Source organism: Nycticebus coucang, chromosome 11 (assembly GCF_027406575.1).
Source record: "Nycticebus coucang isolate mNycCou1 chromosome 11, mNycCou1.pri, whole genome shotgun sequence".
Lineage (NCBI taxonomy): Eukaryota > Metazoa > Chordata > Mammalia > Primates > Lorisidae > Nycticebus > Nycticebus coucang.
This window is the reverse complement of record NC_069790.1, coordinates 65,914,326-66,058,504: the sequence shown is the minus strand read 5'-3', so window position 1 is coordinate 66,058,504 and position 144,179 is coordinate 65,914,326. Positions and strand designations below refer to the sequence as shown.

The 144,179-nt window shown below is 34.7% G+C and overlaps 1 long non-coding RNA gene and 1 other non-coding gene across 2 annotated transcripts; both read left to right on the top strand.

Annotated features, from left to right (window-relative positions):
* The first annotated feature begins 49,107 nt into the window (after window positions 1-49,107).
* On the top strand, window positions 49,108-107,086 carry LOC128560013 (uncharacterized). Its single transcript, XR_008372861.1, has 3 exons — window positions 49,108-49,318; window positions 94,091-94,204; window positions 106,423-107,086. It is a non-coding gene; the product is annotated as an uncharacterized LOC128560013 (long non-coding RNA).
* Window positions 107,087-114,832: 7,746 nt separating this feature from the next.
* On the top strand, window positions 114,833-114,938 carry LOC128560546 (U6 spliceosomal RNA). Its single transcript, XR_008373042.1, has one exon. It is a non-coding gene; the product is annotated as a U6 spliceosomal RNA (small nuclear RNA).
* Window positions 114,939-144,179: the final 29,241 nt, after the last annotated feature.

Below are 144,179 nucleotides of genomic sequence, written 5' to 3'. Positions count from 1 at the left end.
CATCCATGTCCGTCAGCCCAGTTTCTCTCCATTTTCTCCCTGGAACTCCATAGCACTCTCCCCTCTGATACGTCCATTTGCATTTCCTCTCTGCCCAAAACTGGCTCTTGAGCTACCCCACAATTCTAGTGTTGTACCTGCTGGTTGTGTCTCTGGGCACCAGAAACAGGTAAAGAGATCTCTGATTGCGCCCCCCTGCTCAACTCTTGGACTCCAGTGTGAGGGAGGTAGGCATCTCTAACAGCAGAGATCTCCACGAGGGACACTTTCCTAAGGGAGAAGCATTAGCTCACAAGTTTCTTGGATAAAGTTGCACTCCCTATGCAGACAGTGTTGGGAGGAGCCACTGCTCTGATTCAGCCTGTGTACTGGAGGCATCCAATTCCCAAGGGCCAAGAAAATTAAGTCCACTTGCCCCAGCCTTCTCCAATATGGTAGTTCTCTGGCAGGTGTGTGGTGTGCTCTGGGACTCTGGGTACTCTGTGTCCTTCCACACCCTCCCATAGGATATGGCTATCACAGCTCACCACTGGAGACTGGAGCCAAAACTTCTCCCCAACATCTCTCTGCCTCATTCTTTTGACTGGGGGGCACCAGGATCAGCCTGCCTTTGTCAGTTGCCAATGGGCAATCCTGTCAAGTGCCTGTGAACAGGAAGACTACAAACTGTGGCTTTTCCAGCGGCTCAGCCTGAAATGTGCCACGGTCTGAGAGCAGGCCTCTCAGAAGGGTGTTTAGCAGCCTGTATGGTAGTGGGCAGGACCACAGTCTCTCTGTAGCAGTCTTGTGCCCAGAAGCCACTGGGTTCTGCCCACCTGTCAGAGCCATCAAAGTTCTGCTGCAATCCAGCAAAGTGCTTATGGAGGGCTCCACCCCATCAGTTTTACTAGGGTGGAAACAAGCCAGTGGGCCTTCAGTGCAGAACAACTTTTGTGGTTGCTATATAGGTATGGAAAGGGTGGGGCCACAGGCAGGCTTGAGCCAAAATTACTTTCTGTGATGCCAGAAATGGAGGAGGAGCAGAAAAATGGGAATCCAGATGCAAGAATGCCAGCTGTTTGGTCTCTTGTGCCACTCCCCAGCAGGATGAGAGCCCTGCCATCTGGAAGTACCTAAGTAGGTTAGGGGATCCCTCTTACCCTCTCACTGAGTCGGGGTCTCCCTGGACTTGGGCTGCACTGGTCTGCCGATCTCACTTCTCTTATTTTCTTTTTTTTTTTGTAGAGACAGAGTCTCACTGTACCGCCCTCGGGTAGAGTGCCATGGTGTCACACGGCTTACAGCAACCTCTTAACTCTTGGGCTTACGCGATTCTCTTGCCTCAGCCTCCTGGGACTACAGGCGCCGGCCACAACGCCCGGCTATTTTTATTTTTTTTTTTTTTATTGTTGGGGATTCATTGAGGGTACAATAAGCCAGTTACACTGATTGCAACTGTTAGGTAAAGTCCCTCTTGCAATCATGTCTTGCCCCCATAAAGTGTGACACACACTAAGGCCCCACCCTCCTCCCTCCATCCCTCTTTCTGCTTCCCCCTCCATAACCTTAATTGTCATTAATTGTCCTCATATCAAGATTGAGTACATAGGATTCATGCTTCTCCATTTTTGTGATGCTTTACTAAGAATAATGTCTTCCATGTCCATCCAGGTTAATACGAAAGATGTAAAGTCTCCATTTTTTTTAATGGCTGAATAGTATTCCATGGTATACATATACCACAGCTTGTTAACCCATTCCTGGGTTGGTGGGCATTTAGGCTGTTTCCACATTTTGGCGATTGTAAATTGAGCTGCAATAAACAGTCTAGTACAAGTGTCCTTATGATAAAAGGATTTCTTTCCTTCTGGGTAGATGCCCAGTAATGGGATTGCAGGATCAAATGGGAGGTCTAGCTTGAGTGCTTTGAGGTTTCTCCATACTTCCTTCCAGAAAGGTTGTACTAGTTTGCAGTCCCACCAGCAGTGTAAAAGTGTTCCCTTCTCTCCACATCCATGCCAGCATCTGCAGTTTTGAGATTTTATGATGTGGGCCATTCTCACTGGGGTTAGATGATATCTCAGGGTTGTTTTGATTTGCATTTCTCTAATATATAGAGATGATGAACATTTTTTCATGTGTTTGTTAGCCATTCGTCTGTTATCTTTAGAGAAAGTTCTATTCATGTCTCTTGCCCATTGATATAAGGGATTGTTGGCTTTTTTCATGTGGATTAATTTGAGTTCTCTATAGATCCTAGTTATCAAGCTTTTGTCTGATTGAAAATATGCAAATATCCTTTCCCATTGTGTAGGTTGTCTCTTTGCTTTGGTTATTGTCTCCTTAGCTGTACAGAAGCTCTGCAGTTTAATGAAGTCCCATTGTTTATTTTTGTTGTTATTGCAATTGCCATGGCAGTCTTCTTGATGAAGTCTTCCCCCAGGCCAATATCTTCCAGTGTTTTTCCTATGCTTTCTTGGAGGATTTTTATTGTTTCATGCCTTAAGTTTAAGTCCTTTATCCATCTTGAATCAATTTTTGTGAGTGGGGAAAGGTGTGGGTCCAGTTTCAGTCTTTTACATGTAGACATCCAGTTCTCCCAACACCATTTATTGAATAGGGAGTCTTTCCCCCAAGGTAAGTTCTTGTTTGGTTTATCAAAGATTAGGTGGTTGTAAGATGTTAGTTTCATTTCTTGGTGTTCAATTTGATTCCAAGTGTCTATGTCTCTGTTTTTGTGCCAGTACCATGCTGTCTTGACCACTATGGCTTTGTAGTACAGACTAAAATCTGGTATGCTGATGCCCCCAGCTTTATTTTTGTTACTAAGAACTGCCTTAGCTATACGGGGTTTTTTCTGGTTCCATACAAAATGCAGATAATTTTTTCCAAATCTTGAAAGTACGATGTAGGTACTTTGATAGGAATGGCATTGAATAGGTAGATTGCTTTGGGAAGTATAGACATTTTAACAATGTTAATTCTTCCCATCCATGAGCATGGTATGTTCTTCCATTTGTTAATATCCTCTGCTATTTCCTTTCTGAGGATTTCATAGTTTTCTTTATAGAGGTCCTTCACCTCCTTCGTTAGGTATATTCCTAGGTATTTCATTTTCTTTGAAACTATGGTGAAGGGAGTTGTGTCCTTAATTAGCTTCTCATCTTGACTGTTATTGGTGTATACAAAGGCTACTGACTTGTGGACATTGATTTTATATCCTGAAACATTACTGTATTTTTTGATGACTTCTAGGAGTCTTGTGGTTGAGTCTTTGGGGTTCTCTAAGTATAAGATCATGTCGTCAGCAAAGAGGGAGAGTTTGACCTCCTCTGCTCCCATTTGGATTCCCTTTATTTCCTTGTCTTGCCTAATTGTATTGGCTAGAACTTCCAGCACTATGTTGAATAGTAAAGGTGACAGAGGACAACCTTGTCTGGTTCCAGTTCTAAGAGGAAAAGCTTTCAGTTTTACTCCATTCAGTAAAATATTGGCTGTGGGTTTGTCACAGATAGCTTCAATCAGTTTTAGAAATGTGCCACCTATGCCTATACTCTTCAGTGTTCTAATTAGAAAAGGATGCTGGATTTTATCAAATGCTTTTTCTGCATCTATTGAGAGGATCATGTGATCTTTATTTTTGCCTCTGTTAATATGGTGGATAACGTTTATGGACTTGCGTATGTTAAACCAGCCTTGCATCCCTGGGATGAAGCCTACTTGATCATGATGAATGACTTTTTTGATGATAAGCTGTAATCTATTGGCTAGGATTTTGTTGAGAATTTTTGCATCTATATTCATGATTGAGATTGGTCTGAAATTCTCCTTTTTGCTTGGGTCTTTTCCTGGTTTTGGTATCAGGGTGATGTTTGCTTCATAGAATGTGTTGGGGAAGATTCCATCTTCCTCAGTTTTTTGGAATAATTTCTGCAGTACAGGAATAAGCTCTTCCTTGAAGGTTTGATAGAATTCTGGAGTGAAGCCATCTGGACCAGGGCATTTTTTAGTTGGAAGCTTTTTTATTGTTTCTTTGATCTCAGTGCTTGAAATTGGTCTGTTCAGGAGCTCTATTTCTTCCTGGCTAAGTCTAGGGAGAGGGTGTGATTCCAAATATTGATCCATTTCCTTCACATTGTCAAATTTCTGGGCATAGAGTTTCTGGTAGTATTCAGAGATGATCTCTTGTATCTCTGTGGGATCAGTTGTTATTTCCCCTTTATCGTTTCTGATTGAGGTTATTAGAGATTTTACATTTCTATTTCTAGTTAGTCTGGCCAATGGTTTATCTATTTTATTTATTTTTTCAAAAAACCAACTCCTTGTTTCATTAATTTTCTGAATGATTCTTTTGTTTTCAATTTCATTGATCTCTGATTTGATTTTGGAGATTTCTTTTCTTCTACTGAGTTTAGGCTTAGATTGTTCTTCTTTTTCCAATTCCATAAGATCTCTTGTGAGATCGTTGATGTGCTCTCTTTCTGTTTTTCGAATGTAGGCATCTAAAGCGATGAATTTTCCTCTCAAAACTGCTTTTGCAGTATCCCACAGGTTTTGGTAGCTTCTGTCTTCATTGTTGTTATGCTCAAGGAAGTTAATGATTTCCTGTTTTATTTCTTCCTTCACCCATCTGTTATTCAACAGAAGATTGTTTAATTTCCATGCCTTTGGGTGGGGTTGAGCATTTTTGTTAGAGTTGAGTTCCACCTTTAGTGCCTTATGGTCTGAAAAGATACAAGGTAAAATTTCAATTCTTTTGATTCTGTTGATATTTGTTTTGTGTCCCAGGATATGATCAATTTTGGAGAATGTTCCATGGGGTGATGAGAAGAATGTATATTCTTTATCTTTGGGGTGGAGTGTTCTATATACGTCTATCAAGCATAGTTGTTCTAGGGTCTCATTTAAATCTCTTACATCTTTGTTTAATTTCTGTTTAGAGGATCTGTCCAGCTCTGTAAGAGGTGTGTTAAAGTCCCCTGTTATAATGGTATTATCAGATATCATATTGCTCAGACTGAGTGATGTCTGCTTCAAGAATCTGGGAGCATTTAAATTGGGTGCATAAATATTTAGAATTGAAATGTCTTCTTGTTGTAGTTTTCCCTTGACCAATATAAAGTGACCATCTTTGTCTTTTTTGACTTTAGTTGCTTTAAATCCACATGTATCTGAAAATAAGATTGCAACTCCTCTTTTCTTCTGAATTCCATTTGCCTGAAAAATTGTCTTCCAACCCATGACTCAGAGCTTTAATTTGTCTTTTGAAGCCAGGTGTGTTTCTTGCAGACAGCAAATGGATGGCTTGTGTTTTTTAATCCAGTCAGCCAATCTATGTCTCTTCAGTGGGGAATTCAAGCCATTAACATTTATTGAGATAATTGATAAGTGTGCTAGTATTCTATTCGTCTTATTTGGTGAGAGTCCATTGCTTATTTTTGTCTTTTGTATCAGTGTGGAGGTTAGGTTCTGTCCTTTAATTTCTGAGTTCTTACTTTACTGCTGATCCATTGTGGTGGTCAGTGTGCAGAACAGGTTGAAGTATTTCCTGTAGAGCTGGTCTTGTTGTGACAAATTTCCTCAATGTTTGTATATCCGTAAATGATTTGATTTCTCTGTCAATTTTGAAGCTTAGCTTAGCAGGGTACAGAATTCTGGGCTGAAAATTGTTCTGTTTAAGTAGATTAAAGGTAGATGACCATTGTCTTCTTGCTTGGAAAGTTTCATTAGAGAAGTCTGCGGTCACTCTGATGGATTTGCCCATGTAGGTCAACTGGCGCTTACTCCTGGCAGCTTGCAGAATCTTTTCTTTTGTCTTGACTTTGGACAGGTTCATCACAATGTGTCTTGGAGAAGCTCAGTTAGAGTTGAGGCGACCCGGGGTCCGATATCCCTCTGAAAGCAGTGTGTCAGAATCTTTGGTGATGTTTGGGAAATTTTCTTTTATAATATTCTCTAGTATGGCTTCCATTCCTCTGGGGCATTCTTCTTCCCCTTCTGGAATTCCTATAACTCGTATGTTAGAACGCTTCATAAAGTCCCATAATTCTGACAGTGAACGTTCTGCTTTCTCTCTCTTCTTTTCTGCCTCTTTTACTGTCTGAGTTGTCTCAAGAACTTTGTCTTCTACCTCTGAAATTCTTTCTTCTGCATGGTCTAACCTGTTGCTGATACTTTCCATTGCATCTTTAAGTTCCCTAATTGACTGTTTCAGTTCCTTCAGGTCTGCTATATCCTTTTTATATTCTTCATATCGTTCATCTCTGATTTGATTCTGTTTTTGGATTTCCTTTTGGTTATTTTCCACTTTATTAGCAATTTCCTTCATTGTTTCCATCATTTCTTTCATTGTTTTCAACATGTGTATTCTAAATTCCCTTTCTGTCATTCCTAACATTTCTATACTGGTGGAATCATCTGCAGTAGCTACCTCATGGTCCCTTGGTGGGGTTGTTCTAGACTGGTTCTTCATGTTGCCTAGAGTTTTCTGCTGATTCTTCCTCATGAGTGATTTCTTTTATCTGTTTCCTTGCCCTAATTTTCCTTTCACTTCCTCTTGCTCTTTAAGTTCTTGTGCCTGTGGACTAAGGGTTACAGGACCAGAAGGGTGAGAAGGTTGAAGAGCAAAAAAAAGGGGATGAAAGAAAGGAGGACCGAGTGATAAGAAAAAAAGAAAGATAGAGAAAGGAGAGGGGGTGGGTATAAGGAATATTGACAAAAAGAAGAGAGGCACAGAAAGAGGGAGACAGGGCAATATAGGTGTACAGTAGGGTACTTTGACACAACCTTAAAAAACCCCACCTTCTGGGGGTGCCCAGTTGCGTGGTTCCCTTGAGGTCAGTAGCTCTTTGCTAACCTGGTCAGACACAGTACCCCACCTCCACCAAGTAGAGAGGAAAGACAAAAATGCTATAAATCAAACCAAAACAAGCAAACAGAAAACTTTACAGGGATAAAATTGGGTGAAAAACCAAATTATATCGGTAGAAACCCTAGCAAAAATGAAGTTGTAGTTATTAAAAAAGGCAGCAATGGGAAATTATAATTAAACTAGGAAAATTGAGAAAGAAAAAGGGATCTGTGTGGAAAAGATTGAAATTAAAAAAACAAAAGAACGTCAGCAACGTCAAAATAAACAAACAAAAAAAAAACAAAACAACCAAACAAAAAAAAAAAGAAAAAAATACACAACCAAAAACAAAGCAGTTTATATATGTTATTGAATATTGTCTGGGCAACACGTGGTCTTCTGGGGTATGAGATGTTAGTCACAGTTCTGATACGACTGGAGGCTGCTGATTTCTCAAACCCCAGCAGGTAGACACCCTAAATCTCTCTTCAGCCTACTTAAAAGGCACTTTGAACTTGTAAACTTGCTGAGCAGAAGCTTTCCCAGCTTTCTCGCTGGAATCGCTGCTGAAGTGGCTATCCACTTAACCAGTGTGCCAAAACCGGTCTCACTCTGCCCCTGAGGGTTAGGGCTGCAAGGCGGCTCAGACCCCACCCTTAGGCTACTCGGTTGCTGGGTTATGAGCTCCCACCCGTTTCTAGCTCTGTGACCCTGAGGGCGGAGCTTGCCGGGGCAGATCACTGACAATGGATCCGTGTGACCCACCGCCAAACACTATTAGCTCCGTCTGGCTCAGCGGCTCAGACTGGGGCCCTAGACAACGGCCAAAGTTCTCCGCACTCCCGCTCAGGCCTTCCCCAAGGCAGTTCAACTCAGTGCCAAGTCCAAGGACATCAAAACAGTTCACAGGTAAGGCCTTTCTGGTTTGCAGTCTCGCTGCTACTGAACTTACAGTTGTCGGCGGGTTTAGACGGATTGAACACAAGCGACCACTTGCCGGTTTTCCACAGTTTTAGTCCTCCTCTTGGGGTCCAGAAGTCTCTCACTGACTCCCTGTATCCTCATAGGAGTGATGATAGGCAGTTCCCACCAGCCAGAGATGCCTGGAGTCCTATCTCCCCAGACTCACGGTGCCCAGATGCAAGGAAGCTGTTACTCAGCTGCCATCTTCGCATTTTTTTCCAACGCCCGGCTATTTTTTTGTTGCAGTTTGGCTGGGGCTGGGTTTGAACCTGCCACCCTCGGCATATGAGGCCGGCGCTGTACTCACTGAGCCACAGGCGCCGCCCTCACTTCTCTATCCTCTTTCTGGGCTTCGTGGCTCCTTGGGGGACCCTGGCCTTCTCTGCTATCTCTCCCCATAGTTTAGCTCTGAGCTGTAATTGTTTTCTGCTTTCCTTAGTCCAACCCTCTACTCAGCTGGGTTCATCTGGCAAGCTGTATCTCTAGATGGCTATCTTGGTGGTCTCTACCATAATTCTTAAGAATATTTATTTCTAATGATGTTTTATTGCATAATTCAAAGAATTAGAGTAAACCAGGATCCAGGAGCATTTAATTTGGACCTGGCTGCCAACTAGTTAACTACTAAGTAGATGTGAGTAATTTTGTTAATATCTCTAGACCTCAGTTTCTTTATACATTGCTTAGCTAACAGTAAAATATATTAGAAAAATACTTATGATATATTAATTGCAGCTACCAATTACTTGACAATTCTTATTCATAGCATGTAAAATGGAAGTACATTATTTAATTAAGGTCAGATTTATATTTCTAAATGCATCTATTTAACTGAAATATATATAAAAGGTTTCAATTAATTAGATGTATTAGGCTCAAATTTAATCAAAGTTTTGTAGCCATATTTGCTAAAGCAATCCAGAATTGCAAGTACTCAGTTCACTAGGGATATAAATGAAAGGTTGACACCATTATTGAAATACTGTTCCTAAAATTAAGTTTGTACTTTGGTTAAATTTGCCAAAATGATATACATGTAGCTTAACTAGAAGAATTTAGATATGACATATTAATATTTATCAATCATCTTACTATACAAAGTAAAAAATAAAAACAACCCTGAATAAGCCCAAACAACTCTGCAGTGCTATCACTTGACATTGGTAGTCTATATGTAATTCATAGGATCCTAGTGCATTAATTTGATTGAGCAGAGAAAATTGAGTAGCAGGTATTTAAGGAGACTGTGGTTTACTTTGCATTGAACTTGAAATATATGACTGCATATTTATGATGCTCAAACATTGATGTCACACATTGCTGGCTTTATTGATTAAAGAGCAGTAAGTAATGTCCTATCTTAATGACATTTTGGTATTGTTTTGATGTGTATACTCCCAGAATTTATAAGCAAAAACATTTGATTTGTATACTTTATACTCAGCCATGTTGTCAGTAAGGGTATTGTGGAGAAATGAAGCTTAAATGCCATCAGTGAACAAAAGTCTACTGCAATTATATGCATTATGCTAAGAATTCCTATGTTTTAAAAAATAATATATTTTATAAACTGCAATAAAACTGTTAAGAGAATTGAATTCTCATCTTATATAGCAACACATTATTTCACTATAGGTGAATCTGCATAGGATGTCACATTTAGCTTGAAAGGAGATTTGGAGAATTTAAAACAAGAGAAAGGGTACTTCTTATAAAGCTGAACCAAGTCATTTATACTCTTCTGTCGTATCTGTTATTACATTATAATTATGTGTATTTTTGTATTTTTCTGTTTACTTCCTTTTTACCTACGCATGAAGACCATGTCTGTTTTCTACACAGAATTTAGGAAAGAGATCACTATTTGAGCAATAAATATTTATGGAATGAATAAATAAACAAATGACTGGCTAACATTAATTAGATAAGCTCTTGGAAACTTTCTGAAAAAGTAATTGAAGTTTTAACCACCAAAAGAAAATAATTTCATTATTATATTTATTTAGTTTTTCATTTCAATTTTTTAAGGGGCTACAAATGTTTTGATTACATGGATAATGCTTAAGTCATGGCCGTTAGCGTGCCCATCACAGAAAATAGTATTGATTGTAGCTGTTAGGAAGGTTTTTACACCTCCTATCCCCCCCTGCTTGATCTCTAATGACTTTTACTTCTCCCTGTGCCCATGTGGACCCATCAATTAGCAATTAGTTACAAACTATTAGAATATGGGTAGTGTTCCTTTTTCCATTCCTGACATACTTTGCTTGGAATAATGGTCTCCAGTTCCATCCAAATTGCTGCAAAAGATATTAATTCTTTTTATGGCTGAGTAGTATTCCATGGTATATATTTGACATGTTTTGTTAATGCACTTGTAAATTGATGGGCACTTAGTTTGATTCCACATCTTTGCAATTGTGAATTCTACTGCAATAAACATTAAAATGCGGGAGTCTTTTGGACAAAAATGACTTATTTTCCTTTGGGTAGATACTCAGTAGTGGAATTGTTGGGTCAAATGGTAAGTCTTTTTATTATTATTACTATTATTATTATTATTTCTTTAAGGAATCTTCATAGTGTTTTCCATAGAGGTTAAACTAATTTTCAGTATACTCCTTTCTCTCTATATCCATGCCAGCATCATTTTTTGAATTTTTAATAATGGACATTCTTTTTTTTTTTTTTTTATTGTTGGGGATTCATTGAGGGTACAATAAGCCAGTTACACTGATTGCAATTGTTAGGTAAAGTCCCTCTTGCAATCATGTCTTGCCCCCATAAAGTGTGACACACACTAAGGCCCCACCCTCCTCCCTCCATCCCTCTTTCTGCTTCCCCCCCCATAACCTTAATTGTCATTAATTGTCCTCATATCAAGATTGAGTACATAGGATTCATGCTTCTCCATTCTTGTGATGCTTTACTAAGAATAATTCTTAAATGACAGGGGTAAGGTGATATCTCATTGTGGTTTTTATTTGTATTCCCCTGATGATCAATGGTACCAAGAATATTTTCATAATAATTTCATTTTTAAAGGTATTATCAAATTAGTAGAAAGCAAATCGTACTCTTGGTCTCTCTATTCTGCAAGTTTAAATAAATATAGATTATCTCCTTTTAAGATGGATTCTGGTTGCAATTCTAATTGAGATGGCTCTGTGTGTGTGTGTGTGTGTGTGTGTGCATGTGTGTGTGAGAGAGTGTTTGTGTGTGATTACATATAAATAAAATATGTAAATGAAATTATATATGTATAATTTCCCAAGAATAAATTGCAATCAAGGAAAAATGAAAACCCCAATGAGAATAGAAATATTTCTTGAACATTTAGGAACAATAGTCTTTGATGAAGGAGTCTGCTTTATTATCAAATGCAAATCCCCTTTTCTCTTTTCTATAAAGAAAACATGGATTAAGCCATCAGCAATTGGCTAAAAACTTTTACTTATCTAAGCTCTTCATGGTTGGAATTTCTTGCCAACTTAAAGTGCATAGAGTTACATGGGTTTTTAAAAGCAAATAAATGAATATAATCTTACACTAAGGGAAGGGGGAGGTTAGAAAGAATTTGATGCATAAGCACTGAGCCTATTTTCCATGTGGCATGTTTCCAAAGTGATAAAGAAGAGTATCAAATCCTAGACTGATATAAATAGGTTGTATATGCATACAGCAGATTTTTGTGCCAGCACTTAGGAGTACAGTTAGACCCAAAGTGAGAAGGCCAAGTGAGAGTGTGGATGTGAAACTCCAAAACACTATTTTAAAGAGAACTTTTGCATGATCAGCCGTATTCTGTTCAGACGGGAAAAAAAAAAAACAGCTACTTTTTGTGTATTTATATATATTTATGGATATATTTGCATACAGATATATGATGCATACCACTAGAATTAAACAGAGCCATATGAATGCCTCAGACAAGCTAATAAATGGGCACTCCTTCAATATCTTTTCTATATTCTGTATTATCTTCTATACAGCAGAAAAGGAAGGAAGGTGCTCACGGGGGTTGAAAAATTAGTCTTTTCCTATATTCTCATACAATTTATTACCTCTAACCCCATATCCTACATAGTAAAACAAATAGTCTTTACAGCTAACTGAGTCTATTTTCAAGAGAACAATTTAAACTCTTTCTAGTCATACTTGACATCTTTCCTATATTTAAATCACAGTTTAATAAATTATCAAAGATTCCCATATATCACATGATTTTTTTCATTTCAGAATACTACAACATATTTTGGTTACATAAATTACTTTTGAATAGTTTGAGTCGGTTATAAGTGTGCCAATTCTTGTATCTAAAAATGATCTTATAAACATAATATTCTGTGTATATTTGTATTTTAATGATTTGAGGCCCTTTTTCTTTTTTATTTCAAATTAAGGACACAAATTTTTATGTTATAATTGTTACAAGTTTGTGTTACAATTTATGTTCTCACTTCTTGGTAAAGTTCAAGTCGTAAAAGAGGCCTTTGCCCAAGGGATGTACGGAATACCCTTGTGTTGGGCACATCAGGTAAGATCCTGCATTGCACTCCCCTCACCAGGCAATCATCCACCCTCCCTCCTTACCTGTACCCCTTGCTAGACTATTTTTGTGTTTTATTGTTCGTATGAGTCTGTAATAGTTTAGATATTGGTTTCATATCAGTATTGAGACATTGGATTTTTTTTTCCCATTCTTGAGATACTTTACTAAGAAGACTATGTTTCATCCAGGTAAACATAAAAGATGTTAAGGCTCCATCACTTCTCATGATTAAATCGTGCTCCATGGTATACATATACTACAGTTTATTAATTTATTTTTCATTTTTTGATCCTAAGTGGCCTGACACATGAACCATTTTGTTAAACCACAAACCAGTACAGCCTTGCCTGTCAAAATGAGATGGAAATAACCCTTCTGTCCAGGCATGAAAAGCCTCTTCACTTTGGGACCACCTGCTTCACCACTTTTATTTTCCTTTACCCTCTTTAGAAATCTCATGTCCTCATTTCTATCCTTTTGAATTCTGCTCTGAGAGAAAAAGCTTATATCATTAATTTATATACATCAAAGTGTGTGATTAGGTAATCTCTCTTCAAATACTATCCCTATGCAGGTACTTCAAGAGCATTAAAAGCTTTGTATAAGAATATATATATAAATATATATAATATAAATATATATGTTTTTTTTTTTGCAGTTTTGGCCAAAGCTGGATTTGAACCTGCCACCTCCGGCATATGGGGCTAGTGCCCTACTCCTTTGAGCCACAGGCACCGCCCCTGTATAAGAATATATTTTAAAAATAAAACAAAGTAGTGAAAGAACTTGGTGAATGATACACAGAATATATATATATTTTTTTCTTTTATTGTTTATTTATTTATTTTGTGCAGTTTTTGGCCAGATCCGGGTTTGAACCCACCACCTCTGGTATATGGGGCTGGCACCCTACTCCTTGAGCCACAGGCACTGCCCAAGGATATCTTAATGGAGACTCACACCATCTATCCTACTTAGGACTAAGGCAATTTAGTTTTGTGTTTTTGAATTTAGCATGTTTAATTTTATGAGTTGGAAGTTTTACAGAGTATTTAATTCAGTTACAGATGCATAATTTAGATCAATGTGGTTGATTTACTTTTCCAACACAAATAAATGGATGCTTGTCTTTATAGATGTGTATCTGGCAGAGACCAAATATCAGAGTAGTGATTATACATATGTAAATTAATATATGCATAGGAACACACACACGCAGAAACACTATTGAGATTTTCTCTATATGAGCTAGAAGGAGCTGCAAGGTTTGCTGAACGTTATATGTTCATAAATTCCCATGATATCACAAACACACAAGCAATTAAAAATGACGCAAAAATATTTCTAGAGTATCTATAATTTTTTAAAATGTTTCACGAAGATAGGTTCAAAGGGAGTTGCAAAAATAGTGCAAAGGGGTCTACGTATTCTACACCCAGCTTTCCCCCCTGAAGAGAAACAGCACAAGCTCAGGAAATTGCCGTGTTATTGCTAGCTAGACTACAGTCTTTTTGCCATTTTAAAATCTATGTTTATTTGAGAATATATCTAGTTCTTTGAAATTTTATCACATGTATAGATATATGTCATCACCACCAAAATCAAGATACGGAAGTGTTTCAACACCACAAAACAACTCTATGGTGTTATCTCTGTGTGTTTATATCCACGATCTCAGCACACACACATGTCTCTGTCGCTGGGGCTCCACTAATACATTCTCCACTTTTATACTACATTTTCTCATTTCAGGAATGCTGCACATTTTGAGACTGGCTTTTTTCTTGGAGGTCCATTCAGATCACATATGTCCAAAAGTTCATTCCTCTTAACTGATCAGTACTATTCCATTTGTGGATGTCTGAGACTACATGAATGTCTATACATTGAACAGAGGAAGGATATTAGAACTGTTGTTACGTTTTCACTATTATAAATAAAGTTGCTATGAACATTCATGTACATGTTTTGTTTTTGTAAATTTTTTTGTTGTCATTAATGTAGGTTTTCATTTTTATGGGATAAATGCACAAGAGAGATGACTGTTCAGACTTCAGGCTTGTAACTTCTGTGCTCTTTTCAGAGGGGCTATACCATTTTACATTCACGTCAGCTGCTTAAAAGACATCCAGTCACTTTGCGTCCTCTCCTGTGTTAAATATTATCCGGTTTTTAATTTTACCTTTTCTAATAGATATGCAGAAATATTTTTATTTTTCTTTCTATAGTGACTAATAGTATTAGAGATCTTTTCGTGTGCTTACTTCACGTTCTTTTTGGGCTCCTGTCTTTTGTTTGTTACTGTGTTTTGAGAGTTCTTTAGATATTCTAGATGTAAGGACTGTTTGGGGTTCAGATGACGGGATCTTTCATAGTACACAATTTTTAATTTCGATGAAGTCTATTTGTCAGTGAATTTTCTTTTATGGTTAGTCATTTTCACATATAAATCATACCTTCCTGACATTACTCCTAAAATTTTCATAGTTTAAATTTTTATATTTAAATAAATGGTTCAATCATTCGGTTCCTGAGATACCTTGGGCTTTTCTACATGATCATGTCATTTGAAATAAGGGACAGTTTTATTTACTTTTTCCCAATCTATACACCTTCTATTTCCTTTTATTATCTTGCTGTGCTGGCTGGAATTTTTAGTTATTTTGAAAAACATGTGGCGTCCTTGCCTTGTACTTGATTTTAATGGCTAATGCTCTATGAACTGAGCTAGCCAACTGCTCTATGTACTTGATTTTAGACAGAAAATATTCATTTTTTCACATATGTATACTATGTGAATTATATATATATATATAATGCCCTTTGACAAATTGAGAATGTGATTTTCTATTCTTAACATTCTGGAAGGTAAGTTGAATAGTATCTTTTTTTTTTTTTTTAAGTAGACCTTCCATTCGATCCCAACGAATAGATATTTTTTTTTAATTTTGTCAAAGGGGATGAGATCGTTATTGATGGCATTTCAAATTAGCTCTGAGCTCTATGAAAAACTGTAAATACCAAGTAAAGTTGAAAATATGCATACTCTGTGTACTAACAATTCCAGGTTACATAGGTACACTAAAGAAATTCTTGCCTATGTGATCCCACAGTCATATAAAAACTCTGCAGCAGTGTTTGAATAACAAAAGACTGAGGATGGTCCCCCAAAGTGGGAACAACTCATATGCCCAATCCATATATAAATAAAGTATTGTGTATTATTATTGTTCTATAATAATTGTAAGTGTTAAGTATTGCATATTATATTGTATATGCATGAAGTATCATATACATTGGAAGAGGGTTCAGTTGTGAAAATAGTGACTTACAATGTTGTAAAGATGGATAAATCTGAAAACAATATATTGTAGAGTAATATAAATCACAAAAGAATATGCGCCGAATGATACTACTTACAGAATGTGCGAAATAAAAATGCAGGAAAACAATACATGTTTAAGGGTATTTACATGTGTACATAGAATAATTTTAGAAAAAAATCAAGGAAATGAGCAACAAAATATGCAGAGTAGTGTTTACCTCCTCAAAGTAATTGCATTCTATGATAGTGGCAACCAGGTTCTATTGTTTTGGTACTGGCAAGGTGCCATTTTGTACTATGAGTGTTGGTTACACAGGGGGTTATTGTATTATTAGTATTTAAATGGTATTTTTAATTATATATGGTATTTTTTTATATGCTGTATTTCTCAGTAGAATGGAAAATAGAAAAACATGGTATTGCTCCTTTATATGATACTTTAGTTTCTCTCTGACATGAATAACATACACACTCTCTCACATCCCTCTCTTTTGCTTTTTGGTTTATGTTTTTCATAACTTAACCATGTCTGATTAGCTGATCAATTGAATGAAGAGAGTAATTTGTTTCCTTCTCGCTACAGTTCTTTCAACATTGATGCATTTTAATCCTATTTCTTGTACTCGAAATATGATTAATATATGTATTACTGTCAGAGCTTCCTGTGGAGCGGGGGGAGTTGGAGACAACGTAATGCTTCCAAAAATCAGTTTTCACTTCTGAAAAGCTTCTGGGAACTTTATGAAATCTGGAATTTATTATAATTAAAAAGAGCCTTTTACTATCCTGTTTAGAAAGATCAAGTAGTAAGCAGGAGAAAAATAAAGATATTTTATTGCTCTGCATGTTAATAGAGCAAAGTGAATGAAAGCCTCATTCTCTTGGATAAGTGACAAATAAAATTTAATTTTAATTTCTTCCACAGGGAAATAAATATAGAGAGACATGTAACTTAATTACATAACCCAATAAAATTTTATTTTATTAATAAGTTCTTTTAAAAAAGAATATTTTAATATAAATATGAATACATAAAACATAATTCTGTTAAATGTATATATCAGGTATAAATATGTTTTAATCCAATATGTGGAACAAATATTAAATACCATCTTATAGTTTAAGTCTAATTAACTGGAATAATTAAGCACTATCATTTTATACAAAATCAGACTTTTAAAGTTCTTAATAAGACCCTTTCTATGCAGGGATAACATAAGCTAGGGTGGTTATAAAGGTCATCTTTACATCTCCAGAGTTAGTTAAGCTGTTTTCCATATCATTGTAACTGGTATGGAATACATACTCATATACTGAAAATATGTGGGTATTTATTTAGGAATTAGGTTTCTTTTTCTAAGCTTGAATTTATATATTTCCTTATAATCCATTCAATTTTATTTTTAAGTCCCTGTGAGTTGTGTCTTGAACGGTTCTAAATACATCACTCACACTTCACTAGAACTATGTCCCAGGTAAGTATCTAGCAATTGCTGAAGTTTACAACTATCCAATTGATCATGTACTTACTGCTCAGAGATGATAAGTGCTTTTTTATGTGATTTCAGGGGTGATAGAAATAGCAACTGCAACAGTTATGTAGAGTACTTTGCAGCTCGCAGTGCAGTTTAAAATATGTTGTTACAGTCATTCTTCAGACAGATCAATACTGTCATCTGTGGAACTTTCTCAGCCTTTGAGGGGTGGTTCTTGGTGGTACTGCCACATTCGTATTTGTCTTGTAAGCAAAACACTACTTTCAAGAACATATATGTAGAAAGTAACCATTAAGGGAGACGGAAGTGCAGGTAAATTTGCTTGCAGCCAGTTAAAAAAAAAAAAGAATTTGGTCTCCTTCACATTGAAGATTCTTAACTGTGATGCAGACCTACTACGTTTGCTAAATCCTCCCAGAGATATTCAACCTTTTTCCTATCTGCCTTACATTGGAAGAATAAGAGCTGTCTGAGATGACCCAGGAAATGCACACATGCTAAAGAAAGCTGATGAGCAAAAGAAAAAGGGGGAGGTGGGTAGAGGGAAGGGGATTGGTGGGATTACACCAGCGGTGCATCTTACAAGGGTATATGTGAAACTTGGTAAACGGTCTGTAAAGCTAGTGAATGATGCCCCATGATCATATCAATGTACACAGCTATGATTTAATAAAAAAATAAAATAAAATAAAAAAATTATGTTGATAAAAAAGAATAAAAAATTAAAAAAAAAGAAAGAAAAAGGTTTGTGCACACTTTCCTGGATAACTGATACCACAGATTAGCAAAACACTCCTCCAACAGTCTGCACGTGCCCCACAGGTCCCAGCTGGGACACCCCTGCTAGACCTTTCCATATCAATCCCTTGGGAATTAAGGACAAAAATAACTGACATAGAAAAGAGGTTATGAATACTGATGTCATTTGTCTCTGATTCAAGAGCCTCAGCTCCTTTACCGGCACCAATAAAACTAAAGCTAACTTGGTAGTTTGAAGGTATTTAAAATCTCAGTTTGAAAAAAAAAAAAAAATCTCAGTCTGTAGCAGTTCTTGACAATTAGTAGTGGAGCAGAGGAGCAAAATATTTCTTTTGTTTTGTGGTTTAGTATACATTTTAAATAGTGCAATGGGTCCTAAAATACCAAATTGCCATACTCAGGTCACCAGGTTTTCTTTTTTTTTTTCTAAATGTAAAAAATTAGGATGCGTGCTATTGCATCCTAACTGGGATGCGCAATACACACAGCTATTTTGGTATGTTTGTGGGGAGGGTACCCCTGGAAAGATATGAACAACCGATAGCAATGGTAGCATCTGGCAAAGGAGACACATGTTACAAGAATAGGAGGAGGATTTCCTTTCCAACTATATACACATTTGTTCTCACTAAATGCTGTTCTATATAGAAGACAGTATATCACAACAATCAATAAAATCAAGCTCTCTGAATTCATGGCTTCACCTAATTGATGATATTACATTCACTTAAGTTACTTAAAATTAAATTCTATATGCTTCCGTTTCCTCATTTATGAAATTGTACAATTATAACAATCCTCTAATAGGTTGTAAAGATTAAATGGGTTATTATCTGAAGGGTTTTCATATAGTGTCTTATAGCAGGAGTTCAGTGTTAGCAATAATTATTCAAAGTAATCAAAAATGATTTTCAAATTATTTTTAGTTGTTCGTATCTTTCCAAATTAACTCTAACTGACATAGAATTTCATCACGAGTACAAGCTATGACATTGCATGCAATGGAAGAAAACACTGTAGTTTTTGTTCAGTTTGAGATGTAAACTAATGATGAGAGCACATATACTTTGACTATGTTTTGTTGGGGAGTGGTAAGATTAAAAACAATGGATGTCCAAGGAAAGGGCTAATGATGTCATCATTTCACTAAGAAATGACACAAGTAAATCTCAAGGGTGAAAACGTAATCTGTTCATGACAAATTTGTTCCCTGGATGAACACGGCTCCAGTAAATGACTACTAATTATTTTCACTCCTTTTAAAATTCATACCTTTATTCCTCAATTTAACAGTTACTGATTCATCATTTCAATCTTGCAGGCTAGGTGAGTACGGAAGACAAATGCTAATCAAATAATGCACTATTATAGTAATTAGTAGGTAGTATTATTCTAGTCATTTAACAAATGTGAAGACAGAGGCTTAAAAAAGTTATAAAACTAGCTGAAAGCCACACAGCTCAATCTTTGTCAAATAGTGATAAAATTTTATCAATTTTTGAAGCTTAAACAATACGATCATTGAAAATCATTTATTCCATATTACACTGATCTCAGATATATTAAACTTTGGAACAATTTCTGGTAGTTCTAGAATTGACTCACACTGGTAATGCTTCTTTTTTGTAAGTGTAAATCTCACAAACTCAGGTACTATACCACACACTGTAGCATATCTATTAACATCTTCTGATCCCAAAATGAAGAGCAGTTTTGAAATTAAAATTCTGTAAGTTCAGCTTTTTGCCTCTGGCCCAGAGAACTTAAAGGTGAAATGTACTGGAAAATTCTTCCTTTGTTCCATAGCCACTGGTTGTGCACATTGGGCCTTAAGGCATATTCAGAAGTTCAGCTAACATCCGCTCACTTGTTTCCTGTTGGCAATAGCCTGAGATGAGGACAGTGTTGTTTTAATATTTTAGTTATATCCACAGGGTCCAATCACGCCACTGCAAGTATGCTCATTACTTTTATCAAATTCATTCTCCCTTCTAGGAATTCTAACTCAAGAAAATGTAGTCCACATATGATACTTAGGCCAATTAAAACTTACAACAACAACAAAAAAACCCCACAAATATGGTATGAATGACTAACATAAAGTTGTTACTGCTTTGAGACACAGAGCCACTGTGCAGCCCACCCTGGCATGATTTTCCTGCTATCAATACTTAAGCATCTTTCTCTTGCAACAGGAACAGTGATGATGCATGTCAGGCTGGATCTTATTGGTAAGTACCATACTTGGCTAATGTTGTGTCTTTCTTAACTATGGTGCCTTGTGTTAACAAGATGTATATACAAAACAGTCATGATAGTTGAGAAAAACGTAAGGTTCATCAAGAACTAACTCAGCAAACAATGTGAAACAACTCCACAGACGTGTGACAAGTGCATTCTGCCAAGACATGTCTACTAGGGAGGGAGATCTTAGAATTTCACTGTCTGCATCCTCTTTTGAAAAGCCACCTAATTTTTCTTATGTCTAAGTAAGTATCACAGAATCTGTTTATGATAATCAGAATTCTCTGGATTCTACATATGTTCTCCCAGTCTATTGAACTCTCGTCTGGGTGCTGCTGTAAGGGATTTTTTTTTCTAGATGTAATTAAGGTACAAATGAAGTTGCCTTAAGAAAGGGAGAATATTCTATCTGAGAAGGACCAATTCATGTGAGCCTTAAAAGAGTGTAGCTTTGATATGAAAGGAATTCTATGTAAAGCAGATTTTCTGTTGCTGGTTGAAGATGGAGAGGGGTCCTGTGGCTTCTATGAGATGAAAGTGGTACCATTTGACAGATAGCAAGGAAAGGGGACCCCGGTTTGACAACCACAAGGAACTGAATTTGATCATCAAGTTGTAAGAGGGATCCCCAGCTTCAGATGAGAATGCAGCCATCCGATGCCCTGAGGTCAGCCACACAAGAAGGGACCCAGCCACGCTCCTAACATACAGCACGGTGAGCTAGTAAGTGGCTGCTGTTAAGCCACTCTTTGTGGCAATTTATTATGAAGTAAGAGAAAGTAAATAGACTCTAAATGCAATTGCATTGCACTATTTGCTGTTTAGAATTTTTATTTTCTAGTTTTTCTTTTTTTACCTGGTCAACAGTAGTAAAAATTTTAGTAGTCCTTCCAGTATATTAAAAAAAAATTGGCACATTTTGAGAAGCTTGGATATAAATGTATGGGTGAATAAATGTCTCTTGCTGATATTTATTAGAATTATTCCTGAAATTTTGTCTAAGTACACATTTCCATTATATTGAACAGCTATTTGCCTCATTGCAACGGAAAGTCAGTCTTTTTATCTTCCTTCTATTAGGGGCTCAGGAGCTTTGCTTGACTTTCTTGGGCACTTCTTACCATGTGGAAGGTTTAAAGATCAAAGAGACAGTTACACCAAGAAAGATTTATCCCATGGACCACTTCAAGGGAAATTTCCTTCAAACTTTCCATGACAATCTTTCATTTATTTCTCAGTTTCCAAGACGTTTCATTTCTGTGGCATTTCCTTACTGTGGCTAAACCACACTTCAAACTCTCCTCCCCTTGGCAGAAGCTCTGCTTCCTGGCCAGGGCTCAGTCATTCAGAGTCGACTGTGGGTTGCACAGGCTGCTTGATAGTCCACCCCAAAACATCATGGTCTGAAGCTGTTTAACATTCCAAAGACCTTGCTCTCTAGAAGCAATCTAATGTCACTTAGATCCTCCGAGATAGATGATGGAAGCTTCTGTACTATCAGAGGGTAAACAGAATAATGTCTTATTGGAATGTTTACTCAATTTCTTGTTTGTCTCTTTTTGTTTAACTTTATATTCCCAGCAAAAATAATAATTATTAAGCACTTGAATACATTTGCTGAGTCAATTAATGATTCATTACGTTACAGTTTGTTATTACAGTTAGAAAGGTACCTGTCTCTCAGCCACGAAACAACAGTTTCCAAAAACAACGGTTTCCAAATGTTACTCTTCCAAGTCTTACAATTCCTGTGGAGTGATACAGGGCACTGCTTGAAAACCAAGCAACAAATTAAACAGGTTAAACTTCTATTACCGACTCCTACCTCAATCAAATAAGGCCCTAGTAAAATCACTTCTTACAGGAGGCTTCCCTGTATGACATTCTTCACACTAATAAAAGTTTAAGACCTACTGTGACATGGACTAAATGGTTTTGTCCCTACTATATTCACATGTGAAAGCCCTAAGCCATAATGTGACTATATTTGATGATAAGGCCTTTACAGAAGAAAATAGGTTGGGACCCTTATGATGAAATCTGTGTTCTCATAAGAAGAGACTCCAGTGTTCTTTCCTCTCTCCCAGCCTGTGAGAACCCAAGGAGAAGGTGGCTATCTGTAATCCAAGAAGATAACCCTCACCAAAACCTATCCATTCTGGCACTTTGATCTTGGTCTCCACACTCCCTCGAGAACTGAAATTAATTTCAGTGTGTAAGCCACCAGTCTTAGTATTTGCTAAGGCAGCCTGAGTTGATGTAGGCACACCGGTAGGTAAGAGCTAGCATGTATTGAATGAATGTTATGCACTAGGCATGCTACAATATTTAAATTATATTAACTAACTCAATCCCTGTAATAACCAGATGAAATAGTGTTTTTATCATCATCACCATTTTAAAGATGAAGGTAATGAGGAAGAGAGAGTATAGGTAATTTTCCCAAGATTTCCTGGCGAGTAAGTGAAGCTGTGTATACATTTCCTATTGCTGTCATAAATTTCCCCAAGCCTGGTGGCACAAAACAACAGCAATTTATTCTCTCCTGATTCCACAGATCACATATCTGAAGTCAAGGTATTGGCGCTGCCACATTCCTTGAAAAGGGTTCAGGAGAGAATTAACTTCCTTGCTTTTCCAACTTCTGGTAACTGAAAGGTTTGTGGCCACATCCCTCCAACCTCAGCCTGTCTTCACATTACCATTTCCTCTCTGTTTCAAAATATCGCTCTGCTTTTGTCTTATAAAGATTGCCACTGGTTTTAGAATCCACCCAGATAAACCAGAATGCTACCCTCATCTCAGTATCCTCAACTTTCCTACGTATTAAAAGATCTTTTTTAAAAGTAAGGTAACATTTGCAGATTCTAGAAATCAAAATGTGAATATATTGTTTGGGGACCTTCATTCAATCCAGTACAAAAATCCAGCATTCAAACATAGGCAGTCTTGTTCTAGTGCCCACAGGGTACAAAAGATGAATTAAGACAACATTCTTTAATCTAAATTGCAAGAAGATTGGTGCTGTTTTTATACTTATGTCTTCCATAGAGCATATTGGAAAAAGTTCTGGCTAATAAAATCCCATGTATGTTTGTTGAATTGCAATGAGCAAAGTACATAATACTAAACAATGCTATATTCATAAGAATGACAGAATGAATGCCTCTTACATATAAGTTCCTCTTAGAATAGCAGTGGCCCATTACCCAAGAATCCTAGTAGATATCATATAGATATACTTCATAATTTTTTATTGATTGCTTTGCTAAAAATATATCTAACCATACCCCCCACTCAAAATAACTGTTTCCAACTACCTAACATTATTATGAACTAAGGTTATTGAGGGATATAGTATTTGTATAGTAATTTTCATAAAATTCACAGTCATTTCAGAAATCTTTGATAAATAGGTAGAATGGCAAGAATATTCTTGTATCAAAGAGTTAGATGTCAATGCCAGATTGAAATCAACTTTTAAATACAACTTTCTGTCAACAAACAGAATTGAAAATACATCAAGTATTCTATCTGCCTTTGGTTACAGTTACTCCATCATTTTTAAGACTGGGTTTATATTCTCCCTTCAGCACCTTCCCAAACATACCATGGGTTTTACTAAACACTTCTTCCCTAATTCTGTTCCTTGGTATAAACATTCCTTTGGTATCTAATCTCATTTGCATTTTTCTTACTTTGAATGTTATCCTGAAAATCACATCTTAATTTTTAAAAGCAATTTTAAGTAGAAAATTTATATTTCTGACTTAGTATTTTTGTGTAATGAAATATTATTAATATTCATAAATGGGGAGTTAAATTTTGTGGTTATATTCCATAAGCAGAGAAATCCTCTTTACATTTTATTTAACTTTAAGTGCTTCTTTTTAATTTCAATATCACTAGTATAAAAAGAGAAACAAATTTAAAAGTAAAATAAAGATAAAGAGATACTTTCAAAATATTAGGAAAATATGTGACAAAGCTTGGTGTTTCATTATTTTTTCACTATTTCTAACACTTCGAACATTAGTAATTCAGATGGTAACTAACATGTTAATCTATTTTGTATTAATTATTTTAGGCTAAGATATGTTTATTTCCCAGATTATACTCTATAGATTTCGAAGTTTTTAAGTGGAGAAATGAAATACAATAATCAGACAAGAGCTCAGAATTTACTTCCTGATTGCTTTAGTGGAAAGTCAGCAATTTACTTCCATCACCAGAATTAAAGTATCCATTAAGTGCATATAATCCTTTTATCTAACCAAAAATGGTATGATATTCCATTCATACCAGGAAGAATGCAATCATATTATACTACCCAAGGTACACGAAAGATGTTGCATTATTTAAAAAGAACACTATCTTTAAGTGGGAAACTAAGTGAAAATCTTTAATGAGGTTCAGAAGAAGTGTTTTCAAAGTATAGGATTTTGAGGTGTTTTAATATTAAAACAATATTTTTTATACTAAAGCTATGTTAAATATTAGGCTAGTCTGTGGCCTAAATTGCAGCTTGTTTCAGTGTCAATTTTGTGATTTTTATGGTAATATTGTGATTATGTAGGAAAATGCTTTTTTGGAGGAAATGCACATTAAAGTATCCATGAGCTGTCACATATTCTGCCTGCAATTTACTCTCCTACAGTTCAGTCGTATGTTTTTTGCATTATGCTTACAACTTTTCAATAAGTTTGAAAGTATTTCTAGGTATAAAGAAAAAAATATTTTAGTAGGACAATTTCAGGGTTGGGTGTAGCTTCAAATAATATGCTAAACAGAAAAATTTAGGTAATATAATCTTGAGGAACCTATAGGATTAATTTACAAATAACCAATAGACAGAAACTACAGGAAAAATGTAGTTTTATAATATATGTATATATATATATGAAACACCAATATATATAATAAATGTATAATACCTATTGTATAATGCTTCAATAAAAGGCCACAGCAGAGGTAAATGAGGTTCTCCCTGGAACATGGGAAGCCCCACTCTTGCAGGCATTTGTACCTTCAATCTATGGTCCCAGCTGGTTTTATTCGCGCAGCGACAGGGTGCTCACAGCAGGCACCAACAGCTAGTCTTCTTTCAAGCTGTGCTGAGATAATACTTACCAAGACTGCTCAGCAAATCAGATTTCTTTTTCAAGATTGATTTTCACTATACAAATGCGTTTCCATGTTTTCTGTACTTAGGGAATTTTGTTTCTAAGAACTATATAGTTATGTAGTATATAGCACTGTTCCTCTTAGAAATCACTGAGTATTTGAGAAATGTCATCCTGCTTAAGGGAATTAACATAAAGAGGTCCAACATAGGTTCTTGTTCACCACATGTTTATTATGGAGACAGAGATACAGAAAGTGAGGTGGTCCAGCATTCTGGTGTAAGGTTCCCAGGACATCATGACCTTGGGTCTGTGAGATATCAAGAGGGTTCATGGGACTGTACAGGTTTAAAAAAATGTACATTTATTTTCACTAACCTCTAGTAAAAGTTAGCATCCCTTGAATTATAAAGGGAAGCAATAAATTTTAATAGGTTTAGCAGTACCTGTGATTTTTCACCTGCAAAAATATCAAAATGTATTTTCATGCAAGTTTAATGATTCTTTCAGCCCTTACACATAATTTTGTCCAAAAGCTGTGGAACATATGTCACTGGATGAAGAGGAGGTTCCTTGTGAGAAATAGCAATTTTTATAGAAAAATGTGCAGAAAGCCAATTTAATAAAGCCAATTTGCCAAAAAAAAAATCAGTTCACTTTATCAATTTAGTAAATTTATCCATTTTATTTTATTATTATTATTATTTTTGTAGAGACGGAGTGTCACTGTACCGCCCTCGGGTAGAGTGGTGGTGTCACACAGCTCACAGCAACCTCTAACTCTTGGGCTTACACGATTCTCTTGCCTCAGCCTCCCAAGCAGCGGGCCTACAGGCGCCTGCCACAACGCCCGGCTATTTTTTTGTTGCAGTTTGGCCGGGGCCGGGTTTGAACCCGCCACCCTCAGCATATGGGGCTGGCGCCCTACTCACTGAGCCACAGGCGCCACTTGAATTTATCCATTTTAAAACAGGTTTAAAATCTTTTGAAATGATTTTTCATATATAGTTGATCAATTTCAGTGTTAAAAGTGCTTTTTCCATTATGGAACATAAAAAGTTCATAAACTGAAAGTCGAAAGTATTTAGTTGATGTATGTGATCATTAAAAATACATATTTCATTAAAAGTAATTAAAATATCATGACAATGTTGAATTCATTCATTCTTCAAAATAATCATGCATCACCCTCTGAATAGAAATGGAAAAAATACAATTCAGCACACGATTAAAACATTTCTGGAGAATAAGCCAGATGAAAGGTAACAGCATTAAGGGGAGTAGGGGAGAGTGAAGGTAGCCTATTTAGGCGATGGCAGCAAGGGCGGCACGTATTGGTTGTCAGTTGATCAGGGACAAATTTTTGAATTCCTGGTTAAATGATTCGATTCCAACCTTAGGTTCAAAGCCATGAAGCTCTATACACAGATTGCCCTTCAATTACCAGAAGCTGACAAATGCTCTCCCTCTGTAAATGTAGCTATCTAGGTATTTAAGACAATCTCCTAAAATATCTGCCCCCCTAGTGTGTGATAAATGTGGTCATTCCCACTATTTAACTTCCTGTCCCTAAAAAATTCTACAAGTTACTTATACATAAATACCAGTGATTTAAAAAGAAGACTCCGATCCATAATTCATACATTTAATAAAGTTAAGCTACAAAATTTAGACCTAAGAAATGAAAAGAATATTCATATTGCATTTTGGAAGGACTTTGAATGGTTAATGGCGGAAAATGTCAGTTATGTATTCAATAAATTTGTGAGAGAATGATGTCTGCAGGTATAAAAGTGCCTACATCTAAGCATTCTGCTGCATGGGTCTGAGGTAGAGTGTAAGAGGGTTGTAAGAGCCAATTCTAAACACAACTATATTAAGTATTTAAGAACATAATGAGAGCTCTTTGGCATGATATATACTGTTATGAAGCCCGGGGAAATTTTCTTTGACTCAATGCATGGATCCTTCTGTTTTTGTAAAACTGTTAAGTACAACAAGGTGAAAAGTCACTTAATGTGAATTTAGTAAAGAAGAAGCCTAGCCCATCAATCCCTCACTCACCACATTATCATTCATATGGCTTCAAATAAAACGAAAACTAAATAGTTGTACCATATAGTTTTGTGTGTTCCACTGTGTAAATATTCTCCCTTTCTTTCTAAAATGCATTGATTTTAATGTATGGGCCCATGAGGTTTGGGAGAAGGTGATACTACCCATTCAAGGGTTGGAGTATTTCACCTGGTCTAGGCTAGTCAGCATCAGCTATGTCCTAAAGAGAGTAATTAGGTTAGTAATAGACATATGCTCAAGCCTGTCCCACAAGAGTGAAAGTCAATATTTGTAATGGAATAGTGGATCTATCATCAAGATGATATTAAGAAACTTATACAGCTATTTTTGCTCTGTTATTGGAAATAGATTTTAATGAAACTCACAAAGGAAGTAATGAAAAAGTCTTAGGGAAATGGAAGTTGATATTATTGTGAATCCTGGAATAAGCCTTGACTAAAGCCAGAAATAATTCAGTTTGGATTAGTATTTCTGCTACCGTAGTCTATAAAATAGTCTACCTGAGCAAACTATCCATTTTTAACATAATTTTGATCCAGGAATAAATCAGGTGGTGCATTATCTTAGTGACTTTTTTTATAACATATAAGACTAGCCTGAACAAGAGTGAAACCCTGTCTCTAAAAATAGCTGGGCATTGTGATGGGTGCCTGTAGCCCCAGCTACTCAGGAGGGATTTAATTCTAGCTACTGGGGAGGCTGAGACAAGATAATTGGTTGAGCCCAAGAGTTTGAGGTCACTGTGAGCTATGGATGCTATAGTACTCTACCAAGGGTGACAAAATGAGACTCTGTCTAAAAAAAAAAAAAGAAAGAAAGAAAAGAAAAATAAAGGAAAAAGTAGATCAAAAGCAAAATCTTATAAATTAAAATTTCCTGAGGGCAGCGCCTGTGGCTGAAAGGACTGGGGCATGGCCCCATATGCCAGAGGTGGTGGGTTCAAACCCAGCCTCGGCCAAAAACTGCAAAAAAAAAAAAAAAAAAAGATTCTTGAGTAGTATACACACATTTTGTTCAAATGTATGTACGTGTGTGTGTGTGTGTATTCATTAGGAATGTGACTGGACTTGGTATTGGTTACATCAATAATCACATTACATCTGATGTGGGTTACATCAGATAAGGAAAAAGCCAAATAGGGGCAGTAGCTAGACAAATATTAGAAGGACTTGGCTTAGGCAAAATAAATTTGAATCAAATACTTCAATACTTTATATTTTAATAATCTTCAGAATAGCTGCCTTACAAATTTAATCTATAAAATTCAGTTCAATACACCATGTTGTCAGAAGCATGCTAAAATAATATCTTAGAAATATATGAAGGATGGATTTGCATTTTGATTAATTTCTCTTTCTTAATGAATTTTGTCAGTAATATATGATATATAAGTCTCATATTAGCCATAGACCCTCTTTCACATATATTTTAAATTTTCCTGTAAGAATATTTCATGTTAGGGTTGGTTGACTTAAATCGTACAATATGTCTGTCACCATCTTTTTTTAGTTGCTGAATAGTATTCCATGGTATACACATACCATAGCTTATTAATCCATTCCTGGATTGGTGAGCTTTTAGGTTGTTTCAACAATTTGGCAATTATAAATGGAGTTGCAATAAAAATGGTACTTTAAATCTTTTGTATTAACCTGGATGGAGTTGAAGCACATTTTTCTTAGTAAAGCATCACAAGAATGGAAAAGCAAGAATCCAATGTACTAAATTCTGATAGGAGGACAATTGACGCTAGTACATAGGGAAGGAGGGAGGGAGTGGTGGGTCACAGTGTGTGACATACCTCCTGGGGGTAGACATAAATGTAAGAGAAAATTTACCTGACAAATTTGCACCCTCAATGACTCCCCAATAATAAATTTTAAAAAGAGAGAAAGAAAAGAAAAGGAGACTCTAATACTAAATTTTAACATTTAGGAAGGATTTCACTATTTGTTCATTTGTTAGTTTTGTGATGTAATACCCTGATATTGACACACACAAACATCATCTCCAAAGCTTCAATAAAGTGAAGGCAACTGGTAAAGAAAACCCAAACAAACAAACAAACAAAAAACAGAACATATAATGTGGTTTTTAAATGTGCTTACCATGAAACTGCTGTGTATTACTGTTGATGCAGCTCATGGCATATACCCCAGTAAAATTATTACTAGTCTTTATGTTTTGGCAAGCTAGTTCTCCACACTACATGGGTACTCAATTCATTTGCTCTCATTTTATGAAGAAAGCTTGATTATTGTCAGGACTTTTTCTTGCAAGTGTCTTTAAAATTTCAACAGGAAGAGACAATTTATACATTGAAAAAATACTACCAATATGAACAGAATAGCTGCTAATCTCCAAACAATTAAGAGAACTGGAATAAATTAATTATCAATGTTCTTTTTTTTTAATGTCACTTTAGAATATCTTTCTTTTTGTTTAAATAATTGAAATTTTACAATATGCTGCAGATTTTTTCCAACTTTATTGTCTATTGTCCATTGATTCTCAATAGTGAGCAAATTTTTATATTGGTCCTTCCCTAGAGATTTTGCAGTTGTTATTTGGTCAATACACTTTGAAAATTTTCTAAACACTTTTTTTCAAAAGCATCCAAAACTTTTATAATATTCTTAAATAGGGAAGTTTACAACTCAATTGTCAACTGTAGACATTTTCATAACTTTTTACTAAAATAGGTTGTCACTTCTATTTAAGCTCCCTTTCTATTCATCAGATTACATGGCTTTCAGTTTTATCTTGATATGTTGATTCCCAAATCAATTTCTACAGACTTGACCTCTATCTTTGCTTCATGCTTCAGTATTTAACAACCTGATACTTCTATGTATTTTTTCTAATAAGAAGTTTGTTATGGAGTTGCTAGAGTTGTTTGTGCCCACCACAACTCTTGTTGACTTGACAACAGGAAATTTCAAAATCAGTTCTATCTGCCTCTAAAGATCCTGCATATCTTTTTAGGTGTAGCATTCTTGATTTAGATGGGCAAAATTGTTAGGGAAATGAATTGACCAACTAGTTCTGATAGCTAAATTATATAAACACTTAAATAAGATTAAAACAAGAAACTATGAATGACAGGGCAAGGAGCAGAGACCCAAAATTCCCTTCAGATATCTTAAGTTACATAGCATTTTGGGTAATTTCTCTACTCATTTACTCTAGGAAGTAAATGAATTTAAGTTAAAAGTGTATTTTCAAGGATGGAGACTCATTTTGAGAAAGGTGCAAAATGTAAGAAGATAAAATTCTTGATTTACTTCTCCAATATATTCTATGTCCCCATTTGATCCTGAATGTCTAGAATAGTGCAGCATCTTTTGAGTTGGTCTCTCTGACTCTGACTCTGACTCTTTTTAGTCCATTCTGCCAACCATACTAGCCAAATCATTATTCCAAAGCATCAAGGTAAATACAAGCTCTTTAAGATAGAAGCTAACACTAAGTAAATATGTATGATCCCTTCCAGAAGTCATTTTGCCAAAGTGGACCTCAGTGTTTAACATAGGGCAATCTTCATAATTTTCTATCTTTCTCACTCCTCAATGATCTCAGCCATGGGTTAGTAATAAAAGTTGTAGGTACAGGAATCATGCTCATCCATGCCAGCTGATTGTTTACCAAACTGCAGGTTGATAGTCTTTGCAACATGGAGCTGAAGCTCTTTCTAGTATCATGTTCTGTATATATCTTATGTTACAAAGCTCACTGGGAGAGTGGCTGAAATGAAAATTACACATAGTAACGATTACTGGTGGACATGTAGAATTACTGAAACCATCACAGTTGGCGATAGAATAAATTTCTATAACTACTTTGATAAGCTGCTGGGTAGCATCTTCAAATCCATATAAATTGCAAACCTAGGTCATATAGTAAACATAAATGCACATATTTGCACATCAATAGGTATGTTCATAGGATCACTGTTCATAATAGTCCCAAATTGAATAATATTTATGGTATATGTATTCTGGCAATAGGATATTATATGGCAGTGACATTGAACAAGCTAATCATGAGAATTTCATAAATACTATGTTGAGTTAAATACACTAGACACCAAAGAATATGTATTTCATAATTTTATTCACATAAAGCTCAAAACAAGACAAAGTTTATCTTTGGTGTTAGAAGTCATAATATGGTTACATGGATGTGGTGATGGAAGTAAACACAAGGCAGTTCTGGGGTTCTGTTTATGTTCTATTTCTCGAACTCATTTCTGGTTATCTAGGTACATTTATTTTGCAAATAAAAAATTACCAGTCTATAAACTTTGACCAATAAACTTTCTATATGCATATTATATTTCAATATAACTTATAAACATTTCCAAAAACTCACTTTTCTTTCTGAGATTTGAGATTGTAAATGTGTTTAGGTGACACATTTATTTGTAAAAATGGCCTAAAAATTCTACTACTGCTTCCAGTTATCCATGAATCTAATTCCCCTAAGTCAGTTATATAGTAAAGGTCAAAAATGCTTATCTTGATGTAATTCTGTTTGATTGTGCCACGTGTTCTGTCACCTTTGGTATGACTGTAGCTTCAGAGTCTATTGAGATCACTTGTCTCTACACCTTCTCCACCTACTCAATACCGAGGGGAAAACTATTCTCCACCTTTCCTCTGTGGGAAGCTTTCACATTTTATATGTGCATTTACATAGGGGTGTAATAGTTTGATTCATGTACATTCTAAATTATTTTCCAAGAATAAATACAGATTTTACTGAGATAGCGATTAGGAGAGAACTTCATGAAAGGGAAGTATAGAATGCCGATCGAAGGAAATTATTAGTATGCTTCAAATTTCACTGATTTATGCAAAATTAGGCCCAAAATTCTCCTGTTAGGATAGAAGCAAAGAAGGCTTTTGTATTAATTAGTATTACTCATCTTTTATTTGAAGTAAATTAATATGTGTGATAATAGCTTCAGGACTAAAAATACTAAATTCATCAATAGAACTGAAAGATAACTACTGTGTGGGGCAGGATATATTCCATTTTATTTTTCACCATTGGAACTAGTAGATAAATTAGATTTTTTTTCAAGATACTTTGTTTCTCAGATTTTAATTGAGTTTAAGAAGTCACAAAACTTTGGTGACTTTAAGTTGCAAAATAAATTTTCAGTGTTTTACTGTCATGTTCCTTTTTTTTTTGCTGTTTACATGCCTATTTACATGTGCATATTCATTCTGTTAAATAAAATGTAATATATAATATAGAAACATGCAGACAAATACTTTTTCTGAGGAAGAAAATGTAAAAGGAAATCTCATGAATTCAGGGTAAGTAGAAAGGACCTTCTCTGTGGTGCTGCTTTCTCAAATGCTTCCTGTCTTCTTCATTACCATTACTCTAATTTGTTAATCGCTGCTAGTCATCAACCCGGCCTGGTCTGGAAACTTCTACTACCATCTTGCTGGCACATTTTCTACAAAAGGCAGTTGAGACCAGGGGCATTGAGGAAGCAAAAGATTTATGAAAGGACACCTGTGACCTAGGTTTTAAGAACAAGAGTTGCAAGATAAAAAAATGAAAAAAAAAAGAGATGTTATATGTGCATTCATATTAGTTTTTTAAACAAGCTTATACTTTCTTCCAGTTTGTTTAATAATCCAAAAGAATTTGTTATAACATCTTAACCTCTGCTTCTATTTTTATCCTTCCTTATTCATATATGTTTTTAACATTGCACTGTCTGCATATGTGTGAGCAAGAAACCCTCAACAAATAATCAATCATGAGAATGTATACTAGAAGATCTCATAGTTAAACAGGCTACGTTATCGTAAATGACAGAGAAGAGTCAGACAAAGGTCATCCAGTAACTCTCCCTACCCAGAAACTCGGATCTAGACTTAAGACTTCACGAATTTCACAAAGGACAACCACATACTCTTCCTTGAAGTGATATACCAAGATAATAGCAAAGAATTTCAAAGCAATTATAAAAACACTGATTCTTCCCATAAATACTGCTTTTATTTATTTTTTTATTATTATTTTTTTATTGTTGGGGATTCATTGAGGGTACAATAAGCCAGGTTACACTGATTGCAATTGTTAGTTAAGTGGATGCATATCTTTTTTTTTAGTAACAGCCAGTAACCTGCAATTGGCGAAATTCTATTTATGACGCACTGCCACCTGCTGGTAATTGTGTATATATCTGCCCTCTAAAGGTCTTACAAGGCTGATTTTCAAATGGCTGTAGTTGTTTCAGAGTTCAATGATCCAGCTTTGCATTTCTCAAGACTATTTCTGTTAATTGTTGGAGTGATACGTTGGTAGTGACATCTAGGTGCGAGGTAATGCTACTGATGATAATGGAGTTTTTTTATACAAGCTTTTCTTCTTTAATTGAATCAAATATTTTGAGACAAAAGCATTACTGGTGAAATATATGGTCAGCTTTTCATAAATATATTGTGCATGACCAAATGATGTACAATAGCCTGTTTATCATTTTAAATTGTTTTTAATTTATAAATCTATTAAAGTTATAAATATCTGCTACTCTTTATTATAGCTGCCAGAGTAGCCCAATTATATGATTATATGCATTATCTCCTTTGATTTTTATAACAGTATTATGAAGCATTTATTGGAAATAGCCTCATCTTAAAGATTAATTTGAAGACACAGAGCTGGCAAGTGTTATAGGAATAGATCACTGAATATTATGAAATATTAGATAATACAACTTCTAAATCAAATTAGCCCATTAATCTGGTTGATTTAGAAAATTGATCATCTGCAACTATCCAAAAACTGCAAGCCATTTTGTTCTTTTGTAATTAATCTAATTTAGATTCTACATTTAATTCTAAAGGGCTTTATGTAAAGAAAATACAAGTGAAGACCTATGGCTGTTTAAAAAAACAAAAGTGAACAATTAAAATATGTAGTCCTATAATAGTACATTTAATCAATATAGGCCTAAAATGAAAAGTAGTGTAGACACTTAAAAAGAAGTTCATGTAATATGGATTTAATGTGGGAAACAAAAGATGTTAAAAATATGTTGATAGTTATAATATATGAGTCCTATTGCTTAATGTAAATACAAAATTAGTTCCAAAATGATTCTAGTGATTGAATTACTAATAAAACAATAGGAAAATTCTTCAAATATACTTAGGAGCCTACGCAATTTCTAGAAAAGATATATTAATTCACTTTTTGAAAAGACTGTCACATAGATACTAAATGTTGTCCCCTAATGTGTATCCATTTACATAGATTTTAGAGACACAAATGATGTTAGAATGAGAAACCTGATTTGTTTCAACATGCCCCCCCCCGAAAGAAACAACTTAAGATTTAATCATATTTATAGTAACCATATGTGCTTTATTTTCTGAGACACTCAGGATATCAAATATGCTTTTCAATAAAGATGACCGGCTAAATTTTCAACTTAAATGATTTCACTTTTATGTCTTCTGAAAACTTCCTTTAAATAAGTCCACGAGACAGATGAAACTATTTTACTCTATCGAGTGAACTCAATTGATATTTGATCTAAATAATTATTCTTTGTGTAATTAAGATGTTTTATGATAAAGAACATTGGCTGTATCTAAAATCAAATATGACTTGCAACTCTGAATATTTTGCTATGTCTAGATATGCCCAGTCTTAGAAGATAATATATGTAAAGAGTGAGTATCTACATGTATCCAGATTTCAGGATCGAATGAAAGCACACACTCCCATTGCTGTCTACCTCGCTTACTATCTTTGTCCTTCCCTTTGGTATCCCCTCCTTCATTCAAAGTAAACACAGCTTTGTCCTCTTAAAGTGGAATAATTCTGTAGTGTTCTGAATTTTGCATATAAAAACTTATATTATTTTATATGATCAGGTGTCATAAAAGACTGAGAGAACATTGTGATCTTAAAGGGAGAAGTAGAGGCAAAATTCCTCTATTTTACTGTTACGTCTCTCTACATGATATGATGTTTTTTTCCCCCAATGGACCTAGAGTAAAGCCCATTTCTTATGCTCCATGATAGTTTATGGTTATTACTTCATAAACCATATATTAATAGACTCTAAAGATTAATATAAAATAAATTCCATGTTAAAAACCTTTTTATCCCAAATGTTGACATTTAAATTTAATAGCTGTACCAGTGTTATAACACATTCCACATATGTGTCTTTTTTTTTCTTTTCTTATACTTAAGTTCACACGTAGCTCATGCTATGATTCTAAAAACGAACTCCAAACCATGTATGTTGAGTGTTCTTCTCTGATTGCCAATTCAATACATATTTCTTTTAGAACCTCATTCAAAGCACCACTCACTGCCAATGCTGGTGACGTGGATAAGGCCCAAGCTAGGTCGTTGAAAACCTAATAGTCTAATAGAAGATAGAGTTACACAGGGATGTGCTGATAGTTATTTAACTAACAAACAGCTCTTCAGGGAGAAAAAGAGAGCCTGATGTGTAGTGTCTTCCAATTTTGATGGTGTAAAGGCTGCTACCATTGATAGGTTTTAAGCAACCAAACTGAAGTTTCTGAACTAGAATTGGGAATAATAAGCAAATGTAGTTCTTGTAAGCTTGGAAAAAGCTGACTTGAGCACATATTAGTTGTGCAAAGGTCATTTCCAGCACAAGGTGCTGAGTGATTTCATCAAGGAACATCACAGTGCTAAGCAGAGTGTGGGGAATTTTGTCAACCAGAATCAAGGAAACTTCCAGTAGGGCAAAGTCATTAGCCCAAATTCAGTAGCATTTCTTTATTTCTCCAACTTGATTTTCTTCCCAATCTGCTTGTTTATATTAATACATGACAGTAGCTTTTTTTCAATTTTAAATTACTTGAGAGGCATGAAAGCTTAGATTTACGCCATTATTTCATATGATTCTTCTTTTCCACAATCATACATGCAGTCAGGTTTGGAGCTCATTATTTCTATTTTTGTTTTCTTTTCCTTCCTGTCTTTCTTTCTTTTTTTTTTTTTTGGAGACAGAGTCTCACTTTGTCGCCCTTTGTAGAGTAACATGGAATTATAGCTCACAGAGACCTCAAAGTCTTGGGCTCAAGTGATTCTCTTGCCTCAGCCTCCCAAGTAGCTGGAACTACAGACACTCACCACAATGCCCAATTATTTTTTAGAGGGGAGGTCTCACTATTGCTCAGGCTAGTCTTGAACTTCTGTGCTCAAGCAATTTACCCACTTTGACCTCCCACAGTACTAGGATTACAGTCGTGAGCCACCATGCTCATTGTTTCTACTTTTCTTAAACATTGATATAGAGTCCCTGACTTCTGATCCCCACTGACACAATAACTGCACCCTGGTTCAAGACCTTTTTCTATCAAGATCCACCATACAATACTTTCAAACTATTGAAAGAGATGACTTGTGGTATGGAATTTTCTACCTCATCCTTGTCTTTCATTATGTCTACATTTTCTTCATAATCATTTGTGTATATAAATCTCCCTTCAATAGCTCACAATTTACTCAATGGCAAATACCATTTCTTATCCACAGTGGTATCCTTAAGACCTAGCAGTGTCTCATGTTAGTATTCCTGATAAATATATGTTGAATAAGTCAATTTTAAAATAAGTGTCTATTAACAAATTAATGTATTTCTTTATTTGTTCTCAAACTTTCCTTTTTTATCAAATTTTTGTTTGCTTTTTATTTCCTGCAATGACACTGCTATTTTATTTACCACAAGATGTATTCTCCTCTCCTAACTGACAAATATACTCACAGTCCCAACACATAGAGTTAAAGGACATATCTGTTGTCCTTTCTGTGGCTATGTGAGACTAGCTCTATTCAAAATGAGCAACCAGAAGTGTCTGGGGATAATTTTAAGATGACTTATTTAATGGAAGATAGTAGACTTTCTTCTCCTTTTCTGTTTCTTGTTGCTGGAACACAAATGTGATGATTCACATTCCATCAGCCATGTTAGGACATGAAATAACTGTGAGAGTGATAGCCATGAACAGTACTGGCCAGGGATTTCTCAGGCACCCATATAGACTTCCTGGGACGTGTGCAGGCTTCACGGTCCCTTGATGTACATGATAATTATCTCCTATATTTTAAGCATCCCTCAGCCATACCCCAGAAATAGCTCATTCTCAAAGCCAAAAATGTCACTGTAAGCAGGTCTAGTTAGCAGAATTTATCTATAGGATGCATGTCTTTTATTCTAGGTTTTGGCTTTTTAGGAGCCTTCTTCTAATATTTGTCTCTGTGATTAATGACTGTGGAAATGTCAGAAATATGTGTTATCCACTCCGTAAAGTTTGAGAATTTTTATCTATCTCTTAAGATATTTACCCCAAAATATTGTGTGGGTAACTTATTGTCTTCATAGATGTGGAATAAAAATCATTTGCTTATATGTATGAATTCTTTTTAGTTTACAAAGTCTTTTCTATCAATTTATCTCAGTAGTGCTTCACAAAGCCTAGTCAGAAAAGCATTAGCATTACTATTTCTATTCTGCAAAGGAAAGAATTGAGACTTGGTGGCCTTGTCAAGGAAAATAAGAATAACTGAATTCAATGCAAGTGTTTCTGATTCCAAGACCTTTTCTGAATTCAATATATGTGTTTTTAATTCCAAGTCCTCACTTTTTAATACATCCTGGGGCCCCTATTGCGCCAAATTAGAACTTACAACACATATAAGAAAATGGGTAAAAAATTTTATTTGAACATCAAGAGGAAATCTCCAAATATCTGATGAGTGCTTTAATCTTGAGTATGGGCTAATTCGTGTAGCAGTGGGGAATCTGCTAAATATTTTGGTGTCTTGAAACCACAAAAGTTTATGTATTCATTGTTTATAATACATAACCAGAGACAATAAGCAGGGTTGACCTGCTTAAGTCAGTAAGAGACAGACACAGGCTGAAGGAAACATCATTTTGATTCATGAGTCCCCATCAATGCCCCAGTGATAGCTGCAGGGCCCTACACTGGCAGTTAAATGTTTCCACCTAGAAAGGACTGTCATCATTTAGGCTCATATTTTATTACCCAGCACAAGTCACATGGCCGTAAGGAATAAGTGTCAGTTTCCTGGGGCTGCCATTACTAATTACCATAAATTTAAGGGGTTAAAACAACAAATGTACACTCACAGTTGTGGAAGGCAAAAGGATAAAATCAATTTGTGAGAAGGGCCTTGCTCTCTGAGAAAACTCTAGCAAATATTTGTTGTTTGTTTCTTTAATTATCTATTTATTCAGTTAGTTAGTTTCTAGTGGTTCTGGGTGTTTGTTAGCCTATGGTTGCATTACTTCAACATCTGTCAATATCTTCACATGGGCTTCTCCTCTGTCTTATATGGATACTTGTCACTGGACTTAAAGTTTAACCAGAAAGCCCATGATGATTTCATTTTGAGTGTCTTAACTTACTTACATCTCTAAAAGAAAAATTTTTCTAAATAAGCTCATATAAACTGGCTTTTATTCATAAGTTCTGAAGAGTTAGGACAAGGATGTATCTATTAGAGGTCACCATTAAATTTACTATACTAGGCATATTTCCCAAACTCCAACTCAAATATTGTTAAGGAAAAATACGGTAATAAAAGAAACATCCCGAAAGACAGAGTCATGTGCTATGGAAAACTGTGCTCAAGGAAGATATACCCAGAGAATGGAATCGAGGCAATAGATATTCAATCCTGGGAGAGCCCTCAAAATATCTGCTAAGGAAATTCCACTACAGAAAATTGTCAACGACTAGAGGCTGCTGGTTGCTTCCCATTCTTCCACTCTCATAATGAGAATGTTGATACCATTATCCTGACTCTATAGTGTCCCTGTAAATTGAGACAGATAATTTAAGTTCATAGGTCTCTAAATCCAAGTCAAATCCATTTCTCAAAGCCAGAGAGAGAAATTAATGCATGTACTGTAACCTGTAAGGAAAAGATTATCACACCACTAGGAATCGGATATTGTGTGCATGTGTCTTGACTGATGGTATTTGGGTAATGCATTGCTGAAGAGTCAGTTCACTTTGCCTGCTGACAGGAGTGAGACATATGCAGCAGGACCTCCAGAGCTGACCACCTCCCTACCTGGTGCAACCCTTTAAGTTGACCTAATTTCAGAGACTGGAAATGCATCACATGCATGTATCAGCACAGGAGGCCTAGTTCCCTATGTTGACCACGTTTGTATGTTGACCAGTCTGTTAGTCTCTTGTGTGCTCTCTTTACAGAGGTTATACTATACTCTGTGACCTGAGAAGCTGATAAACATTAGCTATGTCACAAATTGTGCCTTTCTGCTGCTTCTGGGAGAAATTTACTTATTTACGCCCTTGGAGTTAGACATGCCACATATGCTGTTTGGCAAATAAAATGTGAGCAGAATTCCGTGTGTGACTTTCAAGAACTCTGAAGAGCTGTACATTTTCCTCCTCTCTTAGCAACTAATCATGTTCCAAAAGGCAGAAGCTCTGTTAACCTTGGTTACCATATGAGGAGGTATGACATAAAACTCTCATGACGAACATGTCAGAGAAGAAAGAAGTGAACTGTTGTCATCATAGGAAACTGCCATGTTAAGAGTTTAAACTACTGAAGAATAACATAGTTCTTTTTGACAGATATAGGTTTTTAAATAAAACCTTAATACTAAGCACTTCAGATGATATGAGATGAATAATGAGAAATGGGCATTGCTTCTGATTGTTTAGTCAAAAGGTATCAAGAGCAACTGAGTTATGGGTAAATGGTGTTTGAACATTTTAGCATTTGTGTACGTCATTGTCAGATCCAAAATCCGGTCTTTATACTCCTTTATCTTCATTGAATGCAGAGCCAGAAAAGGTGTTACAAAAAGCTCCAGTGGAAACTCTATTGTGTCTAATTGCTTCTCAAACAGTAGCTACAGAAAAAAATAACAAAAACTTTTAGCATAATAGGGGACACAGCCCAACCTTGCTCCTGAGTGTGAGGCCAACTAGGGCAACTGTTTACACATAATTAATGTGTCTATCCCTTCAAAGAAAAATAAAGTGAGCAGAATTAGAATAAAAAAATGATTTAAATTGCGGGATTTTGTTTTATGTAAAAAACATCAAGTCAAACTTTCCATGGTAAACTATGATTTCATTACATAATATTTTAAAAACAACTTAAAATGTTAATGGATGTGCTGTGTTTTAAAAATTAAAATTATCTTGTATCTGTAAAAAAATAATCTCTCCCTTTAAATTAACTTAAGAAGGTTAATAATTCATCATTAGCCTCAATTAACAATCCAAGAATTTCAAATGATTTCAGTGTTAGACAAGTTTCAGTCCTTTGCTTTAATTTAACTGCAGACACCAGTGGATCAGTCTCACCAATAAATAAACTAACATGGCATCTTCAATTTCCTTAGTGTTACGCTTGATACTTTGTAAAGCAGGTGCTGTTATCTCCGATGTATGTTTAAGATAGCCCAGGGTCTGCAGTCAGGAGAACTGAGCTAGTAATCTAAGTCACTTTGATTTCAAAGCCCACACTTGTAACGGAAGTCGGTCTGATTTCAAAGCCTATATTTATGCTAGTCTAGCAGGTAACTCTGTTTCCTTGATAGATGAGAACCAACATTATCCTCCCTTTTTTTATATTGGTATTTGTCTTATTGGAATAAACCCTAGACCAGTGGTTCTCAACATTACTAATCCTGCAGCCCTTTAATACAGTTCCTGTAGGTTGCAACCCACAGGTTGAGAACTGCTGCCATAGACATTCACCTGCCATTTGAGTTTCATTTCTGCTGCTTTTGCAGAGCTCATGTAACTTGGCTTTTATAAATGATTGTATCCTAGTTACATTTTTGCAATGGAAGTCTTTCCTTTCCTTTCCTTTCCTTTCCTTTCCTTTCCTTTCCTTTCCTTTCCTTTCCTTTCCTTTCCTTTCCTTTCCTTTCCTTTCCTTTTCTTTTCTTTACTTTTCTTTTCTTTTCTTTCTTCTTTTGAGACAGAGTCTGACTATGTTGCCCTATGAGTATAATGGGCAACACAGCTCACAGCAATCTCAAACACTTGGGCTTAAGCAATTCTCTTGCCTCAGCCTCCCAAGTAGCTGGGACTACAGGTGCCTGCCACAGAACCTGGCTATTTTTTTGTTGTTATTGTAGTTGTCATTGTTGTTTGCCAAGCCCCAAGCCGGATTCAAACCTGCCAGCACAGGTGCATATGGCCAGCACACTAGCTGCTGAACTACAGGTGCCGAGCTAGAAGTCTTAATATTTTTCCAGGCTCCAACCCTGCCCCACCCTACTAAAGGTTGAAACTAGTAGGCAGAATTTTAAATAGTCTCAAAGGTAACTGCCCCCAATTTACTTATCCTACATGGTCTCCTTCCCTTTAATGTAAACAGAATCTATAAAAATGATGGCATACCACTCCCAAAATCATGTCATGTCATGTGATAAAGGTGAATCTGAAGACATAACATCCTTAATCAGTTGATTACAAGTTATTCAAAACCAAAATTATCCTGGGTGAGTCTAGTTAATCATTTAAGGCCATAAAAGAAGCCAGCAGATTAAAGGCACAAACCCTTACCTGTTAGGGTGAAAAAGTCAAATGCCATGTTGTTGAGGCTGACATACTTCAAGGAATGAAGGACACCATCTATGAGCTGAGCACCTCTGTCCTGTGGCCACAAAACACTCAATTCTTCCAACAGCTTGAATATGCTTGGGAACCGACCCTGAGCTCCAACTGAGAATGGAGTCTGGCTGCCACTTGGATTTCACTTCTGTGAGATTCTGAACAGAGAACCCAGTTATGCCAAGCCTGGATTCTACTCTATAGAACTATCACATAATAAATGGGCATTGTTTTAAGGTACTAAATGTGTTGCAATATGCTTCACAGCAATACAGAAAGCTAATATATGGAGCCGTGTACATTCTATAGTTAGTGCAATGTTTGGTTTTTGCTCCAAATAAGTTATCTCCTAGACATGCTATTTTATAAAAATTATTTTATAATTCCTATCTATTGAGTTACAATCCTCCTATTAGTATCAATGCTGGTACAGAATAAACCTGAATACATCACTTCCTTTTGAACACTGATTTTTCATGAAGATCAGCTTTGGTGTCACATTAACCAACGAAAGCCTGCCCTCTAATTTCTGGCTTCCTCCTTCTTCCTAGTAACTACTAATGAAAATACCTGTCTGTTTAGCCGCAACGATAGAAGAGATTAAAACAAACACATTGTTAATCTGATTATAATATCAAGAGTATTTTAAAAGAGGTAAAATACGATGCCATTTTTAGTTAGTTACTTTCGATGAGATTTGTAACAATACACATATATTCCTCAAAGTGCAAAATAATGATGGTTATAGACCATGTGTATTCAATCGTGCAATAGAGGGTGTGATATATTTTTTATAGCATTATTTTTGTTATAATTTAAAACCATGTTTAATTGCCATTGTTTTGTACTACTAATTAGACAGATATTCCTCCCCCCCCCCTTTGATTTCAGTGTATTAACCTCTAAAAACTACATGTCACATTTTGGCTAACTTTGAGTGTGTTTATATATAGTCCTGTCATTTTATCCTTTAAAATATGCATAGTTTTCAAATTCCTTTAAACCAATCTGTACTGTACACCTCTGTATATCATGTCAGTAGTGGAAAGTTCACCCCTAGAACAAAAATGATGAACAGGACACCACAGCAGGGAATTTTAAAATAAAAGAAAAACATATTTATTGGCATGGCTGTACGGAGAAAAAGAGATATCCACAACGTAGAGGACTTTCTGCCAACTCCTCAATTTTAACTCCCAACAGCCCTCCTCCATAATAGAAAGAATTCCTCCCCATTTGATATAAATTCTTTGCACTAGAAGAATCTGCACTGGACACGAAGGGAAGAGATAGGCATGCTTTCAAGGTTAGCAGGAAATCGGGAAAGACAGTGGCAGCCAACAAGGAGAAGAGTGACTTGGCATCATAGAGACCTGTGGAACAAGGCCAGAGCAAGGAAGGACACTAAATGCTGAGACGGGAAGACTCTGATAAATGTGTTTAAATTAAAAGTACACATCTCTTTCATTTTTCAGAGTGGATCCTGCTTTGTAAGAGACAGCAAACAACACAGTGGAAACCTGGCAGCCTAGTTACTGAGCTTGACTTTGGCCCTGTCTTCAAACATTTAATCTCCAGTCTTGAGTAAGTCACTAAACTGTCAAAGCCATTGGGTTGCAAATGTTTAAATGACTGAAATAATATTTACCTAACTCCTAGGGGGATTTAAAGGTTTCATTAATTCTTATTTCAAAACACATTTTTTCTCTTTAAAACCTTTAAGTGAAAAGTACTGAGATACATAAAATAGCATTATCAGTTTCCTTCTAATTGATTGATTACAAGAAATGCAGTCATATCCTAGTTTGCACCAATAAGAGTCAAGACAAAATCTAAAACTGATTATGTCTTAAATTTTACCTCTTTTTTGGATAAATGTCTCAGGCCAAATGTACAGTATATCTTAAATGTGTGGCAAGAAAAGAGGCAAAGACAGCTTCACATGCACATTTATCTTACTATATTCAGTAGACAGACCTTAGTCTCAAGGTAATGGATAGTCGTTATCTCAAATATTTGAGATTAAAGCAACATTTAGTAAAAGGCAAAAACTTATATGTCCTTGTGGTTAAGTGTGTTATATCTTTATCAGAGTCAGTTGGACATCTCACATTCAGGCATATTTCATAGATTTATTTTTTGTTATTTAAGATTTTCCAAGCCAAGCACATACAAGGTCTGACAAATAAGTTCACAAACTTGTCCTATAAAAAGTGCTATATACCTCATTGGTGAATACCACCAAGGTCACCTTCAGAGTTCCTCTTGGGAAACTATGCACTGACACCAGTGCCTGGTCCACTCTTCAAAGCAATTTTGAAACTCTTTTTCTGAAAAGACCATCAGAGCTGTCACCATATTACCCTTGATGTCCTGGATGTCATCAAAATGTCTTTTTCAAAGAACTAAAAGTAGACTACCCATTTGATCCTGCAATCCCATTACTAGGTATCTATCCAAAAGAAAAAAAAAAAACAAAGTCTTTTTATCATAAGGCTATTTATACTCAAAAGCTTATAACAGCTCAATTCACAATCACAAAGATATGGAAACAACCCAAGTGACTTTCAATCTGTGAATGGACTTATTAACTGTTGTATATGTATACCATAGAATACTATTCAGCCATAAAAAGATAGGGATTATATATCTTTTGTAACAATCTGGAAGGATTTAGAGAACACTCTTCTGAGTAAACAATCATAGGAATTTAACACAAGCATTGCATGTATTCAATACTAAGTTGAAACTAGTAGATTAACAGCCCCCTGGCTCACATGAGAGGAAAAGCTCAATTAAATTCAAGACAGGAGGAGGAAAGAGAGTGTTTAATAAATTCCCATCCACTGGGTACAATGCATGGATATATGTCACACTTCCCGGGGGAAGGACACAATTACAACTTGGACTTTGCCTTAAAAATTCAAACAATGTAACCTAATTGAATGTACCTTCTTATTAATCTGAAGTTTTAAAAACAAAAAGAAAACTTTCCTTCTTCTAAATATAGGGGGATATTTAAATCCTATAACCATAGATTTGCCAAACTTAGAGCATCTTATTAATCCTTCATGATGAAAAATCTCTGATAAAACCTGATATAATTTATAAAATATATTATTACTTTCAGATTGAAATAAATTCACACACTAACATTCCTTTATATTCAGGTAAAGAAAAGTTAATTGGGGTCCAGATCAGGTTAGTATGGAGAGTGTCCCAATTCCCTCCATTAACACAAGGGTTATTTATTGACTGGTTCAAACTCTCTCCCCGTCAGCACCATGAGAACCGGTGCATTGTTGTGATGCAAGAGCTGTGGATTGGCAAAAAGATTCAGTTAAGATTTTCTTTATTGTTCCTCTATCAATATTTTTACTAAATCCGCTATCCTTCTCAGTACCAGCTGATGATTTTGATGTGCAGTTCAACAAACTTTTCAAGGTTGTCATTGGGTCTACTCGTTACTGGCCCCCCTGACTTCTCTTCAGTAGTGATGCTTTGTCTCCCCTCAGAAAAACGTTTAGTCCATTTGGACACTGCCATTTTCTTCCTGGTATTATTCTCATAATCTTGGACTAAAATCTCTGATTTCCCTCCCACTCTTGCCAAGTTTAACAAGAAATTTAATGTTTTTTCCTTGCCCTGATTCAAGCTTTCAAGCTCCGACATTCTCACAACAGCACAACAACTGTAATGAACGCCACTTAGTAAGACATTGCCACACACTGACACAAACACAGCAGGGAGACTGGTGTGCTAAGGCTATGAAATCTTACCCAGTAGTTTGTACAGCGTTGGCAACGTAAGCACATGGTGACAAGTTTGTGAACTTAATTCTCAAACTTGCTATAATTCATATGTATGTATATAATACATATAAATATTACCTACGTGGCTTATAGGTTAGTGACTGTTTTACACCTTGTATGTTACACATATTAAGACATCTTTTATTTAGTTATCTGTTTCTAGGTAAATCAGAGCAGCTTGTAATAGCAAATGAAACTTCCGAGTATTATGGAAACCACAAAGAATATAACCATTCATCTTCAGGGAATCTACATTTTATATTGATAGGTAATATTTGTAAATATATAAATTATTGAAAATTGTACCAAAATACAAAGTATTATAAGTAAACACTAGAAACATTAAGTACAGAAATAATAGTTGTTTTCAAATGCATTTCTTTTTGCAAACAGCACAGAGGTATTTCTTTTCTTTAAGATTGTTACTATTTTCTTTTTGTAGTATGCAAAAACTGTGACTCAGAAAGGATAAGGAACTGTCAAGTAGGGAACAGAGGGAGAAGCTGTTCCACCTCCAAGAGGAGGGACTGCTCAGGGCACCAGCTGGGCATGGAGTGTAGGCTGACTAGAGCGAGGTCAGCGCAATATCACACTAGGAAGAAAAGTTAAATTAGTATCTGGAAGATATAATTTTTTTAATGGGTGTGTTTGCCATTCATCTTTCTTTTTTCTTTTTTCTTTTTCCTAGGCATCTACCCAGAAGGAAAAAAAAAAAGTCATTTTATCATAAGGACATTTGCACTAGATTTTTTTAATCACAGCTCAATTTACAATTCTAAAAATGTGGAAACAATCTCAATGCACACCAACTCAGGAATGGATTAACAAGCTGTGGTATATGTCTACCATGTAATACTACTCAGCCCTTAAAAGAGATGGAGACGTTTCATCTTTTGTATTAACTTGGATGGAGTTGAAACACATTCTTTTTAGTAAAGTGTCACAAGGATGGAGAAGCAAGAGTCCAATTTTTCTTAGGAGATCAGCTTTGTTTATTTGGGCACACAAATTTCATCTGTGACAACCATTTGAATTTTCAGTTTTTCAGCATTGCCTTCTTGTTTCAGAGAGATGTCTATCGGTCCCTCTACTTGGCTGATATGCATGTAATGTAGACTGGAGCAGAAACTGATGATCTGTTTTGTTTTGTTTTCCTTTTTTGTTATTATTCCTTGTGCTAGTCAGCATCCACTACCCCTCCTTGTGATGTTAGCCACCAGTTTCCGTTTGAGGTCCCACACCTCCTTGCTCATTCTCAGCCTGTGTTTTTTGCTGTGAGTGACACTATATAGGATGCCAAAGATGGCACATAATTTAAGGCTTAAAACCTCCAGGAATAGTGATGACACTATTAATAGGACTCAAGCGAGGCCATCAAAGCCAAAGACATTAAATTGAGACTTTTATTTTTGTTAAGAAGAATGGGCACACCCTTTACAACAGGATGGAAAAGGTGTGGAATGAAGAGTGGCTGCATCCACATTAGTGAATTAAAGGTCTTCAAGCTGAGGAATATCCAAGAAGTTAATAGAGAAATTTAGTCTTAGTGCCACTTATACAAATATTCTCAATGGAACTATGTCTGACTAATTCAATTTTAGGAATATAAGGAATTTTTAGGAATATAAGTGTGCTAGGCAGAATAATACCCCCCTAAAACTGTCCAGGTTCTAATCTCTTGAACTTGTGAATTTGTTAGGTTACATAGCAAAGGGTAGTTAAGGATGCAGATGGATTTAAAGCAGATACTCAGATGAACTCACAATAAAGAGATTATTCTGAATCGTCTGTGCCCCATGTGAGCGCAAGGGCTGGTAAATGAAGAAGAGCATGCTAGGTGGCAGGGGCTCACACCTGTAATCCTAAGCAGTCCGGGAGGCTGAAACAGCAGGATCACTTGACCTCAAGAGTTCGACATCATCCTGAATAAGTGCGAGACCCTATTTCTACTAAAAATAGAAAAATTAGCTGGACGTGGTGGCAGGCACATGGGGCTTGGCTACTGGGGATGCTTTGGCAGGAGGATCACTTGAGCCTAGGAGTCTGAGGTTGCTGTGAGCTGTGATGATGCCATGGCACACTAGCCTACGCAATAGAGTGAGACTTTGTCTCCAAAAAAAAAAAAAAAAAATGAGGAAGAGGAGAGGCAGAAGCAGAGCGTCAGGGGTTAGGCAACTAGGAAAAACGGTCAGAAAGTTGCAATACTGTTGTGCTTGAAGGGGAAGAAAGACACCATAGATACCAGGAATGTGGGAAGGCTCTTCAGGGAACAATGCAGGTGTTAAACACATAACAGAAACACTGTGCCAGCCTGTGTGATCCACAGAGTTGTTACAAGGTAGACACGAAGTAGACCAGGTGGGGACCAAGATAATTACTGGATAAGGGGAAGTGCCCAGAATGTTTTTGGGCGCCTCAGCACTTTCTCGCCTTGAAAAGATGACACAGCTTGGCTCTGATTGCTGTAGAACTGTTTCTGTTGTCCTATAACTAATTGGAATACTAAAGTTGCCCTTTACCTAATTATAATGCTGAAATCTCCCAGTGGAGAATTGGAGCATCATGAACATAACAAGGACAGTATGGCAGCTGGTGATGACGGGTCTGCACTTCATAACTTGCTCACTTAAACAAGCAATGACACAATGTTGTCAAAGTTCAGGTCACTCATTGGCAAGGGATTTGAGGCAACACTACCAATGGGAAGATGATGCTTTTGTCTGTAAGAAAACTCCTGTGGAAGAAATTCCTGCACCACCAGGAGCAGTCACCCCTGTAAAGTAGCCTCTATTAAACATACTATCTCAGCCATCTCAACTTGTCTGAGTCATTTTTGGTCTCTGGATTTTCTCTACTGTCCTAGGTTTTTCCTGAAACACCTTTAGAAGCTGAACACAAGAAAATGGATATTTTCCTAGAGCCTCCTAAAAGGAACAGCCTGATGACAACTTGGTTTTCGGACAATGAGATCCCTTAAGCCAATGACTAACTACCAAACCATAAGGACAAATTTGTGCTGTCCCAAATCACCACCTTTGTGGGAGTTTGTCATAGAAGCAATAGAAAACGAAATATGCTAATATATATTTCTCCCTGTTTTATTTTTCAAAAGACAGTTTGGGTCAAATTTGTCTTCACTTGCAGCAAAATCTTTTAATTGGTTAACTTGTGAAAATATGTAAAAAGCTTATAAATAATTAAACTCAGAACTTTGTGACATGGTCCGGGGACTTCAGAGCAGATCCATAGTCCAAAAGCTCATGTTAACAGTTTGAGAAGTATAAAAAATATTGCTTATTTCTGGGATAGAGTGATTTTTTTTAAAGATTGACACTGAAAGTGTTGCAGTTCATAGAAACAGGGTGAGTTGGAGGATAAATTTTATGTTGTTTTATATACATATATGTATATACACATTTTTTCTTAGATATGTCAAGAAATAATATCTTTCAGAAGAATCAATAGAAGACATATTATTAAAGGTAAGCACAGGGTTAATAGATCTAATTTGATGTAATGGTGCAATTTAACTTGAGTAAAATGAATTTTCTATACATAATCAAGAAAAAGTTATTTCAGTTTAAAGCAAGGTGGGGGATTTCAGTATTGCATTTTATAAAATATTTTTATGAAATTTCTGTTATGCTTACTACTTACAAAACTGTATTGCTCATGAAATGTAGTTAATCATACTCTTGTAACTTAGGAAGAAGAAAACAAAATGTTACTTTACATAGATAGATGCAACCATCTTATTTGAAAATATCAGCCACATACTTTTTAACTATTTTCCAGCTTTTAATGTGTCTAAGAGAGTTAGTGGATTATGGAATCCCAACATCCGTTTTTTATTCGGCTGTGGCTTGGCACCTTGGAGGAACTTTGAAGTTCAATGAACATGTGTCTCTTCCTTTCTTTTTCAAAGCTGAATAGTTTTTGTATGTACACTTATGCTACAACAGCAGCCATGCAAATTATTAACAATTATAAATTACTCTTAACTTTTATGTACACTTAATTTGTAAAAAGTAGTATTTTTATACATGTAACAAAAGTGAACACAAAACCAAAAAAAAAAAAAAAAAACTTATCGTGGGCAGAAAACCAGGCCTATAGCAATATTGGACAAATCCAAGTGAGCTTTTCCAATCCTGATCCAGAGGACCACCAAGAAAGTAATGTGACTGCCTTGGAGCCTTCCAGCCCATGAGGCATTCAGAAAACAATGGGAATGTAGTTATTACAGAAGATTTGTTTGGTTTCACTTTGAACTGTTGATAATGGAAGTGAAGAAGTCATTAAAAAACTAAGGATTTGACAGTCTAGGTTCCAAATAAATCCATGAATGTCATCCACTAATTCACCAAAACTGGATAAACCAATCCTTATTAAAGTGCTAAGAGGTGACAAAACAATATTGTAGAAGCTGAATTAGATTAGGAAGAAGAACTTGGGTTATAATCTTGAATAAAAGATTCAAGATTCTTTTTTCTTTTTTCTCAAAGAAAAAATTAGCCCCATTTTATGTTAGGGAGTAGTAAGCTCTCAACCTTATAATTTTAAAACAACTATAAAATTTTATTATGGTCATACCTTCCTAAGACTATTTTCTATTAATAGGAACATTAATAGATGACATACCTAAATAGTATATTAATAGAAGACATGTCTAAAGATATTAATTCATGAAATCCATGAATCATGAGCAAATTATAATTCCTATTACATGTTATGGCACCATTTCTTAATGCCCCTTTGTAACTATACTCTCTTGTGTTTACTTTGGGAAGGAAAAATCTTCATAGAGTTGTCTGTACAAATAAGAGGAATCTTACTTGGCTGTCTGCACAGTCTGCTTGCTATACGTGTGAAGATAATCCTGTCTATTTGTTCCTTAATGTCAGTGTTATGTAGCCACAGACATTTGCTATTTTAGGCACTAAAACAGAATTTAAAGAATAAAATCTATGATACAAAGAGAAATGCTATTTTGTTGCCAGAATAAACATTAATAGTATGCTGAATCAATTATATTTTTGGAAATCAGCTGATATTATGGTGTTACCCAAGATATACTAGCACATTATTTTTCCGGCTTTCTATTTTTTAAAAATATGAACGTTTCTGATTTCAATAGTCCTTTGAGTGTAAAGATGAGTGAAGTAATTATTTTTGACTGTAGTTAACTCCTAAAAATGGGAGTATTCCACTTATTAGGATAAACAGATCATATGAGTAGGACAGACAAGGCATAAATATGGGAGAAAAAGCATGCTCTTGGATTCACCAGTTTTCACTAAATTATTATTTAAAAAATTAAAAAAAATTGATATAATTGAATAGAATAATAATAAAGTAAACAGTTTCTCTCATCCGTCATTTCCTTTCTATCCTTGCTGTATTGCACTGGTCTAGATCTGTATTTTCTCTTCCTAGATAGTTGTTTTTTTTCTCAAGGCAGCCTGGTTATTCGAACTGAAGCATAAATCAAGCAATGTAATCCCCCTGCTGAAAAGTGTTCAATGGTTGTCTGATGTCCAAATCCATTACTTGACTCTTACTTACTGGTGGTTTCACCTCTTGCTACTCTTGCATAATTTAGTCGCACATTTTTTTCAGTAGATTCCACACGTGCCATGTTTAGACATATTTTGTTCCCTCATATATTTCCTCCACCTGAGTGGCCTGCCTATGTAATTTTAACCTGGCCAATTTTAATTTCTCTTCCATAAATTAGCTTTCCTGGAACTGAGTTAAGTTTGTTATTCTGTTTCTGTTCCCTTAACATCCCCTCCCTAGGATCTGAGCCCAAAGTATTGAGTAAGAAGAGTTGCTGGAACTAAATTCCTTGTCTTCTGATACCAGATTTCTTTTTCTTTCCACAACACTCCACTGCTTTTCTAGGACACACACAGCAACAAATTAAATTCCGGTCTCTACTTTTATACAAAACTTGCTATGTGACATTAAGCATGTCATGAGAGCTCTTTTGGTTTTAGTTTCCTTCTTTGTAAAATCTGAGCACTGAACTAGACTCTAGAGAGTACTGCCATTTGTTTTATGGTCCACTGAAGCTTATAAAAGAAGCTGTTTTCACATGGTAGTACATTATTTTGCTTTTAGACTTCTACTTGGTCTTCTCCATAATATTAACTTTTTTATGGAACTAAGCTTTTGCTTGAAAGAAAACATAATTATTTTTGAAACAAGCTAAATTAGAAGATGTATTTTAGTGTGATTGTGAAAACAAGCATTCTAAGCCCCCCCCCAAAAAAACCCCAAATCTTTCAAGATATGATGCTCTATTGATAAGCTTCCTTCAATCTACAGACATGACTATTGGAAATCATTGCCAACCAGATAATTTACTTTCCTTCATGATTTTTCAGTTCTATATTGGCATAAGGTTTTAGTATTACAAACCACCTCAAACTCAGTGACTCAAAACAATGATCATGTATTTAGCCCACCAAGTGTTAGAGATCTACAGATTTAAATATAGATACAAATGTAGACACGGATAAGGATGTGGACATAGATATAGATATAAATATGGCTTAGCTAGGAGAATCTTTTATTCTGCCCTAGCTTTCCTTACATGTCTGAAACATGATGGTCTATTGACTTAAATAGGATAGTCTTATCTAGGATTGCTAGCTTGACTACTGGGACAACTTACATTGTTTGTCTTTGCTTCATGAGCATAATGTCTTTTAGGCAGATTAGCTTCAGCATAATTTCATGATGTGATACAGAAACAAGAATAAACAAGCTTGGCCAAGGATAGTGGCTCACACCTGTAATCTTAGCACTTTGGGAGGCTGAGGCAGGAGGATCACTTGAGGCCAGTAGTTCAAGATCAGCTGAGCAACATAGTAAGACCTTCATCTCTACAAAAAAAAAAAAAAAAAAAAATCTCTAGGAGTGGTGGCATGTGCCTATAGTTCCAGCCTCTGGGGATATGGATGCAGACAGAAGACAGCTTGAGCCCATGATATGGAGGTTGCAGTGGACAAGAAAGTGAGACTGCACTTCAAAATGAAATTTAAAAAAGGAATAAATAAGTAAAAATTCTTTAGGCAATGATAGAACATTTACTACTGTTTCATTACCCAAAGAAAAACAGAAAATCAGGGCCAAACCCAGCTTAAATGTGGAATGATATAGCTATCAAGGGTAATAAAGAAATGGAGCTATTTGTCAGCCACATTTGGAAAAAAATAAGGGATAGAAAAATAGATCAGAAGTATTTAGAGAATAATTTTCTTTGTGAGAATGAAAAGATTTGAGATAGGTCATTTTTCTCATGATGCATATAAATAAGAATAGCCTCAAATAAAGCAAATGTTTGGAGTATAGTTGTAAGGAAGGAGAAAATCATGATTTTAGTAAGTTTATTGACCAGTGGGGTTCTTATAGAATATAGCATGGTTTCAACAAAATAGCTGATTCACTAATATCAGTATGTAATTCCCAAAAACACTAGGTAAAAGACTGGAATTGTCTGAGTTAAACTCAACACACCTATTAGAAAAAAAGTCCACCATCATATACTTTATATCATGAAGTCAGTGATTATATATAAGACTTTACATGTAAGGTCTTTTCAGATAATAATCATAACATGTGGACAAAATACTTTTGAATACTTAGAAGCACTAGAGAGGGACCAAAAAGAAGCACCTACTCACCAATAAAAAGGTCAAAACTACTAAGTGGTACACACACCAGTAGGCTAAGTGAACCAAGTCCTTTTCGAAAGAACACATTATATAATATATCCTTTATATGGAGTTTGAGAATAGAAAAAACTAATCTATGGTAGAAAATGATTAGAAGAGTGGTTGGCTCTAGGGGACTGCTAGTTTAGATTTACTGCTACAAAGAGGCAAAAGAAACTTTGTAGGGTGGTGATGATAACCATTCATAGCAGTTTGAGTTATGTAAGTATTATGCTTGATGATTAGTGATATTGAACATTTTTCACGTTTCTTGGCCATTTCTGTATCTTCTTTTGAAATATGCCTAGTCTTGTCTTTGCACACATTTGAATGTCTTTTTTCTTACTGACTTGTTTGAACTTCTTTTAAATTCTAAATATGAGACCTTTGTCAGACACATGGTTTGTAAATATTTTCTCCTATTTAGTAGGTTGCTATTTGCTCTGTTGATGAATACTTGCTATGCAGAAGCTTTTTAGTTTAAGTCCCATGGTTCTATTTCTTGGTGCTGTAGCATTTGCTTTTTGTGTAGTCCTAAATTCTTTGCCTAGGCCAATCTATAGAAGAGAGCTTCTTAGTTTTCTTTTTTCAATAATTTCTTTTTTGGTTTCAAATCTTACATCTTTAATCCATTTTGAGTCATTTTTTTAATATGGGAGAGAAAGGGATCCAGCTACATTCTTCTGCATATACCTATTGTATTTTCCCAGTACCATTTCTTAGTTTCCCAGTACCATTTCCCAGTGTGTGATTTCCCCAGTGTATCTTTTTGTTTGCTTTGTTGAAGGTCAGTTGTTTTTAGGTATACGCTTTTATATCTGGGCTTTATATTCTGGCCTATTGATTTATATTATGCCAATATCATGCTATTTTGTTTTTATAGCCTGTCGCATAATGTCAAGTCAAGTAATATGATGCCTCCAAGATTTGTACTATTTATTTAAAATTACTCTGGCTATTCAGGCTCTTTTTTGGTTCTGTATGAAGTTTAGGATTATGTTTTCTAGGTCTTTAAAAAATTACTTTGGTGTTTTGATAGGAATTGTTTTGAATCTGTAAATCACTTATCACAGTAAGATTTTTTAACTATATTGATTCTTCTGATCCATGAACGTGAAATGTTTAATCATTTATTTGTGTAATATACATTTTCTTTCATCAGTGGTTTACAGTTCTCCTTGTAGAGTTCTTTCAGCTAAATTTATTCCTACATGTTTTATTTTATTTTTTGCAGCTATTATAAATAAGATTGAGTTCTTGATTTGGTTCTCAGCTTGGTCTTGCTGGTGTATAGAAATGCTATTGGTTTTTGTATATTGATAATATAACCTTAGACCTTACTAAATTGATTTATCAAATTTAAATAAATTTGATTTATTTTGATTTATCAATTTGTCTTTTAGAGAAGTCCTTTGGATTTTCTGTGTATAAAATTATATCGTCAGTATAGAGAGATCATTTGACTTTCTCTTTTCCAGCTTAAATGTTCTTCTTTCTTTCTCTTGTCTAATTCCTCTAGATAGGATTTTCAGTACTATGTTAAATAGAAGTGGTGAAAGTGCACTTTTTGCTCCAGTTCTTAGGGGAAATGCTTTCTACTTTCCCTCATTCACTATGATGTTGGCTGTGCATTTATCATTTATGGTTTTTGTTATTTTGAGGTATGGTCTTTATATACTAAATTTGTTGAGGATTTTTATCATGAAGAGACAAAGAACTTTACCAAATGCTTTTTTGACATCTATCAAGATGATTATGTGGGTTTTAAAAATTTCTGTTTATATGTTGAGTCACATCTATTGACTTACGTGTGTTGAACTATTCTTGCATCCCTGGGAAGAAACTCACTTGATCATGGTGAATTAGCTTTTCAATGTGCTATTGGATTCAGTTTGCTAGTATTTTGTTAAGAATGTTTGTATGACTGCTCATAAGAGATATTGGTCTGCATTTTCTACTTTTGTTACATCCTTTCCTGGCTTTGGCATTAGGTGATAGTGGAATCAGTTAGGGTTGATTTCCTCCTTCTTTATCTTTTGGAAGAGTTTCAGTAGGATAGATACCAGTTCTTTGAATATCTGGAAGAATCCAATTGTCACCCATCTGGTCATGAGCTTTTTGTTTGTTTGGAGGAGACTTAATTAACTACATAGCAAGATTACTGATTTAATCTTGTTACTTATTATCATTCTATTAGAAGTTTAATTTCTTCTTGACTCAGTGGTAGAAGGTTGAAGGTTTTGAAAAGTTCATCAATTTCTGTTTTTCTGATCTGCAAGCATATAGTTGTTCATAATAGCCTCTAATGATCCCTGGCTAGTCTAGTCTCTAATGCCTGTGGGAATCCATATAGGTCCCTTTCTGGAGTAATATCTCTGCAAAGTCCAAGCAGCTTCCCAAATTAGACTCAAGACTTGCATGAGTAAGGGGATTGTCTTGTAGCCAAAATTGTAAAAAATTGCCTTGGATTATGGGGACCTGGAGGATTTTCTACTACTTTTTTTTTTTTTCTTGTGTTCAGAAGCTTCTCCCAGTTCCTCCACAGTCCCTAGCCAGGCAAGTTACCCTGAACCTTCACCTTATCTACTTTCAGTGCTTCTCAACACTTCCCCGGTGAATCCTCGAATTCTCTCCTAGACAATCTGTTCTGAATGTGAAAATGTGATCCTTATTCTGGTTCCTCTCCATGGAGTAGGCACATGTTACCTGTGTCTAGTTGGCCACCTTGATCTTATCCCCACTACAACTTTTAAATGCATAGATAATGATGTAGCAATAGATAGAAGAATTAATAGGCAAATAGACATGTAATAAAGCAAGCACAGTAAAATGTTTACATGGTTGTATGAAAATCTATGTAGTATAATAAAGGTGATCAGTGTAAAATTATTTCAACTTCTGTATGTTTAAAAACGTTTATAATAAAACTACATATAAGTTAAAATCATGTACATATTATGTAGGTTACATATATAATAAAATATAAATAAATGTAAAACACATAATGCAGCAGTTAAAAATTTAGCTTATTTCTGTTCCATGGATCTTTACCCAATTAATAATGTAGTTTATACTTCCCTAAAAAGAAATGCTGTCCAGGTATTTGTGGGAATACTTACACTTTGTATACATGTGATCGCCTTTGACAGCCTTTGGTTGGTCTTTTCCTCACCCTAGTCCAGGAGAATCTCTATCCTATTACCCTTACTCACAGTATTGGGTGCATAATCTAAGAAGTTTCCGTTAGAATCAATGTCATTCTTTTTGGTAAAAACCTGTGGAAGGGATGTTCTTGCTCACCTATATATGGATCAGAATGAGTACAACCCTTTCTTTCTAAAGTAAGTAAGTGGAGCAAAATTCCAAATAAAACTCTCATAGAGTGAGACTGAGCCAAGAGAGCCACAGGGAATAGGAGTTGCAGTTCTGAAAATATAATGGCCCCTAGATCAAAACAACCTGAACCCAGCATTACTTCTGGTTTTTCTACTTATATAAATATTTCTATTGTTTTGAGGTATTTTTGAATTGTAGTTCTAAGTCACCAAAGGCATGCCACTATTCCATGAGCTATGCCTTGTATATTTTTAAAATATTCTGTCATTTAAAAAGTAATGTCTTTCTTTTGTGTATTCTCTTCTTTTGATGTGTTTTCCATTATCCACCCTGCCTACTGGATAGTGTACAACATGTTGTGCTGGTTAGAACTTAACAGTTTTATCTGGCATTTTTATTCCCATGTATATCATTACTCCTCTCCCAAATTTCACTTCTGTCACATACTTACTCGCCACCTACTCCTCCTTTAGATGCCAGGGTACTGAAGGCCCAAATATGTATAAATAGCTAGGATATGTTAGGACAAAATATATTTGTCCTCTGCTATGTACTAGAGCAGAGCTGCTTGTGTAATTGGGTCTCAAAATGTTGCTGAAACAGATTACAATTTTATTGGTTGATGATCCATATCCTTAGGATTTAGGCATAACTCCACGTGTTTTGAATTCACAGAAAAATATGAAAAGAAGACATTTGGTTGCGTACAAAATCCCTTCTCTCTCCGAATTTTAGGTACTTAGTATTCATAGGAGATTATTGTAAGTGACTTGCTTTCTTCTGGCTGAATTATTTTGGAAGACAGTCTTCAATCATTTGTGCAAATGGCATTCAGGTGCTACCAATTAGTCACATGTACACTGACATGGCCAAAGCATACCTACTTACTATAACTCAGATCCACGCCACAGTAGGATTTCGTCATCTTTAAAGAAAAGTTATACTTTGCATTGTTTACTATGGTAGCCACTAGACAGATGTAGCTATTAAATACTTGAAATATGTATATGTGGCTGGTCCAAATTCAGATGCTCTGTGAATATACAGTATATACTTTGTGGAAACTTGGAATCTTTTTTAAAAAGTAAAATGTCAATATTATTAAATATTCAATATATGTTAAAATGATAATATTTTGAACGTTTTTGTGTGGATAAAAATATATTATTACTCTTAATTTCATCCATTTCATTTTACTTTTTTAAATTGTGGCTACTAGAAAATTTTAAATGATATATGTGACTCACATGATAATTTTATCGACAATACTATTTATTATGCTGATAACATTATATATGTAATCATAGAATTATGGTAAAAATAAAATACAAATATTTGAAACTATTAACAGCATTAACACATAGTGAAGACTCAAATATTAGCCATTTTATCTCTTTTTATGCATAACATACGTTAATAGTAATTGTAATATTTAAGGAGTACCTATGCAAAGCTTTTTGTATAAATTTTCATTTGATTCAGAGAAATAAATCTCTTACATTTTTCTAATGTAGTTATTTCCATGTTGGAAAAAAAAAGATAAAAAAGCTTAAATTAGTGACTTACTTATGGACATATTATAAATGTCTATGAGATAAACTCTGATATTATTATAAAAATAAATTAATATTTTTCCTAAGAAACACAAATGTGCTAAAGGTAACAATATTATCAGCTTTATGGGAGAACAATAATCTCAATTGACTCATAAATTTCCACCCTGGTCATTGACAACTAAAGAGTAATTCACTAAAGCTACAACTGCTATTAGGGGAGGCTGAAAACCCAAGGATGGAGGCGGCACAATGGTTATTATTTTTATTCAAAATCAACTTAGAAAATTTCCTAAACTACCAATAAAGTGTAATAGATTATACATATCTTAACCAATAATTTTACCTTATCCTGAGGGGTTTGGAGTAGATGTAGAGCGCCTGGATTATGCTCACTAAAGATCCATGGTCTTTAAGTGTAATGGCAGGAGAGTCAGTGTCTGTCTTCTCTCTCTCTCTCTCTCTCTCTCTGGCAATAGTATATAATAGTACATAACAAAATGTGTGATTGTTATCCCTCCACAGGAATAGAGACAGTGCCATGTATTTCTTGCGTGTGTTTTAGTCTATCAGTACTGAAGAATCACAAATCAGTTTATATGAAATTTCAGGAAGAAAAATGTAATCTAAATGTAGATTAAAAAAAAATTATACCGTTCTTTTCTCCTCTATGGTCTTAGCCTTGGTTTTGATGCTTAATGGTCTGCAGGAACCTGAATTCTCAGAGGTTAAGATTTGCATTTTTAACTTTATAAAATGTTAGGTGGTTTATACTCAGGTTTTTATTATTTTTTATTTTTACCTTTTTTAAAGGGCTGTATTAGTGTACTATAAACATATATTAATAAAAGACAAAATGCGTTGATGCTTGAAAACTAAGATATGACTTGACCAAATGATGATAATATTACTTTTAAAAACAAAGCCAATTTGGCCTTTGTGAAACCCCTTGATCCACATCATGTGTGCACACTCTGGATATATCTTAGGGCTGGCATGTCTTGGAACCTGTTGTGTAGTTTTATTGAAGATGACATTCTAGCATAAATGTGATTTATCAGATTTCATACTAGTTGGATGGGGTGGATGGATAACAATGGCAAAAATTAAAAACATTTTGGAATACAGATATTCAGTTTTTTTAAAACCCATAATAAAATATTTCTGGTAAATGTACTTTCATGCTAATTGTTTTATCAAAAATAGCCTATAATTGCCTATTATCTTTTATTAGGAGAAATTTTAAGAACATTTGAATGTAGAGTTTTCTTGCATAGGTAATTTCATCATCCCAAAAGAACACTAAATAATGAACATCATATCAGTATCTTCATTCTTGCTCTCAACTCGCTTATTGCCCTTTTGTGCAACTGACTACAAAAACATTGCACCTTTTTCCTTTATGTTGCCAAGTATCTATCTGCTTCTCAGGCCTCAGATTAAGTTCCCCCAAAACCTCTGGCAAAACTTGTTCTGAGCTGTATGCTCGGGTCAGTTTGAGTGGGAATTGTACTGTAAACTTCTTGCCAGGGAACAAGGTTGCCAGGTCCTTTTGAAAAGGTAATGCTTGTGATCTGAGGTGGAGCTGAGGCTCAAATAAAGATTATTATTAGCAAAGAGGTTTGACTACACAGAGACCATGTTCAATCAATCCCTTGCAGACTCATATCTGAAACTATCCTCCCCACAACCCTGGTCTGTGGAAAAATTGTCTTCCACGAAACTGGTCCCCATGCCAGAAAAGTTGGGGACTGCTGCTAGAACTTTGAATAGGAAGGAAAGTTGATGGTAGCTTTTCTTTTTTCAATGTAATGTCTCGGTAGACTTCCCTCACCATATTTCTCCCTTACATCTCTGTGCTGCTTACTCACCTTTGGCCCTTTCCAAAGTGTCATAGTCTCTCTCCCTCCACCCACCTCCTCTGTCTTTCACTCTCTTTGAGGTCTCCCATTTTTTTGATTTCTTGAATAAACTTCTCTTCCTCCCACACTTAGATTAACAATTACAGCCATGTTACCTACAGATCAGAGATAACAACAGATTTGTTAGTTAGGAAATGTCTAACTCCCCCTTCCAAGTTATAAGTGATGCTTACTGTGGCTTCTACCTTAGAATAGTTTATGTGTGCATCAAAGTTTAGTTAACCTGGATGGAACCCATGAGTTCTACTTGGTGAGAAATAACTGAGTTCTTTTAGCAAGAGTAATTCAGTATATACATTCCTAGTAAATCAGTCATGTACATAGTGTTGGGAAATCAGGAAAGGAGAGACCAACACATATGTTCCTGCTAATAGCAGTGATTCAACCCTTGCTAAAAATTTCCTTCCTTGGAATTCTGGCATTCCATCTATAGAAACGGCTGCTCCACCTCACTTTTCTGATGGGATACATTCATCTTATGATATGCAGTAAAATACAAGGAAAGGTGCTGTGTTACTAGCTTTCAAAATGTACAGTATATAAAACAGATGCTTGAGGCACACCAATACATCCATTGTGAATACCAGGCTGTCACCACACCTCTGGCTCATCTCCTACAAGCTCTGCTTCACCTGTCATGGTTAATATACTTCATTTTAAAAAGAAATAAAGCAGAGCAGACTGTGCTTCTGAATACTTTTTTCTGCTTAAAAGCCTCGAGTGTGCTCCTCTTATTATTTTAAATAATTAACTCACAGTTTGGGGCAAGTTGTGGCTTAAAGATAAATTTGAGTGTTTTCTTTAATTTTATAGTATCTGTGGTATGTAGATGTTTTTTTTTTTTTTTTAAAGAGCACATTCTAGATAAACCTTTGAACAATTTCTTGAAAAGTACTTAACTCCTGTTGAAGAGAGCTGTCATTTCCCTCTCATCTCTTGGAGAGTAAGATTTGGGAGGTCTCCTTTCAAATTAATTCTAGAGGGCTGCATTTGTTGTTCATTTAGTCTGTTTGCTGACTTAGGAGCATGTGCTCTGCCAGGGTCTGCCTCCCTTAAGCACTGAAAATCTGCAATTCTAAGTGAGTTTTCAAATTCAGAATATTCTTTTTTGCTTAATAAGATTATTACCATGAAGGCAGCTGACCACACAAATCTTCAAAGAGAAAGACAGGAAGATGCAGACTATGAAGCTGCAGTTTTGTTAATGTGTGCGATTATTTTTAACTTAATTGTTATTAAATCATAACATTATACATTTGTGAGGTTCAATATGATGATTTAATATACAATGTGGAATGCTTAAATCAAACTAATTAACATAACCATCACCTCAATTTCAATGTTAGATTTTGAAAATAACTTTTAGTTATTCATTAGTGCAGTTCCAAATAGTGAATTACAATTACAGAAGTTTCCATAGAGATGCATTTCATAAAATATTTATAATTTGATAAATCATCAGTATTTATTGACTTCACAGATAAGTGTGCTTATGAAACCAACAGTGCCTTAACCTTGGAACTTGCCAACAGTGTTACACAAACAGAAACTCCTGGGTCGATGATGCTTCATAAACATAAAAATCCTTAGCAACATGTTGTGAATTAGATAAAACAATATATAAAATGGATAAAACAAAATAACTAGGTGGAGTTATTCCCAAATTCAACATAATCAATACAACAAACTTCATTAACAGAATTAAAGAGAAAGACCATTTGTAATCACATTAAAGAAACACTAACTCTTTATAATATAAAATTTATCTCAGCAAACTTAATAGAAAAGAACTTTTTGTATTCTAAAAAAGGATTTATATTAAAATCTTTTAATAATATCTTGATTAACTGAGAAATAGTAAATATGTCTCATAGGTTATTAATAATGTGAAGGTTTTTGTTCTCTTTACAATTAGGCAAGAATTAGAAATAAAGAATTAAAAGAAGTAAAACTCATTGATCATCAATGCCTTGATTTATACACAGAAAATCTAAAGAATTTAAAACTATTACAAATAATAAGTAAACTTATGATCACAGGATGCAACATCAAAATAAGGATCATTTTGCTATTCTAGAAGCAATAAACAATTAGACAATTCTTTTAAAATATCCTTTAATAGTAGCATGAAGAGATATCTGATGGGTAGGGCTGATGCTAATAGAAGATAAAACCTCCATACTGACACCTACAAAATATTGCGAAGATAAACTACAGACCTAAGTAAAAGCAGAGGTAAGCTGTATCTATGGGTTGGATAACTCTACGTGATTATGTCAGTTCTTTCTAAATTGTTACATAAATTCAACCATAATTTCAATCAAAATTCCAGCAGGTTTCTTTGAAGAAATAGGTAAGATGATTTTAAAATTATATTCAGGGAAAATATTCTAAGATAGACACAATCATAAAAAGAAACTGTGAGATCTTTTTTATATGTATCGTATCACTGGTGTATTAAAAGTTATACTACCTGAATTTGAGGTTTACTAAAACACAACAATAGAGATAGTGTGATGTTGGCATCCAGATAAGCACATAAATCAATATAACACATAAAGAGTTATAAAGAGTTCAGAAATGAATCAACATATATGGTGTCATTTTATAATAAAAGATGCCAAGAAAATTCAAGGAGGAAAAGATACCATGATTAGCAAATGCTGTTGAAAAACTGGCTATTCAAGAAGGGAAAAATCACTATTGAGGTCTAGACCCCAAAACAAATTTGAGATGAATTGTTGATCTATACATAAAACTCAGAATCACAAAACTAACAGAAACATAAAAAGTGTCTTCTTAAGTTTAGTCTAAAAGAATACTTTTTGGATAGGATACAAAAAGTACTAATCATAAAAGAAAAAATGAGACAGTGGAATTCATTAAAATCAAAACTTTTCAGATATGAAAAGATGCCATTATGGAAATGAATAAACAAGTGACAGACTAAAGGAAATAATTAAAACAAAGAACTTACATCCAGAATACATAAAGAACTTCCACAATTAACAATAAATAGTTGAACAGTATCCAAAATGGTCGAAAGACTTGAATGAATGCTTTACAAAATAAGTGCATTAAGATGGCCAGCATTATTAGCCATCAGGGAAATATATATTAAAATAACAATATAATACACTTCAGACCTAGTAAAATGACAAACAAAAGTGACAACACCAAGGTTGGTGTGGCTTTCAGTAACTTTCATATATTTTTGGCAAGAAAGTAAGCTCATGAATCACTTTGGAGAAATGCTTACATTCTTGTAGAATTGAGTATACAACCCAGCAATTCAACTTTTGATATTTACCAAAAAGGGATGAAATATATCCACACAAAAACTTTTACAAGGAAGTTTATAGCCTTATTCAAAATAACCCCAAATTTAAAACAACCCAAATGTCCTTTAACAACTAAATGATAAACAAATTGTGTATAGCTACACAAAACACAACTTAATATACTTAGAACTGTTCAAAAAAAAAAAAAAAAAACAAAAGAGTACAGAATGAATTCATTTCTCTAAATCCAAATACAGGAAAAAAACAAACAAACAAACAAAACACATCTATGATGCCAAGAAAATCCAATGAAGAAAAGAGAACAAGTTTAACAGATGCTGATGAACAACTGGATAAGCTCCTAAGGAAACATGACTATTGCAAACTTTGTTCCCAAATTAATTGTGATAATGACATAAGAGTACTTTCTTGGGACTTGGTAATTAACGTACAATATTTTCATAGGTTTGTTGCTTATACTGTGCATGCATTTATCACAACACATTGAGTGGAGCAATCAATAAAGAGCATTTTAATGACAGTTAATTGTATCTCAATTAAAAATAACACTGTACAGGCTCAGCATCCATAGCACAGTGGTTAGGTTGCCAGCCACATACCCCTGGGGCTGGTGGGTTTGCACCTGACCCGGGTCAGCTAAACAGCAATGACAACTGCAACAAAAAAATAGCTGCATGTTTTGGCAGGCACCTGTAGTCCCAGCTACTTGGGAGTCTGAGGGAAGAGAATTGCTTAAACCCAAGAATGTGAGGTTGCTGTGAGCTATGATGTCACAGCACTCTACCAAGGGCCACATAGTGAGACTCTGTCTAAATAAATAAATAAATAAAATAACACTGTACTATATAGAACAAGTGATATAATTTGGAAAACTAAACTATTGAATGTTGTAAATAGACTAGCCACAAAATATAGTTTTTTGTGTTAAACTTGTGTCTAGATTATAAAAGAATACCCTTAATTCTTTCTTTCTTATTTTTATATATTTATTTTGTCTACTTTCTTATTTCTCTTTGTAATATACACCCATAGGAAATTTAAGACACACATAAAAGTTAAAAATCAATACTACAACTCAGAAAACAAAGACACACGCACAAACAGAAATCCCCTATCATTTACCATTTGCTGAATGGTAAATGATCACTCTGAGTATTAGATTATTTAATGGAGAAAATCAGATAAAAGTATATTGCTTCATTAAGAATAACACAATAAAATCAATAACAAACTAAAGAAATGAGAATATACAATCAGAGGTAACTTTTAGATGATTTATAAAAGTATTGTTTAATTGGTGTTTTGGTGAGCTTATTTTATGATTAGTAGCTATAATGGAATAGTTGAAACTATAGTCCATAACCCCTTTAAATCTCCTTTTCCCTTGAATTAGAGGTAGGTCTACTTGATGAATGTGTTGCTTCTATCTTTATGGATTCTCAGGATCACTTTCCTACATTTATTCTTTACTTGTTGAAGTTTTCCAGGGATCCTACTTGGATCACTTTAGTATTTAGTATTCTCCCTTGGTGAAGTCATCCTCTAAAAAGAGAATCACCACTTACACACTGAAAGTCCATCAAGGTGCATTTCAAGTGTAAATCATCGTCTGAGTTTTGGAATCGGCATTTTCATGTTCACTGGCATTAAAGATCCAACATGTTCAAAATCAGAACAACTGTCTTCCTCTCTGTACCTGCTACTTAACCTATGTTTTTCCATTTTATGGAATAGATACACAGACGCTTTAATGTACATGACATAAACTAAAGCGTCTTCCCAAATTTTGTTTTGTCCCTTTAATAACCATACATCATATTCTTCCTATCCTACTTTCTGGAATTTTTATAAATAAATTCTCATTTCCCATTGCTACTGCAAATGCATTATTTCAAATCCACAAACTTTCTTTTCTTTTTTTTTTTCTAGTCAATACTCTCAAAGTGTATTTTTTTCTTATCCATCTTCTCATTGGTTATCAGAGTCATCTTCCTGTGATGGAAATCTTACAGGGTCATTAATTGATTAAATCTACTTCTTATCACTTCCATTTAGGTAATTTCTACTCATTCTAAAGTTCACAATTTCACTTTCTTAAGAAAGTTATCATTTATATTCCTCTCCTAACTCCAGCCTAACACAGGGGTCCCCTTCTTTGATTTTGTAACATCATTTCCATATTTTATCAAAGTACATATTAGTCCAATAATGTTTATCTGTCTTTGCTCCTTGACCTTATCTTCACTGATGACATGCACTTCTTTCCATCTCTTCATACTTAGCAACAACTCTAGACCAGGATAAAGTAGGTGTTAAAGAAATATTTTTGAATAAATGCCATATATTTAATTTTTTTTCTTTTTCTTTTTTTTTTTTTTTTGCAGCTTTTTAGCTGGGGCTGGGCTTGAACCCGCCATCTCTGGTATATGGGGCCTGCACCCTTCTCCTTGAGCCATAGGTGCCACCACCATATATTTAAATTTTTTCATAATAAGCAAAAATCTATGTTAACAGTAATCTTAAAAAATGATCAGATAATTATAGTCCTGCTTATTAAATTCATTCACCATTTCAACAAACATTTATTTACAGCTATCTATGAATCACAGAGTAGGGCTATTTGTGTGTAGTGAACTAGACAAGGGCCATGCTTTAAAACAATTTCATTTTAAAACAGAGAGATACATTTAAAAACAGTGTTACTGGATTTTTTGGAGTTATGAAATAGATTGCTCTAAAGTGAGTGGGAAACTGTTGGAAAAAACCTTCTTTAAAATCAATTTTAAGTAATGGGTTGAGTAGAGGTGGTATACAAATAGATTGATAGAGTGGTATATTTGAAGTAAAAGCAGTTGCAAAATCATGGAAGTGTGGAACACCCCACTTTTAGAGGAACTGTGTTATGATTCATGATGGCTGCAGTAGAAAGAAAAATAAAAACTTCTATAAGAAATGGGTTTATCAAAAGACGACCAGCGTTTTCAGGTTATGTTTGCTTTGGTAAAGACAATAAAGGGGAGATAAGAAAGGCATACAAAGTCGGGGAAAGTAAGATAAAGAATCTACAGGTAATGTCATGTATAGACTCTAGACTTATAACTGAAGCACTAGAGGACGTTACAACGACAAGAGAAGAGTAGAGAAGTGGGTGAAATTATGGGATATATCAACAGGCAGTGCAGCCAAAGATCCATCAAAACACAATGTCGAAATAGGGTCAGCTTCAGATATTTTGCAGACTCTAAATTCTGACTGCCTCCCCTATTTTAAGAGTGTGGTATATTGTTATCTGGATATGGTGGAATGTGCTATGTTGCTGGTCATAAAACTGTTTTCATTCTAAAATAAAGGTCTGTCCTGGAAAAATTTCATTGATGAACTCTTACTCTAAAAAAGTTCAGTAATTATTGGCGACTAGCATGTGAACGGATGGACTAGCTGAGGGTTTTTGTTTTGTTGTTTGTTTTGAGAGAGTCTCACTCTGTGGCCTTGGATAGCATGCAGTAGCACCATCACAGATCACAGCGGCCTTGAACTCCTGTGACTATGTAATTCTCCTGCCTCAGTCTTCCTTATAGCTAGCACTACAGAGCTGACTGCCATGCCCCACTATTTTTTTTTTTTTTTTTTTTTTGTAGAGACAGAGTTCTCACTATGTTGCCCAGGGCTTCAAAAGATTCTCCTGCCTGGCTCTCTCCTCATGTGTTGGAATTATAGGTATGGACCTCAATATCTGGCCTCTATGTCTTTTTTTTTTGTAAGTTCCTTCCCCTACAACTTTTTATTTAGAAAAAAAATTCAATATGATGGGAAAATTGAAAAAAATAGTATAGTACCACTGCACATATCTTTAACTAATAAGCAGCAATTGTAAACCACTGACAAGGTTTATCTTGTCTTTAATTTTCTCTTTTTCTATTTATATGCATGTTTCAGTTAGAGGAGTTCTTTGAAAATGAATTGCAGACTTTATTACATTTGACAACTAAACACTTCACAGGAAATTTCCCAGTACACAAATACCATTATTGTAGTGAAGAATGACTTCTGATGGAGCTAATTAAATAGTGAAATTGTTACTGAAAATTTTCACTTTCAATTTTAGCTCTGGTCAAGTTCCTCAAATTTTGGCCTGGTGGCTTTTGGTCTTTCCCATCTCAGCAGAAACGTGTGCTCAAAGGTACATTTTTCTGATTGCCCTTTGTCATGTAGCTCTCAAGCTTATCATCTCATTATACTTATTCTTAACCACTTGCTTTTTACTTTTCTAACATTTATTTACTGCTTATATGTATATATATACTTTCTTTCTCTCGACTAGCATATAACATCTACAAAGAAAATGACAGTTCCACACACCATTCTTTTTATTGGGACTAAATTGACTTAGTGGAGGACCAAGGTTGAGGAACTATGCCAATTAAATAATGAAAATGACATTTTTTCCCCTCTTACTACTTTTAAAATTACAGTTTGGATTCTACACTGTAACATCTTCTAGTTCATTTAACAACAGTCAAAATATTTCTCACATATTGAGTATTATGAAGTGAGGAGAATAACTTACCTCATTGTTTTGTCTTTGAGGATTTGGTGTAAATTGAATATAAAGAGTTAGTCTTACTACAGAAGTCCTTTGTATAAGGTAGACATTAAATCACTATATTTTGGATTTTTTGTATAAACATTTAGCTCTTGTTTGGAACATGTTCAGGTAAATGGGAGCACATGGATTTTATTTTCCAATGTTGAACTATTTGGAAAAGCCTTCTAAAGAACCGGCTCCTAGAGCCTTGATCACTTTCCATTTTGTAAGCCTATAAAGCTGAAACTATTCCCATAATCTGCAATTGGTACATGTAGCTCAATAGGATTTAAAACTAATGTTATTTTTTTCATATTTGTTTTTACAAGCACCTGAATTTGGAAATCTGTCAAGTGTGCTTTTGTGCTTTCTGGTAGAAACATCATGATTTAATTTCACATATGTATCATCTAAAGTGACTTGTGTGACAGAATATTATTTTCTAGGGCTAATATGTACCCACAAAAGCCTTCTTGAGTATTTGATCAGCATTCCCACTTAATTTGTAGAACAATTCAAGATGACCAAAATTGATCACAAAATTGCCACGTGAATATTGAACCAGTTTTCCTTTTATACCATTGCCTTGCCTTTTAAGTTCCCCCCAAAAGAAATTAAAACTTGTGATTTATTCCTCTTCTTTCTTTACATGGCAAGTACAAAAGTTTAATTTTTTGACATAAGCATTATTTTAGTCTAGTTTTAAAATTATTAATTTCTACCTCCATAAAGACACATGCAATTATTCTAATTAAAAACTTTCAGTCTTTATTCACCTTATTTTAGTTGAGATTAAATATTTCCTCTCTTCTAAAATACCCCAATATATTTCATCATATTTAAACTACATACATGAGTTGCTATGAAAGTTTTGAGACAGGCTTTTTATAGTACATTATTTCACTTCCAAGAATCAGCTAACAGGGTCCTATCTGATTCTCCCGTGCAACTTTGACCTTGCTTGGTTTATTGATGTTGCTCAGAGGGCTTCATTTGTTTCTATCCATGTAGATTTTACATTTCTTGATTTTTGTGTATCTTAAAACTTTTTTAATGACCCACATATTAATATTGGTGGATAACCTGCTATTCATAAGTCAATATGCTAGAAAGTGCTAGAATAAAACAGAATAAGCTACAATTTCTACTTAAAGGAGTTAATAGCAAAGTTACTTTATGTGCATGTACTTTCACATGCTTAAATATCTGCTGGGGTCACTAAAAATAAAGGTATTATTTCAGACTCATAAGTCTGGCTGGCTTCTCTCTTTTAAACATGATGGATTATTATTCTAATTTCTTCACAAATTCATATCCAATATCAACTTTACTAAATGATTCAATATGCCATTTAAAAACTATTGTTAATTATGTCAATAGTTTAAAAAAGTAAATGAGTAATGTTAATGTCAATCCATTTATTTCTATTTGAGAAGAGGGGTTTTTAATAATAATAAAATAAATTAGTCATGACCAATAGAAAATTCATGGAGTTCATAGGAAAATGTTTCATTATCTTGGAAAAAATGAAAAAGACTTTCAGGAAATTCAGGAAGACTTATTTTGAAGGAGTGTAACACCCAGAAAACATTTTACTCCAGATGATATTCTTAATATTTTTCTTTTTCAATGTTATTTTAGAAACGAGAGGTATTGAGAGAAAAATACCACTTCTGTCCTTGAAGAGCCCAAAGTCTATAAGATTTAGACAGATGTGCAAATATATGCTATGTTAGAGGCAGCTTCAAAAAACTACACGGCGAAATAGAAGGCAGAAACTAGCTATGGGACTGGTTTGAGTCTGGCTGGAAGCTTGACGTCCTGGATACAGGCTTAGATGGTCATTCTGCGTCCTCCCGTCCTCCTTTGATCATCATGATGGAGCGAATGAGATAGTAAATGCAGAACTGTATTTATTTCTTTTAAAAATTAATGACTATAAATTTAAATTTTATCTATAAATCTAACAGTTAAACTATGTTATATGTGTTTTTTGAAAATTAGACCTACTTATAATGGCATTTACATTGTTGAGATTTTATGTGTTATTACAAAATGTGTCTCTGTTCCTTTTCATGGGTGTTCACACTGCTCAGAAAAGCATCCTTCAAGTAAGCCAACTTGTTTTATTTTTAAATTCAGGTACAATTTATTCTTTTTCAAATCACTTTATAAAAAGTTATATGCTTTGTGAGCTATCAATTTTTTTTTCCAAATTTAACCCTAAATGGGCAGGCAACTTTTATAAATGATCTAAAGTTTTATATATATATATATATATATATAAATTAACATATATAATATGATATATAGAATATATTCATATTCTATCCCATCAATAAATATTAACAGCATGATAGAAGTAGCTTTCTTCTAACATGATTTTGACCATGTAATTTAATGACTATATTTCATTTTACAGACAGGGTCTTTATAACATGAAAGCCTTAAACTAAATCCTTGGGATGCTTTTCAAGTCCAAGGACTGAATTGGGTTATTTCTTCTACTACAACTGAAAAAAATCATATAATTTTTAATTTTAAGATTATTTTTCTTAATAATGATTATAACCGTTCTTAGACTTTTTATTTAAACCTCGTACCTATTAATAAATACCAGTAAAGTACAAGATATATGAATGAATGCTTGAGTAATATGAAAGTTACTGAAAATAGTAAATCATGCTACAATACAATATTTTCTTGTGTACTTTAGGATATAATTTATTTGGCACTGTAATAATATAGCCATATTTCTGCTGGTAAAAGTGTTTTGAGTTCATATGAGATAATTTAATATGTCAGTATTTTACGTTTTTTTATTCTGGCTATGAAAATCCCTAAAAACACTCTGTTTTTTAGGTCCATGAGGAGCAGACTGGATGATCTTTAAAATGTATTCCAGCTCTACATTTTTTATCATTATTTGGTTCACAATTAGGTATAATGTAGTGAAAATGAAATGACATCTATATAGTCATTCAATTAAATGATTGACTTTAAAAACTATTTGAGATATAGTTTCCTTACATCTTACTCTGTATTGCCTTACTCTTAAAACAGATCATCAACTGATGTGTCATGATTAGTGAGGAGGTCAGTCAGGGTCTCGTCAGGAAAACATACACCAGATATATTTTAATAGAGAAAAGTGCTAAGAAATTGTTCACAGATATTAGAGAACAGAAAAGGCAAATGGAGAACACTGAGGTCTCATAAAGGTAGCAGTTGAAGGAAACAGTTCCACTAGGGCTAGAAAAACAAAGGGTGGAGGTTGAGATTGAACAGAGAACTAGAACTTGAGGGAGGGTCCCTGTCTGCAGCGCTGGGACCCACACTTCTAAGAAGAGTGCACTGCTCAGCTGATGCTGGTGCTTCTGGGGCTCAGAGGAAGGCACCTGCTCAACTGAGACTTTGGCCTCTGAGCAGAGGGAGCCAGACATTTGTAGCTGTTATTTGGGAGGGGACTTAGTGAGGACAGCTTCTAGAAGCGTAGAACAAAAGCTGCAAACTGGAAGCAAAGAACTACTGCAGGAACATGAAGCAAACAGGAGCCCAGTCCCTTCTCTCTTCCACATTTTCCATATTCTTCTCTTAAAACCTAACAGGAAACAGATAGTGAGAAATGTGATTCTCACAGTCTCTAACTCAGCCTCACATTGAAAAGTTCAGAGAGAAGGATTTAGAGATGAAAAATATTAGCTTAATAACCAAAACATTGTGGAAGGTGGGGCTGGGGACAAGCAAAAACAAAAATTTGGACTATGGGTAACTGTAAAACTTGGAGAAACTGTTAAATTGTAAAAGCAAAAGCTGCCTTTTACTAAAGGTTATATTTTAGAAATGAACTTAAAATAATAGCATAGTTATCATACAAAAGAAAAAGGTCATCTGCCTCAACATTATACTGAACGAGCAGTATTTATTAGTTAGAGGTTAAGTAATAGCAATTAAAACTTCTCGCTCTTTCCATTAGATGAAAACTGAAGCCCTGAGAAACAGAGCAGTTGTTTTACTTCCCGCGGAATTCCCATACATACACATGAAAAGACAGGCGCTTAAACAACCTTTTTTTAAACCTGCTAATTTTATTTTCCAACATGGAAAGTGAGCAACTAATGGGTAGGAGTTTACAGATTTTATACCAATAAGTTATTTTGGGACTCTAAACCTAAAATACCCAGTACAGCTTTTAAAAATAAAGGGTTCATTTAATGAAAAACAAAGCAAAACATGGAACTCTTCTTATGTTCAAAGAAAAGAACTATTGTAGTAGAAACCCACTAAATATCTATGTCCAAATTAGGTGACTCTGTGAGTATAATAAAATTTACACAATGTTAAAAAAAAAAAATTACACAATGTTAATATATGGCTCTTGGAATGTTCCTGCTGAACTGATTACTTAATTGATTCATCTAATTAATTTTCACTACTGAAACTGATTAATTAATTAAGTTGGCTCAATTGAATTAATCATTTGTTTGAGTGCTATGTGGACATAATAAACTGATGGAGATTTAAAAGCCATTCTGTATCTAATACTCAATTGATACAATAACAAAGTAGAAATTATTAAACAAAGGAGGTTAAATTTTGAGTAAAAAAAATCTATGAATGACTTTTTCCCAGTTTTACATAACTATATAAATGTTAGATAGATCAAGCTATAGTTTATTTTACCTACGATTGAAAAATTTGTACCGTATTTTACCACTAGACTTCTTGATATTATAGAAATCAGTCTAAGCTGTGTTTATAGAGTAATACACAAATTTTATATTTTGCTCTTTATTATGATATTTCAATAAGTTTGAGATAATTTAAATTTTTCATGCATAATTATGCACCTGTTGAAGCTTCAGTTAAAGGTACATTCCTACCATCATCTTTTTGTCAATAGTTTAATTCGTTTTGATAGAATGGCAGAAAATGATGAATGCTTATTGTATGCTACCAACTTCTTATTTAAAACTTAGAAATCCAGAAAATGTGTCTAAATTGTGTAGACAGAACATAGCTCTGCAGTTGGAAAAACAGTTTAATTCAAATTAAGTGAACTACGTCTTTAATTACCATCATAGTTAATTATTCATTCAGAACATTTTTTAACTAGTGCTTATATGGCAGAAATGGTGCTAGGAATTATGAGGAACTTCCAAGATATATCAGATTAAAATATTTGTTTGTTTATTTATTTTTGAGACAAAGTCTCACTTTGTCACCATCGAAAGAGTATGGTAGCATCATAGCTCATAGCAACTTCAAACTCTTGGGCTTCAGCATTCCTCTCGCCTTAGCCCCTGAAGTAGCTGGGACTACAGGCTTCTGCTACTATGCCTAACTAGGTTTTCTGTTTTTAGTAGAGTTGGGGTCTAGCTCTTCTTAAGGCTGGTCTTGAACCCTGAGCTCAAGCAATCCACCCACCTCAGCCTCCCAAAGTGCTGGGATTACAGGCATGAGCTACCATGCCCAGCCATGAATAAAAATATTTAGTCACTGTATCATAGAAGTCCATTTTAAATTTCGGTTCATAAATAAAGTCATCATTATATAAAACTCACTCCTTGTCCTTGAGGTTCTTACAAGGTAATAGTGGAAGTAAGCTGCATACAAGATTACATACCCAGAAAACTTTCCTAACCAAATCATGTTTCTAAAGCGTTAGGGGTAGAACAGATAACGTTTTCATGTCTGTATTACAAACTAGAATTATTTTGAGCACTTCTGTTGGTGTCTATTAGTGAGAGCATTTTCCTTTGTGATCTCTGTAATATTCCTTGTAAGCAGGAGTCACCCATTTAGTGATATACCTCGGGGGCCTATTTGAACTTTTCTATATGAGAAGTTGGTAGACTTGACAGTTCCTGCAGCTTTCAGTAGCTCAATGTAACACCTGCAAATTCCTGGAATATTGCGAACTGAAAAATCCAGACGGGCAAATTGATGTCCATTATATGTAATTATAGCCCGAATTCCTGGCTACTTTTTGGAATTCAGAGAGAGCAGCTGTAGCTGCCTGTATTTTAAACATTTTTTTCTTCTGACTAGAAAAGAAAAATTTGTTCACCACAAACAGTTCATGTTTTCCGAAATAAGCATGTCTTTCTTAAATATTTTGGGATTTACTGGGTATATGAGGCTTCAAGAAAAGATTTGCTTACTCCCTCCCTGCAGATTTTCTCTTGAACTGTATTTTTATATTTCTAGCTGAGAGAGGTTTAGAGAAAAAAAAAAGTTGCTTTCTGAAGATACCTTGCACTTAGCCAAAGAACTCTGTAATAGCTGCAGTCAAGAGAACTATGAAAACATTGTTTCTGGGTATGAATTAACTATGACTCATTGTCTACAACAGGTAATAGTTTCAGTGAATTGTGTTCATTGAAATGATACTTAATTGGTATATAAGTTATTTCAAGGCAGGTGGAATAACTTCCCCATGGTCTGTTACCCTTCTCTTGTTTTCAGTAAACTCAGTATATAAGAACCCAATTTTGAAGCTTCTGAATCCTCTGATACTTATTTACAATACATCTTTTCCTTAATGAGGCTTTTTCTTTTTTTTTTTGGCAAAGTCTCTTCTGTTGCCCAAGCTAATGTACCATAGCATCAGCCATCATGATCACAGCAACCACAACCGTTGGGTTTCAATGATCCTCTTGCCTCAGCCTCCCCAGTAGTTGGGACTATAGGTGCCCGCCACAACACTTGGCTAATTTTCCTATTTTTCTTAACAACTTAAAACTGGTAATTCTTTTGTGTAACTGAAATACAACAATTATTTAGAAAAATATTTTGATCTTATTTAATAACCTTTTCTGACCAAAAGAGGATTTTATTTACGTATTCATTTATTTTGTGATTTTTGTTGGTTCACCTCTTCGAGGAAACTTTGGATTCTTCTTGTGAGATTATATGGTAAGTGTATTTATAGTTTAACCTTTTTCTAGGTATTCTTTATTCATCATCTTTATAATTTTAAGCTACTGAACACTTTACATTCTTGAAATAAACCGTATGCTCTTTCATTTGAACAGAACTCTTATTGTGAAAAAAGACAAACTGTTATATTTATGTTCTCACCTTCAGATTTTCAGGAAAAAAGGAAAGTATGATGTTTTAGCCCACTGGTTAAATTTTTCTTTCTATTCTAAACTATTATGTTGTCATCTGAATAACTGAGGGCTACCTTTAATGAGGTGTGTGTGCCTGGTTGTATTAGCTGCCTAACAGATGTCTGAGTGATTAAAACTCCCCTGAGCACCATAGATGTTGTATTTTCTTAAATCTCATTCTCTTTCTGACCTAGAAATTCACCCTATATTCTCACTTAATGCTTTATTTTTCCTTTTCGACTGTTAACTGGATGATCAAAGTAGTTTATAAATATCTTATTATCAAAGGTCATCTTCCTGGAGTTTGTTCAAAATTATTCCTTTTATCTTTATCTCCTTTAAAAAATTCCAGTGTCCATAAAACAAATGAGAATATTTAAAAATTCCAAATGCCACATTGGAATCAGGTGTTTTTTGGCCCACCTGGTATTTTGGTCACGGTCCCGGAATTGTTGCAGAAACAAAGTTGCACTATTGAAGAATAGAGACAAAATAATCTTCAGTGTCCCCATAGTATAGTCAGGACATGACTTGAAGGTGTCACTGAAAGATCCCCACCTCACACGTAGAGATGGCTTTTGGGAACGAATTTATCTGCTTCAGAAGAAGGAAAGGGTGGTTGACAGACTTAAACCTGTGGCTCCAGGCAGTCTAGGCACTCTAATTTGGGTTCTTAGAAAACTAAGCCAAGTCCTGTAGCTTTCAGAAACTCAGTATTTATACACAGATAAGGATTATAACAATCAAGTTGACATTCTAGTAATAAGAATTTCACCAAGTTTTACTTATGCCTTCAAATGTGTTATTGTTTAATCTCATCACGTGAGTCAAGTTGAATCACAGCCAGGCCTTATTTTTTGTCCTTCCAACATCAATTATGAGTAATTTTATTAAGTTTTCTTTCCGGCATTTATAGACTATCCTCAACGAACATTGGAAATGGTTTTGAGGTGGTATTACAATGCTGCCTTCACTATGAGAATACAGAGTAAAGCAAGGCACCATTTCCTCTCAGTTACAATAAAATCTATGAAGTACGTTGATACTGGTGTTTATAAAGAAGGAGTTGTAGAACTTACGTGTTGCACCACTTTCATTTTACCTCGGAGGCAAAGAAAAATTTCAAAACAGTATAGTTTTTTCTTAATCCTCCTTTTCATATCCAATTACCACACATCTGTAATTATGCATTTTTTAAAGGCCAGACAGTAAAATTTTCTGGGTACCTAAAGTGGAAAGATAGGAAAAGATAGCTAAGATTTCATGCTATAATTATGTTCTTTCAAACTACTATTGTAAAATATACACATTCCTCCATCTAGTGTTCCTCATTATATAAAGTTTTCTCAAAAGAGTTAATTTATTGATCATTTAATCTCTATATAAAATTATGGCAGGGATAAAGAGATAAGTATCTTGTAGGAAAAAAATCGACTTGAATCTTAATTTCTAAAATAATTACTCAGAAACATATATAATGGCCTTTTTAGTCTAAAAAATATATGACCCATTTTACCATTGTTTGTAAAATGCAGCATTAAGGGTTAAGTTTCATATGCAAATCGAGTAAAGACAGAATAAAAATAGCAGGTAATACCGAATATTGATTTGATATTTGTCACAATATGTACCTGTAGAAACGTAGTAAAACAATGTTGCCATTTGCCTGCACCCCCACGTATAACAGATGGAAAATTAAGCTTATTTCTTAGGCCCTAAAGAACAAATATTTCAAGACATTTAAATTATGATTGAACAGCGTTTAGCCTTAAAGCGTTTGTTGAAATAATTTCTTCAACTATGATGAGGCTGCAGCAAAGTGAAATTGATAGACTCACCCCAAGATGGAGAAGAAAAGAGGCATGGACTTGGACCTGACTACCCACGTTTTAAGGATTGTATATTCCGTCATTTTGATTCCTTTCCGTTTCTTCACAGTGTTCATAAAATTCTCCCTTTTAGGGAAAACTGTGACAAGAAATAAGCCATTGTTTGTAATCATACACTTCTAAGTTTAGCCTTATTTTTATATTTCATTTGGGTAAAGATGAAATGATCATAAGTAAAATTAGTTATAATTTACATCTTTCAGCCATGAGCTGCCTTCTCCCATACATATTTCTCAGACATTTCTATACCAGTCAAAAAAAACCTAGAAGTTTAAATATACCCCATTCCTAAATAGTTGGAATAAAAGAACTTCAGATTAGGTGACTGAATTTGAGATAATAAAAAAATTATTTCTAAAAGTATTGTACTGCATAATGAATAAGTTAATAAATAGAAATCTTCAGAGGTCTCATATCAAAAATATCTGAATTATGACTACCAAAATATCTGAATTATGACAACCAAAATATCTGAATTATGGCTATCTCCTTTGGAATTTTTATATGTGTTTCCATAGATAAACTACAGAGTGCGCAATAATTAAGTAATGCAAATGTGGTTCACAATTCTGATAAAAAGGTAGAAGAAAAGATGCATTTTACTATATAAATGTACTAAGATATTTCTTTTGTAAGAATATGGAATGTAAAATATATTGAATTATGAAATATCTGAATTATTATTATCCAGCGTTTAAAATTTCACCATGAATCTGCTAATCCCACCTTGTATTTTCTAACTATCATTTTTCCAGCTTGGAAATTGTTTATTTGCTTAGTTGTCAGTAATTTTATCACCTTATGTTATACATTCTTCTGCACACATTTTGCTCTGTTATACATTCTTCTGCACGCATTTTTGCTCACGTGTATTTCCACATAACTAGAAAATACTTTATTGCATTTAAAACACTAAATTAACACCCAGTCATGTCTTATACCACCATTTTATTGAAACTAAGTTAGCTTAAAAGCTGATATATGTGTATGCATCTGAGTGCATACCTCTCTATTAGTCCTGCCATTGATCCACTCGCCTATAAATCAGAAAACAGGTGGTATAATTATGAGAATCATGAATAACATTTAGTATTTATTTATGCAGGAAAGAAGCTTTATATTTTACTTAAGTGATGAATACCTCAGCAGCCTAATTGCAACGTAACATATGTAAATAACATTTGTGGAGTTGTGCAGTGCACAACCTGAGCAACCATACAAAGGCACAAAAAACAATAAAAAAACTATATTATGTAAATTCAGTGCATATGTATTCATTCCAATTTTTTCTTTAAAAATGCTAGGATTCACTTTGCTAACCCTTTTGGGATTTTTTAGACATCCCTATTACTACAGTAAAAACTAATACTAATTGGACACTTACAGGGTGTTTGGCATTATTCTGAGCATCTATAATTGATTCTCTCATTCCTCACAATAATACCATGAAGCAAATATTATTGTCCTTATTTTACAAAAAAGGAAATTGAGGTACAGAGAGGCTAAGCAGGCAAGGTCAAACATCTGGTAAGTGGTAAGTATCCTGAGCCTCTTCAGATTGCCTTTGCAAATGGAGATCACAGGGTTCTCATCCTTGGCTCTTTTCCTCAAATTTTCTTATTTATCTGGATATTCTTAAGCAGTCCATGGTTCTACTATTGCCTGTATGTGAGTGGGATGTTCAATGAATGAATGAATGGTGAATGACATAATGAAATCTGTCTTTAATAATAACATTTTCTCTGAGCTACAGTCATATGCAAATACCTGAGGATCTGGGTTTTACCTGCATGTCTCAACAATTACTTTAAATTGAGACACGGTGGCTCACACCTGTAATCCTAGCACTTTGGGAGACCAAGGCAGGTGGATTGCTTGAGCTCAGAAGTTTGAGACCAGCCTGAGCAAAAGCAAGACCTCATCTTTACATTTAAAAAAAAATAATAATAGCCAGGTGTTGTGGCGGGCGCCTGTAGTCTCAGCTACTCGGGAGGCCGAGGCAAAAGAATCACTTAGCCTAAGAGTTTGAGGTTGCTGTGAGCTGTGATGCCACAACACTGTACCTAGGGCAATATAGTGAGACTCTGTCAGAAAGGAAGGGAGGGAGGGAGGAAGAGAGAGAGAGAGAGGAAAGAAGGAAGGGAGGGAGGGACGGTGGGAGGAAGGACTAGCTGGTTTGTGGCAAGTGCTTGTAGTCCCTGTAGTCACAGCTACTTGGCAGGTTGAGGTTTAAATAATCACTTGAGCCCACAAATATGAGGTTGCTGTGAACTATGATGCCACAGTACTCTACCCAGGGTAATAGAGTGAAGTTCTGTCTCAAAAAAACAATAACAACAAAAAAACCTGAACTGTTTGGGTTCTGAATTTATTATCCACACCATGAGCACCAACACCTCTGGTCTCTATGTCATTTTGTTTTTTATTTGCAAATGTTCATATGTTCACTGAATTTATTTGAAAATATTTTCCTTTCTTTTTTTTAGTGTTGGGGATTCATTGAAGGTACAAAGAACCAGGTTACATTGATTGCATTTGTTAGGTAAAGTCCCTCTTTATAATTGTGTCCCATTGTGTATAGGTTAAAAAAAAAATCTTAAAAAAAACATCAGGCTCTGTGCAAACTCTTAAAGTTACATTTTCCCTTTATGAATGGCCTTGCTTTTTGTATCTATGAATGGCAGCACAGGAAGTCTGGCAAGCAGAAGAAGGAAGAAGACTTAACAATTGGTTTGCTACCCCTGTCAGCCTCATCCTAGCTGCGGCTGCTTCCAGCATCCAGCTTCTCTTTGTTTTTTTTTGTTTTTTTTTGTTTGTTTTTTATTAAATCATAGCTGTGTACATTGATATGATCATGGGGCATCATACACTAGTTTCATAGACCGTTTGACACATTTTTATCAGAATGGTTAACATAGCCTTCCTGGCATTTTCTTAATTATTGTGCTAAGACATTTACATTCCACATTTACTAAGTTTCGCATATAACCTTGTAAGATGCACCAGCTTCTCTTTGCACGACAATAGCAGCAGCTGCCAGGAGTACTCAGGGTCAGAGCCCCAAGACCACAGAGCCCTCCTCTGAGCTCTCAGGCTCTGATAACAGACACTTATTTCCTTTGTTTCCCTCAGCCCTAGGGTAGTTGCTGCTTTCTTCAATTACATTCTTTTATTATTCTTAAGTTTTTATTGAGGTAAAACATACACATGTCATTTGTCATCTTTACTGTGTTTAAGTTTGCAGAGCAGAGGTAATAAATTCCGTTGTATTCTTTGTTCCTCTCCATTTCTCCTCCCCTTCCCCAGACTCTGGTAGCCACCAATATAGTCTCTATTTTCATGAGGTCCACTTTTTTTTTAGTTCCTAAATATGAGACAGAATATATAATATTTGCTTTTCTATAGTTGGCTTCTTTCACTTAACACAATTGCCTCCAGTTCCATCTAAATGACAATATTTCATTCATTTTTATGACCAATAATATTTTATTAGATATAGATGTCATATTTTCTTTAACCATTCATCCATGAATGGATGCTTAGGTTGATTCCCTGTTTTAGCTATTTTGAATAGTGCCCTGCAATATATTTATACTATATATAAAAATATATATTTGTACATATACATAAAATATATACATACATATTTATATATTATATATACAAATATATTTCTGTATATATAAGATATATGTTCCTTTTACTCTTCTTAATATTTTTCTTTGTCTATGAAGAGATTCATTTTTCCATTTTTCTCTACTCTCTGCCTCTTTTTTCCTTGCTTTCTTTTCTTTTATCTCCACAAAACAGAAAAGAACAAAAAAAAATTCTGAAATAAAGAAGTGTACAGATAATTCCTTATAAACATTAAAAAATATATATGATATATATTTATACCATATATAAAATATATGGTAATAACTCATCTAAGGCAAATCAATGAAAACTTATATGAAAGAGGGTAAATTACTCTTGTGTTAAATATGTAGCAGTTTTTTAACTGATACTCCACGTGGGGGTCTGGGTGAAAAGAGACCAAAATACAAATGTAAATACAAAATACAAATATATTTCTGTGTATGTATACTTTATATATACATATATATACAAATATATTTCTATATTTATATACATGCATGTATAGATTGATGTATATGTATATTCTGTATATGTAATTTTGTGTGTCTAATATTGTAAACGTTTTATTCATATGGTTTTACATATAATTTTAATATACTGGATTGAAATGTCTTATCTATATGATTATTTCATCAATAATCTCACTTTAAGAATTCCCTAACCCTATTAAAAATTTTTGCCGTCACCCCTTAAGAAATAGGAAGGTATGAAAGGTATGAAAAATACTGCTGTTACTGAAAATACGTTTTTTCGGTTATGCTGTTTTAAATGTATTTGTTACTCTCTTTTTCTTTCACATTTAAATAACTCATCTAAGGCAAATCAATGAAAACTTATATGCAAGTAGATAAGTTACTTTTGTGTCAAATATATAACCGTTTTTTAACCAATACTCCAGGTGGGGGTTGGGGTGAAAAGAGACCAAAATACAAATGTAAACAATGACTTAAATTTAGTGTGGAGTGTAATTATGTTACCTGATTATGGCAGGTTTATCTGGCTAAATGCAGCCTTGTGATTAATAAAATGACCATAAGTTCTGTGATTAGACAATGATGAAATAAATCTTTTATCTCTCTCTTCAGAACATTCTGAAAATATATCTATATGTTTTGGTAGATAATTCTGCTGGTAGCATGCCTGATGTGCCATTTTTGCTGCTTTGGGCAGCATGATACAACCAAACAACATGAAAAGTTCAATAAAGGAAAACTCTCCATCTGTTCCATGCTCTTTAACTTTTTACCTCATGGTGTTGGCATGATTCCCAGCTCTCTGCAGTTATTCATATAATAATTCTATTGAGCTGTGGATAAAAGACATTGGCGAGCTTTCTAAACAAACAAAGGAAAGTAAGATGCCTTCCCACAATCAAAAGAGCAAAATTAGTTTTCTGTTCAACTGTGCTGATACAATTTCCACATCTTAATTACTATAAATAAAGGTAGTAACTTTAAAGTTTTGTTTTTTACCATTAGGGTTTTGAAAATGTTCAATGAATGTGTTTCATGTAGTCAGAACATATGGCAAATTTTAATAATTCTCAGTATAGTTAAATGCAGGTGTTTCAGATAATTTCCTGGAGATGCAAGCTACATTAAAATTGTTTTACATGATAAATACCACACAGTGAGACAAATGTTGAAAATATCTAAAAACAGCTATAGGTATTAAAAAATAATACTCTCAGAGAACAGTCCCTTGTTCAAAGTAGACTAAATAAAGAGATTATGGGTCCAATTGTGGAAAAAAAGAGCGCTATGGCTATAAAAACGCCTAGAGGGCAGACAGCCAAGTCTTGTATATCTACATTTTTCTGAAGCACCTGGATTGGTACTTCGTACACAAAAGCATTTTGTCTTAATGACTGACTAATCCAGTGATTGCTATTTTTAACTTACAGGTTTCTACAGATGAAAGGACTAAGTCTCTCCTTTATTCAATCAACAGGTGTTTTATTGATTGTTTTAAGTACTCTGTCATAAACTGAAGATTCGACATTGAACTATATAATTGTTGTGTATGATTCCATGACTTTACAATCTAATGGTGAAAATAGATATTAAAAAACCCAATTCAAACAATTTAAGAGAATCTAAAAAAATACTAATGCATTTACCAATATCCCTGAATGAATGTATGTATATTCATTGGTAAACGTCTATGTACACACATACACACATGCATATATACACACACATAACATGTACATATATAGTGTTATATTTGCAACAAAAACTAAAATATGTAAGTGAAAAGGCAACATGGAAATTATTTACAAAACATATCAAATAATCAGTATCCACTATATAGGGAATACTTATTGGAATCATACCCAATTTTAGTAAAGAACAAACAACATAAAATAAATAACAAAAATATGGACAGCCATTTCTTAATAGAAGAATACAAAATACTCAATAGAACTGTTCCCTTATATTAATAATTTTAAAAGAACAAAAAGGAAGGCTTCAAAATATGGTATCCCCAGCTACTTAAAGGCTAAAAGTAATAGGATCATTGTAGCCCAGGCATTCAAGTCTACTGGGCAACATAGAAAGACCCCATACTTAAAATAATCATAATAATAACTTTAAGTTAAATAAAGTATATAATTTTTTAAATGAATGCTTAAATGAGGTCCTTTCTTATATTCCCTAGATTGGCAAAAATAAAGATGTTTGATTAACCCAGTGTTCGCAATCATGCGGATGTAGAAGGACCAGAATTTATTTAATTTACTGGTTGGGCTATAAATTAAAACAAACCATATGAAAAAAATAGTATTATACTATAAAGTAGAAGGTATATAGTAGCTAACACATTCTTTCAATTCTAGGTTTATATGTAACAGAATTTCTCACATATTAAATACACTGTTAGTAAGTCTAGTTTCTGGCAAACTCTCAGGAGGGTCATCTAATCCCCAAGCACAAAATATTACCATGTGGAGCCTGAAATAACTGACAGCATTGTTTATAATATCAAGGATGTTGTACATAACACAAATAATCCATTGACAAGATCAGGAATAAATAAATGATGGTATATTCACACAATGTAATATTATATATAAGTGGAAACCTGAATAGTATTATATAGACAAAAAAGTCTTATGTTAAATGAAGAAAATAACTCATACATATACATGTCCAAATTGTGATACATTTTTCATAAAGCCTCCAAATAAAATGTATACTGTTTAGGCATGCTTATATATTCTAAAACTATAAAAAAAAGAGTAAAATTAATCAAAAAGTTGAAGTAGTCATTGAGAAGTAAGAATGGAAAAAAATCACCCAAGTGGAGTCAATGTTGTTGATAGTATTCTAGTGATTTTATTAGGTAGTAGGTTAATAGGTGGTTGCTTCATTAGTCTGTTTCAAAAACTGCATACATAATATTGCATGTAAAAGATATTAATGCAAAACATTTGTTAAAGCCTGAATAAACAGTTTGGGGGAGGGGGGACACATGAAATTTGAGTTTTCTCAAAAACATGCAAGTATTTTCATGAGATAGACAATTAGATATAGAAGGTCTGAGAAGTATCAATCATTGTGATAGAGAATAAACCATCACCAATCAAAAAAAAAAACATGAGAATTGCTTAAGAAGGAGAGAACTACATAGACGATTCTTGCAATGAGATACCAGAGAAATAAATACCTAATCTGAAAACTTACCTTTTTAAAAAAGATGTAGTAATAGATGCAGAATTCAGATTGAGGTGACTCAAAAGTAAATGGTGAATGTATTGGAACATTCTGAACAAACTTCCACTATAAACTCCTAAAAGATTAAAATTTGGAAAATGTGACTTTCTACGTATTGCTAAACGGGAAAAAAAATAAGGAAAACACTGTGTCTGTGAACTGAGCAAAAGCCTGGATTCAGTGAGGTGAGCTAGCTGTCCTACCACCGCTTCAGAGCCCCGATGGCCTTGAGTTTTAGCTTACTGGCTATCTCAAAAGAGGAAAAAATGCCCCAGTCCCACACGGGAAATGGAATTTTAAGACAGATGCTGACAAAAACTTGGACTTTAAAAGTCTATACTCTTGGGCAGTGCCTGTGGCACAGTGGGTATGGTGCCGGCCCCATATACCGAGGGTGGCAGGTTCAAACCCAGCCCTGGCCAGCTAACACAGCAGTGACAACTGCAACAAAAAATAGCTGGGCATTGTGGCGGGCGCCTATAGTCCCAGCTACTCTGCTGAAGCAAGAGAATTGCCTAAGCCCAGGAGTTGGAGGTTACTGTGAGCTGTGACGCCACAGCACTCTACCAAGGGTGATAAAGTAAGACTCTGTCTCTACCAAAAAAAAAAAAGTCTATACTCTTCATGAAAGATTAGACCACAGAAATACCTGCTCTGTAATGAGAGAAAAAAATAAACAAACAAAAAAACCCCCACAAAATTGAGTTTCTTGAATTTGGCTCTGAGTAGAGAGATCGCTCTCCCACTCTCTGAGAAGATAAATGTACGTTTGTGTGTGTGTATATATATATATACACACACACACATATGGTTACAATTTGTAAGATAAAGCCCCTGAAGGTTGTGGCTTGACCTCACAGTACCAGCCTAACCCCCTCATCCTCAAATTTTTCCTAAAGGAGCAAATTTATATTAAAACGTTAAAACCAATCTGGGTTTATAATGGCTCCCAGTTACTTAGCAAAAGCTAATGCAAATCCTCTCTCATGGAATATACCTTAAACACAGACCTTGAAACATTCCCATATATATAATTCCAAAAATTAGGAACTCTTAATAAGACAGAAAAAGCACATGCACACAGAAAGGCACAATGAGCAAGAGCTAGCAGAATGAAAAAACACAGATCGAGAGCAACAATTCAGTCAGAAATCAGAACTATGGAACACAGGACATAGACAATGTTATTGAAAGTAGATTAAGAAATGAAACCATAAAATAGATAAAAATATAAAAAGAACAAGAAATTTTTTTTCTAGAAGAAAAACTTATTAGGTGGGTTAAACTAAAAATTTACAGATTATTATCTAAATAGTATCCATCTAATACAGTTCTTAAAAAGTGTTCTATAAATATTTCGGGATCTTTTAGACACTTTCGAGGCATCCATGAGATCAAAATTGTTTTCATAATATTATTAAGGAGTAGGACGGCAGCCCCATATGCCAGAGGTGGCGGGTTCAAACACAGCCCCGGCCAAAAAAATATATATATATTATTAGGGAGTTCGCAGCTTTCCCACTATGTTGAAATTTGCAAAAACAATGCTGTGTAAAAATGTTGGCATCTTTGAAAGGTTATACTACTAACTAATTTTTATCATCACATATTTGCAATTAAAATACAAAATAATTAAAAGACCAAATCATATTTTAAAACAGTGTGAAAAAAGAGTAAATTATAATCATCATCATTTATAACCCACACTCTTGGCTATATACCTTTTTGGTGCTCTCTGTAATTGCATGGGTGTAGGTATTATATAAAACAGTGTGCTGCATATGGAACTTTAATAGTTATTTCAACAAAAAAATAGATTGTATGATGGTTTGAATTTAGCTAGTCCAGCTACATACTCACGGAGCACAACATTTTTGTTGAAATACTAATTGACAAGCAAACCATGGTTATTCAGACTTTGGTACTTGACAAATACTATCTTGAAAATGAACAATGTGAGCCTGTCATAAAAACAGCTGACAGTATTTGTTGCCAATAATGAAAGTAGGCCTTGGAGTGAAAATTAGAATTTTTTGTAACTTGTCTCCGCCACCACAAACTTGACAGCTTCTTAATTCTAAAAAACTTGTCTAATGAGATCAATGGTGATAGTAACAAAGGTTATTGTTTGATTTGCATAATAAAATATGTCAACATTCAGAAAATTTGAATACCTCAGTAAATCAATATTTTCTAACTGGCCAACTCATAACATTGCTTTGGTAAAGTATATATTTATATTGTAAGATAAACTGATGGATTTTAATGTAACAGTATGAAAAGTTCACTGATATGGTTCCATATTTCACATTGGGATTATCCCTTAAGACACTGTCACTTGCCAAATTTTAGTGTAATAGAAAAAAATATGTCTAGTTATCTGAAAATGTTATTAAAATCACTCTCTCTTTTCTAGCTACATATTTGTATGAACTTTGATTTTCTTTACATACTCAACCAAAATGACATATAGCAAAAGTTTGATAGTAGGAGATTTGAAAAAACAGCTGTCTTCTATTAAGGTAAATGTTAAAGGGATTTGTAAAAATTCCATTCTTTGCAGTGTAATTCTTCTGTTTTGAAAATATTTAATAAAATAGAAGCATTATAACAGCATTTTCATTTATCTTAATACGTAATAGGTTTACTGTTGATATTCTAAAATTAATTATTATAAGTTAATTAATAAATAGCTCAACAATTTCTTTAATTTTTAATAGAGTCCTTATTGATAGATATTCATATGGATATGTAAAAACCTTTAGGGATCTCCAAAAAGGTTTTTAAACCAAATGTTTAAGCATATGGATAGATACACAAATAGCTACAAATACAAATATATAAGAACAAGAGGGGAGAACGTGGGGTGGGGGGCTTGAACAAGAAAAAAAGACATATAGTACATGATAAAATAAGAATAACTAATGCATATTTCAACAGCTTACAGAAATTTTTTTTAGAGACCTCGGTGCTGCTCAGCTTACAGAAAATTATTAGGAGTGAATAATGGAAAAGAGGGTTAGCAAACTTATAAAATAGGTTGTCAGACACAAAGATCTTCCAGAGTTAAACACACATAAAATTTCAAAAACAGAAAATGTAATGGATCTCAATCAAAACAAATAAAAACTGATTAATAGTTAAGGCACATTGTGATGAAATACAGGTAAAATATGAAAGATAAACTGATTATTTAACATTAATTTTACTAAGAAAAAATTAACTAAAGGGACATATTTAAGATTGACCACAGAATTCACAAAGCAAAAAGTGAAGCCAAGATGTTTATCAAAAATAACATGCCCTCTGAAGTTAAATTATTTAACTCACATTCAAGTATTAGAGTAAAATTTAAGTTACTTAAATTTTAGTTTATTTAAAGAACAAAAACAGAGTATACCATCATAAAAATCTCAATAATTTTACTTTATTAAGAAAAGAATATATTCTAGATGGAAGGTCTGAGAAACAAGGTGCTGAATAAAATAAATCAAAATGGACATGTCAGTAGATTTAAAAATATTTTACAGGGTACTGTAAACCTGTAAAAATATTGTTCAATATGTGGGTTTAAAAACATAGAATGGGCAGCGCCTGTGGCTCAGTGAGTAGGGCGCCGGCCCCATATACTGAGGGTGGCGGGTTCAAACCCAGCCCCGGCCAAACTGCAACAAAGAAAATAGCCGGGCGTTGTGGCGGGCACCTGTAGTCCCAGCTGCTCGAGAGGCTGAGGCAGGAGAATCGGGTAAACCCAAGAGTTAGAGGTTGCTGTGAGCCGTGTGACGCCATGGCACTCTACCCAAGGGTGGTACAGTGAGACTCCGTCTCTACAAAAAAAAAAAAAAATCTCTTTAAAAACATAGAATGAAACTAAAATGTTACTGAATTACAAACAATAACTGGGACAGTGAAGTTTGGAGAGAGAGATCAAGTGTTGTGCTGTGTTGACGGTATTAAAGATATTGAAATTTCTAATATTATGGCTTTAAAATATACATATGTAAAAATTCATAGAACTATAAAGTTGATTTGAAAAATATACCCCATAACGATGTCTCGGCCAATGAGAGATCATGTTTATGATGGGGATCCCCTCAGTTTATAATGCAGCTGAAAGGTTCCTGTTGCCCTGTGGTATTGCATCATCCTAACCTCACGGTGCAACACATTACTTACATGTTTGGGGCAAGGCTAGTGTAAACAAACCTACTCTCCACCAGTTGTAAGCAAAGTATAGAACATACAATAATGGACAGTGCATAATACTTGATAATGATAAGCGATGACTATGTTGCTGGTTTATGTATTTATTCTACTTTGTTGTTTATTGTAAGGTGTCCATCCTTTATTATGGGTGACTAGTACTCCATGGTACCCATATACTACAGTTTGTTAACCATTCTGCTGATGGGCACTTGGGTTGCTTCCACATCTTGGCAATTGTGAATTGAACTGCAATAAACATTCTGGTGTAAACGTCCTTGTGATAAAATGATTTTTGTTCTTCTGGGTAGATACCTAGTAATGGGATTGCAGATCAGATGAAAGGTTACTTTTAGTTCTTTAAGAATTCTTTAAGAATTCTCTCCATACTTCTTTTTATAGAGGTTCTATTAATTTGCAGTCCCACCAGCAGTGCAACAGGTTCCCTTTTCTCCAGATCTTCATCAGCAACTACAGCTTTGGGGCTAACATCACTGGGGTTAGGTGATGTCTTAGGGTGGCTTTAATTTGCATTTCTCTGATGATCAGGGATGATGAGCATTTTTTCATGTTTTGTGGTCATCCGTCTGTCATCTCTAGAGAAGGTTCTGTTCAAGTCTCTTGCCCATTTATAAATGGGGTTGTTTGCTCTTTTCTTGTTGATTAATTTGAGTTTCCAGTAGATTTTAGATATCAACCGTTTGTCAGATTCATAGCATGCAGTTTCTTTTCACATTCTGAAAGCTGTGTGTTTGTTTACATTGTGGTATCCTTAGCTGTGCAGAAGCTTTTAGCTTAATTTGTCCCATTTATTTATTTTTGGTGTTGCTGCAACTGCCAAGTGGGCTATCCTCATAAAAGCTTTTTGCAGCCCAATATTGTCAAGCATTTTCCCCACACTCTTTTCTAGAATTTTTATTATTTCATGTCCTAATTTTAAATATATTTCCAATTTTTGTTAAGTAGTGAGAGGTGCAGATCCACTTTCAGTCTTCTACATGTGGCTAAACAGTTCTCCCAGCACCCTTTATTAAACAAAGATTCTTTTCCTCAGTGCATGATTTTGTTTGGTTTATTGAAGATCTGGTGGTGAGATGTGGTGGTGAGATGGGTTCATTTCTAGGTTCTCTATTCTATTCCATAGATTTATGTCTCTATTTTTGTGCCAGTGCCATACTGTTTCGATCACTATAGACTTGCAGCATAACCTGAAGTCTGGTAATATAAAGCCTCCAGATTTGTTTTTATTTCTTAAAATTACATTAGCTAATTCAGTTTTGTTTAATGACTCTATATGCAACAAAATGCCATTTTATCAAGTTCTTTAAAGTATGAAGTTGGTGCTTTGATGGAGATTGTATTAATTCTGTAGATTGCTTTGGAAGTATGCACATATTTAAAATGTTGACTCCTCCCAGCCACAAGCCTGGTAAGTTTTCCCATTTGTTAATGTCTTCTACTATTTCTTTTCTCAGGGTTTCATAGTTCTCTTTATGGAGATCCTTAACATCCATTGTTAGATGTATTTCATTTTCTTTGGAGCTACTATGAAAGGTATTGTGGGGTGGCGCCTGTAGCTCAAAGTGGTAGGGCACCAGTCCCATATGCCGGAGGTGGCAGGTTCAAACCCAGCCCCGGCCAAAACCCACAAAAAAAAAAGGTATTGTGTCTTTGATTTTATACATGAAGTACTTAATTTTAATACATTTTCCCCCTTTTTAAAAAGAAGATGAGTACAAGTCATGTTGAACATCTCTTGTAATTGCAGAAGTCAAATGTGACTTGTACATTACAAATTTCTTTCAGATTTTTCCTTTATTAAAATGTCTATCCTTTTTCTTTGGCACTTACTGTGAGTGTATGTTTGTGTGTGTGTATGTTGTTTTCTTGGTACGATCATGAAAGTAATTTTTATTTTAATTTCCAATTGTTAATGATAATAATTACAAATGAACTTGATTATTTATTTATTTTTAGCAGTTTTGGGCCAGCGCTGGGTTTGAAACTACCACCTCTGGCATTTGGGTGTAGTGCCCTACTCCTTTGAGCCACAGGTGCCACCCTGAAATTGATTATTTTTATATCTAACTTACATTCTATACCTGTGGTGAACTCACTTATTCATGTTAATAATCATTTTATAGATTTTTTTCTGATTTTTTATATTGACAGTAGTATTGCCAGCCACATAGACAATTTTAATTTTTTAAAAAATTTGTATGTATTATATTCATTTTTCTTTCACTGCTGAGCTGATTCCAACTTTCAGTACAGCGTTGAATAAGATTTTGATAGAAAGTATCTTTTTTTTAATTTTAAGCAGAAACTATTCAGTACTTTTGTTTTAAATTACGTATAATGCTGTCTTTAAAAGATTGGTAGATACTTTTAAACAGGTTAAGTTCTATTAATTCATAGATGGCTTTCAATTTTTATCATAGATACTAATTGAATTTCTATAATGTGTTTTTACATTATTATTAGAACTTATTACACATTATTATAACTCATAAAATAAAGTGTGAAATACTTTTTCTATTTCTTGAAGTTGTGTAGCACAGGTATCATTTTTCTATAAAGATAAATGATAAATTATCTTTAAAGATAAACTGTTTTAAAGGTCATATGATTTTCTTTTTAATATGTTTCACTATGAAATGAACTAATTTTCAAATGTTGATCCTATCTTGTATTCCCTGAAATAAATTCAAATTGATCATCATGTTGAATATTTTTATAAATTTCTGTACTTTCTTTGCTAATATTTTAAGATAATTATGTTCATATTCATAATTCATGTTGGTTCACAATTTTATTTTCTTATAATTTCCTGGTCGAGATTTGTTATGTAGAACTCATAAAACAAAGTGAAAAATACTTTCTCTTTTTCTATTTCTTGAGTTTGTATAGCACATGTATTATTTTTCCTATAAGGATAAATAATAAATATAATAAAGTTGCTTATTAATTTCTTCATATTTGGAGATTTTTCCAATATATTTCTATCACTGATTTCTACTTTAAGTCTGTAAAATTCAGAGAACATACAAGATTTTAATTATGTTATTTGAGTGTATCGTATAGCCCAGAATATGATCTATTTTAGTGAATGTTCCATATCCATTTTAGTGCACACAGTTGGATTTGGTTACTGCTTGATGATATTTCATAAAGTCAAGTTGATTGATAGTGTTGTTCCTGTCTTAAATATCAAAGGTCAATAATTTTGCTTTAAAGGACCTAATAGTAAATATTTAAGTCTTACAGGCTATGTTGTCTCAATAACAGCCACTCATTTCTGCTGTAGTTATATGAAAACAACCATAGATATTATGGAATGAAGCGATGTTACTGAGATTCCTTAAAACTTTATTATAACCTCAATGTAATTTTGAGCGCCATTGACTTATGTTTGAAGAAGCTTTCTCAGAGTCCATATGAAGGGATGTTCCTTTAAGACCCTCCAAAGTGATTAGAAAGCTAATCATGTAGGAGGCAGGCCCTAAAAGGCAGAGTCTGGCTGTCTGTGGAATGTCCTGGAAGGGAAGTTGGAAGTGGAAAACAAGATAAGTTAATGTGCATCTCAGTTACATGTTTCACCTGTTTTCTCAGACAAACGGCTGAATAAGGTTTTGTGGTTGCTCTGTATGGTTTCTTTGTACTCTTATCATATAAACCATTGGCTGCCAATTAGTTTTATTATTACAATGTATATGTGCAGAACTTAGTGTTGTTAAGAGTATATAAGCCTGCAAGAAATAAAATTAAGGGCTGTATGCTTGAGTGAGCTGCATCCCTCTGCTTCTCCATAACATTCTGATTGCTGGTCCTATCTCTGGGACTCCGGCCAGGACTGTTTACTGCAACACTTTATCTATAAAATCTTGGCATTGGCTTGTTGATCATAGTCTTCTATCCTCTGTTTCATATTTTTTTGGTGTCTAGTCTGTAGTTCTATCGATTACTATTTGGAGCATTTATGTCTCCATCTATGGTTATACATTTGTATTTTCTCTTTCAGTTCCAACAGTTTTTGCCTCATGACTGTTAAAACTCTGTTGTTAGAGCATCCATATTTTAAGATTCTTATGTTTTCTCCATAAATTGATGCTGTCATTATAATCTTCTATTTATTTCTTATTTTTTTCTTAAATCTACTTTGTTCATAAGAAATATAGCAGTTGAAACTTCCTTTTTGACAATGTCTTCTTGTTATATCACTTTCCTTTTGCTTTAAACTTTCTGTCTTTATATTTTAAATGAATTCCTTATAAACCTCATGGCCTTTAAAAAAATTGAATCTGAAAATCTCTGTCACTTAATTTGGATGTTTAGATCATTTACATTTAATGTTATGATGATGAATTAAATCTCTCATCTGGAAAGTTGTCTTCTCTGTTTCAAATTTTTCTTCCACTGAGGTCTACTCACTATCCTCTAAGTAAGGAATCTGGCACATGGTCAAAAAAATAAATAAATAAAATTTTACATGATATTTTAGGCCCAATCTTAAGTAATTACAATGCCTTTACTTGGCATGACTCATGGGGTAAAGCTATCTTATTCATACTAGTCTTGGTGAACATTCAACTACAGCCTCCATAGGAAGCTGCTGTCAAAGACTCAAGACTCTCTGCTGGCCATGCTCTGCTGTGTTCCAAGCCCAGAGATTTCTACTTTGAGGTTTCCCTATTAGGGAAGCTTGAAAATACTTTTCTTCACTCTGAGTCAGTACTCAGTACTTTTCTATATCTAGCCCTTCTTCTTCACCCTCCTTTGGTGGTCCACTCCATAAAACGATAGGAAACTTGCCATTAACTTAATTTTAGACTCTTGTTTATACCTTGTAATAAGTGATTAGTGTCTTCACTATTACTTTCATTGTGTATTTAGGGCTTTAATTGGCTCCTTTCACACTTGCTAGCTCAGCATTCTCCAGATCAGCTGAGCCCCCAACTGTTAGTGCATTTGAATTACTCATATGTCTAGAGCTCCCCTTCTCCTACATCGTATCTCAGTTTACCTCAGATGAAAATCCTAGTGATTGTCATGCCAATTGTTTCAGGACTATCCATTATGCATTCACCATCAAAGATAAAACCCTCAGTGGTTGATTGCCTCCACAGCAAAATATCCAGAGAAATGAATATATGGATTAAAAGTAAAACTATCTCCCATGAATAGGGGGTTAATAAGCTGGTATATGTATATCATAGAATTCCATACAGCCATTAAAATATGGAGACTTTGTATCTTTTGTTTTTACCTGAAAGGATTTGGAGAACATCATAAGCATCTCAAGAATGGAAAATCAAGCATCCCATGTACTCAATACAAAATTAGCACATTAACAACTACAGGCCCACATGAGAGAAAAACACAAGAAGGTGAGTGGGGAGTGGAAAGGGTTTGTTGGATAAGTTTCCACCTAATGGGTACAGTGTACAGGTATATGGTTCACTTCCTGGGTAAAGGACTGAACTACAACTTTACCTTACAAGGACTTTGCCTTACAAATACAAGCAATGTAACCTAATTATAGATACCCTAATATTAATTCTAAGGAGGAAAAAAAAAACAAGAACAAAAAAGCAATAGCTCCCATTGATTTAAAGGAAAGTGTCTAGCAAAGGGTGAAGTTGCCAGCTTTTAGAATCCTATGTTTACATCAGTTGGAGGAAGGAAGCATTCATTGCCTTGTTGGAGGGACTCCCACAGTTTCTTCTATCAAGGGAAAAAACGCCTCCTTGCATTGAAAAGGGACTCAGTATCCTTTGAATCATGGTTAGCTTGTTCTACTTCCCTACCGGTTTCTGTGCACTAACACTCATGTCCTTTTGTATGTGAAAAAATACAAAACACTCTTCTTCCTCAATTTAACAATTAAATTTTACCTTAAATATCCTAAAAGGAAAATGAATTTCTCCTAACATATTTATCATCTCCAGTACATTAAATATAATTTTTATGCAAATAGCTTTGCCTTTTGGTAGATGGTCCTTCCTTGCATCTGGAATGCTTTTCTTTAGACTTTTTTTTTTTTTTTTTTGCATTTTTAAAATCCGAGGTCACTCTAGTATTCATAGAAAGTAAAATACTTGCCCAGAAGCCTTTCCTTTGCATACACATTTACATTGAAATTGTTCCTCTTCTCATATGTCTGAGAGTAATTCTGCCAACACCACTCATTATGTGGGGACGTGTATTACTACATACCCATTTGTTTGGATATATTTTATCGACACAATTTGATTGCATTTCTTGAAGCAAGGGGGCTGTGATTCAGATTACTTCTTATTCTGGGCTTTAAACTGTGTTTTCTAAGAGAGCATTATGGAAAGATTTCAAGAGAAGAACTAAGTCTATATAATTTTTTCCCTCATCTTATAGCATAGGCCCTGGCACATAGAAACATTCCATAAATATTTGCTGACTGAATAAATAAATCAATACTAAACTAAATTAATTTCTATAATCAGCATATATTCTACTGTGTCTGCCTGTGTGCCGTTGGGTGTTTGTGCAGATACACAAATTTGATAACTTCATTTTATCATTTGAAAATATTTTCTGAAACGGCAGGATATTTGTTCCCCTAAGTTTACTTAGTCTGCTTAAAATTACGATGAGAAAAGTAGTTCTTTTATTTCATTTATGAGCCACATAGTGATGAGCATTCTTGAATTTATTTCTGTGTTTATTAAAACCACAGACCTACAGATGAGTTTGAATCAGATCCAAAATTTATGGGTATTTAAAAGCACATGGATGCAGGCTGCAGATTGTGGGGAGTTCTAGAACCATGGGCACATGACAGCTAAAAAAATTAGTATACCAATTTGGGTGGAAAGAAGTGAACTATATCTTTGTTTGAACTGAGTTTACTGACTCTTATTTATGAAATAACCCTTGAGCTAAAATTCTTAAGAAAATATTGGTGAATGTCAACCAGTTTCATTTACTTCTTTTGTGTACATTTTTACAAGCCCTTAGGATTCCACATTATAGTCAGAATAATAAGCAGGTTTTTGTGAGGCTATACAAGAATAAAAGAGACTCAGCTGGCCTTGCCAACATAGCCCAAAGAGGAAGTACCTCAAGAGAATATCCCTTCATTTCTAAGAAGTTCTGCAGAACAGTCTCACAAGCCTCAGAGAGTTGTTCAATGTAAGAAAAACAAACATTTGAGTGCTTGTGCAGATTGACTCTGTCAAAATGTGCCCATTATTAACAGACACATTCTCTCTGGCGACCCAGATAAATTCACTTTTTGACAAGTGAATGACCACAGGGGGGACCCTGCCAACTCTACTGTGTGTCTCCCTCTAACTTTTACTTGATTCAGTCATTTCAAAGCCATTTTAGTTTAGTTTCACTGCCTTGACATTTGCATTTTTTTCTCTCCATTTTTTCATCCTTGCTAATATCTGATCACCTGCTTAGAGACCTTTTTAACTGCATTTTCATCCTCTTCTTTCTTATGTGCCCCATCTATATAGAAGGGAGAGGGGTGGGGCCTTGGTGTGTGTAACACCTTCTGGAGGCAAGACATGATTTGCAAGAGGGACTTTACCTAACAATTGCAATCAGTATAACCTGGCTTATTGTACCCTCAATGAATCCCCAACAATAAAAAAAAAAAAAATGGAAAAAAAAAAGAAAGATGTCTTACTGACTTTTCTCTAAGCTGCTGTCACAACATATTTTATTTCAATGGAGTAAAATTATACTAAAAGTGCAGTGAAAATATGGTTTGATATTTGATAATTGTTCTTTTTTTTAATAAGATGTTCTTCGTCCAACTTTTATCACATGCCCTAATCCAATGTGACCTGTGGCAAAACACTCTCTGCTGCTATTCATCTCAGCTGTGACTCCATTTGAACCAGCAACATTTGGCCCGACTGCTATAAAGAAAAGCTGCAGGGTAGCTCTTGATTCAAGTTAGCACTGGGAACAGAGCAGTAATCTATGAATCTTTACTCTCATGTCACAAATATTGTGCCTTCTCTCTTCTTATATGGTAGCAATTGCTAACTTTCTTCTCTGCCTTTAGTTTAAATTTCCAGAAAAATAGTATCTTATTTTCTAAGCTAATAATAAACTTAGGCTAAGTCAAATTTGTTTATGTTTGACCAAATCTCAGGCTTTTGACCTGTGTAAGTTGAGCTATAACAATAACACCGCTGGCATAATGTAACACGGTGGCCACTGTGCAAAAGTTGTATCTGGGCAATGCTATTGATCTGAGCCTGTGGGCATGGACAGAGCAGTCACTGACTGACATGTCAATTACTTTCAATTTCTTAATGCAATGAACATACAGCATCACCTTTATGCACATATTTGTAAAAGCATTTTGCCTAAAATCATTGAAATAGAGCACATCTAGTCATCAATATTTATTGATTACCTAATATGTGTTAGATTAATTTCATATACAAGAGAATAAGTTAGGACACAGAACTGCAGAAAATAAAAAAAAAGAAATCCTTACTCTCACGCTACTTATCAGAGCTAGAAAGACAATCAATTTACCTTTAAATTAACAAATGTATAATTAATGGGAATTGAGAAATGTTGGAGATGAGGTGAGAGATATAAGCACATCAAAGGTAATAAGGATCTTTATGTATCACAAAGTGTTTTAATTTTACTTTAATTACAATAGAAATCTATTTTCTGGAATTGCTAGCATTTCTGTAACCAAAGTGAAACTGTTGATCTCTGAAAAAAGAAAAGAAAAGAAAAAAGAAAGCCTTGGATTTTTTTTTTAATTCAAAGGTGTCCTGTGATTAGATTTATATTTTAAAATAGTCACTTTGGCTGCTCCTGGAGAAAAGAATCAATGGGATTGTGAACAGAGGCAGTGTGGGCCAGTTAAGAGGCAGCTGGCCGATTCAAACAACAAATGAGGATGTTTTGAGCTAAACTTGGAGCATCAAATCAGTAAAATAAGTTGGATTATGGCTTTTAACAGAAAAAGCAGGAAAACTTACTTTGGTTTTAGAACTGTATTTTATATCACAACTTTGAGAATTGTGTCCTGGGCAACTGAGAGGAGACTGATGTGACATTCTGAGATGGAGATTAATTATTAATAAATAAATAGATTTTTCTGAAGAGTTTCTAAGGATTTAACCCACTTTCTATTTTAGATATGTTAAATCTGTATGGCTATGTAACAGGCATCCAAAAAGAGATGTCAGGGAGGAAGTTGTGTTAAGATCAAAACATCCTGAAAAGAGCCAGAGAAGGGTTGAAGATTTGGGGGTCATACGTGCTTGATAGATTTTAAAGCTATTGTTGCCAATTTAGATAGGGTACAAAAGGCTAAAATTTTAATTTGGAGAAGAGACAGAGCAAAGGGCTAATAAAGGAAACTCAGAAAGCATGTCTCACGAAACAGGAAAAAAATACATTAATGTTATTTTATTAATACCTACAGCATGGCTCTCAAACTTGACGTGCATCAAAATCTAATGGAAAGCTTGTAAAGATAGATTATTGGTTCCCATACTTCATTCTCTTGACTCGGTAAATTTGACAGAAATCTTGAAGCCCAAGATTGTATTTACTTGTTAAAATTTCAGGTGGAATACATTTTTTAGTGTTTCACTGCTGATAGCTCTTAGCCTTCACTTTTCTCTGTTCGCCTTCTGCCCAAATCTAGACAAGCTAATAAGAAAGGCCAAGCCTCCCTTCTTTGGGGTTGGTGGGAAGTTCATACCCTGAAAACCTTTGCCCCTGTGTGGGAGCCTTTCCTGATTTCCATGTCTTAACTACAATAAAAACTACTCCAGTCTCCTCACCCTGCCCTTTTAAATCTGCTTGAGAATCATTCTGCTCTCCCTAGACAGCCCCATTTTGGGATCATTAAACCTTTTTGTACTTCCTTTGTGTTTGTATGTGTGTCTGTGATCATAAGTCCAAATTTCTGAACCAAACTTTGAGAAATATTCAGCCTGCTGTTTTAGGGTGGCCACAGGTGATTCTTATGCTGCTTATCTGGGATGATGCTATGAGAGTCACCTTTTTAAAGAGTGGCATATTTTAATAAGAACGATCATTCTATTTAAAATGATGTTAAGAACACCAGCCTGAGCAAGAGTGAGACCTCATCTCTACCAAAAATAGAAAAATTATCTGAGTGAGCACCTGTAGTCCCACCTACTCAGGAGACTGAAGCAGGAGGATTGCTTGAGTGCATCAGTTGGAGGTTTCTGTGAGGGTAGAGTGAGACTCTGTGTTAAAATTAAATGTAAGTAATAAAATATAAAATATAAAAATGTTAAGACATCAAATAAGATGGGCAGAAATTTGGCTATTCACCTTGGCAATAACACTTGTTATCTTTATAAGAGACATTTTAGTTGAGTGGAATATATCATGGTATTGACACAGCGAATGTAAATAATTCTTTCAAGAATTGAAGGAGAGAAGTAGAGGGAGATTTGTGATTATAAATTTAAAGCGAGACTAGGTAGTACCAGAACCAAGTATTGATTATCAGGTTAACATTGCAATGGTCAAATCAAACCTTCTGGGTTCAAATCTTAGTTCTGCCACTTATTAGGTACACGTCCTTGGACAAATTACTTGATTAGTTAAAAGTCTCTCTGGCTCTTGTAAGATTGGCTTAGCATGAGAACGTATCAGCATTTAAAGGTTTAAATACTAGTGTATGAGTATGAAATAACTTATTGCTCTACCATTGGTAGATAATTAATGTTATTTCTTAGATAGGTACTAGGCCTAGAGCAGGCCTGCCTAAGTCTGATCACATAAGTGGGTGGCCCAATGACTATATCGAATAAACATTGGGTTCCTGAAAATTTGGGATTCAATCCAGAAAGAACAAGAAGAAAAAGAAGAGGAGGAGGAGGAGGAAGAAGCTCACATTTTTGATTTTTGAAACACTCTCATCCCTGTTCTTATGATTGCTTTGGTTTTGTGCCATTAGAAGGAGATTGTATAATGAAAAAATAGCCAGACATCTGGGGCAGTTTAATCAATGTTTTGTTGAAAATCTTTTTCTAGTCAAGTCTCTGATGAGTATTAATTGTAACGAAAATATTTTCAGACTTTGGATAATAATTAGGAAAACATTTGTAGTCTTTCCCAAAACTTCATTATTAACTTATCTTTCCTTCTTGGTATATCCAAATCACTGACCCACTAGTCAAACTATTACCTACTGCCACAGCCAGTTTCATTAGCATGTAATTTATGCAGTAGTCATAGAGAACCACTGCTGAGAAGGGCCCCATGCTTTGTTTAATGTTTAACTTCTATCATCTTAAAATTCTCTGGACTTGAATATTTTTCTCAAGTGAAGCCCAACAGAACATTAGAGCTTACATCTCAGCCTCGTTGAGAAGCAGTACACACACATGGCTTGGGTCCAGCAGCAGTCCCACACACGCTGGCTCTGCTTGAGGACCTCGTGGGAAGTATGAATGTGTGTGAGTTGGGGTGGCACGCAAGCAAATATGTTGAGACAGTTCAAGACACAATAGAGCCCCAAAGCGGGCTACAAAACCAGAACCTGAACCCAGATTGGAGGCAGCCATGGCTATAGACATAGCAAAGTGGCAGAGCAAAAGACAAAGGAGGAAGAAGATACTCTGCTTGAGGTGTCAGGACCTGTGGTGGAGGTTGGAAGAACCTGTCCTTAAGGCATTTACAACATCTGCAGAGATGCAACTCTCCAGTCTAAGTGCTGGGATACAAACCACTGAAAGTCAAGCAGTAAATGGTATCAGTAAATGATTGCAAGGCTGGACGCGGTGGCTCACTCCTATAATACCAGCACTCTGGGAGGCCGAGGCCAGTGGATTACTTAAGCTCAGAGTTCCAGACCAGCTTGTACAAGAGTGAGACCTCGTCGCTAAAAAGAGCTGGGCGTTGTGGTGGGTGCCTGTAGTCCCAGCTACTTGGGAGGCTGAGGCAAGAGAATCATTTGAGCACAAGAGTTTGCACTCTACCCAGTGCAACAGAGTGAGACTCTATCAAAAAAAAAAAAAAAGTACATTATTACACAATTAAAGCTTACATGGATATTACAATAAAGAATACTGGGGAGTTATTAGAACACTTCAAAGAATTTATAGTCTACAGTTTTGATAACTGATACCACATTGCAAAGCATATATCCACAGACTTGAAACAGAAATGACACTTATTATTAAATTATAGGAAAAAGGAGCATTATTTTCATGAGTTGTTTTAGATGACCTGAGGATTAACCAGGAAGATAATTTTAGATTAAATATAGTGATAGAACACACAAATGGGAATTTTGAAATATGTGCAAATTATGAGGGTGCTTTGTTTCTTATATGACCTCCATAGTTATAGGAACTGCCAAAGGAAACATTAAAATTCCATCACATAAATTTAGATTTAAATTAAAATCAGACTTACATTAAACTGACTTGTAAGAAGAGTTCAGTCTTTTTTAGAAAAAATTGTTCCATGGGAAGTATCGGGTCTAGATGCAATAAAAAATATATATCAAAGTAAATTATCAGATATTCTTCTAAGTGTCAAAGCTTATAGAACATTCTTACTAGTTCCAGAAACTGTTGCTTCAGAAGAAAGATCTTTCTTAAGATTGATTGCAAACTAGTACACCCTTTTTGGAAAGAAGTATGGATAAATCACAAGGAACTAATATCAATCTTTCTTCCGATCTGCAACCCCATTACTAGGTATCTACCCAGATGAACAAAAATCATTTTACAATGAAGACATTTGCACCAGAATATGCAGTCCAATTTATAACTGCCAAGTCGTAGAAGCAGCCCAAATGCCCATCTACCCATGAATGGATTAACAAATTGTGGTAGATATATACCATGGAATACTCTATGCAGCCCTAAAAAGATGGAGACTTCATATCTTTTATGTTTACCTGGGTGGAGCTGGAACATATTCTTCTTAGTAAAGTATATCAAGAATGGAAGAAAAAGTATCCAATGTACTCAATACTATTATGAAAGCAATATATAATCACACATACATAATAAAACATAAAGAGGGGAGAGGAAAGAGACAAGAGGGGAGGGAGAAGGAATGGGGGAAGACATTTGGTAGGATCTCATCTAATGTGCACAATTCAAGGTATATTTCAAAACAACAAAGAGTAAATTATAAATGTCTTACCACAAAAAACAAGTGAGGTGATAGTTATGTTAATCAGTTTTATTTAAGCACTCCACATTGTGTATCAAATCATCACATTGTATCCCATAACGTATAAAGTTATGATTTAATAAAAAATTAAATTAAGAAAATGATCAAAACTATGTGAGATCTTACATTTACCTAGAACAAATGACATGACTTTCAGTTACATCAATTGTAAAAAAAGTTACTACAAATTAAAATTTTGCTGACCTAGAAAGTGAATTTTCAGAAAATTGAAAGAAAAAAATCCCATTATCAATCAATGTATTGCAATAAGAAAAAGTTTTGTTTTTATGGTATTACATATAACAATAACCATTTTTTCCAATGTGTAAACTAATATTGTTTCTTCTGTATCATCATCATACCTATTGTGTTTTATCAGTAATAAAATAAAGGAAAGGTGTAATTTTTGTGTCTTTAATAACAAGCATTAAGTGAAGTGTCCCACATTTTCATTTTGCACTGGGGAAGTGCAAATTATGTAGCTGACCTTACCTACTACTTAGAAATTATTGTAATTCTTTCTCTGGTTATCCCTTCACCCAATTAGAGTAAACTTTGAGATATAATGTTCAAAGTTCTGCCACTGAGAAAATTTTTCATCTTGTTCAGAGGTACCCACATACAGACTTTTATAAGAAATAAATCCAGTCTTGGAATCCAGTCTTAAGACTCCATGTTGTATACCATTGGTAACATATCCTGGAATGCCTAATTAATGCTAGATATTTAAAAGCTACCAGGATAATACTTCTGTAAGATATTCAGTAAATGATAAGCTGGAGCAGTCAGATGTAATGGTACAATTTTATTTCATTATTTGTACATTGTATGATTTTAGATAACTCAATTTTTCTTGGTCGCAGTTTACTGATTCATAAGATGATGAAATGGTTTCAATAGTTTCTGAGCCCCCTTCTGATTCTGAAATTTTATAACCAAATTTAAAAAGAATTTTAAAATATTTAATCACAATGATGATTGACTATCCAAACATGAATGCCATAACCAAACAAAAATTGAGAATTATAGTTTTGAAGTAAAATTAAAAATCATTAATTCATTTAATGAAAGGTGTCATGATTTATTCATTCCTGGACTACATCATAGAAACAGTACAGATCAGCTTCCTATAATTAAGTGATCTGGTTTTGCAGATCTGGGTGCACGTGTGGCTGAATAAAAATAATAGCAAAGTGTAAGTTGTAACATTGACAAAAACATAGTGTTTTTTTGACACTGAAGTTTGGCATTTATTGTTTAAAGCACAATTCCATTTTTTCTCTACTTTCGGATGTTTAATATGCTCTATAATTCAGAAGGCATAGTTCCAGACATCTAAATGGACTTTTACCTTAAATTTAGAAAAACTTTCTGAAATCCGGTATCATTATATTAAGTGAGTCATGCATTCAAGCAATATCCTGATTTATGCTTATAGTAACACAGAAAAATTCATGTATTGTACCAAAAATGAAACAACTGGTTATAAGAAAGAAGAAGTATGTTTCTTCTTATTTCCAAAATGTAACAGGCCATTCATTGAGTGGTTAATCAGCAATATGGTATAGTGCTGTTTGTTCTTAAGCCAATGAGCTTTGTCTGTGGTGAACAATCTTAAATAGCGCATTGTGTTTGCTTAACTAGTGCTGCGGAAATGAGAAGCCCTCCATAACTGATTACAGTGTTTCCAATACCTGTTTCTTTGTGGTAATTTTTGCAGTCTCTGGGCCTTTATATTCTGGCCTTACTCATTCCTTGTCCCCAGACACTTTGCTGATTTCCGAACCAAGTTCAGTATGTCCTTTATAACACAGTCTTATAAAACAGATGGGGAGATATCCAATTATCCAATACCCCAGCATAGATCTGAAACTTCTGAAGTCTTCTGGAACACTTGGCACAGTGCAGAGACTTTGAACAAATAGATGGATTTCAGATATGTCTCCCACTTTTTAATTTGACTTTATATAATGGCGGAAACCATGTGGATAAAATTAGGAAATTCAGAATATTAGATCAACAAAGTATTTCAGAATGGAAAGCGGTCTGTGTTGTAGAGTCTTCTTTTGGAGATGAAATTGGCCAGAAACCTTACTAAAATGAAAGGGGGAAGCTGAATTGTAGTCATTTTCTCCATTTTTATGGCCACACAATATTTTAAAAAGGGAAAAAAAGCTCTTCCATATTCTGTCAAAGGATAATTTACTAAATTGTTTGATAGAGATTAGTAACAAAATTAATACTTTACAGATAAATAAGACATCATTCAAAATGAATTTCCATCATTTATTTTTATCCTAGGGAAAAAAGCCTTTAGTTTACAGTCACTGTATCCAAATTATTTTTACTCGTACTTTATTTAAATTCTTAAAAAGTGTCATTAGCAATTTATTCTTAATGTTAAGTCATCTTCCTAAATAGACTCCAATTTAACAAGTATTAATAATTAAACACTGTGTTTGCCTATTTTACAATATAGTCAAGCAGAGTTATTAACATTTATCACGCTTTTATAGAAGGCGTATGCAAATGAAAATACTCCCATGAATATTGTTGCCTAGATTGTCAATCACAAAATAGCTAGTGAAACCAGCAGAATTCTATTACCATCGTCAATATCCACTTGCTGTAGATTGCAATCTGTGTCATTTCAAAAGCGGAATTCTGCATATTCAATTGCTATTTATATTCAGTTACTTATTTGGAGAAAGGGTTTTACAGAAGAAATTTTTAAATGAAGCCTTCAGAGTGGACTCTAATCCAAAATAACTGTTGTACTTATAAAAAACTATTTTGAAGACAGACATATAGACATACTTATAAAACAGTTAGTTTTGAGAAAGCCTTGTAAAGAAAAGCAGAGATTGAGGTGATGCTTCTATAAGCCAAGGAATGCCAAAGATTGCCAAAATATCTCTAAAGCTCAGGCAAGAAGCATGGGAAAGATTCCTCCTCCAGATCTCAGAGATCCAACTCTGCCAGGACTTGGTTTAGGACTTTAGCCTCCAAAACACTGACACAAAACATTTCTGCTCTTTATAATATTCAAGTCACTTTTGACTTCTGCAGTTACAAGAGGTGCTCAAGATGACTTGGAATCACCATTTGTTATCGGTACAGATTAAATAATACTATTGTCATACATTTTTTTCATTTCTTAAAATATGTATACTTTTGACACCTGTGTATGTGTGTATATATGTATATATTATCTATCTATCTACCTACCTATCCATCTATCTGTCTGTCTATCATCTGTCTATCTTTTCCTCTAAAATCCTTATAATCCCCTGAGATACCTATGAGGCTTCTAATATTTGGTCTTCATGGGCTCCTGAACAGCTTCAGGAGATGGGCTGGTCACTAGAAAGACCAAGCCATAATAATTACAAGCCTGGAACTTTAAGCCCTACCTCCAAATCCTCTAGGGATCTGGAGACCAGGTTAATAATCATGCCTACCACTGAAGTCTTTATAAAGGTCCCTAAGTTGTAGGAGTTAGAGAGCTTTTAGGTTGGTCACACACACACACATACTGGGAGGGTGACATACCCCAACTCCACAGGAATCGAATTTCTTGAGCTTGAGACTCTTCCAGATCCTGCCCTACATATCTGCTCATCTGTACCCTTTATAATAAACTTCATACTAAACCAGTAAATGTGTTTGAGTACTAACAGCAAATTATCAAACCCGAGGAGGGGGCTGTGGCTATCTTGACCAAAAGCATTGGCAATCTGGGGCCTCACTACCTGTGATTGACATCTCAAGTGGGAGGTAGCCCTGTGGATCCCTGAACCTAGGGGTTCTCACTAAATCAAGGTAGTTTCTACCATCATAGAATTGTGAGACACCTGCTTGGTATCTAGAGAGCTATAGAATCGGTTACTGTGGAAAAACTCCAACATTCGGTGTCAGAAGTGTTGAACACAGTGGAGAAAACTATTTTCTATACAATCATTTAACTATGTACCCGTCAGTTGTGTGTTTCTCTATTTTTTCTTACTTTCACCTCTACTGGTATTGATCTAATACTAATTTTTGTGTGTTTAACAATTTTTTTTTTTTAATTTTCATGACTGCTTTATACCAGATCCTGATTCTGGTTAACTGATCGCCCTAGCTAATTGGATCACTTCTCCTGTTTGCTCCACTTTTGCTTGTAAATTTGGCTAAGTGATTGAACTTGAAACATGTTCTGATTTAGAACTGCAGCAGAAGAAGGATGTGTAGAAAGAGATATGAAAAAGATGACAAGGATGGTAAATGGTCTGGAAACATTGTCAAATGAAGAACAGTTGTTGAATAAACTAGAAAAGAAATAAAATACTAGATGTTGGTCATAGTGCTCAAATATTTGAAAAATTGGCCTGTAAATGCTAAAGTAAACTTTTATGTCTTCCTAGAGATCAAGACAAATGCAATGGTTGAAAGATACAGACAGTGGAATTCGTTTCAATACAAAATTCTTGTCAAGACTTTATTAAATGCCTCTGATACCCTCAGCTGAGATTTCTGAAGCAGAGGAGCAGTTGTGACAACCTCCCACTTCTATTCCTTGGCATCTGGAAACCCTCTGTTACATCTGTCACTCCTACCTACCTCCAGATGTGATGTATCAGGCTTGGAAACCACAGAGAAACCCCTGGTCGTGATGTGAAAACAAAGTACTATCAGGCCCTTTGTCAGCCAGGGCTCAAGTGTGCCTCTCTGTGTCCTTCCTTCCTGAGGTCCCTTGTTTCCACGCCTCATGCAAACTTTTATCTCTTTTATCTCTTTATCTAGAAATTGTCATTCCCTCCTCTTCTTCTGTCAAGTGCCAAAGTGACTGAGCATTTGGTTCTAAAGCACAGTTGCTGTTCAAAGAACTCTGAAAATTTTTGAATTTCAAATGGCATCCTCTTTTTTATTTCAGGGGCTCACTGGACGGTCCATCCTCTAAGCATTTTCTGTAACCCCTCAGGTGGGCACAGCATCCGAATTCCTGGTCTTCATGAAAATGCTTTCTGGATGGGCTGTTGGATGATGCAATTCTGGGAAGCACAGAAACTGAACACCTTAATTAAATTCTCTGTCTCAATTCTCACTTTAGTATTTTTTTTCTATGGACAAATTCTTTCTTCATCCAGTTTCACGTGGGTATAACATGGAAATGCTTTGCCTCAAACTTCAACCTCAGTCCCCTCATTTCTTGCCCTTGACCTTCTCTGACATTACTATATGGAACAACCAGTGTATATTGTAGTTGGCATTTGCCAGCGCATATATAGGTCATTGGGGTTATTATTCTGGTAGGCAACCCTTGATGCTAAAACTCAATACAGCACAGTTTTTCCAAAAAAAAGTCACTCAGCTGCAGGTAGATGACTCCATATTTTTCCATCCTGGAGATACAAGTAATCCATTCTTATAATTGACACCAGCTTTGGACATAAGGTTTCTTAATTAAATTCTCTGTCTCAATTCTCACTTTAGTATTTTTTTTCTATGGACAAATTCTTTCTTCATCCAGTTTCACGTGGGTATAACATGGAAATGCTTTGCCTCAAACTTCAACCTCAGTCCCCTCATTTCTTGCCCTTGACCTTCTCTGACATTACTATATGGAACAACCAGTGTATATTGTAGTTGGCATTTGCCAGCACATATATAGGTCATTGGGGTTATTATTCTGGTAGGCAACCCTTGATGCTAAAACTCAATACAGCACAGTTTTTCCAAAAAAAAGTCACTCAGCTGCAGGTAGATGACTCCATATTTTTCCATCCTGGAGATACAAGTAATCCATTCTTATAATTGACACCAGCTTTGGACATAAGGTTTCTATTTCCTGTGTGCAGTGCATTTGCACGCATGATCATTTAAAAGTCTGCTTTATCAGTGTGATATGTTGCACAAAATGGCCTCATATTAAGGGTCCCATTTTATGTCAACAGAGTTGCAATAAGAGTCATAGAGTATGGCATCTGCTGGTCTGATGTGTACACTGTCATTCAGAAGTAACTGGTCTAGGAAAGGTGAAGTGGCTCATGCCTGTAAACCTAGCTTTTGGGGAGGCTGAGCAATAGGATTGCTTGAGGCCAGGAGTTCAAGGCCAACCTGAGCAACATATCAGGACATGCTCTCTACAAAGATAGAAAAATTATCTATATATGGTGGCGCATACCTGTAGTGTCTCAGCTGCTTGGGAAGCTGAGACAAAAGAATTGATTAAACTCAAAAATTTGAGGATGCAGTGAACTACGATGACAGTAATGCACTCTAGGCTTGGGCAACAGAGCAAGATCCTTTCTCAAAACAACAACAACAAACCCCTAAACTAAACTAATCTAATCTAATGACATGATGAAATCACCTGCTAAATTTTGAGTTTATTCTCTGGAATGTAAAATATATATCTATAAGGAGAGCGTCATCTCTCAAGGCTGCCTGGCATCTTTCTCCTCCAAGGCTTCCCTGCCCAGGCACTCAAGACACAAAAAGCTAGTGTGAGGAAATTGATATTTCATGAAGTAACATTTGAACATGGGAATTGGAACTGACAAATAATTATCCTTCCTTTTTCTTTCTGTCAAGTAAGTGTTCATGAGGTTTCTTATATAGTCCTAAGAAATCAAATACCTTGTTTCCATAGTATAAATAAATCTGATAACACTTGTGCTCCCCCCAGTCCTTTTCTCTCGCCCATCTCTCAATCCTGGTCCCTGAAATTATATTCTCTAACCATTCATATACAATCCTTTGTCTTAAGCACTGTTTTCTGAAAAACACAGGACAAGGAATATTTAAGATTCCTACCAGCGCTGGCTGTGCATCTATTTCTGTAATGGAAACTTTACTCCAGAGATGGGTAGCTCTTCTGTAATAGCCTAGCAGAAAGATCCCAGGCTCCCTTCTCTGAAAGGAGCTGTCACTATCACCTTTACTTTAAAAAGCTGGAAAGGTACATTAAGTAACCTCTTCTTAGTTTGTGGTTGCAGTTTTGTGAGAGCAGTTGTTTGAAAGACAAAATAAAGCTCCATAGAAAAGGCATGATTAACACAACAGAGCCAAGTTTAGGCATTAGCATTTGGAAATAAGAATATGCAATAGAAATATTTGGCAAAGCCTGTTGCCGTGGATTTATGTAGATGAAAATGGATAAGTTTTCTTTGTGGCCATGAAAACCACAATTTTATTATTATAACATAAATAACCTTAGGCAAAATGTCTTGGCAGTTGTATCTGACTTACTATGGAGAATCTAAAGACGTTTTGAATCCTTAAATAATTTTTTATTCTTTAATCAAATGTAAGAGCACAAGAACTTCTGCCACTTAATCTCTGACATGATTAAGCTTATTCTGCTTTGTGAGTGCTACCATGGGGGATGAGGATCATATTTGTAGATTTTGGCCCCACGTATACCTAATTGGTTTGCTGTCAGTTGAGGTTGAATTACTCTATTATACTCAGGTGAGAGCTGGGTTCTTGGGATTGTCACTTTTCACTACCATTTCCTTTTCCTTCTATTTTTCTACTTGCAGGGGTTAGAAAGCTAAAATAAAAAGAAAAAATTCCAAGAGTACTGTTGATTTTCTAGATGTAAAACAGGTTTTTCTGATTGATACGTTTCATAAAGGTTTGGAAGGTAAAACCTGTGGTTCTTGACTATTACTACAGGTGAGCGATTAGCAGTGCTCTGCTGTCCCTTCCCCAGATTCTTTTGAATAAGAGGTAATTACTGACTGATGGTGGCCGTTTCATGCCTTCAGCATAGCTCTAGTGGCAGCCTCAAAAGAGTTACAGTCACGGGGGTTCTATGTTGCATTATTCATGAAGATATTTATGGAGGTAAGTGCATTTCGGCAGCACACTGCCTCAGCATTTCTCATGACTTCCTAAGGGTTTAATTTCTTATCTCGTATCGCATCCTGTTTAAAACACCCAGGGTGGTTTCTGCTGTTTTCCAGGATCCCTAATAGATGCACCAAATTACAGAGTACTGGATCCCACAGCATAAATACAGTGGAATTTTATGTGATTAAAGGAGTGCCGTCACAGGGGTTAAGAATATATAGTGAAATCTATGTCCACATAAAATTATTTTCTTAGGCAAATGTCATTTGTCAAATATTTTAGCACAAATGAGAGGAGCAAGCCCCAAGATAAAACTCTTGGCATGTGTTTATTTTTGAAGGACTAGTCCAGTTAGATGGATTTGGTGACTTGCAAAGAGATGATACTAACCTACGTGTACACTGGGTTTTAAACCATGATCCCTACTGTAGACCACAAAAAATCAACACAATGTTCTTTATCAACAAAAAGACAAATTTCATCTGCCTTCAACTTTAAAATCAGATTTCAAAATACAAAATATACCACCACACACTAATGTGTTCACATTCTTAACTCCCATTCAATCATCTTCAAATACGAGCAATGATCTAAAGGAAAAGATGCATTTCCCAAGTTGAGGATTCATAGGTTTCAAAGATGAACTTTCATAGATTACAACTGCTAGAACACTAAGGCAACATCTTCTTATAGTCAATGATAGTGCATGCTAGATCCGATCAGTCCTTCATGATTCCATCGATACCCAGAGACTACAGTAAGTACATTAACAGATTGTAACTTCGGGAACAATACAGGGTGGGCATTAAGTTCATGTGCAATTTAAATAGTAAGCCAATTTAAATTGCACATGAACTTTATAGACTCTAGAAGGTTAGAGCTTAAATTACACTGGATTTCTGATATTCTGAATATTAGATCTCTGCTGACTTATGTTTTTAAAGAATTCTATAATAGGACCAAATCTGATGGCATTCTTATCTGAAACTCATTAAGTACAACATGTATGCAAGAACATTTTTAAATTGCCTATGTTTCAGTTTTTGATGAGTAGTAAAAAAATCAGACTCTGGGAATGCCTTTCCAATCATATTTTTCATTTTTCAGGGATATATAAATTATTTTCCATGTTCACTTGACAGCTCCCAATGGCATTGAAATGGTGGCTAATGCAACAAACTGGCCTCTTAATCTTTTGTGCTGTCACTATTACCACCATCTTTATTTAGTGGACTGTATTATCTATACATTTTATAATCTTCCTTCTTAAATAGTGATCTGCTGGTGTAGATGTTTATAAGGTAGAATAAATTCAATAGAGGTCATTAAAAGATGTTATTTTTTTCAATGAAATAAAATTGTTTTCAGACATCATGAAAATAGAATTACACCAATAGTGAACATTAAACCATTAATTGTAGTTAACACAGAGTGAATTAAGACTAACATGAAAATGGGCACTTCATTTTCTTTAGAAGCAGGAAAAACAAAAGACTATCAAAAATAGAAATATAATGATCAAAGTGGCCGTAGTTGACATTTTGAGAAAGGTATTTCTGCTGCTTACTAGTTTCTAAATATGACAACTTCCATGCATGTTTAAGAGTTTGAAAAAAAACATGCATAAGTTTTCAACTCACCAATTGTTTAGCATGATGCTTCTTTTAACGCAGCATTTTCACTGGTGACCTCTTTAACCTAAAAGTATTGAGAAACAATTAAAATAAATATTTGTACTTCATTAGAATTTGTAATAATGTTCCTGTCAGGCTGCTTCAATGCCTACCAGGGAGGGATGGAAATGAATAAATTCCGCAAATATTTCTCTTCCATTGGCTTGAAACAGTCCTTTGAGATGGAATTGAACTTTGTCGTGGTTGCTTTTGTATGACAGAGGTGACCTATTCTTACAATGGGGTGAATGATGAATGCATTAATGTCTGGAAGACAGACACTGGGGATTTTAACAGAGCTAGCGTCCAGGTGATGGAGTGTTCTCTCTGCCTCCCTCATAACTCCCCGCAACACACACATGCTTCTATGAAAGCATCTACCTTTGCTGAATTCATGTGGTAATTATTTGCCAGAAATTCCCTTTACTTCAGGGGACAGAAGAGACAATAACAACAACAACAACAAAAAATTGGCAAGAAAGTACAAATGCCATTTATCCCTTTATCTGCTGCTCTTTGTAGACATTCATGGAATAATATGATCAAACAAATGCTTTGTCTTCCATGCCAAAATTTCTTCAAGAGAATATTTCCTTGGGCATATGGCTTTGACTTTTCCTGTCAACCACCTCTCTTCTCCCACGGTCTTTCCTTCTTTATTTCTTTTTTAGAACTGATGTATTACATGATTCACAAGGGAATCAAGCCAAATTTTAGAGCTCTATGCTACTAATCATTTCATAAAATTAATTGACTCTTTCTGATCTTTTTTCCTCATCACTACTTAACCCTTTGTAAGCCACCTTCTACTGCTCCCTAACCTCTAAAATATTTCTTTCTTCAAAGTCAACATTGTCTTTCCAAAGGCCAATAAGAGATATTTTGTCTGTGCTCAACATTGCCACTCACTTTTCTTAAATTCTGTCTCTGGTTTTAGTTAATATGACATTATGTATTCCAGCTCTTTCCCTGCTTTTTTCTCCCTTGTCTTTCCCATCTCCATTTTTTTCTCTGTCTTATTGTCTGTGATATTTTCCGCAATTCCTAAATACAGGTATTCCCCCAAAATGTGTATTTTTCTTTGTCTCTATACTTTTTATCAGATGCTTCTGTGATTTCACCCATAAAATTTTTTGAATAATTTTATAATGATATAACTAGGTTAACCATTTCTCTCCAGGCCTAACACATGCATTTAAAAATACATATAATAATTCCACCTCAATGGTCTATAGGCATCTCAAACCCAGTATTTTCCAAGCCAAATTCAACATTTTCACTTCTTCTCTTAGGTAGGATTCTAAGATAGCAGCAATGTCCTCACCCCACTATCTACAAGTCCTACACTCTCTGGACTGTGACTATTTGATGAATTTCACTCCTTGACTGAGTTGTATTTTATGATGTACTATGTATTTGACATTAAGAAAGGAAGATTATCTACATAGGCCTGCCCTAACCTAATAGCACTGGAACTTTAAAATTTAGGTCTAGAGGTCAGAGACAGAGACAGTCAGGGATTTGAAGCATGAGAGGAATTTGGCACAAGGGAGATAGTCTGCATCTCTGAACATAGATGGAACAACGTGACAAGGAATGAAAGCAACCTTTAAATGCTAACAGTGTTCCCTAACAGCTAGCAAGATAATGGGGACAACTCAGTAATTATAAGAAATTGACTTCTGCCAGCAAGCTGGTGGAGCTTGAAGTAGATTTTTCCCTGGAGTCTCCAGATAAGAACTCAGTCCAGCAGACATCTTGATTTCAACTTTATGATAGCTTAAACAGAAAAATCAGCCATGCTGTGCCTAAATTCTGGACCTATGGAATGGAAGAGAGAGAGAGAGAGAGAGAGACAGAGAGAGAGAGAGAGAGAGAGAGAAAAGAAAGAAGGAAGGGAGAAGAAGGGAAAAGTAAAGAAAAAAATGGCTCCCCATTACCTAGTAAACATCAAATACTTTAGCCAGAATTTTTATGGTAGACCCCTACAATGGTATGGCAGTAGAAAGTATTTTACACAATGTAGTAATACATTTTAAAAGGATATTTAAAAGTACTTTCTGCTGCTGGATGTATTATTAAGGGTATAGCAACCAGGTGTGAATCCCACTTTTTTTTTTTGTATTATTAAGGGTATAGCAACCAGGTGTGAATCCCACTTTTTTTTTTTTAATGTGTGTGCACATGCACATGTGCAGGTGCTACACAGGCTAGTTATTTCATCTTTCTGTGTTTCAGGTCTTTATCTATAAAATGAGACTATTTCAGGTGAACTAATATATCAAGTACTTAAAATAGTGCCTCATCCATAAAGTGCCTTTTAAGAAAGTGTAAGTTATATTTCCTCTACCTAATTTTTGACTTAATTAATTGCAATAAATGTATCTGTATGAGACTCTAAATCACTTATCCTAGTGCCTTAGAGCATGCACTCAGTTCCAAATTGTTGAATGAATAATGGTGGGTCAGGCACTTTTTGTACCAGACATAGCCACTCTCCCTTCCTTGTCAACAATACAGAACAGTCCTTGTTCTGCTGTTTGTGTGTTTCAAGAGAGATCAGGTGTAATTCAATTCTCAGTTGAGCTTTCTCGTAGATCATAATCAATGGTTGGAATTCCATGCTTGTGGTTAGACACTGATTTAGAAGTAAATGTGAGTCACATTTTGGCTAAGGGAATATTAGGAGGTCTCTGGGGTGGGAATGGGACATGGCACTTTCAGAGAGTTTTCTTTGCTTTTAAAAAGGATATTTAAAAGGGGACTATGTACTTTCTGCTCCTGGATGTTGCTATCTGGAATACTTAGAGCCTCTGCAGCCATCTAGAAACAATGGGTAAAATTAGCTGAAGGTCTTAAGTTAGCATGCCGAAGATGACATAGCAAAAAGACCAAAGGAACCTGGTCCTGTAAAGCTGATACTGTACAAACTTGACTCATTCTTATTAAAAAAAAATAAATAGCCTTAATTCTAAGCCATTTACGGTTAGATTTTCCATTTCTTTGGAATGGAACACTCCACTTGGCACATTGTTATGTCTAAAACTCTTACTAGCAACAGGGTTCAGTAACGCTCACTTTTTTGTTACAAAATGTTCTCTAACTTTGTTCTCTAAGTTCATAATTTGAAATTTTCAATAAACTATTCTGAGCAAGTGCAATTTTCTCCCTCTCCCCTTCCTGTCAAATCAGATGTTCTTTGTCTTTTATAGTTGACTTGGAGTTAGTTATAGAAACATAGTATTTCAACAAAACAAATTATAAAAAATAAAAAATATAAAAATTATAAAAATAATATAAAATATAGTGCTCACTTTGGCAGCGCATAGACCAAAATTAGAATGATACATAGAAGATTAACATGACCCTGTGCAAGGATGACACACAAATTCATGAAGTTTTCCATATTTTTCAATACTGCTGATGGGACTGCAAACTAATACAGCCTTTTTGGAAAGAAGCATGGAGAATCCTCAAACATCTAAAAGTAGACTTTCCATTTGACTCTGCAATCCCATTACTAGGTATATATCCAGAAGAACAAAAATAATTTTACCACAAAGACATTTGCACTAGAATGTTTATTGAGGCTCAATTCATAATGATCGAGTCATGGAAGCAACCTAAATGCCCATGAACCCATGAATGGATCAACAAACTGTGGTATACGTATACCATGGAATATTATTCAGCCATTTAAAAATATGGAGACTATGTCTTTTACATTTACCTGGATGGAATTGAAATACATTCTTCTTAGTAAAGTATCACAAGAATGGAAAAGTAAATATCCAATGTACTCCATACTAATATGAAATCAATATATAAACAAGTACATGCTCATATAAACCAGGGGTCCTCAAACTTTTTAAACAGGGGGCCAGTTCACTGTCCCTCAGACCGTTGTAGGGCCAGACTATAGTTTTTTAAAAAAACTATGAACAAATTCCTATGCACATTGCACATATCTTATTTTAAAGTAAAGAAACAAAACAGGAACAAATATAATCATACTACCTCATGTGGCCCACGGGCCACAGTTTGAGGACCCCTGATATAAACAATAAAAAAGTAGTATAGTCCAGTTTGGAGTTAGAGGGAAAAGGGAGTGGGGAGGGCTTTTGGCAGAAATCGGGAGGGCATGAGGCAGGATCTCACCTAACGTACACATTGTGAGGGTGTATAACACACCCCCTGAGCGAGGGGCTTTTCTACAAACGTAACTTTACCCTGGAAGTGAGAACAATGTAACCTAAGAATTGCACTCTCATATTAATTTTAAAAAATTAAAAAAACTCAAAAATAGAAAAAATATAGGGTGGTGCCTGTGGCTCAAAGGAGTAGATCGCAAGCCCCATATGCCGTAGGTGGTGGGTTCAAACCCAGCCCCTGCTAAAAACTGCAGAAAAAAAATAAAAAATATATGTATATATATATATATAATCATCCTTGGACATTAATTATCCTGGGAAATGATTTACTCCTTTAGACTACTCAAAAATAGAGCAGAATATGTAATATATGGCTTCGTATTCTCAATAAATAAATGCATTTTTCTAAATTGTGTGTATATTGCTCACACACACTGTCAGGGCTGTGGCTCCGTGTGCCTGTTCTACCCACTCTCCACCTGTGAATGACTCCTACTGATTTATTCAATTTGTCATCACAACACCAACTGTTCTCGAGCAATGCCTGGCTTACCGATTACTCTGAATGTGCTAGTATATTGCTTAAAAACATTGAAATACGGCTTTTGCCATAGAGATTCACTTATTTCAAAACAGCGATTTTAATCTTACAAAGCTGTTAACTTAGCATGGAGGGAAATATTATCCCAAATGGCATAGCAAGAGGCAGGCTTAGAAATAGAAACATAAGACATCCCACATGGATGACTTTGTTTCTTATGGTTCATCTTACACAGCTTAAAAATCATGTGAAAAATGAAATAATTACACTATCTGTAAGTTTGAAGTAACTCGTATCTCTCAGGGATGAATTTCCCTCTTCCTCTGAATTCCATATACTACTCAATATAGGTGATTATCTGAACTTTTTCTTGTGTCCTTAATTAAGGTTTCTACTTTTAGATACTTATTTAAAGATTAATAAGCTTAAGAAATTTGAAATTTTAACAATGCTAAATTTTGATGCAAGATAAATCATAGTTTAGGCACACTCATGATCACCAATAACACAATTATAGGTGATACTTTCAGTGTCTAAAGTTGTGAATCCTAAGTCAAATTTCACAATAACAAAAAAAAGATACTTAAAAAGCATAATGGTCTAGGTGCTGTGGCCCACACCTATAATCCTAGCACTCTGGGAGGGCAAGGCAGGCAGAATCTTTAAGCTCAGAAGTTTGAGACCTGCCTGAGCAACAGGGAGATCCCATCTTTACCAAAAAATAAATAAATAAATAAATAAATAAAAAATAGGTGCCTCTTATGGTGGACACCAGTAGTCCCAGCTACTTGGGAGGCTGAGGCAAGAGGATCTCTTGAGCCCAAGAGTTTGAGGTAGCTGTGAGCTATGACAACATGGCACTGTAACAAAGGAGACAGAGGGGGATACTAACTAAACAATAATAAATAGTGGGGGGTCACAGGGTATGATACACTTTTTGGGGATGGGACACAACAATAAGAGGGACTTTACCTAACAAATGCAATTAGTGTAATCTGGTTCTTTGTACCCTCAATGTATCCCCAGCAATAAAAAAACCAATCAATCAATAAAACTTTAAAAACTATATGTGAAAATGGCAGACCAATGAAACCATGTTTGTAATTAATATATTTTATTTAACATTTGACACAGTCTAACTTTAAATTATCTACCTTCATTAGATTTTAAAGTAAAACTGTAACTAAAGGCAGCACTGATACTACCCTTTGTCTTCTGAAAATCTGTTTCATGTTAGCAGGTTGTGCATAAATAACACAGCCAGGGAATTATGTGTGTCAAGTGGACACATTCATTAAACACATGTAGGACATACTTTGCTCACCAACTTGCTAACCACCCCTGGGGTTCAATTTCAGGTCACAAAAGGAGTTCCTTGGGTTTTCTGTAAAGTATATGGTGTCAATTACTTTTCATAGACTTTATTTCCCTGATAGAAAGGGTGCTGACTTTTAACTAGAAAGAGAAGGAAATTAAGTTAGTAATTACAAACAAAATGTGCAATCTGAAGTTAAACGACATAAATAAATGGGAAAAATGTAAATGAAGGGTGCATGAAAAAAATTAAAACCCTATCAAATCCAAAATCATTATTTTAGTCTTTTTATTTATCTCAGTGACATTTTAGCTTCTATAACAGCAAGTCAGATCTTCTGGACTACGTGTGTGAAAAACAATACAACATCGTGATTGATGCTTATTTGGTGCAATAAACACATCTGATTGTCAGTATGGAAACGTGCATGACAGTAAAATCTCTGTTAATTAGAACCAAATTAATTGGTATGTCTAACAAATAAAACTTCTAACATTTCCTTTTCCAAGTAACAAAAACCAATACAATTAAATTTAACTTAATCAGTGATATGCTAAAGAAGTTGAGGATAGTGAGAATGCTTTTAAAAAAAAGAAAAAGGGCAGTGCCAGTGGCTCAAAGCAGTAGGGTACCAGCCTCATATACTGGAGGTGGTGGGTTCAAACCCAGCCCTGGCCAAAAACTGCAAAAAAAAAAAAGAAAAGAAAAGAAAAGAAAATGAATCTTCAAAAAATAATATCTGTCATTGGTGAGAAGTCATCTTTGTCTCCCTTCAGCCAAGTTTAGTTTCCTTTCTTTGTGCTTCCATTGTTCAAGTTGATAGATTTAAACAATTTAGAATTATAGCATTAAGTTTTTAAGAAAAGATAAATTGTATATTGGGTACAACTGTTATTACTAATATGAACAGATGATTTTCCAGCATTCAAAAATAAAAAGTTTAAGGCATTTTACACATAGGAAAATAAGATATGATAGTACATTTTTTTTATTTCTCTACATTTCTTTTTCTCTCATTAAACTGAACTCTACGAGATCAGGAACCATGTCTGAAGCGTAATTGATTCTCAGATATTAACCTACCGAATAAAAATGTTATAAAATACGTTTATTATGTTAGTTATAATAATGTATGTAATGGTACTAACTTGAAAAATGATAAAGGAAAAGGTGAAAATTCATCTTAAGAATAAAGATATGTGAGCCATAGCAATGGCTATGTGGCTCATTGGAGCCATAGCAATGAATGAATAATAAAAATTAATAACATTGTCAATTAAAATATTGTTATAGTAAATATCAAAATACTAAAACTAGAGGATAAAATATTATTAGGAATCATGCTGAGAACAAAATATGTTCTCTGCTTTCGAACATAACTAAAGATAGAAGTATTTTATACTTGACCATCTTATTTCATAGGCAGGGTAGGTTTTGTCATAACGATGATATACCAATGAGTTTTTCTCCCTAAGCCAACAACACATAAGAATTATTAACCCATTTTTCTTTTTGCTGTATGTCTTTGCCAAGATAATCTTCATGCAAAATTCAGTGATTTTCAGGGAGTTCCCCACTTTGTCAACTCTGTAGTGAATGAGACAGGTAATAAATTAACTCTGAAAACACAGGGAGGAAGTGTGATTTCAGAGAATGTGAGTGGCTTCAGGAGTTTAGGGGATGCAGATTAGAGATTTAACTTGAGCAGTGATGCTTTTCTGAGCGTAATACTACAACAACTTCATTTCCTCCTTTTTTAGTCAAAAGTAGCCATATACTTCTGCTGTCATTCTAGCCGATTTTAACAGGTTTTCATGTATATCCATATCATCCATCACGTGACCATTTATATCACTGAGTGTATCACAACTCACATAAGAAAAAGTCAGAGGAGCGTCTGATGTCTACTCTGCAATATTTTCTGTTCATATTACATTTACTTGAATTTTAAAAATGAAATGAAATTTGTTAATCGACTCAAAAAACCTATTGTCTCATTTCCATATGGAATTAGATGCTAACGAGATATAATGAAGTACAGTTACAAGTTTCACAAACAGTGGTGGCAAGAGTAACTTTCTAGTAGTTTTCTTTTTTTAGTGCTTTCTTGAGATTGATTATTAACAAAGTAGGAAATTTACAACAAAGAATTTTGGCATTTACTCATTGCTTTCATATAAACATAAATGAATATAATTTTTAATAAGTTGTTTAAGATGGTTGTTGGCTTTGTATGAACAAAAAGTAATAGAAAGCTCATTGCTTGGTTTTAATTTCATTGTCTCCATGAAATCACATCCTGATTCTAGTAAATCAAATTGGAATCTATCATAATTTGGGAACATGTAAGTACTTTAATATGAAGTTGGTAAGAGTAATACAACATTTAACTGTTACCAGGTACTTAAAAGATATAAACTGAGGTATTATTTTTTATTTGATGATGAAAAACAAAATATCAAATTTCATAGTTTAGACTACAATTTTCCATGAAATGATCACCTGTAGTATATTTATGAGAAAAGACATAAGGTTCTCTGTTATTTAGACCTGTTAAGAAGCTAAAATTGCATTTTTGTTTCTTATATATTTTCATCGTTTCCCTCGCTGATATGGAAAACACTACAGGCAAATTTTGCAAATGACATAACTGTCTATTACATGTTGGTGTTACAATACTGAGTCATGTTTATTCATGAGTTCTGCTATGGTAGGTGGTATACAAAGTAATGGATACTGTTTAAATTATTTCTGTCCAAATGACTACATCAATTCAAGAATCTACTCAGCTGACAACTTAATTTACTTCTTTTGGTTCAATACATTCACTTCTTTTACTAATGTCTCTTGGTTTCCTTTTTAATGCCTTGAAATAATGTTCAAAATAGCCTATTTTAACCATTTCTAATTATATTTTTCTGGAATAGATCATTGATAATGGTAACAAATTAAGAACATGTAAAAGGATATGTCATAGAAATTAAGTTTTCTTTTATATTTAGTAATAAATACAGAATTTCCATTCCCAGATGCAATTGTTATTGGATTAGTATACTTACTTCCAGAAATATGCATATAAACTTCTTTCTTATGTTATATATGTCTATAGTATATGCAACTATTTTATTACATAGTTATATTATCTTCTTTTTTATTTTGATTAATATAGTAATATTTTATATGTTTTACTGTTTTATCTGTAAAAAAGAAGTCCATGGTTATATTCATTATTTTTACAATTTTGTTTTATATATTTTTTATTTGTTATTTTATGGCATTTTATCACTGCTTTATTTTCTTGTTTTAGAGTAATTTTTACCTTAGTTGCTTGTTTATGCATTAATTTGTATTTAAATGAACACAAATGAAATTACTAGTCTCTTTCTCTAGAAACTGACTCAGGTTCTAAATTTTCCTTGCCTGAATATAAACCTTAAATTTTATTTCCACTTTAAAATAAAACTTTAAGAGGGAAAGTTTATTTTATCCACCCAAGTAATATATTAATTATTGTCAATTTTTCTTTTTTATATTAACTTTAATATTATACATATTTAAACTATATTGCTTGTACTATTTATACTTTTTATAATTAGGTTTTATATTGATTTCTTTAAATAATACACAAGCACATAGAAAGAAGAGTGTTTTTCCTGTATCTAGAGTAAGCTTCAAAATGTGGACATCATTAGCTAAATAAATTACATGAGTCTTATTAACTCTATTATTGGATTTATGAGCTTTTATCTCTTGTTATCTTATAGAATGGTAAAGGTACTTTAGAATTTACGAATACATACGCGAACTGTATGTTTATCCTGCATATTGAGTTTGTCATTGTTTCTTGGGCTCTGTATATATTTTGCTTTGTAATCCACATAACTGTTTTCGTTTGAATAAGTGATATGAAGGGATATTTCATTATAGCTCTGTTTCACTTCTTTCTGTTGCCTAGATGTTTTTAATGTAATGCATTTGTTTCATTTTATACCACCATTTAAGAGGTTTCTACTTTATTTTGTCTTGATTTTTATATCTAAAAAGTTATGTAATGTATTTAGTCAACCATTTAGACAGTGTCTATTGATTCTCCACGGAGTGTAAGAATGGAATAATGTATTTCTATTTTTTAACTTTTCTTCTCTATCCTTATTCTATCCACTTTTACTTATTTATATCGTTTCTATCGCAGTTAATTTTGCAGTATCTTTACATTTCTGGTAGAGTTTACAAACAATAATTAATTCATATATCTGCTATTCTAATAGCTTTAACTAACTTTTACATTTGTAAAGTGGGGAAATGACTTATCTAGCAGATTTCTCTTCTCCTCTCCCTGACATCTATTTTTGTGTCTTTCCCAAAGTTTTGCAGTTTATGATATTTTATCATAATTTGTGAACCTAAGCTCAGTATCCAACTTGTTCATAATCATACATTCCTCTTGCCATCATCTCAAGGTTGCCCGAAGTTCAGTGTCAAATAATGCATTAAGTAAAAGCTTATGAGCCAAATACAATCTCTATAGTTATTGCAAGTTCAAAAATATTGGGGGTTTATCTGTATATTTGTATGACGTATTGGTTGTGTAAAAAGTCCTTGATGCATAATTTCTTTCAGGACACTGCAAACATTGTTCCACTTGGTGGCGCCTGTGGCTCAAAGGGGTAGGGCGCTGACCCCATATGCCGGAGGTGGTGGGTTCAAACCCAGCCCCAGCCAAAAAAAAAATGCAAAAAAAAAGAAAGTCCCTAGATACAATACTGAAACCATTTTTATTTCTCTTCTAGTGAGAGTTTAACTAGGCACTTCCTTACTTTGAGGCACTTTGTATCTCTTTTCCCCCCTTGGTACAGAACGTATCTCAACACTTACTATGGTAAAATCTCTTTCATTTAGACAAGGTTCCTCAAATCATATATATATATATATATTTTTTTTTTTAATGGGGCCAGCGCCCTACTCCTTTGTGCCACAGACACCACCCCCTCAAATCTTATTTTAACAACATTTTTCCTTTTATGTTATTATATTTTGGTGATCTTCATTATGGAATGCCATTTACGTTTTGAAATCTCTTTTATTATATATACATATCTTTACTTTGGAATATAGATGGTATTTTATCTTTTGTTTGAATTCAGCTAATATGTATTTATCATCTAAAACACATGAGGCACCATGCCACGATAAGAATTTAAAGACAAACAAAAGCACAATATCTGATCTCTGTGAATGTTAAAAAATATTTTGCTAATAATTCCTTGTCTAATGTTCTTTTTAAATGAGATATAACTTACATGCATCAAAGTGCCTTTATCTTAAATATGAATTGTAATACAGCTCTACCTATATTTTCACCTGTGAAACCACCCTCCAGTGAGGATGCAGAATATTTCCAATATCACAGAAGCCTCCCCTTTCCCTCAAACAGTATCATTCACAAGCAACTACTGTTCTCTTGTCTGTCAATTTGCTCTTAAAATGTCATTTATCCTACTTGAGAATCTCTGCACATCTTTGGTATATATTTGATGTTGATATATATTATTTTTGGAGAATTTCCAATCATCCAGTTTTTAGTTTTTATTTTACAGCAATTTCTTTTATATTTTTAATTTTTTTCTTTTATAAATTGTATAATATTAGGAGGTACACATGTCATATGTATGTCTTTTGTTTTTTTACAGAATGAGTCAATGTTATCATTGGGTCCTTCAGCATGCCCTTCACCCAGATGGTGTGGAATCATCTACTGAATGGGTGTGAAATTACCCATCCCCTCCTAATGCTCCCTCCAGCTTGATCTTCATTGAGATTTACTTCCACGTGTGTACTTAAGTGTTGATCAATTAATTCTGACTTGGTATTGAGTACATGTGTTTGCTTCTCCATTCTTGTCATCATGATGTTTCACTTAGAGGAATGGTTTTCAATTGCATTCGGGTTGTCACAAAAGATGCTAGATTGCCATTTTTTAATCACTCAGTAGTACTCGATGGTACACACACACAACATTTTATCAATCCACTCATGTATTGGTGGGCACTTGGGTCTTTGTGATTGTGAACTGTGCTGCTATAAACATTTACGTGCAGGTGTCCTTATTATAAAATGACTTGTATCCTTTGGTTATATACGTAAGAGTGGGATTGCCAGATCGAATGGTAGGTCTACTTTAAGTTCTTTCATGTATCTCCAGACAATTTTCCATAGAGGATGACTAGTCTGCAGTGCCACCAACAGTGTATAAGAGTTCTTTTCTTGCTATATGCACACAAGCATCTGTTGTTTTGAGACTTTTTAATAGTCATTCTGATTGAAGTTAAATGATGTCACATTGTAGTTTTGATTAGCATTTTTCTAAATGATTAAAGACATTGACCATTTTTTCATGAGCTTATTGGCCAGTTCTTTATGAACTGTTAACCAGAATCTATAAAGAACTGAGGCAAATCAGCAAGCAGCAACAAAGCAACTCCATTCAAAAGTGGGCAACAGACATAAACAGAAACATTTCAAATATTTTTAAATATTTTAAATTTACAGTAACATATTATCAGGTACATGATTGTTTTGAAGTATATGTAAATTGTGGAATGATTAAATCCACTAAATTAACAAATACATTACCTTATATAGTTAACATTTTTGTGATGAGAGCACATAATATCCTGTCTGTTTACATTTTCAAAAATATATCCTCTTTAAACATAATCTCCTTGCTGTACAATCGATTTCTTGACATTTATTCCTCCCATTTGGTCATTCAATCTTTAAATATCTCTTCTTCCATTTTGTTTCTCCCCTCCTTCTACAATTCCAATTGCACACATGTTACACAGTTTGATATTGTTTTTCAAGGTCTTGATTCTTCTTTACTTTTTAAAACATTTTGTGTTTCATACTGTGAAATTATTATTAACTAATGTTTAAGGTCACTGTTTCTTTCCTTGACTATTTTAAGTGTGCTGATGAGTCTGTAAAAGATATCTTCAGCTCTTAATGGGTGTATCATTTTCTAATGCAGATAATTTCTAAGTTTTGATGACTTGATTTACATTTTTTATTCACAGTTTGTTTGACTTTATACTGGTGCAAAGGTGATACACATCCATTAAAAACATACTTAAAATTCTAGACTTTGATCTTCCCCAGCTAGCAATATGCAATAGAACCTTTTCTCTTGATGCTGAGCTGCAACAGTGAGCAGTCAGCCTGGAGGTCACAGCAGTAAACAACTGATACCTGATACCACGGTCATGAACTGTGGATGCTAACCCATCCATAGGTTTGTGTTTTGTTTTGTTTTGTTTTGTTTTTCAGGTTCATTGAGGGTACAAAGAATTAAGTTACACTGTATTTGTTAAGTAAAGTCCCTCTTACAGTTATATCCTGCTCCCAGGTCGCGTGCCATACACGGTAACTGTACATTCCCCCCTTCCTGCCCCTCTACCCACTGCCTTGTTCCTCATCCCCCCATTGGAATTGATTTAAATTTTTCACTTATGTGGGTATGTATTAGATCATCTACTGCCTTTACATTAGAATTAAGTACATTGGATTCTTGCTCCCCATTCTTGTGATACTTTACTAAGAAGAATGCATTCCAACTCAGTCCAGGTTAATACAAAAGATGTAAAGTCTCCATCCTTTTTAATGTCTGAATAGTATTCCATGGTATACATACACCACAACTTGTTAATCCATTCCTGGGTTGTTGGGCACTTATGTTGTTTCCACATTTTGACAATTATAAATTAAGCTGAAATAAACAGTCTAGTGCAAATGTCCTTGTGATAAAATGATTCTTTTTCTTCTGGGTAGATGTCTAGCAATGGGATTACAGGATCAAATGAGAGGTCTAATTTGAATTCTTTAAGGATTCTCCATTCTTCTTCCTTCCAAAGAGTTTGCATTACTTTTAGTCTCACCAGCAGTGTAAAAGTGTTCCCTTCTCTCCACGCCATCATCTGTATGTAGCTTTGAGACTTTGTGAAATGGACTATTCTCACTGGGGTTAGGTGATATCTCAGGGTGGTTTTGATTTGCATTTCTCTGATGATCAGGGACCATGACCATTTTCTCAAATATTTGTTAGACATTTGTCTATCTTCATCAGAGAAGGTTCTGTTCAGATCTCTTGCCCAGTGGTAGACTGGATTATTTGCTCATTTTTGTTTGTTAATCTGAACGCTCTGGAGATTCTAGTTATCAACCTTTTGTCAGACCCATACCCTAAAAATTTTTTTCCCATTACAAATGTTGTTTTTTTGCTTTACCTGTTGTATCTTTAGCTGTGCAGAAGCTTTTCAGCTTAATTAATTCCCATTTGTTAATTTTTAGTTATTGTTGTGATGGCTGCTGAAGTCTTTGCCATAAAATCTTTCCCCAGTCCAATATCATCAAGAGTTTTTTTGGACATTTTCTTCTGAGATTTTTACTGTTTTGTGTCTCAGATTTAAATCTTTTATCCATCTTGTGTCAATTTTTGTTAAGTGGTGAAAGGTGTAGTTCCAGTTTTAGCCTGTTACCTGTGGTTATCCAGTTCTCCCACATGCACAAGTTTTGATGCCCTGGTGCCTGCTGTCAGCTCTTCGGTAGCCTCATCAGGTCATAGTTAAATTAATGAGTTCACAGTTGTAACATCCCCATTATCCAGCAATTAATTTTTGTTCAATGTTTCGAATATTCTTAAGGTCTGATGTGTTTTTAGCTATGAATATCCTTATAACCATTCTGTTTTTCATGTTCAGCACCGTATGAGTGGTCAGTGAATTACATGACATGGTTAACCTATTCAACTCTATTTTAAAACAGGCTTTATGTTAGATAAATATGCCTAATTATTGTCACTAATGTACATGTTCTGAGCTTTTTTAAGGTAGGGGCAGACTAGGCTAAGCTGTGATGTGTGGCAGACTATGTGTATTAAATGTAATTTAAAATTATATTTTCAATTTCCAATGGTTTTATCAGGACATAACCCCCTCAGATTTGAAGAGCATCTTTATTTCTATCTGATCCTATTTTATATAATTCATCTCCTGGCTGAAATGTTGTCACCTGTTTATGTACATTCATTACTTTTTTAATAGGTTCTTTATCATATTATTTGTTATTATTTTTCAATTTTTTTTGTCTTATAGTTCCAATATTTAGCTTCTCTCTGGATCATGTTGTGTTAAATGCATTATATCTTGAAAATGAGTAGATTCTTTCTTGTTTTTATCTATGTAGGTTACTATGAAAGTTTCAAGACAGACTGTGGGATGGTCCATTGTTTCGGTTTCTGATCCATCTGTGCAAGAATCAACTTTCATAATGACCAGAGTATGGCTCATAATTTTTGATTGTATGCCAAATGTGTGTAGAGCATTTGAGATGGAAGCAAATAGTGTCTGTGCTTGGAATTGAGGGAGCCTCTTTCTCCTAAGCCAGGGGTTCATGCTGTTCCTTTCTTGTCAAGAGTTGAGCTGAATATAAGTTTTGTTTTTGTTATTAATGTTAGACACCATTGAATTCAAATTACTATAACATTACTCTGAGATGACTACTGAAGTCTTTATTTATTTTTATCGTAATTTGGCTCACCTGCTGCTCTCAGTTTATCCTGCACACTTATGCCCCTGAGTCTGTCCTTTTTGAGGACCATCCCCTTCCCCATTATTATAACTCGCTCCTTACTAGCCTGGTGGTGGGGCGCAGGACTCTCTGTTTTCCTGATGCATCCTAAGTCTTAGGCAAACATTGTGTCTCTGGATATCAAGTGTTATTATTAATATTTTTTATGATCATGCTCTTCTTCTTCATGGGAAAAATAATCTGCCTTATCTATGCACAGTAGATAGTTTCCCTTTCATTTCTCAATGGAAGAGGCCTCTTTTCCTGCCTCTTCCTGTCCCCTCCAGCGACAAAGGTTTTTTAATCTGTTCTTTTTCCCAGAGTTGCATCCCTCCTTTATTAGTGCCTCAAGAATGATTGAGTTTTGCTCTTAGGAAACAAGGTTCTACTACAGGTATGTTGGGTTTCACCACTATCTGGCAGCCGAGGCTTCTAATGAGTCAGGCTTTTTCTGGTGCCCTATTATATTGACCTAAAACATCTGAACGGGACTCATGGTTATATGTGTAATCGCTGTTACACAAGAAACTGAATTTGCGGCCTAAACTTTCTGATTCAATATAGCTCTCCTGCTAAGTAGAGTGAAAACCATCTTAAAAGAAGGGAAGTGAGAAGAATCTATCCTCTGCATTTAGGAATTGTCCCTCCAGGTACAGGTAGCAGGCATATTGGAAAAATAAGTAACAAAATAGAGTTTACAGTTGAATTACATCCGATGAATCAATCTTTTGTTACATGAAGTGCCTTACCTTTTTAATGGTTGTGAGTAAGAGTATAATCACATTATTAACTCAACATATTGGGCAATGCCAGAAAAATGCCTTCCATGATGACTATATTAGGGATATAGCTTTCAAGTGAAAAATTTATAACTCTTTTTATTAAAAAAGAATAAGATCTCCCTCAGTTCATAGCTCACTGCAGCCTCAAACTCCTGATCCCAAGTGATCCTGTCTTCAGTTCCCCAAGAAGCTAGGACTCTAGACATGCACATGCCAAGATAACTTTTCATATTTTTTTGTAGAGACACTGGCTTGTCTCAAACTACTGCCTCCAGTGCCCCTTACATCTTGGCTTGACAAAGTTCTAGAGTTAAAGGTCCATCCTGTAACATAGTTTTAAAGGTATTTAAACGCAGATTTCTTACCATTTCCCAAAGTTAGAGTACAACATTTTAAACACAAACACCTACCCATCAATACATTGAGTTTGACAATTAATGTGTTCTGAAAATTACAATATAATAGTTTGTATAGATTAGGAATGGTATTTATAGACATTATCTAAAATCATTTAAGGTTTATACTGTTGTTAAACTTTAGAATATATACTTGGAGGGATGAGTAAATTCACACCTATTGGGCACAGTGCACACTATTTGAGTGAAGAAAACACTTATGTGTATAACTTTGATTCAACTTGTACAAAAATAAAGTATGTAAATAAAACGTGTACTCTTAATATTCTGAAGTAAACACTCCTCCTCCAAAAGACCCACATGCTTCCTGAAGCAGACATGTTTTAGTTATTTTACCAGTTGTGATCACATTGTGAGGAGCTTAGTTTCATGGACAGTTGTCACTTTGCTGTGTATCCACACCCTGTTTGGAGCAAAACTTTCAAAAATCTCCCCATGTATAGAAAACCCTGCTTTACATAGTATCATCCTATTACCTTGATTACAGCTGATCAAAACACTAATTAACCTAATCACTAAGGAAAAGCTATTTACAGGTAAGTCTGTTGGCACTCTGGTTTTTTACGAACAAAAGTCTTAAACAGACACCTCACAAAATGACACACAGAGATGGCCAATAAAGTCATGAAGAAATGCTCATCATAAGATAGAAGCTTAAAGGAGAAACCACAATGAGATACCATTTCATACTCACCAGAATAGCAAAAATCAAAAATAATTTCACCAAGTGTTGACCAGAATATGAGCCACTTGAATTGTCATTGTTAAAGAGATATTTACTTTAAAACATATTTTGACATTTCCTGTAAAAGTCTAATATTTTTCAGTATCTTCCCAAGAGAAATGAAAACACATATTCACTGCTGACTTGTACAAACAATCATAGCTGCTTTATTTATAATAACCTCTAAGTGAAACAACCCAAATGTACAAAAGCATATTAAGTGGAAAATCAAACTAGTACATCAGAAAATGAAAGAAACTTCAGATACATGTTACAGTATGCATGATTATCAAGACATTATGGTGAGCAAAAGAAGTTAGACACAAAAATATTACACATTCTATAACCACTTTTATATAAAAATCCTAAGAGAGGATTGAAAAAGTTATCATGGCAAAAAAATATATATATATTCTTAAAGGTTTCCTGAGGTAAGGGTATGAGAGAGTATCCATTTTCTTTCTTTCTTTTTTTTTTTTTTTTTTTGACAGAGTCTCACTTTATTGCCCTTGGTAGAGTGCCGTGGCATCACACAGCTCACAGCAACCTCCAAATCCTGGGCTTAGGTGATTCTCTTGCCTCAGCCTCCCGAGTAGCTGGGAGGACAGGTGCCCTTCACAATGCCCGGCTATTTTGTTGTTGTTATTGTTGCAGTTTGGCTGGGGCCAGGTTTGAACCCGCCACCCTCGGTATATGGGGCCAGCGCCCTACCTACTGAGCCACAGACGCCACCCCTTTGAAAGGGCATGAGCCGGGAGCAGTGGGTGGCACCTGTAATCCTAGCACTCTGGGAGGCTGAGGCAGGTGGATTGATTGAGCTCTGGAGTTCCAGACCAGTTTGAACAAGAATGAGACCCTTTCTCTAAAAATAGCCTGTCACTGTGGTGAGCACTAGTACTTCCAGCTACTTGGGATGCTCAGGCAAGAGAATCACTCAAGCCCAACAGGCTGAGGTTGCTGTGAGCAATGATGCATTTTACCAAGAGTATCAAGTGAGACTCTGAGGACAGAAGGAAGGAAGGAGAGAAAGAAAGAAAGGGGCATGAAGGGACTTTCTGGAGTGTTAGAAATCTTAGCTATTTTGATTATGGTGATGGTTTAAGGTATATAGAGTTACACAGTTAAAATGTGACATATTATTTATACAAATTATACTTTAAAAGAGTTTATACAAAATATTAAAATTAGAAAGATAATTTTTCAATGATGTTCACTTGCAGTGAGGGATAGGAAGTTGGGATTAGACAGACTGAGGGCTAGGAGATGAGGTAAGACAAGTACCTGCAGACAAGAGGGAAGGAAGACCTATGGTGGAAAGGATAAATACAACTTAAAAAGAAAAATATAAAAAAATTAAAGAATCAGTGCTGGCTTTCTTTTGTACTTCTGAATTTGTGGAGTCAAATTCTCAAAATATATAGTCACTATATGTTTGGTTTGAAGTTATGATAATAATTCTATATACTTCATGCTATGCACTGGATTTTTGGATTCACACAAATTAATAGCCTAAAACCTAATCCCACAAGATGACGGCCCTTAGAGGCGGAACATGCGAGATAATTATGTCATGAGGCCAGAGCCCTTATAAGAGGGGTTTAGTGCCCTTATGAGAAGAGCCAAGAATGAGATTATCTCTGTGTCTTTGCCATGTGAGATACTGTAGGGTGTCTCTATAACAGGAAAAGGGCCCTCTCCAGATTTGGGATCTGTGTGCCCCTGGAACTTGGACTTCCTAGCCTCCTAATTGTGAAAAATAAATGTTTGTTATTTAAGCTATCCAATCTACATCATTCTTTTATAGCAGTCTGAACTAAGCCATTTCACAAATGGATAAAAGACAAAGAAACTAGGTTACATGGGAGCAAACCTAAAATAAAAGCTAGATGTTTACCAGTCTAAGAAACTTTCAAGCTATAAATGAGCAATAGTGTACACTCGAACAAATAAAGATATTTCCAAAGTATTCACTCAACATATTCAAATAATCTGCTAAAAAAAATCATACTTTCATTGAAGTTTCTATGTATTTTTGGCTCTCCTGTATTAATGCTTGGGAGTCACATTTGCATGACACTCTACCATGGGTGACAGAGTGAGATTCCGTCCTGGAAAGAAAGGAAAGGAAGAGAAGAGAAGGGAAGGGAAGGGAGAAGAGAGGAGGGGAGAGGAGAGGAGAGGAGAGGAGAGGAGAAGAGAAGAGAAGAAGAAAAGGAGAAATTTGGCAAATGTTCTACAAATACAAGTAAACCCTGTATTTAGTATAGTTTTTGGCAGTAATCTAATGGAATTTAGTCTTTAATATATTAAGCAATGCATTTTAATTATGCCTAGTAAAACCAGGCTATGTACTTCTTAAAGACAGAATTAAAAGTTTTTTCACAATGCAAAACATGTACAAGGAAGAAAAAAATAGAAAACTTCTGTGGTGCTTTTCTTACTTTGCCTAATTTGCATGTTCCTTCAGTAAAAATGAAATTGTTACAAAAAAAAACAGCTAGAATTTCTCTGAAAGGTAAAACAAGATCTTGTACTTTGACAAGATTGCCAAGTATTAAAGCAGCGGTTCTCAACCTGTGGGTTGCAACCGACAGGAACTGTATTAAAAGGGCTGCGGCATTAGGAAGGTTGAGAACCACTGTGTTAAGGTTAGTTCTACAGAGAAGACAGAATCAGCCAACCCAGAGACGAATATCCTGAGAAAAAGAGAAAATGTCTTAGAAAAAAAGGAAAGGTTAAGTGTTAAATTCCATTGAATGTCATATTATTTGACTGTTGGCCAAAAAGTACTCTGGTTTCATATCTCAGTTAAGATCCGAGGTAAAGCCCTCTGCTTTTGCTGAGAAAAACAATGATAATAAGAAATAGGTTAGGGTGGTGCTTGTGGCTCAAGGAGTAGAGCGCTGGCCCCATATACTGGAGGTGGTGGGTTCAAACCTGGCCCCGGCCAAAAACTGCAAACAATAAATAAATAAATAAATAAATAAATAAATAAATAAAAATAGGTTGTATTAATATACATTTAAATTTGGAGAAAAGCAATATTTGAATTTCAAAAAGTACTTGGAATAGTCCATGTTCTGACAAGATAGTAGCAAGAATGAAATCCTTAGGGAAATCTACAGGAAGATGTCTCACTTGATGACCATCACATTTTTGTGCTTGGTACTTCCCAAGTCATTAGCATTTGAATTACTATGCAGTATATGTCAGAACATCATATTTATAAGATCCATCACCCAGCCTCTGTGAATTCTTACATGCCAAGAACACAACCTATAAGCAATTTTTACGTGTCAGAACAGTAAAGTTTATTACCAGAAAGTTAGGTATATCATAATTTAATCTTTTCCTCAAATTGTGTTTTAAAATGCATATTTGCTCATCTTTCTCATGCACAGTATTTTGGTTTGAGTGTATCTATAGGCATGCTTTTAGTAACAGGCAATTCCTTTCGCAGAAATCTGTGATTTATATGTAATAGTTTGGTTTGTATTATGACAATTCAAGACCATCTCAGAATTCCTAGATTAGTTTTAATACCCTTCACTAGGCACATTCTTAGTATTATTGTATTTCACACATTAAATTATGGTCTATGATTTATTTACCCTGGAAGAGTGTAGGTTCCATGAAGGCAGAGATCAATCTTTAAACACAGTGACTGAAGCAGACACACCAGTGTTCAGTGAAGATTAAATTGCTTTCTAAAATGGAGCGATTTAAAAGCCAAAGACCTTAACATGACATTATTTTAAATAAGTATACTTAACACCCTTGAATTAATTCACTAATGATGAAGTAATAAAAGATTAATCACTTTTCAATAATAAGTTAAATTATTTTTATTTTTATTTTTTTAATCGTCTTTTTAAAATGTGTAGCTCCTTCTTATCTATCATGTGTACCTGGTCTGACGTCAATGATTCTCATTAACTGCACTCCCTAAAGAGGGAACTGTGGTGCTACCCACAGCACCTCCTGCTACGTGCTTTCAATCAAACCTACAAAGTTGTTTTGTGAACAAGAACAGAATAAAAGCCATTTCCTTGTGATATTTTAGATATAGGCATTGTACTATGACCAAAGGAGAAGCTACAAAGCAAAATAGCCATGATGAATTGAATATTTCACTCATTTCTATTACTTAAAAATATCCCCGAGCCTCAATTTTTCTCAAAGGAGCCATCAAAGATTTAAAATGATCCTCTAATGCTAAGCAGTTTTTCTTCAATTTCCCCAGAGTCCCTAAAGAAACTCAGATGATTCTCATATTTTCAGAAAAATTTAATCTTTTAATAATGTAAAAATGAATTTTGTAATTGTGATTTCTTTTCTGATGACCTTATAATACTTATTCCTGAAAGGGATCTTCAGTGTCATCCGGTCTATATTTTCACAAGTGAAGAAACTGACGTAGAAAAGTAAAGCCACCTGTCCCAGTGAAGTGGCCAAAACCTGGCTCTGCCTCTAGACTGCCTGGGTTGGTATTCTGAGTCAGCACTGAGGAGCTTTTGGAAATGAGATGAATTATTGGAATTCTATTCTTCATTTTCCTTGTTTGTACAATGGGCATATAAGTGAGGCCTACACTGTGGGAATTAAATAAAAGAATGTGAAACTCTTGGAGCAGTGCCTAACATAAAAGTAATCACTTAGTAACAGTTGACTCTTTGTTATAAGAATTCCAAATCTTTCTCAAGTCTTTATTCAAGTCTATTCTTAATGTAAGATAGCATATGATCTTTCATGTAATATTTAAGAAAAATAATATTTATAATGCTTTCAAAATAGGTACTTTTGAGGAGCAGAATTATTTTATTTTTGTTTTTGTTTCAAGTTCATTGAGATTACAAAGAATTAGGTTGCACAGTTTGCATTTGCTAGGTAAAGTCCCTCTTATAATTGTGTCCCACGCCCAAGAGGTGTGCCATATACCATAACACACCATTACTCTCCCTTCTCCCCTCTCACTGCACCCTTATTACCCCACCCCCACCTTGAATTGATCTGAGTTTTTTTCTTATGTGGGTATATAGTAGGTTCATGTTAGAATTGAGTACATTGATCACTATGGATTTATAATATAGTCTGAAGTCTGGTACTGTGATACCTCCTGATTTGTTTTTATTTCTGAATAAGGTCTTGGCTATTCAAGGTTTTTTCTGTTTCCATATAAAACAAATGTAGACCTGCCATTTGATCCTGCAATTCCTCTACTAGCTATATATCCAAAAGACAAAAAGCACTTGGCAACAAAGGTATTTGCACCAGATTGTTCATTGCAGCACAGTTCATAATTGCCTAGCCTTGGAAGAAGCCCGAGTTGCTGGACACTTGGGCTTCTTCCAAGACTAGGCAATTATGAATGGATTAATAAATTATGGTATATGTGTACCATGGAATATTATGCAGCATTAAAAAAAGATGGAGACTTTACCTCTTTTATGTTTACATGGATAGAGCTGGAAAATATTCTTCTTAGTAAAGTATCTCATGAATGGAAAAATAAATCCAATGTACTCAGTACTACTATAAAACCAATTTATAATCACTTACACTTTCATATGAGAGATGAATCACAACTACAGCCCAGGAAGAAGGATGAAAGGGGAGGGGGACAGCAAGGGCTGAGGGTGGTTCAATAGAGGGAGGATTAATGGTGGGGCAACACCTATGAAGCATATTGCAAGGGTACAAGTCAAATCTATCAAGTATTAAACATAAATGTCTTAACACTGTGATTAAGTAAATGAGGTAAAAGCTATGTTAATTAGTAAGATGTAAGCACTTCAATTTGTACAAATAATCAACACACTGAATCCCAGAAAGGCATAAATGTATTCATGATCTATGTATATATGACTTAATAAAAAAAAAAGAGAGAGAGAGAGAATTGAGTACATTGGATTCTTCTCCATTCTTGTGATATTTACTAATAAGAATGTGTTCCAACTCTATCCAAGTTAATACAAAAATGTAAAGTATCCATCTTTTTTTAATGGCTGAATAGTATTCCATAGTATACATATACTACAACTTGTTAATCCATTCCTGGGCTGGTGGGCATTGAGTTTGTTTCCATAGTTTGGTGATTGTAAGTTAAGCTGAGACAAACAAACAGTCTAGTGCAAATGTCCTTATGATAAAATGAGATCTTTTTTCTTCCGAGTAGATGCCTAGTAATGGGATTGCAGGATCAAATGGAAGGTCTAATTTGAGTTCTTTGAAGATTCTTCATAATCCTTGCAGTCCCATCAGCAGTGTAAAAGTGTTCCATTCTCTCCACGTCTACAGCTTTGAGACTTTATGAGGTGGGCTATTCTCACTGGGGTTAGATGATACCTCAAGGTGATTTTGATTTCCATTTCTCAGATGATTAGGGATGATGAGCATTTCCTCAAATGTTTGTTAGCCATTCATTTATCTTCATCAGAGAAGGTTCTGTTCACCAGTGGTAGATTGGATTGTTTGCTTGTTTTTTTTGTTTGTTTGTTTAATTGGTGCTCTCCATAGACTCTAGTTATCAACCCTTTGTCAGATTGATACCCTGAAAATATCTTTTCCCATTCTGAAGGTTGTCTTTTTGCTTTGCTTGTTGTGTCCTTAGCTATACTGAAGCATTTCAGTTTATTAGGTCCCATTTGTTAATTTTTGTTCTTGTTGCCATGGCCACTGAAGTCTTTGTCATAAAATCTTTCCCCAGTCCAACATTGTCAAGGGTTTTTTTACACTTTCTTCTAAGATTTTTATTGTTTTGTGCCTTAGATTTAAATCTTTTATTTGTCTTGAGTCAATTTTTGTAAGTGGTGAAATGCGTGTGTCCAGTTTTAGTCTGTTACATGTGGTTATCCAGTTTGCCCAGCACCATTTGTTGAATAATGATTCATTTCCCAGCTGTAGGCTTTTGTTTGGTTTATCAAAGATCAGATGGCAAGTAGAGACTGGTGTCTTCTCTTGTTTTTCTATTCTATTCCATATTGCCCAGCTAATTTTTCCATTTTTAGTAGACACCAGGTCTTTGCTTGATCTAGACTTGAACTCCTGACTTCAAGGAATCTTCCTGCTTTATCCTCCCACAGAACTAGGATTACAGACACAAGTCCCTGCACCTGACCTGTGGCAATCTTAACTTCTTAAGCTAAAATATTTGAAGCAAGGTTTAAAAAGAAAGCAAAAGGGGAGGAATATTGAAAAGATGATGAGTCTGAGCAGGATAAAGAGCACATTGCTTACTTCAGATGACTAAATCATTGCAAAACAGAATTAAAGGAAATAGCACTCACCACTCAAAAGGCCAGAAGTCCTCATAGCTAAGCATCACTTTCACTCACTGTCCAGTGTTGCTAACCTAAAGTTAAAAGGTACTGTTAAGCATTCCATAAACAACTTCAACCGACACAGTTTATAATGGCTGTTCATATTATTATTTATTTTAATGAATACAATAAATTGAATAAACTATTTAATGAAAATTATATTAATAGAATCAAATCCTTTTGTTAGAAAGTTTATCATGAAAAATGTCTACTGCTGACTGCACCTTCAGATTTTAGAGTACTATTCCTCAGAATCAATTTAGAAGGCATGGTAGCTATTTTTTCTTATTTCCATATTTCTAACTATGAAGCTTCTATTGCTATTGTTAATACATGTACTTCACATATAATCTGTTTTTATTCATTTTTATGGTAGATAAATATAAATATTATCTACCATTGTTATATTATCCTCTTGCTTATTCTTCTTTACCGTTGTAGTGCCTTCTACTAAAAATTTATTTGAGTTAATACTCCCTAATGTTTACATTAAGTCAGTGTTAGAAACAATGTTTATATTAGGCATATATTCCAAATACATATATAATTAAATGTATAATTCATATTTTATAAATACATGTTTGTGTATATGAGGTGTGACAATAAAGAAATCCTAGAAAAAAATTCCTACATACCTCATTGCTGACTATTACCATGGTCTTCTTTGAAATACTCCCCTTGGGAAGCTCTGCACTCACACCAGCATCTATTCCACACTTCAAGGCAATTTTGGAACTCTTTTTCTGCAATATACATCAGAGATTTCATCATATTCCCTGATGTCATGAACATTACCAAAATGTCCTTTTCAATATTTTGTTTGGAAAAGTCTTGGGGGGCAGATAGGGTGAGTAGGGAGGATGTTCCAATACAGTTATTTGTTTACTGGCTAAAATCTCCCTCACTGACAGTGCTGCATGAGCTGGTCCATTGTTATGATTTGTTGGCAAAAAGCTCAGGTCATTTTCATTTAACATTTTCCCACAACCTTTTTAGCACTTCCAAATAGTAAACTTGGTTAACCATTTGGTTGGTAGAAAGTCTTAATGAACAATCTCTCTGATGTTCAAAATGGCTAGCAACATTGTTTTGACTCTTGATTTGGCTTGACAAAATATTTTTGGTGGTACAGAATAGACCAACTTCCATTGTGCACTTTGACTCTTTTGTTTTGGGGTTGTACTGGTATACCCATGTTTCATTTCTAGTGATACCTTGGCCCAAAACATCAGCTTGCCTGTCCAGAAAGTCTTGGCAAACTTTATCTCTCCTTTGCTCTTGTTCATCAGTGAGCTCCTTCAGGACCATTTCTGCACATAGTTTTCTCTTGCCAAGATTTTCAGTTAAGATGTCCTTATCTGCTTCTCCATCAATGTTCCTTGTCTGCTGTGCTTCCCACAGTCAGCCAATGATTTTGACACACAATTATATAAATTTTTGCAATGTTTTCATGAGTTGTGCTCATTGATGGCTACCCTGACCTTTCTTCATCAGTGAAGCTTTCTCTCGTCAAAAAACATCCAATCGATTTGTATACTGCCGATTTTCTCATGGCATTCATTATCCCTGTAAACTTCGACTAACATGGCCCTGATTTCACTTCCACCCTGTCAAGTTTAACAAGAAATTTATTGTTTTTCATTGCTCTAATTCAAACTCTAATGTTTTTATGACAGCACACAAAACAAGCAACAACAGTAATGAACACCACTCGACATGACACTGCCACTTGTGGACTTGAAAATAGCTGTGGGACATCCACATACCACAGTATAACCTTACTGAGTTTTTGTAGAGTTGCTGCCAATGTAAACCCACAGTGGTTAGTTCATGAATTTAATTGCCAGAATTTGTATATTGAGGTAGAATGATAGATTTAGATAGTTTATATTATACTCATAGTTCATGTAGATCTTTTTCTTTTATAAATATTTTTCACATTTATTCAGATAGACTACTGAAATGCTTTTATAGAAACAGAACCTTATTATGTGTGCAATATTTATCTTTTTAAAATGACAGATGGAGGGAAGGCTTCCTGGAATACACTTTTAGCTTGTGAATGCATGCTTGCTTTATTTACCTATTACTATCCTTTCATAGCATCTACTCAGATATAACATCACATAGATCTTTTTCTACAACTTTTTTACTTTTTTGAGATTATAATTACTTCATTCCATTTGCATTATTTTCTATATATTTATCACTAATTTTGTTATTATTTGTGCCATATTCCATAATTCCTTCTTGTTTTATACAAACCCATACTTTTCAGACATTCTAGCAATTTATTTTATTTTACTGTATCATGGTGATTTTTATCTTAGAGGACTTAAATATTTTGCCCTATTTTATGCTGATCTCTCTCTTAGGCCCACGGTTCCCCTCATTGCTTTCTTCTACCCTACTTGGTCTACAATTACTTTATTTTCTTTCTGCTTTACTCCATTACTGTTAGAAGATTTACAGGAAAAAGTACAAAAACTAAGTTTTGAGCCCTATAGTATCTTCAAATTTATTCTATTCCTATATTTTGGCTGAATGAATATACAGTTCATGAATAAAAAATCATTTCCACTTATTATCTATTTGGAATTTAGATCAATCATACAAATTAATTTGCCTATGTATTATTCAAAATATTACCAAGAATTCACTATTATTCCTAAGAAGTCCACTGCCATTTTAATTTCTGTTTGTTTTTCATATATATAGTCTCCAGTTTTCTCTGAATTTAGCAGGATTTTTTTTCTTTAAAACTACTTCAATGAAAACTTATAATGATATACCTGGTATAGGTCCTTTATATACTATTTTATTTTATTTTATTGTAATTAAAAAATTTTTAATTTTGGGCGGCGCCTGTGGCTCAGTCGGTAAGGCGCTGGCCCCATATACGGAGGGTGGTGGGTTCAAACCCGGCCCCGGCCAAACTGCAACCAAAAAATTAGCCGGGCGTTGTGGCGGGCGCCTGTAGTCCCAGCTACTCGGGAGGCTGAGGCAAGAGAATCGCCTAAGCCCAGGAGTTGGAGGTTGCTGTGAGCTGTGTGAGGCCACGGCACTCTACCGAGGGCAATAAAGTGAAACTCTGTCTCTACAAAAAAAAAAAAAAAAAATTTTTAATTTTATTTTTTTGAAACAGAATCTCACTCTATCACCCTGGGCAGAGTGCCTTGGCATGCCAGTTCCCTGCAATTTCAAACTCTCTTTGGCTCAGGCAATCCTTGCCTCAGCCTCCTAAGTAGCTGGGATTACAGGCCCCCATCAAAACTCCTGGCTACTTTTTCTGGTTTTAGTATAGATAGGGATCTCGCTCTTGTTTAGGCTTATCTCAAACTTCTGATCTCAACAAATCCACCTTCCTCAGGATCCAGAGTGATGGGATTACAGATGAGAGCTGCCATGCCCAGCCTATATTCCTGTTTTAGAATAATTGGTGGTTAATTGAAATTAGGAGACCACTGGCCTTCTCTGAGAAAAATTTATTTTCATTATTTTGGTAATTTTCTTCCAACTTTTTTTTTTTTTGCTTATTCCTCCTTTCTGAAGTTCTTATTAGTTGGCGCTGGGACCCTTTAAATTTACTCTGAAATTTTCTAACAGTTTTTTTTTTTTCTTATATTCCAACTCTATCTTTGGTTCTATTCTATAGATGTATCAGATTATTTCAACTATTCTTAGGAATTTTTATGACATTTTCTTTCATTAATTTTATTACTTTTTTATTATAGTAATATGTTTTATTATTTTGTGTTGGATGGAGTATGGTCTGTTCTCTTAGATTGTTTTATTTATAACTATTTCTTTATTTGGACATTTATTTCTTAACTATATAAATCTTCCAGTTCTAATTGCATATTATTTGTCTATATCATGTTAGAGGCTTTCTTCAAATAATATGGAATCTTTGGCTGTCTATGTTAAAGAGGTAAGTATTGAAAAGCAAAGTAGCAGCTCTGTGTGCATGGATGGGTCTTGTTTTAGCTTTAATTAAGAATGATCTGAATGGCATGCCAGATTCAGACAGGAGTTCCACAAATGTCAGTATCCACAAAGTTTTCTTCGTTACCATTCCATTTGTTCAGGAAAAAATAAAGTACCTCTATCAGAATGCTGTGTGACTGACTGGGACCATATTATTCCAGTTCAAAGTTATATCCCTGAGAGACACACCACGTGGGTTTTACAATTATACTTAATTAGCTTGTTTAGTATCAGCTTAAAATCTGGGAAGACTAAGCAACTGTCCTGGGTTGCCTTTGTGGTTCTTCATAGTTTCAACTGCCTTCCTTGAAGGATACCCTGCTCCAGGTTATGACCAGGGCCAAGACGGGTTCTGGCACCACCAACTTCCACCTCTGATATTGTTTTGGGGACTGAGGCTTGCACAATATTGCTTTTGCTGACTTGTGCAAGGTGGGACTACAGAATGGTGCTAACTTCATGAATTTGGGTTAGTCTCTGAATTGAAGTTCAGGGCCTGGGACGACCCCACTGCCATTTGGACAAGCCCACTGGCAACCCATGAGGCTGAGCCAAATGTGCGGGCTAGTAATGTGGTCTTTAGGGGTATTCACAGTATACTTCTAAGAGACAAGGAAATGCTGATAGGCATCCTTTATCTATACCACACCTTCCACCCAAGCCCTCATCCTAGTGATGCAGGACAGGGCAGCACCACAACCTGCTGCCTTAGCCCTGGAGGTGTTGATGCTCCTGCAGATGGAGGAACCAACTTGCTGGAAGGGCTGGACACCTGCTGGGGAGATGCTGGCACCTTGCTGTCTCCTCCACTTGAACTTCTAGCCAGTTTCATGGATGGGCCTTACTGTCTCCTCCACTGCACTTCTGAATGGAGGATTTCCTGTCAGTTTCCAAGGCCTGAGAGTTCATTGGACAGCTGGCTGTAACTGACAAGACCTCCACCCTGGCAGAACAACCCCCCTGCCACTATATAAATCCCTGAGCAGAGAGCCCGAGGACAGACCTCGAAGAGGGAGCAGGAGAGCTTGGTCCCCTCCTGGGTTCTCTCTGCCGGGGCATTGGTTTTTTTAGTTGTAGTAATTTTTGGTTTCTGTAAATAAATCCTGACTTACCACTGATCCTGAAGAATAATTCCATGAGACCATGAACCTGAAAATCCAGTATCATATTTGGTGAGCCAGCCAGGAGAGAAGACAAAATTCCGGTAACACTAGCAGCCAGAGAGATGACCCTTCTCCTCAACAGGCTCCACACTACCTGACAGATGGTCTTGGGGCAGCCATGTCTATCTCTGTCACCTGGAAAAGCTTGAGAATGTTTATCCGGTAAAATCAACAGACCCTTCTGATGACATCCTTCTCTGTGTGGTATGAAAGTGTAGCCAACATTAAAAGAGATCACTTTCCAGTAATTCAGTGGTTATAGACTAATTATTTTCAGAAGAAGACATGGTTAAAGGGTATGTCACTTTATATTTATGTTAATAAATAATTGAAGATAAATTTAACATAATCAGAAAATAAATTATTGATCATATGGTTATTTATATTCAGGGTAAGATCTGCATTTGCCCTCACCAAAAACAAAGCAATGTAACAACCTTTTAAAGGGTCATTGGAAGCCAATATTTATAAGCAACACCACAGATAGTGTTGTGAGTACTGACATAATCAGCATTAAATAAATAACATTCAGATGTTGCAGAGATACTAGTTTCTATTTTTATGACACTCACTCAAAATACTAATAGAGTCGCCACCTTTGTCCCTGGGTGGAAAATATAAAATTTTCCAGAATAGCGCAATTGACAATAGACATTTAAAAAAAGACATTAAAAAAAAGAAGAAGAACAGGAAGAAATGGTGCCTGGATGCTGCAAAAATTTCCATGAGCAGTGATTGGATGAGATAAAGGGAATACATGAAGTTACCATAAGAAGTACCTCTTACTCAACCTAAAATGACATTATTTATTTTGTAATCAAAATGTTTCTAAAGACAAAGCTCTTCCAAAATATACCTTCATGGAATCCTACAAAACCATTAATGTTAGATTAAAAAATTAGGACTCCAGAATAAAGTTATCGATGGAAATACCAGCTTCAGTGCTTCAGTGATTCAGCACCTTAGTGCAGTTGACACTTTTTACATTTGAGTTCAGTAATGGCCTATCGAACAAGTCACTATTCATAGTCTCCACTTTTATTAGGGGCTCTTAGCATGTGGAAGAGGGTTCATAAGCTGAAACAATTGAGTTTAGTAGTGAAACAACAGCCTTTAGAACACCAGTGTTCTTTGTGGTAAGTGTGTACAACAACCAGATCAACAGACCAGAAGCATTTCACAAATCACGTACCAATGTCCTCTCTTGGGAGCTTTAGAAAACTCCTAGGAAAGCTGCATAATATTTTAGAAGAATAAACACAGTGATGCTTTTCAAGAAATACAGAAGGGTGTTAAACATCTAATAGACACTGAGTGTACTACTACCCTGAGGAAATTCACAAATACAGTGTAACATTGTGCTACATTCCTTCCTACTTTGCTAAGCTGTGTTTCCTCCTATTGCATGATGAAAAGCAAGAACCATGTGGAGATCAATGTAAAGGAGGAAATGAGTGTGAGACTGCTTCAAACATAAGAAGTTATACCTGCCAAATAGGTGCACATGTCTAATTTGTAAATAATTGTAGTTAAGAACTGAACTAGATATATTACTTTGTTGTTTGAATTTTTTCCAACTGTAAGCTAACAGTACATAAAGAAAATATTATAATACTAAGACAGTGTTACAAATCAAAATGTTTGGAATCACTCAAGCTTTGGAAGAGGAATTGTCTTTAATAAAATGAATTATATCCACATTACCCATTGTTCCTTGGGAATTCTGAATGTACAAGACAAGATTTTGAGATTAATATGTCCCATCTAAAGTATATTGACTACTTTTTAAACTTCAACGTGTGCTTAGGCTTCTACATTTTAATTACTGTAAGGCAAAGTTTTTATTACTTTAATAAAAAATGTGAATTTGAAAAACTAAGTTAATAATACATCAGTGAACTGGGTTTATTTTAAAACATTGATATATGCTCCAAGTTTGAAACGTAAAATATGAAATGTTTATGTTCCAAATCTAAGTACTAAAAGCCAACATTAAAAGTAAAACAAAACAAAACAAGCCCACAGCAGTTAAAATATGATAAAGTGTAACTTCCTTCTTAAGAAGAACAGATCTTAACTGTGACAGCCCTTAAAATATTACCACCTGATTCTGGCCAATTCTCCATTCCCAGGTGGAGCATCTGATCTTGCCAAAGTAGACTTCTGGTTTAAGTTTTAGCACTTTGAAAGATTTTGTTCTCATGTACTATATGTCACTGTGCTTGTTACCTGGAGGGTGAATAAATTATTACTTTAAGGAGGCAAACCAGCAGTCAACTAAAATGAACTAATAGGCATGGATAAAAATCATAAAGAATGCCACTGAGAAAGGTTCTTTCTTAGTCCTATTTTGCGGCCCCAAAAGTTTTAGTATATTTTTATAGGACATAATAAAATAATGTAGCTATTCATTTTTATCAATATTAAAGGCAAATTGTATTAATTGACCTTAAACATATTTTCATGATTCTGATTACAATACAACTGCTCTGATATTTGTAATTAAAAATAACATTTTTACACCACCAAGTTTTTTTTTTTTTTTTTTTTTTTGAAGTCTTTAGGTTCTGGTTTTAATTCATGCAAAGCAGCATAAGAGGACAATATCTTACTGTTAAAAGCATTTCCTAA